The following is a 143,053-nucleotide window of genomic DNA, read 5'->3' on the forward strand; positions in this document are numbered from 1 at the left end:
TTGATTTCTAATCAGTTAAATGTTGATTCAATTCAGTTCAATGTTGGTTCAGTTTATTTTAATAACTGAATGTTGCAAGATTTGTCATTTATGAAATAAAATTGAAACAGCTCAAAGCGCGTGTGAGTGTTTGAAAGCAGCCGTCAGTCAGTAAGTGAGTTTCGTGTGTCTAATATTAACACTGAGATACTGGCGCATTATAAGAGTTGAGCAAAAGCCTGCGTTTCTCACAGAACACACAGACTTGTAATTCACTTCATCATTTCCTAACTTAATGGAAGTCTATATACTTGTCTGATGGTTTTGTGCGTGTGTGTGTGTGTGTGTGTGTGTGTGTGCTTTTGTTTATATTACATTGTGGGGACCAAATGTCCCCATGATGTAATATAAACCTGAGTTCACCTACATCGTGGGGACCAGCCAGCGGTCCCCACAATGTAAATGGGTTTATAAATCATATAGAATGAGTTTTTGTGAAAAAGTAAAAGTTTGCACAGTTTCCTGTGAGGGTTAGGTTTAGGGGTAGGGGCAGGGTAGGGGGATAGAATGTACAGTTTGTTCAGTGTAAAATGCATTGAAGTCTATGGAAAGTCCCCACAATTCACAAAAACAAACATGTGTGTGTGTGTGTGTGTGTGTGTGTGTGTGTGTTTGTGTGTGTGTGTGTGTGTGTTTGTGTGTGATTGGCAGCAGGCATCATACAGCCGTCTCTAGTGCACACAAGTGCTATCACACATACGCGGTAAAAACTAAATCCAAAGTTTTCAGAATAGATCCAGAATCGCCAGACAGAATCACAATCATTATTGGAGAATTAATTTTTTCCTAATTAAACAGTCAAATATTAAATGGTCACAATTAAATGGTCAAATTTTGTAACTCGTTCACCTTTCCAGCGTGGCGAACAGCCCGGCTTTGCCCCCGACCGCCAGCAGGACTTTGGGAGCGCAGCGCGGCCGTGTGGACAGCACCGTCTGGTAGGAGAGCCGGTGTTCAGGCATGAAGTGATACTTGAGGGCCTCGTTGAGCAGGTGTTTGCAGGCGTGGTCGTCTCGGATCAGGTGATTGGCTTCGTAGAGCCGCGTGAGGAACTTGACGCTCAGCAGCGGCAGCCGTACGCAGTGCAGGAGCTGCGCCAGATACTGCTGCCGCTCCGTCAGGTCGTATTTGATCCATGACTCCAGGGCGTAGAACACCGTCTCCTCCGTCACCACGTTCAGGCAGTCGTTGGAGACGATCTCGTCCAGCTCGGCCCGCGTCAGCTCGAAGAACTCCTCCGTCTGACACACCTCCTCGAAGTTTTGGCAGATGAACTTGGTGGCCGCTAGGCACAGATCGTGGCAGCCGTAGGTTTCGGCGAAGCGCGAGATCCCGATGCAGTTGCCGGCGTCCAGCTGGCTCTCCAGGAAGCTGCAGCACTCTTTCAGAACCAGCTTGACCTGCAGGAGGTTGGCGGCAGGAAGTAGAGACTCCACCGTTTCCTGTGAGATGAAGACTGTTCCTGTGTAAGCGTACTCCACTATGGCCTGATGGAGAGACGGAAACGTCACGGTTAACTAAAAAACACTCCATCAACAGTGTGACTGACTGATGGCTCTACAGGGTCACATGTCTCCTCAAAATCAAAATCAATGTCACATGATCCTTCAGAAATCATTCTGATATGCTGATTTATTATCAATGTTGGAAACAGTTGTGCTGCTTTTATTTTTTTGGAACCTGTGATATTTTTTTCATGATTCTTTGATGAATAAAAAGTAAAAAAACAAAAGCAAAACAGCATTTTGATAATAAATCACAGAAATAAATAAGTTATAAGTGTATTAAAACTGAACAAAATATTACACAATATTACTGTTTTTTTATTTTATTTTAATTTACTGTATTTTTTATCAAATAAATGCAGGCTTGATGAGCAGAAGAGACTTCTTTAAAAAATTCATTAAAAATTTCATTAAAAAATGAACTTTTGACTGGTATATTATATATTAGGCAAATGGTCATATATATATATATCAAATTAATTTAGCAAATACTACAATTGTGTACATATATTTCACAATTTATACTATACTATATAATTATACATATATAACTATATAATATATAATTACAATTACATACATTTACATATAGTATATGTAATTTTATATATATATATATATATAGCCCTTTGAATGAATCTAATAAATGAATGACTCAATTACTTTAGATATTTATCAACATCCATCAGTTTTAGATTCTTATTTAGGGGTATTAATATGAAATAATAATTTAATTTAAATGTCATATTTGTAATGTCTATTTGATGCTTCTGTCATTTAACACAATAATGACTTTAAATTATCTTTTGGGGGTAATTTCTCAGCCAAATTTAATGTGTGATTTACTTGCAATATATATATATATATATATATATATATATATATATATATATATATATTAGTACTGTTGATACTATTTTGTTTTAAATATGTTTTCATAATTTAAATGTATGTTTTATGCATTACATCAATCAGAATTGGGGAAAAAAAAAAAGTACTAAATTTTGGCTTTATTTTATTTAAGCATAACATTATTTGTGATTTTGCCGTAAAACACGATTTGAACATGATCTTGACAGGTGTTCAGAGATTCACCCAGAAGAACATCAAGTATTATTTCATCTTTTGTAATCACAGTAAACAGATATGAAACAGACGCTGCTCACCTTGAGCGCGGCTTCATCGACGCACTGGAACTCCACCTCTGACGTCTCTTTCTCAGACAGGTTGCCGGTGAACATGGCCTTGAAGTACGGGCTAATGCTGGCCAGCACCACCTTGTGCGCGTGAATCTTGGCGTCTCCCACCCGCAGCACGATGTCGCAGAGCTCATGGTCCTGTCGCAGGAGCTGCAGACCCTGCAGGAGCTGCTCGGAGTGAGGCCGCGTCAGACTCGCAAACATGTACGACTTCGCCGACTGGTCCATCTGACGAACACACAAAACCTGGCTAGATTAGCTCAGCGCTTAACTGCTTAATCAATTCTCATTTTGAGGAAGTGATATTGATGCACTAAACATTATTTGTAGCGCCTGTCATCCAATAAACACAATAAGCTTTGATACTTATTCTCAAATTCTGTCAATAAATGTGTTTTTGTGTCTCTATAATGTGTGAAGCGATCATCTCCTCTCTTTACTACTAGTTACGGCACCAAATAAACATGAATGAACATCAGAAGGAATGCTGAAAGATTCAGAACAACTTACTGAAATGAATCATGTCTCATGTAATCGATCAATCAGTGTTTCAACCGCAGAGACGTCAATAAACAGCTTGAGAACATAAGGTCACATTTCGTTTCACTCTTTATTTTATTTATAACAAGATCTTAAGAGTGTGTCAGTCACTGCGCAAGAGTGTGAAGAACAGAATCAGAGAGTTCAAAGGAGTCACGAGAGCTTTCTTCAGTTCTTCAGGGACATTTGACTCCCTAAAGAACAGCCGATGTGACAAACATCAGCAGTCGGGAGACTATACCGCATCTGAAGTCAGTGATCAAGAGAAAAACACTTCAACAATTCCTCAAACTGTGTAAAACATTTACCCAAAACTATCATTTTTCAGCTGCACATCCTTATGAACAACACTTCTAAAGCATTTATTAACCTTAAGTAATCTGTTAACATTAGTGAACTAACAACACTGTGAATATTTTTATTAACTAATATTATTAAAGGTTTATAAATGCAGTAAAAATACATTGCCCATAGATAGTTTATGTTAAAGTTGCAAAGGCATAGCTTGGTTTGAGCGCGGAATCTTGGGACATGTGGTCTTCATCGCAACGGACAGTGGAAAAGAATAGGGATTGGACTCTGGAAGAAATCATGTTCATGGATGTGATTATTAACGTTACTGTAGTGTGAAGCAGAGCAGGAGCGAGTGTTGTGGAGCTGAACGAGGAGCTGGAGCGATTGATCAACACACGCCTCACGAGCAGCGGGACTTTTATTATGACACAGTCGCCGCTTCCGCTTTTCCGGTCATGAGTATGAGGAAACGCAGCTCTGTTTATCATATTAGATACATTTGAGAGTGTTGAAAATGATGTTATAACGTTACTCTGTGCGTTCGCTCGGTGGCTGCGGTGAGACACTGTTACACACTGCAGTAACATAGATCCATTTTACAATATCATATTAAATGCTGGATGATTGTGTTGATAAATGGCATGCAATTAATTTTAAAACGTATTGTATGATGTAGAAAATGCTGTATTACTGTTACTAAAAATAAAGCTGCATCTGATTATGCTATGTTAGCTACTTCACACAATAGTGTTTTTCTCTGAGGCATGGTAAAGCATGAGACTCGCAAAAAAAATCAAGAAAATTAGATTTAAACAATAAGACTAAACGTGTTGAGCTATATAACAATAATTAGTTTTCTGTCTATAAATATATCAAACAGTTGTTCCCTTGTCTATTAAAACATGTAAATATTAAAGCGTCTTTGGTGTTTCCATGGTTTCTTCAAAATAACACCAGAAACCGAGGGTAACGCGGGTATGACGCCATTGACAGGCGACTCCTCACACGTCCCGTATTTTCTCACGATTTACAAATAGTTGCAAACATTTGGGATATTGTAAGTACTCAAGTGAACAAAATATATAACACTGGCTTTTTGGATATTTAACTGCAAAAATATTACATATTGCACCTTTAACTAATGCATTATCTAATGAGTGTGGAGTTACTGAAAATTCTTCTCGTCTTTACTTGTTTAGTGTATAAAGCTTTGGCAGTACTGAAAGTGAACACAGCAAAGTACGTGAATTGAAATGGGAAGCCGTGACATCATCAAACATCCGCTCAGATCAATGATATCAAAGTGTTCAAATCTCTCTCTGAATCGAGCCTCTGTCCATCAGAAGTGCGCCCTTGACGCCTACATAGACAGCACACCCTAACTGCTGAACATGATGCTGTCTAGACATGCAGCTCAACACACAAATGCCAAATCATGCTTTTGTAAATCATTTCATCAAGTCGTAATTATGACATTTTATCTCATAATGTCACATTTTTTTATCTGACAGTCATAATTTCGACTTTTTAATCATAATATTGGCTTTTTATGTCATAATTTTAACTTTTAATGCCATAATTTTGACTTTTTGTCATAATATTGTCATAATATTTACTTTTTACGTCATAGTTATGACTCTGTATCTCATATGACTCATATCATTTTATTGACTTTGTCATAATTTCAACTCTTTATGTCATAATATTGTTTTTTTTGTCATAACAGAGACATTTTATGTGATAAATACGATTTGCTAAAGCATGATTTATTTCGAATGCTCCCTGTGAAGACAAACATGCGCCCTGGGTAGGCAGCAGCAGCAGCAGCTCACTAGATTTGACACACATCCATTCAGATCTCCGAGCAGCAGAAATCACATCAGGTGTATTAAGTGAAAACATCACAGATCACAGTCATATTCGGACATGAAAATCATCTTCGTCTGACATGAATCAGCTGATATGAATAAATAAAGCTGTTCTTTCTATGCTAACATTAGCATCCGCATCTCGAGCTGAGCACAGCGGCGTTTAGCGCTCATTTACACCGTCTTCGCGTTTATTTCATGCTGTAAAGTGCAGTAATAAAGTGTTTAGTCAATGTTTACCTGAATGTCTGGCTGATTTCTGGCAGTTTGAAGCGCAACACGGCCGCGACTGTCAGGAAAACAAACACAAATCAGCGCATGCGTCACTTCCGGGAAATCAACGAGCAGAGCAAAATAAAACCTCCAAATACCGTCTGCTCTTTTAAATAAGATCTTGTTTTTAAATTAACCTCTCTTGAAATGACACCTCTGTGAATATCAGGTGGAGAAAATTGTCTTTGTCTTTGTGTGTGTGTGTGTGTGTGTGTGTGTGTGTGTGTGTGTGTGTGTGTGTGTGTGTGTGTGTGTGTGTGTGTTGCCCTGGAGCTGCTCTCTGATGCGACACTGATGGAGCTTAAAATAGACATGAATGAGAGAGCGAGGGATTCATTAACACACCCAGTCACCCTACTGCACTCACAAACACTCATATACTGCTCTCACTGTACACTCAAATACTGCACTCACTGTACACTCATATACTGCTCTCACTGTACACTCAAATACTGCACTCACTGTACACTCATATACTGCTCTCACTGTACACTCAAATACTGCACTCACAAACACTCATATACTGCTCTCACTGTACACTCAAATACTGCACTCACTGTACACTCATATACTGCTCTCACTGTACACTCAAATACTGCACTCACAAACACTCATATACTGCACTCACTGTACACTCATATACTGCACTCACAAACACTCATATACTGCTCTCACTGTACACTCATATACTGCACTCACTGTACGCTCATATACTGCTCTCACTGTACACTCAAATACTGCTCTCACTGTACGCTCAAATACTGCTCTCACTGTACGCTCATATACTGCTCTCACTGTACGCTCATATACTGCTCTCACTGTACGCTCATATACTGCTCTCACTGTACGCTCATATACTGCTCTCACTGTACGCTCATATACTGCTCTCACTGTACGCTCATATACTGCTCTCACTGTACGCTCATATACTGCTCTCACTGTACGCTCATATACTGCTCTCACTGTACGCTCATATACTGCTCTCACTGTACGCTCATATACTGCTCTCACTGTACGCTCATATACTGCTCTCACTGTACGCTCATATACTGCTCTCACTGTACGCTCATATACTGCTCTCACTGTACGCTCATATACTGCTCTCACTGTACGCTCATATACTGCTCTCACTGTACGCTCATATACTGCTCTCACTGTACGCTCATATACTGCTCTCACTGTACACTCATATACTGCTCTCACTGTACGCTCATATACTGCTCTCACTGTACGCTCATATACTGCTCTCACTGTACACTCATATACTGCACTCACTGTACACTCATATACTGCACTCACTGTACACTCAAATACTGCTCTCACTGTACACTAATATACTGCACTCACAAACACTAATATACTGCACTCACTGTACACTCATATACTGCTCTCACTGCTCTCACTGTACACTCATATACTGCTCTCACTGTACGCTCAAATACTGCTCTCACTGTACGCTCATATACTGCTCTCACTGTACGCTCATATACTGCTCTCACTGTACGCTCATATACTGCTCTCACTGTACGCTCATATACTGCTCTCACTGTACGCTCATATACTGCTCTCACTGTACGCTCATATACTGCTCTCACTGTACGCTCATATACTGCTCTCACTGTACGCTCATATACTGCACTCACTGTACGCTCATATACTGCTCTCACTGTACACTCAAATACTGCTCTCACTGTACACTAATATACTGCACTCACAAACACTAATATACTGCTCTCACTGTACACTCATATACTGCACTCACAAACACTCATATACTGCTCTCACTGTACACTCATATACTGCACTCACTGTACACTCATATACTGCACTCACTGTACACTAATATACTGCACTCACAAACACTAATATACTGCTCTCACTGTACACTAATATACTGCACTCACAAACACTAATATACTGCTCTCACTGTACACTCATATACTGCACTCACTGTACACTCAAATACTGCTCTCACTGTACACTAATATACTGCACTCACAAACACTAATATACTGCTCTCACTGTACACTCATATACTGCACTCACTGTACACTCAAATACTGCTCTCACTGTACACTAATATACTGCACTCACAAACACTAATATACTGCTCTCACTGTACACTCATATACTGCACTCACAAACACTCATATACTGCTCTCACTGTACGCTCATATACTGCTCTCACTGTACACTCAAATACTGCTCTCACTGTACGCTCAAATACTGCTCTCACTGTACGCTCATATACTGCTCTCACTGTACGCTCATATACTGCTCTCACTGTACACTAATATACTGCACTCACAAACACTAATATACTGCTCTCACTGTACACTCATATACTGCTCTCACTGTACACTCATATACTGCACTCACAAACACTCATATACTGCTCTCACTGTACGCTCATATACTGCTCTCACTGTACACTCAAATACTGCTCTCACTGTACGCTCATATACTGCTCTCACTGTACGCTCATATACTGCTCTCACTGTACGCTCATATACTGCTCTCACTGTACGCTCATATACTGCTCTCACTGTACGCTCATATACTGCTCTCACTGTACGCTCATATACTGCTCTCACTGTACACTCATATACTGCTCTCACTGTACGCTCATATACTGCTCTCACTGTACGCTCATATACTGCTCTCACTGTACGCTCATATACTGCTCTCACTGTACGCTCATATACTGCTCTCACTGTACACTCAAATACTGCTCTCACTGTACACTCATATACTGCTCTCACTGTACACTCATATACTGCTCTCACTGTACGCTCATATACTGCTCTCACTGTACGCTCATATACTGCTCTCACTGTACGCTCATATACTGCTCTCACTGTACACTCATATACTGCTCTCACTGTACACTCATATACTGCACTCACAAACACTCATATACTGCTCTCACTGTACGCTCATATACTGCTCTCACTGTACACTCAAATACTGCTCTCACTGTACACTCATATACTGCTCTCACTGTACACTCAAATACTGCTCTCACTGTACACTCATATACTGCTCTCACTGTACACTCAAATACTGCTCTCACTGTACACTCATATACTGCTCTCACTGTACACTCAAATACTGCTCTCACTGTACACTCATATACTGCTCTCACTGTACGCTCATATACTGCTCTCACTGTACACTCATATACTGCTCTCACTGTACACTCATATACTGCTCTCACTGTACACTCATATACTGCTCTCACTGTACACTCATATACTGCTCTCACTGTACACTCATATACTGCTCTCACTGTACACTCATATACTGCTCTCACTGTACACTCATATACTGCTCTCACTGTACACTCATATACTGCTCTCACTGTACACTCATATACTGCTCTCACTGTACACTCATATACTGCTCTCACTGTACACTCATATACTGCTCTCACTGTACACTCATATACTGCTCTCACTGTACGCTCATATACTGCTCTCACTGTACACTCATATACTGCTCTCACTGTACGCTCATATACTGCTCTCACTGTACGCTCATATACTGCTCTCACTGTACGCTCATATACTGCTCTCACTGTACGCTCATATACTGCTCTCACTGTACGCTCATATACTGCTCTCACTGTACGCTCATATACTGCTCTCACTGTACGCTCATATACTGCTCTCACTGTACGCTCATATACTGCTCTCACTGTACGCTCATATACTGCTCTCACTGTACGCTCATATACTGCTCTCACTGTACGCTCATATACTGCTCTCACTGTACGCTCATATACTGCTCTCACTGTACGCTCATATACTGCTCTCACTGTACGCTCATATACTGCTCTCACTGTACGCTCATATACTGCTCTCACTGTACGCTCATATACTGCTCTCACTGTACGCTCATATACTGCTCTCACTGTACGCTCATATACTGCTCTCACTGTACGCTCATATACTGCTCTCACTGTACGCTCATATACTGCTCTCACTGTACGCTCATATACTGCTCTCACTGTACGCTCATATACTGCTCTCACTGTACGCTCAAATACTGCTCTCACTGTACACTCAAATACTGCTCTCACTGTACACTCAAATACTGCTCTCACTGTACGCTCATATACTGCTCTCACTGTACGCTCATATACTGCTCTCACTGTACTGCTCTCACTGTAAACTCATATACTGCTCTCACTGTACGCTCATATACTGCACTCACAAACACTCATATACTGCTCTCACTGTACACTCATATACTGCTCTCACTGTACGCTCATATACTGCTCTCACTGTACGCTCATATACTGCACTCACTGTACGCTCATATACTGCTCTCACTGTACGCTCATATACTGCTCTCACTGTACGCTCATATACTGCTCTCACTGTACGCTCATATACTGCTCTCACTGTACGCTCAAATACTGCTCTCACTGTACGCTCAAATACTGCTCTCACTGTACGCTCATATACTGCTCTCACTGTACGCTCATATACTGCTCTCACTGTACGCTCAAATACTGCTCTCACTGTACACTCAAATACTGCTCTCACTGTACACTCAAATACTGCTCTCACTGTACGCTCATATACTGCTCTCACTGTACGCTCATATACTGCTCTCACTGTACGCTCAAATACTGCTCTCACTGTACGCTCAAATACTGCTCTCACTGTACTGCTTTCACTGTACACTCATATACTGCTCTCACTGTACACTCATATACTGCTCTCACTGTACGCTCATATACTGCTCTCACTGTACGCTCACATACTGCTCTCACTGTACACTCACATACTGCTCTTACTGTACACTCACATACTGCTCTTAGTGTACACTCACATACTGCTCTTAGTGTACACTCATATACTGCTCTTACTGTACACTCACATACTGCTCTTACTATACACTCACATACTGCTCTTACTATAAACTCATATACTGCTCTTACTATACACTCATATACTGCTCTCACTGTACACTCATATACTGCTCTCACTGTACACTCAAATACTGCTCTCACTGTACGCTCATATACTGCTCTCACTGTACGCTCATATACTGCTCTCACTGTACACTCATATACTGCTCTCACTGTACACTCATATACTGCTCTCACTGTACGCTCATATACTGCTCTTACTATACACTCAAATACTGCTCTTAGTGTACACTCACATACTGCTCTTACTGTACACTCACATACTGCTCTTAGTGTACACTCACATACTGCTCTTAGTGTACACTCACATACTGCTCTTACTGTACACTCACATACTGCTCTCACTGTACACTCACATACTGCTCTTACTATAAACTCATATACTGCTCTTACTATACACTCATATACTGCTCTTACTGTACACTCACATACTGCTCTTACTGTACACTCATATACTGCTCTTACTATAAACTCATATACTGCTCTTACTATACACTCATATACTGCTCTTACTGTACACTCAAATACTGCTCTTAATGTACACTCACATACTGCTCTTACTGTACGGTCACATACTGCTCTTACTATACACTCAAATACTGCTCTTAGTGTACACTCATATACTGCTCTCACTGTACACTCATATACTGCTCTCACTGTACACTCATATACTGCTCTCACTGTACACTCATATACTGCTCTCACTGTACGCTCATATACTGCACTCACTGTACGCTCATATACTGCTCTCACTGTACGCTCATATACTGCTCTCACTGTACGCTCATATACTGCTCTCACTGTACGCTCATATACTGCTCTCACTGTACACTCATATACTGCTCTCAATGTACGCTCATATACTGCTCTCACTGTACGCTCAAATACTGCTCTCACTGTACGCTCAAATACTGCTCTCACTGTACACTCATATACTGCTCTCACTGTACACTCAAATACTGCTCTCACTGTACGCTCATATACTGCTCTCACTGTACTGCTCTCACTGTACACTCATATACTGCTCTCACTGTACGCTCATATACTGCTCTCACTGTACGCTCATATACTGCTCTCACTGCTCTCACTGTACGCTCATATACTGCTCTCACTGTACGCTCATATACTGCTCTCACTGTACGCTCATATACTGCTCTCACTGTACGCTCATATACTGCTCTCACTGTACGCTCATATACTGCTCTCACTGTACGCTCATATACTGCTCTAACTGTACGCTCATATACTGAGCGAATGACCTACCACACTCTATCCGAGCAGCTGAGTCTCTAGCCATTTTCAAAAAAATGCTAAAGACGTATCTTTTTCGTCAGCACTTGACCCAGTAGTAGTAGCACTTACCTTGACTAATATTCTTCTCCTATCTGTGTATTTATTTAAAAAAATAAAAAAATAAATAAATAAAAAAAAATTCGCTATGAGCACTTTACTGACATAACTGTGACTTCACTCAGCACTTACATACTGTTGTTTTCATGTTGATTTAATTGATTCTACTACTCTCATTTGTAAGTCGCTTTGGATAAAAGCGTCTGCTAAATGTCTAAATGTCTAAATATACTGCTCTCACTGTACGCTCATATACTGCTCTCACTGTACGCTCATATACTGCTCTCACTGTACACTCATATACTGCTCTCACTGTACGCTCATATACTGCTCTCACTGTACACTCATATACTGCTCTCACTGTACGCTCATATACTGCTCTCACTGTACACTCATATACTGCTCTCACTGTACACTCATATACTGCTCTCACTGTACGCTCATATACTGCTCTCACTGTACGCTCATATACTGCTCTCACTGTACGCTCATATACTGCTCTCACTGTACGCTCATATACTGCTCTCACTGTACGCTCATATACTGCTCTCACTGTACGCTCATATACTGCTCTCACTGTACGCTCATATACTGCTCTCACTGTACACTCACATACTGCTCTTAGTGTACACTAACATACTGCTCTTAGTGTACACTCATATACTGCTCTTACTGTACACTCACATACTGCTCTTACTATACACTCACATACTGCTCTTACTATACACTCATATACTGCTCTTACTGTACACTCACATACTGCTCTTACTATAAACTCATATACTGCTCTTACTATACACTCATATACTGCTCTTACTGTACACTCATATACTGCTCTCACTGTACACTCATATACTGCTCTCACTGTACGCTCATATACTGCTCTCACTGTACACTCAAATACTGCTCTCACTGTACGCTCATATACTGCTCTCACTGTACGCTCATATACTGCTCTCACTGTACGCTCATATACTGCTCTCACTGTACACTCAAATACTGCTCTCACTGTACGCTCATATACTGCTCTCACTGTACGCTCATATACTGCTCTCACTGTACACTCATATACTGCTCTTAGTGTACACTCACATACTGCTCTTACTATAAACTCATATACTGCTCTTACTATACACTCATATACTGCTCTTACTGTACACTCACATACTGCTCTTACTGTACACTCATATACTGCTCTTACTATAAACTCATATACTGCTCTTATTATACACTCAAATACTGCTCTTAATGTACACTCACATACTGCTCTTACTGTACGGTCACATACTGCTCTTACTATACACTCATATACTGCTCTTACTGTACACTCATATACTGCTCTTACTGTACACTCATATACCGCTCTTACTGTACACTCATATACTGCTCTTACTGTACACTCATATACTGCTCTCACTGTACACTCATATACTGCTCTCACTGTACGCTCATATACTGCTCTCACTGTACGCTCATATACTGCTCTCACTGTACGCTCATATACTGCTCTCACTGTACGCTCATATACTGCTCTCACTGTACGCTCATATACTGCTCTCACTGTACGCTCATATACTGCTCTCACTGTACACTCATATACTGCTCTCACTGTACGCTCATATACTGCTCTCACTGTACACTCAAATACTGCTCTCACTGTACGCTCAAATACTGCTCTCACTGTACACTCAAATACTGCTCTCACTGTACACTCATATACTGCTCTCACTGTACGCTCATATACTGCTCTCACTGTACGCTCAAATACTGCTCTCACTGTACACTCAAATACTGCTCTCACTGTACACTCATATACTGCTCTCACTGTACGCTCATATACTGCTCTCACTGTACGCTCAAATACTGCTCTCACTGTACGCTCATATACTGCTCTCACTGTACACTCAAATACTGCTCTCACTGTACTGCTCTCACTGTACACTCATATACTGCTCTCACTGTACGCTCATATACTGCTCTCACTGTACGCTTATATACTGCTCTCACTGCTCTCACTGTACGCTCATATACTGCTCTCACTGTACGCTCATATACTGCTCTCACTGTACGCTCATATACTGCTCTCACTGTACGCTCATATACTGCTCTCACTGTACGCTCATATACTGCTCTCACTGTACGCTCATATACTGCTCTCACTGTACGCTCATATAATGCTCTTACTATACACTCAAATACTGCTCTTACTATACACTCACATACTGCTCTTACTGTACACTCACATACTGCTCTTACTGTACACTCACATACTGCTCTTACTATACACTCATATACTGCTCTTAGTGTACACTCACATACTGCTCTTACTGTACACTCACATACTGCTCTTACTATACACTCATATACTGCTCTTAGTGTACACTCACATACTGCTCTTACTATACACTCAAATACTGCTCTTACTATACACTCACATACTGCTCTTACTATACACTCAAATACTGCTCTTAGTGTACACTCACATACTGCTCTTACTGTACACTCATATACTGCTCTTACTATACACTAATATACTGCTCTTAGTGTACACTCACATACTGCTCTTACTATACACTCAAATACTGCTCTTACTGTACACTCACATACTGCTCTTACTGTACACTCACATACTGCTCTTACTATACACTCATATACTGCTCTTAGTGTACACTCATATACTGCTCTTAGTGTACACTCATATACTGCTCTTACTATACACTCAAATACTGCTCTTACTGTACACTCACATACTGCTCTTACTGTACACTCACATACTGCTCTTACTGTACACTCACATACTGCTCTTACTATACACTCATATACTGCTCTTAGTGTACACTCACATACTGCTCTTACTGTACACTCACATACTGCTCTTACTATACACTCATATACTGCTCTTAGTGTACACTCATATACTGCTCTTACTATACACTCAAATACTGCTCTTACTGTACACTCACATACTGCTCTTACTGTACACTCACATACTGCTCTTACTATACACTCATATACTGCTCTTAGTGTACACTCACATACTGCTCTTACTGTACACTCACATACTGCTCTTACTGTACACTCACATACTGCTCTTACTATACACTCATATACTGCTCTTAGTGTACACTCACATACTGCTCTTACTGTACACTCACATACTGCTCTTACTGTACACTCACATACTGCTCTTACTATACACTCATATACTGCTCTTAGTGTACACTCATATAATGCTCTTACTATACACTCAAATACTGCTCTTACTGTACACTCACATACTGCTCTTACTGTACACTCACATACTGCTCTTACTGTACACTCACATACTGCTCTTACTATACACTCATATACTGCTCTTAGTGTACACTCACATACTGCTCTTACTGTACACTCACATACTGCTCTTACTATACACTCACATACTGCTCTTACTGTACACTCACATACTGCTCTTACTATACACTCAAATACTGCTCTTACTGTACACTCACATACTGCTCTTACTGTACACTCACATACTGCTCTTACTATACACTCACATACTGCTCTTACTATACACTCACATACTGCTCTTAGTGTACACCCATATACTGCTCTTACTATACACTCAAATACTGCTCTTACTGTACACTCACATACTGCTCTTACTGTACACTCACATACTGCTCTTACTGTACACTCACATACTGCTCTTACTGTACACTCACATACTGCTCTTACTATACACTCATATACTGCTCTTAGTGTACACTCACATACTGCTCTTACTGTACACTCACATACTGCTCTTACTATACACTCATATACTGCTCTTAGTGTACACTCACATACTGCTCTTACTATACACTCACATACTGCTCTTACTATACACTCACATACTGCTCTTACTATACACTCAAATACTGCTCTTACTATACACTCACATACTGCTCTTACTATACACTCAAATACTGCTCTTAGTGTACACTCACATACTGCTCTTACTATACACTCAAATACTGCTCTTACTATACACTCACATACTGCTCTTACTGTACACTCACATACTGCTCTTACTGTACACTCAAATACTGCTCTTACTGTACACTCACATACTGCTCTTACTATACGCTCATATACTGCTCTCACTGTACGCTCATATACTGCTCTCACTGTACGCTCATATACTGCTCTTACTATACACTCAAATACTGCTCTTACTATACACTCACATACTGCTCTTACTGTACACTCACATACTGCTCTTACTATACACTCACATACTGCTCTTACTATACACTCATATACTGCTCTTAGTGTACACTCACATACTGCTCTTACTGTACACTCACATACTGCTCTTACTATACACTCATATACTGCTCTTAGTGTACACTCATATACTGCTCTTACTATACACTCAAATACTGCTCTTACTGTACACTCACATACTGCTCTTACTGTACACTCACATACTGCTCTTACTATACACTCATATACTGCTCTTAGTGTACACTCATATACTGCTCTTACTATACACTCAAATACTGCTCTTACTATACACTCACATACTGCTCTTACTGTACACTCATATACTGCTCTTACTGTACACTCACATACTGCTCTTACTATACACTCACATACTGCTCTTACTGTACACTCACATACTGCTCTTACTGTACACTCACATACTGCTCTTACTATACACTCATATACTGCTCTTAGTGTACACTCACATACTGCTCTTACTATACACTCAAATACTGCTCTTACTGTACACTCACATACTGCTCTTACTGTACACTCACATACTGCTCTTACTATACACTCAAATACTGCTCTTACTGTACACTCACATACTGCTCTTACTATACACTCAAATACTGCTCTTACTGTACACTCACATACTGCTCTTACTGTACACTCACATACTGCTCTTACTGTACACTCATATACTGCTCTTACTGTACACTCACATACTGCTCTTACTGTACACTCACATACTGCTCTTACTGTACACTCACATACTGCTCTTACTATACACTCATATACTGCTCTTAGTGTACACTCACATACTGCTCTTACTGTACACTCACATACTGCTCTTACTATACACTCATATACTGCTCTTACTGTACACTCACATACTGCTCTTACTATACACTCACATACTGCTCTTACTATACACTCACATACTGCTCTTACTATACACTCAAATACTGCTCTTACTGTACACTCACATACTGCTCTTACTGTACACTCACATACTGCTCTTACTGTACACTCACATACTGCTCTTACTATACACTCACATACTGCTCTTACTGTACACTCACATACTGCTCTTACTGTACACTCACATACTGCTCTTACTATACACTCACATACTGCTCTTACTATACACTCAAATACTGCTCTTACTGTACACTCACATACTGCTCTTACTGTACACTCACATACTGCTCTTACTATACACTCATATACTGCTCTTAGTGTACACTCATATACTGCTCTTACTATACACTCACATACTGCTCTTAGTGTACACTCACATACTGCTCTTACTGTACACTCACATACTGCTCTTACTATACACTCATATACTGCTCTTAGTGTACACTTACATACTGCTCTTACTATACACTCAAATACTGCTCTTACTATACACTCACATACTGCTCTTACTATACACTCAAATACTGCTCTTACTGTACACTCACATACTGCTCTTACTGTACACTCACATACTGCTCTTACTATACACTCATATACTGCTCTTAGTGTACACTCATATACTGCTCTTAGTGTACACTCATATACTGCTCTTACTATACACTCAAATACTGCTCTTACTGTACACTCACATACTGCTCTTACTGTACACTCACATACTGCTCTTACTGTACACTCACATACTGCTCTTACTATACACTCATATACTGCTCTTAGTGTACACTCACATACTGCTCTTACTGTACACTCACATACTGCTCTTACTATACACTCATATACTGCTCTTAGTGTACACTCATATACTGCTCTTACTATACACTCAAATACTGCTCTTACTGTACACTCACATACTGCTCTTACTGTACACTCACATACTGCTCTTACTATACACTCACATACTGCTCTTACTATACACTCACATACTGCTCTTAGTGTACACCCATATACTGCTCTTACTATACACTCAAATACTGCTCTTACTATACACTCACATACTGCTCTTACTATACACTCATATACTGCTCTTAGTGTACACTCACATACTACTCTTACTGTACACTCAAATACTGCTCTTACTATACACTCATATACTGCTCTTAGTGTACACTCACATACTGCTCTTACTGTACACTCAAATACTGCTCTTACTGTACACTCACATACTGCTCTTACTATACACTCACATACTGCTCTTAGTGTACACCCATATACTGCTCTTACTATACACTCAAATACTGCTCTTACTATACACTCACATACTGCTCTTACTATACACTCATATACTGCTCTTAGTGTACACTCACATACTACTCTTACTGTACACTCAAATACTGCTCTTACTATACACTCATATACTGCTCTTAGTGTACACTCACATACTGCTCTTACTGTACACTCAAATACTGCTCTTACTATACACTCATATACTGCTCTTAGTGTACACTCACATACTGCTCTTACTGTACACTCACATACTGCTCTTACTATACACTCATATACTGCTCTTAGTGTACACTCACATACTGCTCTTACTGTACACTCAAATACTGCTCTTACTATACACTCACATACTGCTCTTACTATACACTCATATACTGCTCTTAGTGTACACTCATATACTGCTCTTAGTGTACACTCATATACTGCTCTCACTGTACGCTCACATACTGCTCTTACTATACACTCACATACTGCTCTTACTGTACACTCAAATACTGCTCTTACTATACACTCATATACTGCTCTTAGTGTACACTCACATACTGCTCTTACTGTACACTCACATACTGCTCTTACTATACACTCATATACTGCTCTTAGTGTACACTCATATACTGCTCTTACTATACACTCAAATACTGCTCTTACTGTACGCTCATATACTGCACTTACCGTACGCTCATATACTGTACTTTCTGATATCATATAATTTATATCAGGCTCCGGTTTTAATAATAGAAGCCAGGCAAAACCAATTTCTGGCAAACAAAAAAGACAAGATGTTTTTCTAGTCCAATTTTTGATTATTTTCTTTCGCAGTTGCACAAATGCTAATGGTTTTGTGTGCAAAAAGAACCATGTACATGTGACTCTCAAGAACTACACCTCCCACAGTGCACCGCGCCAGCCATCCATTGTGGGGTCAGAGGCCGCGTCACCATGGCAGCGGCTGGTTGTGACATCAGCGCCATTTTGGTTGTGTGTTGTGATGGAAGCAGCGAGAAAATCAGAATCCGACAGAAAAACTGAGAAAATCAGACCCAAATCAGACAAATTCAGAGCAGAGAAAGCAGATTCAGCGAATCAGGCTGAATCACATCGAGAATCAAACCGAATCTGGAAGGGAGTCGTTCGGAGTCATTTAGATCTGCAATAACAGGTTTGATTTTCACTAAAACACTTCAGCCATTTCAATCATTTTAATGTTGTTCAGTGTTGTAAATTGTGTTATATAGTATATTATCAATGGATTCTGTCATGTGTGTCGACTTGATAAAAAATAACATCAAACGAATCTACCAAACAAATCCGATATGATGAATGAGAATAATTAATATTGCAGAATCGCCTCAGAAACTCGTTATTACGGTGAATATCGAGTCAGAGGATGAAAACTGACTGAATGAATGAACGAGTGAACACCGTAGAAGAGCAACAAGTGGTTCTCCTTCTGAACGATCATCAGGAATTCCCGAATATTCATGTGAAGATCCGTCATTACTGTTAAATTGAGCTGAAAGTGTGATGTTTCCCAGCAGCTGCTGTCTATTTTAACATCACTTCAGCTCAACATGACCTTCTACAGCCACACTGTTGTCTTTCAGAGCTGAGTGTGAATTTGTTTGTTATGTTTTAAAATATGAAGCAATGGACTGACACTTTCTCACCTCGAGGACAATAAAAAGTTCTTAAGTTATTTATTTCAATCAAAGGTTGAAATGACGACCCATGTGAAAAAATACTATAGTAATTTATAGTAAATACTATAGTGTTTTTGAACCATACTATAGTAAAGTACTTGAATTAATTTATTGTGGTAATTCTATAGTTGCTGTGATAATATAACAACTATAGTAATATAAACAAATTACTTTACCCAAAGTTTTCTACAACTTTAGGGTATATTATACTACACTTTACTGTAGTAAAAACTAAAGTATACTATAACAGTTTATCAGTTCACTATAGTTAATACTACAGTATGTTGTAGCATTCATTAACAAATTGTTGTAAATATTACAGTATACTACAATTTACTATAGTATGGTTCAAAAACATGAGTATTTTTTCACCTGGGGAACAAACATTCATAGAATGATAATTCAGAGTTATCTGATGTTTAATAATGTTGTTAGCACTTATTCATCAGTCATGTGACATATTTCTGAAACATTTTAGTTAGACATTAGTCTAATGATTTTTAAACGTTACTACATAACATTACTAATTTTTCAGATAACATTCAAAAGTAACGTTTCCATAATACTCGCAAAATGATCAAATAGAGGAAACATTACTTTAATGTTTTATCTAGTGCTCGCATAACCAAGAAAAAAACGTTTTTAAAACATTTAATGATATTTTGAACGTTCAGAGAACATTTAGAAAACATTTGGGTTCTGGAAGTTAAAATATTAACGTTTTATGTTAACTTATAAACCTTTTAAAGGTTGTTAATCAATGTTTTTTTGCTTCTGTTAAATCCGTCATCCTGCATTATTTCAACTTAGTTTTAAAATAATCATGTTTAAAAACAGAATTTGTGGTGAAAAACTACATTTCCCATGATGCTGCAAGTAAACCCCACCAATCAGAGAGTCGCTACAACCAAAGCACGCCAAAATAGCTCATTAGCTCCGCCCACTCCCACTGTGATTGACATAATCGAGTATGTATATGCATATTTTGCAATAAACTTCTCCACAGGGAAATTGATTTTTTTATGATAACTTATAAACCTTTAAAAGTTGTTAATTGATGTTTTTTGCTTCTGTTAAATCCGTCAGTCCGCATTATTTCAACTTATTTTTAAAATAATCATGTTTAACAGCAGAATTTGTGGTGAAAAACTACATTTCCCATGATGCTGCAAGTAAATCCCACCAATCAGTCTCGCTACAATCTAAAGCATGCAAAATAAGCTCTTTAGCTCCGCCCACTCCCACTGTGATTGACGTAATTGAGTATATTTGCAATACACTTAAAAATATATTGTTTTTATATATAATCAACATTTTTAAATGAGCAGTTTTATATTTTTCCATTATTTTTAATTTGATTATGCTGTTTGCAATGCATCATGGGATTGTAGTTCTTTCCCTCAGTAAAGCCGTTAAACGTTTTTTTTGCTTCAAATCAAAGTCGTAATGTAATGATTCACCTCAAGCTTTCCTGGCGTCTGTGACTCTTCCCATCTTCAGGTCTGTCGCTGCGATGGCTTCGCGTCCCTCATCATCATGACAGATTCCCCCGCGTCGGCTCCGTCTGGACTCTGACCCATGATGATTTATGGATTGATTCCTCAGGAGTTACACGAGCAGCTCCTGGACCAGCAGAACTACCAGAACCGGACCCGCGGGGTGGAGGAGCTGAAGAGCATCCTCACGGATCTGGACCTCCAGCAGGTGTCCTCCGGCAGCATAGTGGAGTTCATCCAGTTTCTGCGCAAGCTTCTGGACGACAGCAACTTCAAGGTGTTGTACGGCACCTTACAGCTCATCAACCTGCTGATCGAGAAGCTGGACGGCGATGTGGAGCGCTACTACAAGGAGATCGTGGCGGTGACCGTCAGAGCGCTGGGAGACTCCCGTAACGTCACCCGACGCGAGTACATGAGCGTCTTCAGGCAGCTGATGAGGACGGTGGCGCCGCAGCGCGTGCTGGAGCTCGTGGTCGCTCAGCTCCGGCACCGCAACTCCAGGGTTCGAGAGGACGCCGTCAACATCATCACGGCCGCCATGCTCACGCACCCGCGCAAGGACTTCGACATCGCCGGCCTGTGTTCGGAGGTGGCCCCGTCCCTCGCCGACAGCAAGAGGAAGGTGCGCCACGCGGCTCTGGAGCTGTTCGCCGTCTTCGACTACTGTCTGGACACCGGGAAGAAGCAGCCGCTCGTGAAGGCCGTGGACCGTGTGGAGCTGACGGGAGACGTGCAGGGCCTCATGGCCGCCGTTCAGGCGCGGCGAGCGCGGCACATCCTCCCTCGGCTGGCGGCCGACGGCACGGTGGAGTATGCGCTCATCCTGCCCAAACCGGGACAGAGACGTCTGCCTCAGCTGGGCTCCGGCGCCGATCTGGACTGGGTCATGAACGGAGGACGGGTTTCCAGCTCGCGTAGCGCCGCAGACGCCGATCCCGTAGATGACGCTCCGCAGCACAGGAGGATTGTGAGCGCCGGAAAAGGGAAGAACAAACTGCCCTGGGAGCGATCGGTCCTCACGGCTAACGGAAAGTCACCTGATCAGGTGAGTGATGAGATCAGCATCATGATTTAAAGGGGTGGTTGATTATGATTTGACTTTTGTGTAATGTTGCTGTTTGATCATAAACAACATCTGCAAAGTTACGACACTCAAAGTTCAATGCAAAGAGAGATATTTTCTTTTACACAAATCGCAACTGCTGGTAGGGACTACAACGAGCTTCTTCCTGGGTTAGTGACATCACAGACCCTAAATTTACATAAACCCCGCCCCTGAGAACACACAACAAAGGGGGCGGGGCCATGTTGGGCTGCTTTAGAGAAGAGGAAGAGTTGTTGTAGTCGAGTGTTGCTCATTTTACGCCACAAACAAGGGTCAATTCAACACAAAAGATGAACATGACGGCACATGCTAGTGGATGAGTTGAATCAACTCCACAGCAACTACATCAATTTATCCACTAACCATTCAGAAACGTCTAAAAGTTGTAACTTCTTCCTGAGTCTCTCCATCAGTGTCGACTCCGGTTTGAACAATGTAAGGCTGAACACTTTCATCATTTTGGCTGCGTGAGATTCTCCAGCTTTGTTGTTGTTGAGCTGTTAAAGCTCCGCCCTCTTCTGGAGCAGCAGCTCATTTGCATTTAAAGGGACACACACAAAAACGGCGTGTTTTTGCTCAAATTTGACAAGCTATAATAAATGATCTGTGGGGGATTTTGAGCTGAAACTTCACACACATTCTGGAGACACCAGAGACTGATATTACATCTTGTGAAAGAGGAATTATAGGTCTGCTTTAATTCAGTCATGTGGTCATTCAATCTCCTCCAGTGCTTCTGTTGTCTGAATGATAGTTTAGACTCTTTTATCATGTAAAAGTCTGTTTCATTTTAAAAAAATAAACATTGTCAGGGTTAAATTGATGTTAAATGATATTTCCTGCATATGAAGCTGAAATGAGACGTGTATGAAACGACATCATTAGGTGAAGGACTAACACATGTAACCGCGACTCACTGGAGGTGGTTTGTGTTCTCGTGACGTGATCCAGTGTGTGTGTCAGTGATCCGGCAGTGTTTCCCAGCAACACTCACACACTGGAAGACTAACAAACACCAGCAGCACATGGAGGATTTCTGAAGTTTTCCAGCACAAATATCCAAACATTCTTAAATCAAGATACATTTACTGGAGAAGAGAAATGACTGAAGATAAGAAGAGAAGAGTGAGTTTGTCATTAAAACAAGAGCAAATATCTGTCAATGGAGTCAGAAAAATAAATTAAAATTGGCAGATATTTGTTCTTGTTTTAATCACAAACTCACTCTTCTCTTCTTATCTTCAGTAATTTCTCTTCTCCAGTAAATGTATCTTGATTTAAGAATGTTTGGATATTTGTGCTGGAAAACGAGACAGAAACACTGAGGAAGAACATCATGTTTTGCAGTGGAGTCGTCTATAGATGATAATGGATTAAAACTGTGATAATGTTCTTCTGTTGATCTCATGGAGTGTGTCAGATGAGATCTCAGAGCGATCGATTGTAAACTTATTCATCTACTTATTTATTTTTTATGGCTTATTTATTTATGTATTATTTATGCTATTTATGTTCTTTTGTATTTCTCAATTCTTTTTAAAGCTCCTGCATACCAAAGCACATTCCTCGCACATACTTGGATTGTGATTCTGAAACACAGGGATAATGTGTGTTTATTCCTGCAGGTTTGCAGTGAAGATCCATCCACAACCATGAGACTCCGTCAGGACACCGGTGCCAAATACAGTACGAACTCCCATGATTCACTATGTTTTCATAGCATATAGTTTCATAATCAGCATATAATCCACTGAAGATCTCACATCACTCATAATGTACTGAACCCGGCTTCATTTCCCAGAGATCCTCTTGTTGAACTGATTATATGAAGCGAGCGGCGTGATTATCTACTATCACACTGATCCAGTGTCTTCTGTTCTGGTCCAGGTCCATCAGAACCGCTTCAGTCTCCGGGCCGGACGCACAGGTCTCTGGGTCGACTGCGGCGCAGCGGAAGCTTGGATTCGGATCCAGACATTTTCAAAACAGCCAGTGAGCCTGAGAAAGGTGACGGCACTGTCAGAAGAACACGCTCGTTTCATACACTAATCTTTATAGTTGTTATTATCTCTATAAACGTATGAAATGAGCCTGAAAACATCAGAGCTCTCACTGCATCACCACTGGATCGACCAATCAGCATCCAGGCCTTTATACATATGATCAGACGGCAGTTTAATGGGATTTTATTAAAGGTTTCTGTGCAGTAGATTGGGACCAGTGTTAATCATGTAATATCAGTTTTTATTAACATTTTGAAATAGCTGTAATTTAATTTCTTTATTTAATTTATTAATTTTATTTTTTTTAATTAATATTTAAGTTTAATTTATTTTTATTTCAGTTTTACTTTTTATGTATGTCCAGTTAGTAATTCAGTTTTCTTCAAAACTTATTTCAGTGAGTTGCCAGGGCATCATTTCTGATTTTTGTTTAGTTCAAGGTTTTCATCTAATATTAATATTTTATTATATTTGAGCTTTATTTCAATTAACAGAAATGTTTTGAATAGATTTAGATGATAAAAGCGTCATTTATCACTGAAAAATATGGAATAAAAAATTTAATTGTGACTTTTTAATGACTTTATAACTGGCAATTGGATGTTTATATCTCAAAGTTCTGAGAAAAAAGTAATTTTGAGATCTACAGGAACCAAGGAAATTTGACATCTTCACCCTATTATTAAAATATTATTCAAATAAATTATGAACAACAAGAACTAATGAAATATTAACGACCGATTATGTTTGCTTTTTCTTGTCAGCATTTTGTTTTTCTGTGGATTGTTTTTCTAGAGTAAAATAAAACCTGAAGTTGTAGTTTGCCTTTTTTACCTAATAATTTAATCAGAAAAATACCTTAACCAACTTTAGTGTTTTGTTCTTCCCTCATATTTAAAATATTAGGCAAATATCCAAATTTTCCTCATATTTTGATGGTGTGATCAAACTTGTCGGGTCATTATGTTTTCACTGTTATACATTAGGGGGCGCTATTACACATCTTCTGAAAGTCCAGATCCAAACACAGGCAAAGAAGCAGCAGAAACAAGCGATAAAAGCATTGCTGACGCACAAAGTTTTGTGAAAATGATCAAAAATGCTGGAGGTGACTGGTAACTTTTTACGAAAACGCTGGCGGGGAAAGAGTTAAAAACAAACATCCCCTCTGGACATCCCTTTTGGCCACTACTGTAACCTCGCAATTACATTTTGTATGTTTTTATTCCGTGGCAGAAACGAGCTTGTGAACAGCACAGTGTTTCCTGTTCCTCCCGCAGGTTTGAAGACCGGCCGTTTCCTGTCGGGCAGCGTGGAGCGCACCTTCTCCCTCCCCTCCAACTCAACACCTCCGGGCTCGTTCCTGCTGCCCTCGTACCCGCTGACCGCTCTAGCAGGAAGTCTGCTGACCCCGGCCGTCCCCCACCGAAACCACGCCGAGCCCTCCCTGTCCATGTCCAGCACGTGGCCCAACAGACGTGACGTCAGCCCTCACCGCAGGAGCGACATCGCCGGTTAGTGCTCTTCATCTCACAGGAAATGAACGAACCCACATGAGCTGAACTAACGAGCGCCTCTGATGATGTCACAGGTGAGGTGAGCTCCAGCAAGCGCTCTCCGCTGCCTCCTCGTGTTGTCCGCCAGAGCCGGACCGGCGGCAGACCCTCGTCAGAGCAGGACAGGAACCTGCGGCTGGATCTGTCCGTCAGCAGCGCAGGAGGGCCGGAGGACGAGCCGCTGGACCGCGAGGAGGTGAGCGTGACGCTCTGCCGCGTGTCCGCACTGATTCCAGCCGCCCGTGACCTTGATCTGTCCTCGTCTTCTTTCAGATGCTGAACTCCTTGCGGTCGCTGAGGAACAGCGCGGCCAAGAAGAGGGCCAAAGTCAGCGCGAGCGGCTCCGAACCGGATCCAGACAGTCCGGACTCGGCGGTGAAGCTGGAGCTGGTTCCTGATTCTCCGGAGCAGACGTCCCCGTCCGTCACCAGCCCTCTGAGCGAGAGCGGCCTGAGCAGCCTGTACTCGCCCCCGTCACCCAGCGGCACCAAGAGCAGGTCAGACCGGACGCTAACACCCGCCATAAACATGTTCAGTTCAGCTTCACATGAGCTAATTCTCATTCCTGACCGCAGCCCCGTGAACTCCGCTGAGAAACCACGAGCGGCCTCAGGAAGACGTGACCTCGGAGCTCAAGGTGCGTATGTGAAGCACACATCTGCATACGTGCCGTCACATGTGTGTCACGTGACCTCTGTGTGTGTTTGCCTCAGGCGTGACACAGCAGGATAAGAGCCTGTCTGACGGGAGTGTCGGTGTGGTCGGTCAGAGACTCGTTTACTCAAACAGATCGTTAGATCCGGACGAGGAGAAGCCTGGCGATATGACATCATCACCACAGATCAGAGCCGCCGGCCGCGAGCCGCTCCGCGCTCTCAGAGCCGCTAAAGGTGAGCGGTGTCTTCTGCATTTATTTGATCGAAAATACTGTAAAAATTGTGAAATATTATTAAAATTAAAAATCTATTTTCTATGTGAATATATGGTTAAGTGTAATTTATTCCTGTGATCAAAGCTGAATTTTCAGCATCATTACTCCAGTCTTAATTAATACTTTTATTCATAAAGATGCATTAAATTGATCAAAAGTGACAGTCAAGACATTCAAAAGATTCTATTTCAAATAAATGCTGTTCTTTTGAACTTTCTATTCATCAAATCATCAATCCTGAAAAATAAAATGCATCACTTTCCAAAAAAATATTAAACAGTTTATAATTGACAATAATCAGAAATTATGAAAAATAATAATAATTAAATTGTAATAATTCTCAATTTTACTGTAGTTATTTGAAATTGTATTATTTCACAATTTTTACTGTAGTTGTTTGAAATTGTAATATTTCACCATTTTTACTGTAGTTGTTTGAAATTGTAATATTTCACTATTTTTACTGTAGTTATTTGAAATTGTAATATTTCACAATTCTTACTGTAGTTATTTGAAATTGTAATATTTCACCATTTTTACTGTAGTTATTTGAAATTGTAATATTTCACCATTTTTACTGTAGTTATTTGAAATTGTAATATTTCACCATTTTTACTGTAGTTATTTGAAATTGTAATATTTCACCATTTTTACTGTAGTTATTTGAAATTGTAATATTTCACCATTTTTACTGTAGTTATTTGAAATTGTAATATTTCACCATTTTTACTGTAGTTATTTGAAATTGTAATATTTCACAATTCTTACTGTAGTTATTTGAAATTGTAATATTTCACCATTTTTACTGTAGTTATTTGAAATTGTAATATTTCACAATTCTTACTGTAGTTATTTGAAATTGTAATATTTCACCATTTTTACTGTAGTTATTTGAAATTGTAATATTTCACAATTCTTACTGTAGTTATTTGAAATTGTAATTTCACAATTCTTACTGTAGTTATTTGAAATTGTAATATTTCACCATTTTTACTGTAGTTATTTGAAATTGTAATATTTCACAATTCTTACTGTAGTTATTTGAAATTGTAATATTTCACAATTCTTACTGTAGTTATTTGAAATTGTAATATTTCACCATTTTTACTGTAGTTATTTGAAATTGTAATATTTCACCATTTTTACTGTAGTTATTTGAAATTGTAATTTCACAATTCTTACTGTAGTTATTTGAAATTGTAATATTTCACCATTTTTACTGTAGTTGTTTGAAATTGTAATATTTCACTATTTTTACTGTAGTTATTTGAAATTGTAATATTTCACAATTCTTACTGTAGTTATTTGAAATTGTAATATTTCACCATTTTTACTGTAGTTATTTGAAATTGTAATATTTCACCATTTTTACTGTAGTTATTTGAAATTGTAATATTTCACCATTTTTACTGTAGTTATTTGAAATTGTAATATTTCACCATTTTTACTGTAGTTATTTGAAATTGTAATATTTCACCATTTTTACTGTAGTTATTTGAAATTGTAATATTTCACAATTCTTACTGTAGTTATTTGAAATTGTAATATTTCACCATTTTTACTGTAGTTATTTGAAATTGTAATATTTCACAATTCTTACTGTAGTTATTTGAAATTGTAATTTCACAATTCTTACTGTAGTTATTTGAAATTGTAATATTTCACCATTTTTACTGTAGTTATTTGAAATTGTAATATTTCACAATTCTTACTGTAGTTATTTGAAATTGTAATATTTCACAATTCTTACCGTAGTTATTTGAAATTGTAATATTTCACAATTTTTACTGTAGTTATTTGAAGTTGTAATATTTCAAAATTTTTACTGTATTTTTGATCAAATAAATGTAGCTTTGGTGAGCAGAAGAAACTTCTTTTTAAAACATTTAAAAATCTAATTCCACACTTTTGTCCAGTAATGTCTGTGAGTCGTGTTGAATAGTTTTTGATGTAATAAGTTCTCATGTTTGTTTCAGGATCTCAGCAGCACACGTCGAAGTCCTGCAGTGCGCGTGACATGTCGGAGGGAGTGATCGGACGAGGTCGGTTCACGGCTGTTTTACGGGCTGATGGTCTGAAACACTGACCTTCACTCATCTTCTTTCCTCATTTCTGCAGGAGTGTTTGGTTCTGTTGTTCTTCCCAGTCGTCCCAGTGTGGCGGCTTCACCAGATCAGGGCGACTCGTCCAGTAAAGCTGCCCGTGAGCCTCCATCAGGCGTGTACGGCCACGCTTTCACCGGCGGAAACATCGACTCTGACAACAGTCCTGAACCGGAGGAGCTGCTGGTGCGTCTCAAACAAGCTGTTTCCATCCAAAGCTGTGAATTTAACTAGTGCACAAAATTAGAATATGGCATAAAACATTTGCAAAAAAAGCAGCGTTTCCATCCCATGTGTTCAAAAGAACAAAATCATCACTTCCTGTGAAATTGGTGCAAAATATCAGTAATAAAACTCAAAATTTGCATAAAAATACATGGATGGAAACATAGCTAGTGAGTCACATGATGTGTGTTTTACAGGAGAGGGTAAAACTGTCTAAGTTTGCACGTGACAAGATGCGTCAGCGCCGTCTGGAGCAGCAGGACGAACCACCCGCTCCAGACCCGACGAGACGTGATGTGAAAGGTGAAAGGTCAACAGCAGTGACAGCCCTCACTCAGCCGTGTCTGTCTTCCTCACGGTTTCTGCTTCTGTTTTCCAGACATGACCCTGAACGGCTGCGGGTCGCTCTCGGATGAATCTCCCTCCAGTCCGACAGGACCACAGAACCCAGTGAAATGTCTGAGCCCCGCCCACCAGCCCGCCCCCCCGACCGGCCCGCCCAATAGAAACGCAGCGCCGCGACTCAGGCGAACGCCTAGTCTGAGCCGGACGCGGCCGCCTGTGGCACACAGCTCCGGTGTGAATCCTGAAAAATCAGTTTCCACAAAAATATGAACTGTTTTCCCTGTCAGTGTCTGAGGTTTGTCTGTGTGTAATCCCGTTTTTCCGTCAGATGAGTTGATTTCTGGAAGCCCTGGAAAAGAAGGGCAGGATCCGGCAGAGCTGCGGCCCTTCTCTAAACCGGAGCTGGCGCTCACTCAGAGCTTCAGGCTGCTCGCCTCGGACGACTGGTCAGTCTAAATCACATGATCACCGCCAGCACTGACACACAAATACGAGCCGTTCTGTCTCTAATGTGTTCCGTTCATGAAGGGAGAAGAAGATCGAGGGGCTGAACTTCCTGCGCAGTCTGGCTCAGTATCATCCCGACGTCCTGGTGAGCAGGATTCACGACGTGTGCCTCGCTCTCATTCAGGAGGTCAGTCGGGATCATTTCGTCACTTTGAGTCTGAAGTCAGCTTTATTTTTTTATCAGATCGTTTCAAAGCAGTGATAAACAGGAAACGGCATTAAAGTGTGTAATAAAGCTGCTTGTGAAGGTAGAGTTTCATGTCTCCCTGACCGACTGAAGGTTCGTAACCTGCGCTCCGGCGTGTCCCGCGTGGCCGTGGTGGCGCTGGGCGACATGTTTGTGGCGCTGCAGAAGGGAATGGATCAGGAGCTGGACGGGACGACCAGAGCGCTGCTGCACAAAGCCGGGGAATCCAACGCCTTCATCAGACAGGATGTGGAGCGGGCGCTGGACAGCATGGTGCAGCACTGCACACTGACCCGCAGCATGAGCGCGCTGCTCGCCGGAGGACTCGGGTCAGCACACGCCTCCTCGCCTTCACGTCAGCTTCTGTTGTGCTTCTGAAACGCTCAAACGTCTGTGTCTGTTTCCTCAGTCACCTGAACTCGGTGGTGCGGAAGTGTGCGGCTCAGCATCTGTGCGCTCTGGTGGAGAGGGCCGGCGCCGCCCGCCTGCTGTCTGGGACCAAAGATCTCACCGACCGCATTCTGCCCGCCGCCTCGAAGCTGGCGCAGGACTCGTCTCAGGAGGCCAGGTGAGCCACGGCAGGGGTCAGAGGTCACTCACGCTCTCACCTCAGCGCTTCACGGTGTCATCGCTGTGTCTCTTTCAGGTACTTTGGTCGACGGATGCTGCTGTTTTTGTCCTCTCATCGTGACTTTGATAAGATGATGGAGAAGTTTGTCCCGGCTAAAGACCTGCCGGCCATCAGGGACGCCGTCTTCACTCTCAAAACCAAGGTGTGTCTGTGTCATGAAACCATGTCAAGTCTGGTGATCTCCTCAGACGGGTCAGGGTTCAGTGTTGATCTCTGTGTTTCAGGGTTTGGGCGAGATGCCTCAGGACGCTCCGTCGGCGCGGGGCAGACGCTCTCTCATGGGCAGCGGACTCGTGCGCACCTCGTCCCTCACACGTGACCCTCTGACGGCCAGCAGGTAGGACACGCACACACCCGTCTGTCCGCTGTCTGACGCTCATGCTGTGACGCTCACGAGCACGTGTCTTCAGCAGAGACTCCGGACAGTCCGGGAACAGAGCGGCCGCACACAGCCTGGCGGACAGAAGCGAGTACGTCAAACAGATGAAGACGCTGCTGAGCTCCAAGGACTTCAGGGAGAGAATCAGGGCCATCGATCAGCTGGTGTCCGACTGCGAGGAGAACCCGTCTCTGGTCATCGGCGGCCTGTTCCCGGTAACTGATCCGTGTTCGAGAACTAAACCTGTCAATCATCAAAGCTTCAAAACAGGGTTATTATCCGTAACTTGAACTAAAAAAACAAACAAAAAAAACATTGACTTGAAATAAAATATAAAAAAAACGTGGCGCCGATGGCCTCATGGGCAGCGCGCCAACATGTAGCGCCAATGCGCTTTCCTTTCCCGGTCTCGGCCCCCTCTCTCTCTCCCACTTCACTTCCTGTTTAATAACTGTTCTATCATAATAAAGGCAAAAACACCAAAAATAAATCTTAAAAAAAAAAAAAAAACGTAAAACTTTATTTGATTTCAGCTTTCAACATTTTTGTTTTCATTTAATTTAACTTGAACTACTTCAATTAAATAAATTAAAATTAAATGAATAAAAACTATAAAGACATATTTTAAAAATGCAAAGACAACGAAAAAGTGCCAAAACTTTAACTAAGCGTAAATAAATATATAAAAATAAAAAACAAAAATTATAAATATATAATAGTATATCAGTGATACTAAACGTCAGTATTTAACACATCCGTATTTGTCAACTCCGTCAGTAAAAACCTGTTCCCTTACATGATTCATTAGCGGAGACTTTTGTCTACAAATAAATCCGTTAAAAATAATGTATTATTAAATAATAAAAACTAACTTCCAAAACATGATTTGTCCCTTATTTCAAGAATCAGTGAAATACTTTTTATTTACGTTTTGGTTAGTTAAAGGATTAGTTCACCCCAAAACTAAAATAATGTCATTAATTACTCACCCTCATGTCGTTCCACACCCGTAAGACCTTCATTCATCTTCAGAACACAAATTAAGATATTTTTGATGAAATCCGATGGCTCAGTGAGGCCTGAGCAATGACATTTCCTCTCTCAAGATCCATTAATGTACTAAAAACATATTTAAATCAGGTCATGTGAGTACAGTGGTTCAATATTAATATTATAAAGCCACAAGAATATTTTTGGAGCGCCAAAATAATGACTTTTCAACCACATCTAGCGATGGGCCGATTTCAAAACACTGCTTCATGAAGCTTCTGAGCGTTATGAATCTTTTGTTTCGAATTAGTGATTCGGATCTCCTATCAAACGGCTGAAATCTTTGGCGCTCTGAGTCACTGATTCGATTCGTAAAGCTCTGAAGCAGTGTTTTGAAATCGCCCATCACTATATTGTTTAAAAGTCTTCTTTTTTTTTTGGCGCACCAAAAATATTCTGGTGGCTTTATAATATTAATATTGAACCACTGTACTCAAATGACCTGATTTAAATATGTTTTTAGTACATTAATGGATCTTGAGAGAAGAAATGTCATTGCTCAGGCCTCACTGAGCCATCGGATTTCATCAAAAATATCTTAATTTGTGTTCTGAAGATGAATGAAGGTCTTACGGGTGTGGAACGACATGAGGGCGAGTAATTAATTACATTATTTTAGTTTTTGGGGGAACTAACCCTTTAATGACTTAAACTTTAAATGAACAAGAGAAATGTTTCCTTTGTAACTAGCTGAAAGAAAGTTATTTTTTTTATGATTTTAGTATAATAACCCTGTTCTGTCCAGATCATAACATCTCATCATGACAGTGACGGTGATGATGGTGATGATGATTGTAATAATGATGAAGATGTTTATGATGATGGTCTGCGCAGGTGTTTGACGCTCTGAAGGCGCGTCTGCAGGAGTCCAACAGTAAAGTGAACCTGCGCGCGCTGGAGGCGTTACAGACGATCATCGCTCTGCTCAACGACAGCCTGGCTCCAGTGCTCAACATCCTCATTCCCGCCGTCGTGGACAATCACCTCAACTCCAAAAACAACGCCATCTACACGGCGGCGCTGGGGGCCGTTCAAGCTCTGATCGACAACATCGGTGGGTTGGCGTTGTGTTTGCGACATAAAGCCGTTGACTTCACCTGCTCACTGTACCTGTGTGTTTTCAGACAACAGCCTTCTTCTTCAGCCCTTCTGCTCCAAGGCCCAGTATCTGAGCGGGAAAGCAAAACTGGATCTGATTGAGAAGGTCGCAGGTGAGTCGACGTGTTTCCAGCTCTACTAGAATGCTTACTTTCCTCATATTCTCCATTGTTGCAGCAACACTACACACTGAAGGCCGATGAATGTGTGCTCTTGTGTGTGTTTCAGAGCTGGTGACGGAGCTGTACCCGCGCAAACCGCAGCTGGTGGAGCAGAAGGTTCTTCCCTTCTTCTGGAAGCTGCTCAGCTCCTCCGGTAACAGCGGCAGCGTCAAGGCGGCCGCCGCTAAACTGGCGGAGGCGCTGCACGCGCACATGGGCCGGACGCTGGTGGAGTGCGCCGCCTCGCAGCCCGCGAACGTTCAGTGCGACCTGAACGAGCTCCTGAGGGCCCAACACACACACGCTACCTGAATACAGACGTTTCTGCATTTCCCACAGTGCCTGGACTCTTGTTTTATAAGAAAGAGAAGCGCTTGACTAATGCTATTAGCGGATTCACACTCAGATTAGATCTGACAGGATCAGGTTTGCCGCTTTGCACTTTCACGGTACCGCGATCATGATTCTTGTGGTCGTGTTGAAAGATTTTGAATGTAAAATGCACAATGTTGTTTTGTAACGTGTGCTATGGAGCATTTCTAAGAGATGTGTCGTTATTATTATCAGAGTCTTTTGTACTGTATAATAGCACAGTATTAGCTGTACTGTATGTCGGTGCAGTGTATTTTTGACAATGAAGCAATGATGGTTCTGTTCTAAGTGCGACCCGTCTTAGTTTTGTTGCATGACCAAATTTATTATTGATGGGGTTCAAAAAATACAATGAAAAGAGCAAAATATCAGTCAGAACGATGCCTCCATCAGCTCTGGATGTGAAACCGCTGTATTTTTGTGAATGTGAAGCTTTGAATAATAATAATAATAATAATAATACAGGTGAATTCATGTCCAGATGTAGTTCTCAGTTTAGTGCCAGTCATTCCAGAACAGCCTTGATGAGATTTCACATTAAATTATATATGAGAGAGATTTATCTATATAATAAAGTGTCTTATTTCTGTAAACACTCGTGCTGTGATTCTTTCTTCATCTGATTCTACACAAACTTGACATATTTTGCCAGTGTTTTTCTTTCTTTCATCAACATATGAGCTTAATAATTAAAAATCTACATTTTTTGAAAAAGCATTTATATATTTATTCTAGTAACAAACACACAAACCGAATTGACAATTAAAAAAACACTTGTTAGAGAAAATATACCGTTCGTTTATTTAGTATTTTTAATGTAAATATAATTGAATCTAACATGAAGTGGTTTAATCCAGGAGTTTTCGAAGTTTTCTGGCCCACAACTATATATTTTCAAGTATAAAAACATTTTTATACAGTGACAAACAAATAATATTATTTATGTGTAAATATTGTAAATGTGTAAAATGTTATCTGGAGAATCGCTACACAATTAATCGAAATAAAACAATTCTTTTTGTATTTAGAGTTATAATTTAATATTTAAAACAATATTAATAATCGTAATAATATTGTTTCTTTTTTTATCAAAAAAATCGAAAATGTGTAAAATATTACCTGGAGAATATTAATTTTATATTTAACTTGACACTTTTTTTTTAATAAATGGAGTTGAACAATTAATAAAAATAAAACTGAAATATTTTATAATTAGTTAAAATAATATTAAAAATAAATATAAATAATTTTATATTATTATTGTGTCATTCTCGTTAATATATATTTTTTATTATTATGAATGTCTCCTCAAATTACTGAAATATTAATTTAATATCTCAGTGTTTCTTCAAGTTGATATTTTATGTATATAAGGTGACAAGAGTTTGAGATCTGCTGCTGTAGTGAATAAAATATATCATCCTCAAACATATAATTGAATCTAACATGAAGTGGTTTAATCCAGGAGTTTTCTGGCCCACAACTATATATTTTCAAGTAACGTTATAAAGGCATTTTTATACAGTGACAAGCAAAAAAAAAATATTATTTATGTGTAAATATTGTAAACGTGTAAAATATTATCTGGAGAATCGCTACACAATTAATCGAAATAAAACAATTCTTTTTGTTTTTAGAGTTATAATTTAATATTTAAAACAATATTAATAATCGTAATTATTATTATTATTATTATTATTATTATTATTATATTACCCAACTGTCACTTTTTCCCAAATAAAACGTTATTTGTTTATTAATCTTTTTTGTTATATATATATATATATATATATATATATATATATATATATATATATATATATATATATATATATATATATATATATATATATATATATTTACAGTTATAATCTACAAACATCACAAAAAATGAATAATCCGTTAAAAAGTTTTACCTCAGGATGAAAAGGTGCGTCACGTGGCCTCGTAATTCCTGTAGTTACGAGATTCTAGCTTGTAAAAAGCGTTCACGTCCTTATAGAGCTCGTAATTACAGCTTGTAAGCTGGGAGTTTTCTGAAAGCTCCCAGATATACCACGTGGCCGCGCTGTACCACCTGACAGCTGTAGATTCATTTAGGCGTTGGCAGTGCTGCCATGGAAACGCATAATTCCCAGTTCAAGGACCAAAAGGACGTGAACAGCTCCGAATATAACGTCACGTGTTGTCATTTCAAGATTCCGGTAAATACGAGGTGACGTGAACGCAGCTAAATATTCCATCAAATTCGGCGCGCTTTACATACACGTCACATGAACACACCGCCCGCGCATGCGCACTTCCACTCTCGGTGACGTAACCCGGACGCGCGCCACATTCGATCAGCCGTTTCATTTGCGCTCTTGTGTTTATGTTTATTTAGAAGATGAAAACGCGAATATGTTTCAGTTATGAGCGTTTAATGTGTTTGATTTGAGCGCCGAGGAGCGGAAGGAGAAGCGGTATGTTTGATTCGACCGCGTTTGTTTATAAATATTCACTGAAGATGATGATTATGGTTATTATTGTGATTATGGTTCTACAATGAGCTCCAATCAGAGGACGTTATTCCAGTCATGGGGCTGCAGCGTGCCTCACAGAGACCAGAGCAAAACCACCTCAGACCGGAGGAAAACCACCTCGAATCGAACCAAAACTACCTCGGATCAGAGGAAAACCACCTCAGACCAGCACAAAACCACCGTAAGCGCCTCAGAGGGGGCAGACCGCAGGAGTTTGTGGGGTGAGACCGCAGCCGCACCTCAGCATGATGAAGCTGCTGATGAAGATGATGATGACGTCATGCTGGTGGCCGTGTTCGAGGCCGAGCGCTCGCTGCAGGCCGGTCCCGAGCCGGGATTCGACCCCTCTGCGGGCCGGGTCTGGATCTACCCCACCAACTACCCCGTCCGGCAGTACCAGCTGCAGATCTGCGAGGCGGCGCTGCTGAGGAACACGCTGGTCTGTCTGCCCACCGGCCTGGGCAAGACCTTCATCGCTGCCGTGCTCATGTACAACTACTACCGCTGGTTCCCCGCGGGCAAGATCGTCTTCATGGCTCCCACCAAACCGCTGGTGGCGCAGCAGATCCAGGCCTGTTACGGGGTCATGGGGATCCCGCAGCAGCACATGGCCGAGCTCACAGGTCAGGGTCAGGTCACGACCTCCAGGGGTCGAGGGATGGCAAACCAACCATTTTATTAGGATTAATTAATTTATTGTTCAGATTTATAATTATAGTATTATTGTGACTTTCTAAGTAATAATTCGTTTTTAATTATTTAGTTATTTACTTCAAATCTCAGGTATTTAATGGAAACCACTAAGGTCACGACCTCGGGAGGTCATGGGATTCAGTCCCTGAAAAAAACAATTAAATCGATTAATTAAATTACCTTTTATTATTAGTTATATTAATAGTAATAATAAAAAAAAAAAATTAAAAATTAATAAAAACATTACAATAATTATTAAAAACTTTACCTGTTATAATTAGAGTTAGAATAGTAATATTAAAAATAAATTATAATATTTTTGTATCATTCTCAATAATTTTTAATTAATATTAATGTTTTGCTAAATGATTTTTATTATTATCTTTAAATTAGTGTCTTATGAAACAGTTGGAGATCGTGACAATAATTACAAAAAATTTGTACCATTTATAATTATAATAATACTTTTAATTATTATTAATGTGTTAAATAATATTAAAAATCATCTTTAAATCTCAGTGCTTAAAAATCATCCTTATATCTCAACTTTCATAATTATAATAATAATTTTAATTATTATTGTGTTAAATAATATTAAAAATCATCTTTGAATTTGGTCTTATGGAAACAGTCGGAGGTCGTGACCTCGAAAGGTCATGAGAATGAAAAATAATAATAAATAATTAAATCGAATGCACGTTACAGTAATTATTAAAAACATTACATTTTATAAGTAGAGGTATAATAATATACATATTATTATTGTGTCATTCTTATTAATAATGTTAATTATTAATGTTTTGTTCATTTTTTTAAATATTAACTAAATCTCAGGGTCCGTCATGACAATGAATCCCTGAAAAAAAACTAATTATTAAATGAAATGTAACATTAAAAACAAATAAATGGAGCTGTGCAATTAATAAAAATAAAACTGAAATCTTTTTTATAGTTAGTTAAAATAATATTAAAAATACATTTTTATTTTAATATATATTAATGGGAATGACACAATATTTTTATTATTATGAATGTGTCCTCAAATTACTGAAATATTAATTTAATATCTCAGTGTTTCTTCAAGTTGATATTTTATGTATATAAGGTGACGTTTGAGATCTGCTGCTGTAGTGAATAAAATATATCAGAATTACATTAATATACACTTCACTCTCATAAATCTGTGTGTGTGTGTGTGTGTGTGTGTGTGTGTGTGTGTGTGTGTGTGTGTGTGTTCAGGCTCGACGGCGGCGCAGCAGCGGCGGGAGCTCTGGCGGTCCAGGCGCGTCTTCTTCTTGACTCCTCAGGTGATGGTGAACGATCTGTCGCGTAACACCTGCCCGGCCGCTCAGGTCAAGTGTGTGGTCATCGACGAGGCCCACAAGGCCACCGGGAATCACGCCTACTGTCAGGTAGCGCTTCCTTCCCTCGGTTTCACTGAAGCATGATGGGCTCTCTCTCTCGTTCTGATCATGTGTGCTTGTTCGTCAGGTGGTTCGGGAGCTGCGCAACCAAACGCAGCAGTTTCGTGTTCTGGCTCTCAGCGCCACACCTGGAGGAGACGTCAAGGTGAGACGGTGATTTGATCAGATTCGTGACCTGAATTGAGCAGATATTTCACACAGTGTGTGTGTTTTCTGCGCAGGCGGTGCAGCAGGTGATCTCCAACCTGCTGATCTCTCACATCGAGCTGCGCTCAGAGGACAGTCCCGACGTCCAGACGCACGTCCATCAGCGCAGCCTGGAGAAGATCGTCGTCCCGCTGGGAGAGTCGCTCACTCGCTATCAGACGCAGTACCTGCAGGTGAGACACGTCATGCGCGGATATGATGTCAGGAGCAGCTGAGGTTTGCAGGTACAGTCAGGATAGACGTATAATGAAGATGAGGCTCTAAATCTTAATTTAAAAAAAGACAAAATAAGATTTAAAGGGTTAGTTCACCCAGTAATGAAAATAATGTCATTAATTACTCTCCCTCATGTCGTTCCACACCCGTAAGACCTTCGTTCATCTTCAGAACACAAATTAAGATATTTTTTGATGAAATCCGATGGCTCAGTGAGGCCTGAGCAATGACATTTCCTCTCTCAAGATCCATTAATGTACTAAAAACATATTTAAATCAGTTCATGTGAGTACAGTGGTTCAATATTAATATTATAAAGCCATGAGAATATTAAATCAAAAAAACAAAATAACGACTTATTTAGTGATGGCCGATTTCAAAACACTGCTTCAGGAAGCTTCGGAGCGTTATGAATCTTTTGTGTCGAATCAGCGGCTCGGAGTGCCAAAGTCATGTGATTTCAGCAGTTTGACACACGATCCGAATCATGATTCGACACACTGATTCATAACGCTCCGAAGCTTCCTGAAGCAGTGTTTTGAAATCGTCCATCACTATATAAGTCGTTATTTTGTTTTTTTGGCGCACCAAAAATATTCTGGTGGCTTTATAATATTAATATTGAACCACTGTACTCACATGACCTGATTTAAATATGTTTTTAGTACATTAATGGATCTTGAGAGAGGAAATGTCATTGCTCAGGCCTCACTGAGCCATCGGATTTCATCAAAAATATCTTAATTTGTGTTCTGAAGATGAACGAAGGTCTTACGGGTGTGGAACGACATGAGGGCGAGTAATTAATTTCTGGGTGAACTAACCCTTTAAGTTCAGCTCAAAATCAAGTTGACATATTTCTTATCTGTATTTGAACATTTTTAGTGAAGAACATGTTTGGTCAGCTGAACACACTTCTGTCCCTCGTTCTCATTTCTGTCACGATTAAAGGTGACATGACCCTGATGAAGGTCTGATGATGTGTCAGTGGCTTGTGCTCCCTCTGCTGGTGTCACATGACTAGTTTTCTTCTTTCTGCTTCGTTCAGTGTGTGATTTATTCAGTGAATATGTGCTCAGTTTATTCACTTCTCAATGGAGCGCTGGAATGTTTCAGCCTGATCTCTCTCGTTCAGCCCTGCTTCTTCTTCTTCTTCATAGGCCGAACCCCTTTGAGCATCACTTTATAGTGCTGCAACTACAGATTATTCTGATTAAAGTCATCATGAAAGGGAAATTGTGCTCTTTTCTTCCCTGTTTGGCCATATATCAGAGTGAAACTGCTTCTCAAACAAGAACAAATGTAGGGCGGGGCTTGATTTTGTCTGTGGGGAATTGATTGGATGGTTGTGGTTTGCTATTGGTGGATCTCATGTGAGTGACAGGTTGCCCCGCCCTCATCATCAGAGAATAGGGTTGCTTGTGTTCAGTGAAGTGATGACGCTCGAGTCGTTCTGTGATTCAGTAATAGTTTATTCAGATCAGAAATATCAACAGAAGCATTCAGAAATCACAGTGGTGTAGTGTTTATACTGACGAGAGTTTACATTCGCATGAGCCGTGAACACAAAGACTGACAGAGAGAACCCGTCTCACGTCTGACATTAACTTCATTCACACTTCATTCTGAAAACTCTTCATTTCCTTGTTTGTTTGACATCTGCACATAATAGAGGAGTAACAGAGAGTGAAACATTTACAAAAATACTTAAAAATAGCACTATGACAATATATAATATATATATATATGGTGTGTGTGTGTCTCAATTATATTGATTTGACTACATGAGCATTAATTTAAAGAGCGAATCAGAGCGAGCGACAGACAGACATGTGCGTGTGATTGTCTTACAGCAACAGCGTTCACAGATTGATCTCCAGTTGAGTTTCAGCTTATCAGTGTTACACAAATTAATGAGCTTCTTCTCGTGTTCAGCTCACGAACATCACAGGAGCAGTGCTCATGGGTAATCAGGAACTAGGATGTTTGAACAGATGTCGAACCTGTCATATGGTCTCTGAGAGGAGCAGAGGATTCTGGGTAAAGTTAAGTCATGGGTGAGCAGCTCAAGGCCTCTCCAGGAACCAGATCTCGTTCTGTCGATTGACCGCCGCCGGGTTGGTGTATCCGGCCACGATGAAGGAGTCGTTGACGCAGACGGCCAGAGAGTCCAGAGCCTCGGCCAGACTGCTGATCTCGTGAATGATTGACAGCTCGTTAGTGGCGCCCGTGAAGGCCCTGAAATCACACGCGTGTGCGTTGAGTCACATGAATCACGTTAAAGGTGAAATCATGTTAGTTATCGTTTCCCACCTGGTGTAGACTATAGTGGCGGGCCACTGCTCGATGACGATCTCGGGGTCATGCGGCCGCGGCGGGTCGTTCTGGTGCACCGTGGGAAGGTAATACGCCACAGTGACGGCCCGCGACAGAGTGGTGTGCTGCTCGTCTGTGCGGACCACCGTCACGATGGGTATCGTCATGCCCAGATACGTTCCTGTGGAGAGAGAGGGAGGGCGTTAGGCTGTGGCGAGAGCGTTCGTTTGAACGTGTGCTCGCGCCTCACGGACCTGCTGTGTTCTGCTGACAGATGAACCGCATGATCTTCATGAAGCCGTAGCAGATGCTCTGTTCATACGTGTCCTCGTGAACAGTGATGCAGGCCCAGTGCGCTTTCTCATAGTGACGCTTCTCGTACACCACCTCACCGCACTAAACACAACGACACATGAACGTCAGAGTCACGTGATGATGCTACTGATTTGTCACTCATGACAGAATGAGATATAAATAGTCTATTTGTAGATGCATTTCTGTTAAATAATAGTTTGGCAAACTTATTTGTCAATTGAATCAGTTTGAATCGTGCTGATATCTTTATGTACAGACGCTTGTGTTCAATGTTGATTTACACTTTTATTATCCAAACCGATTTAAAGCAGTATATATTTTTTTAATTCATGCATTCCCTGCTGTACATTTGAGTTACAGGAATGTATTTGATGGTAAAGAGTAAATGCACTGCTCAAACACATTTTAAAGCATTAGTTCACTTCAGAATTAAAGTTTCCTGATAATTTACTCAGATGTTCATGTCTTTCTTTCTTCAGTCGTAAAGAAATGAAGGTTTTTGAGGAAAACATTCCAGGATTTTTCTCCATATAGTGGACTTCACTGCGGTTCAACGGGTTCATATACGTGACCTTTCCAACATGATTACGTCATGCGTGGAGCATCACAGAAAACGCTGCACTTATTCAAACAGCAGATCTTTATTTACAATTGCATTGCAAACAAGCAGAAACGTTACAGAGCAGAGCAAGACGAGCATTTGTGGTTAAAAAGTGTATAATGTTTATTTTTTTTTTAGTAAATGTCTGATGGTTTCTCTAGATGAGACTCTTATTCCTCGTCTGGGATCATGTAGAGCTCTTTGAAGCTGCACTGAAACTGACATTTGGACCTTCAACCCGTTGAACCCCAGTGAAGTCCACTATATGGAGAAAAATCCTGGAATGTTTTCCTTAAAAAGCTTCATTTCTTTTCCACTGAAGAAAGAAAGACATTGAATGACATGAAGGAGACTAAATTATCAGGAAATTTGAATTCTGAAGTGAACTCATGCTTTAATAACTGTTAAATGATCCAGATGTGATTCATGTTTCACCTTTTGGAGTATTTTCTTACTGAACTCATCAATACAGAATCTGCAGAGGCAATAAACACGTGAAATAAGAACAGACTTCTTATGACATTTCATGATAATCACTTTTTACAGCCACTTTTGTCATATCATGGGCATGTTTTTCATATCAATTGCATTTTTGCCTCCAGCTTTGGTTAGTTTTTGACCTGGATGGAAAGTGTCAATCAATGAAAGTGGGTGGAGTTTAATGGTTTCAGTGCCCAGTCAATCTTCATCATCCTCGTGTCACATTTAATGCCACATTCATGCATGTGTGTTTGATCATGTGTATTATTCATACTGGTTGTGTTTGGTCAGTAGTTTCCATCCACCTATTTTTATGTGCATTTTGGAATATCACATCCCATAATTTCTAAAAATATATGTAAAAAAACATATGCACTCATTTGAGGTGGATATTTTTTTTTTATCTGATAAGATGCGCAATAAACTACAATACGAATAAAAACAAAAACAGTCATGTGACCTTGGCTCAGCAGAGGCTGTGATTGGATAACTGGACTAACCAGTGGACCAATCACATCGCAGCATCTCAAATGTTGGTTTGGTGGTTCTGAAACGTCAAAGTCTGTCATCAGAATGATCTGGTTTCATTCCTCCAGAAGCGTCTCACACGATTGTGTTCCCAAACACCAGCATCCGAACGCAAGATCACATGACAGCGTTTGTGTTTCGTCTGACGCTCTGAGACTCATTTATGATGGAGGAGAAAAGAGCCTGATTGAAGAAACTTACAGCTTATTACTGATATTTTGCTCCAGGAAGTGATGATTTTGTTCTCTTGAACACATGGGATGGAAGCGCTGCTTTATTCTCAGATGTTTTATGCAATTTTCCAATTTTGCGCACAAGTTAAATTCTGAATGGAGACAGCTATTGATTCTGTGATCTCATATGTTTACAGTTGTTTGTAGAGGTTAGAGGACAGTGCTTTATTATCAGCTGTACGTACCTTCTCCTTGCGTGTGAGGAGTGTGTAAGGGACCTGCTCCCGTGTGTGTGTGCCGTCATTATTGGAGGTGATCTGCTGGATGGGTTCGGCCATGTCTGTCAATTGAGGAGCAGACGGACATCAACAGATGTTATACTCAAGCTACAGATTGTTTCTTTGATAAGCAAGTTAATCTAGTTTTCAAATCAAGTTTCTACCAATTAAGAGCTTTAGCTAAAATGAAAGTACTTTCTCTCTTTTAAAGAACTTTGAAACTGTGATTCATGCTTTAATTTCGTCTAGACTGGACTACGGCACTTCCTCGTACGTCTGGGAATCAGCCATTCCTCTCTATCTCGCATACAAATGTTTCTTGAGCAGCAAATAATCATATTATAATGATTTCTGAAGGATCATGTGACACTGAAGACTGGAGTAATGATGCTGAAAATCACAGGAATAAATTACACTTTACTATATATTCACATAGAAAACAGCGGATTTACACTGGAATATTTCACTGTTTTTACTGTATTTTTGATCAGATAAACACAGCTTTAATGAGCAGAAGAAACATAATTATTCCAGCTAAATGACTGCAGTGCAGATAGAGCAGTCACTAGTTCTGGGTACTGACACAATTTTCACAATTTGATTCGATTACTATTCACGTGCTTTCGATTCAATTATTTTGGATGTAGTATTTCAGTTTCAGCACATGGAAAATTTTCTAGAGGAAAAAATCAACTAATGCTGTAATCTACACATGAGAGTCAGCTGGTGCTACTGTAATAATACTGAAGATTAAATTAACTTATTTATATACAAACACTTAAATTACACTCAATGTTTTTATTATAAATAAAGTTTAGAATTGCATTATCATATTTCTACTCCAATTAGTTTTTTTGAAATATAAACATTTAAATTGCAGCTGTCATAACTGATTTATTCAAACATGCATTAAATATTGAAGAACATGATAATGAATATGTAACGGTGCACAGCTATATTTATCTTTCTAGAGTTCACTTTTCTATCTGACTAATGAGTTTATGGTCACTGAATATGTTTTTCTGAGGTAAATGTGACGTCACGTGACACTGAAGCTGTTTTATTGAGGTTGAAGCACTGATTGAGCGATTACACGAGACATGATACGGATTTCAGTAAGTTGTACTGTATATTTTAACATACCTTCAGATGTTCATGTTTATTTCGCTGTAACTGGTATTAAAGCGGAGGAGAGGATGATCACATGCTTCTCTTTAACTGAGGTGCTAAAGCGATCCGTCACGCCACATTAAACAGCGCCAAAACGGTGTTTATTTTTTGAATCTCATAATAAGATGGACGTCGTTTGAAATCTGAGACTTTGCTTCATATCAAAAGTAACAAAGATTATTGTGATTTATTGGATGGGAGGAGCTACATATTCTGCTCATTCATCAACTGAAAACAGACTAGACTAATCGATTCTTGGGAATTAAGAATCGATATTGGTTCGTAAAAATGAGAATCGATTAAAATCAACAAATCAATATTTTTTTACCCAGCCCACCTATTTGCCACCTGATGTCACCTGTTGGAGTTTGGGTTCCTTGCCGCTGTCGCCTTTGGCTTGCTTAGTTGGGGACACTTGACATTTATTCAACAGTGCTTTGATCTGCTGCATTGACACTATTATTTAAGAGCTAAAAATTATACACCCGTTATCAATGTAAAGCTGCTTTGACACAATCTGCATTGTAAAAAGCGCCAAATAAATAAAGGTGACTTGACTTGACCCAGCCCTAGTAGTTACAGTAAACGCAGCCGCTCTGCTCTGGTCAGTGTGTGTGTGTGTGTGTGTGTGACGTCTGTACAGCGGGACGCTAATGAGCAGCGATAGCAAACACTTCAGTGCACTTCATCAAACGAGTCAGTTACAGCACAGTGCTCTCGCTAGATCTGAATCAGTGAGTCCCTTACAGTAATATCAGCGTCGCTCTGATGTTCGCTCTTCACGTGTACGGCCGTGTAAAGCGCTTTACTGCACTGGATTTAGAAAGGCATTGGTCTGGATAATCTCTGAGATCTCGGCACACAAACACACGTCACCTGATTCCAGTCCAAACACTAGCCTTCAGAGAGCGCTGAACGTTCAGCAGGACGCCGACGGTGAGATGAATATGAGCGCTGATTGATTGTGCATTATAAAGTCTCTGCGTCTGTTATTGTAAACAGAGCTGAAGCAGTCAGCGTCATGTGATAATCTGCTGAACTGGGTCAGGACCGACCGCACAAGTGAATCATGGGAAAATCCTCCCTGCCTGAGCGATAGTCACGCACATGTGGGAGAGCTCGGATCATGTCAGACAAGACGGGCAGATCCAGTGTTTTTAATGCACTGGTCAGTTTGAGAGAGATTTGGCTTTTCATAGCCAGAGGAAAGAAAACTGTTTATTTTATTTGAGTCTGTAGATTTCAATCTCTTTAAAGGCGTCAGAAATCTCCAGCAGCTTCACACAAACCAAACTTTACACTTTTATTCATATCTATATTCTGAAGGTTTGTTTATATATACAATATTTTACTCCTAAAACATGGTGAAAATGTATTTTATGTCTGTTGACAGCGTTTTCTGATTTATGGAGTGATGAAAAGAGAACATGTCAACAAAATCAAACAATTACGAATTTATCCAATGTTTACATTTCTGTACATGCAAATTAGTATTTAATTAGGCAATTTGCATATTTCATTACATTTTCAGTGTATACATAAAATACAAAACAATTGTTTTAAAGGATTAGTTCACCCAAAAATGTAATTTCTGTCATTAATTACTCTCCCTCTTGTCGTTCCACACCCGTAAGACCTTCATTCATCTTCAGAACACAAATTAAGATATTTTTGATGAAATCTGAGAGACTCGTCCATAGACAGCAATATAATCAACACTTTCAAGGTCCAGAAAGGTACTAAAGACATCGTTAAAACAGTCATGTGACTGCAGTGGTTCAACCTTAATGTTATGAAGAGACTGGAATACTTTTTGTGAGCAAAAATAACAACAAATTCGTCTCTCCCGTCTTTCTGCTACGCTGTTTAAGTCCAGTGCTTCCAGGATCTACGTCCGAACGCCGGCTCATTATTGGCCGGCTCCCACACATGCGTCGTTCTGCTCACATGACCAGAGCCAGCCAATACTGAGCCGGCATTCGGGAGTAAACACAAAAGCTCTGCAACGTAAATAGTGTAGCAGAATGACAGGGGAGAGATGAAGTTGTTAATTGTTTTGTGCGTAAAAACAAAAATTTCTCACAGCTTTATAGCATGAAGGTTGATCCACTGCAGTCACGTGACTGTTTTAACAATGTCTTTCTGGACCTTAAATTTGTGGTAATTTCATTGCTTTCAATGGAGGATAAAAACAACTCTCAGATTTCAACTAAAATATCTTAAATTATGTTCCAAAGATAAAGGAAAGTCTCGTGTGTGTGTGTAATTAATGACAGAAATTAAATTTTTGGGCGAACCTGAGGATTCTGATTGGCTGTCAGTGTTTTGATCGTTCATCAACTGAAAGTGATTCCAGCTTTATCGTTAGAGTTGTGGTCAGAACTCATAGAATTCTCATAGAATTATTAAATTTTTATAGTTACCGTTCTTGGTGTGAACTTTTACCTCAGAGTTATGATATAAATTGTCTTTATTATTATTTTTTCCGTGGCGGAAACAAGCTTCCAGCTGATGATCGCAGTTCTGCTCGCTAAATGAAGCATGTTGGTCTGTTTATCTACACTTTACAGCCTGTGTGTGTCTCTGAGCCGCCTAGTGCGCTGCCTACCTAGTGCGCTTCTGAGGGGATGACCGTTAAACTGGCGCGAAACGCTCGTGTGTGAGTCCGTGATCTCGGTGTGTTTGTTTACCTGTCGGCACCTCCACCTGGTGTCCTCGCGCCACATCTCTCCAGTAGCACAGGAGTCTGTCCTGCTGCTCCTCCTCCTCCTGCTCCTCCTCAGGACTGTCCGACAGCTGCTCCTCCGACATGGACTCCAGATCCTCCAGCGAGATCATATCACCGCCGCCGCCGCCGTTCATCCGACACCCGCCCGGATCCATCGCCGATTCAGTCGATCGTGTTCACTTCACCTGCGCTCACACGGATCTCACCGTCATGTCCGTGTACCGGAGCACCGGAGGATATTTAATCGCTAATCTCGCGTTATTAACGGGCTCCAGTTCCTACGTGTTGTTTTGCAGGGGCGAGAGTCATGACGTTTTTATGGGCAGAGTCGCGGTCACGTGACCGCACAAGCGCCGCCCCCTCATAAAAATTCATTACTGTAGTACAGTATTAAATGTATCTAACAATCATAACGACGTTTTTAGATTAAATGTATTCAAAATAACAATCTATAAAATGTATTTAATAAGTGTATTTATAGTTTGACAGAGAAACAGCCTTTAATGGTCCTATTAATGTGGAAGATCATTTTCACCACCAAACAAGTGCTCTGGTTGATCTTATTTGTGATATAAAAAGTCATAATTATAACAAAAAATAGTCAAAATTGAAGTCAGAAACAAAAGTATGTCATAATTATGATTTACAAAATGGGCTTCTGTTGGATTAATGTCTTGATTTTGATATATTTATTTAGCATCTGTGTGAGATTTAGATGGGAATTATCAGACACTGAGACGGCTGGTTTGATTTTACACCTTTAAAACCATGTTTTTCCTGTTAATCTGCTTCAGTATGTAGAATCAGGTGTGTGTGTGTGTGTGTGTGTGTGTGTTTGATATAGGCTTCATTCACTATTTCATATAATTTATTAGGCCTTGAAGTGCTGCTTGAGTTTGTCTGATTTCAGCTGCTGTAAATAGAAACTTTCAGGATTATTCCCAAATCTGGATCACAACATTAGCCTGGAATAAACCTTGAGAACACTTTATACTGACCAGAGTAACAGAGATGATCCTCCTGTGTCTCGAGTCAGCATCAGTGTGAGCGTCGAGGACTCAATCAGTTTAACAGCGTTTCTCTCTCATCTCCGTCTTTATCTGATCGTGTTCATGTAACTTATTACGAGCTCAGTTTGGCTCTCAGATGTCCTGTATGTTACAGAGCGCCGTCTTTATCTCCTCACAGTGTTCCTGTATGTTTATGTACACACACACACACACACACACACACACCGATCACCGATATACACCGATCAGGCATAACATTATGAGCACTTATCCACCCACTAACAGGTGCCGTGAAGAAGAGATGATCAGTGTTATTCACTTACGGTGCTCATTATGTTATGCCTTATTGGTGTATATATATATATATATATATATATATATATATTAAAAAATAGATATATATTAAAAAAAAAAAAAATATATATATATATATATATATATATATATATATATATATATATATATATATATATATATATATATATATACAGCATTGGAAAAAATTAATTTAATTAATTAATTTTTTCCATAGCTGTATATGTATTAAAAATATAATATATATATATATATCTATATATATATATCTATATATATATATATAAATATATATGTGTGTGTGTGTATATATATATATATATATATATATATATACATATATATATTAAAAAATATATATATATATATAAAAAAATATGTATATGTTTAAAAAAAAAATATATATATATATATATATATATATATATATATATATATATATATATATATATATATATATATATAAAAAATGTATATATTTAAAAAAATAAATATATATATATATATAATATATATATATATGTAATATACACACACAGAAAAGATTTTGTTTTTGAAAGAATATTCTAAATATTCATATTTCTACAACATGTAATCAATAAGAGCATCTTGAACTCTTGATTTGTTTGTCTTGTGTTGGCGGTCGGCAGGTTTGGGTTTGTGTAGAAGAGGTGATCAGAAAAATATCCTAAAAGATTGAATGTAGATTGTCACAGCAGGGCAGCAAACACTCGTCCAGTGAGGATGAAAGATGAAGGTGTAAGTGGAATATGTTGTGTGATTGTGGGATCGATTAGAGTCTGTGGGCTCCATTGTGCTGCTGAAATGATGTTCACACGGCTTGCTCTCTCTGGCCTGTTTTCCTCACAGGTTTTAGAGAAGTTTACGTCCCGTCTGACCCAGATGAGGCTGTTGAATCACCGCGACCTCCACTCCCTCACAAAGTACCAGATCATTCTGGCCCGAGAACAGTTCAGACGCAACCCACCGCCACACGTCCAGGTACAGTAGACACCACTGCACTGAACCTACTCACTGCACTGAAACGATTCACTGAACCGACTCACTGCACTAAACCAACTCACTGCATTGACCCGACCTATTGCACTAGGGTTGGGTGATGTCTAACAAATTGGCACCGGACGATGTTTACGGTAAAACATCGTGATAACATCGGGGTGGGGGGGATTTAATTAATCGGAATGAATTAAAAACGCTCGCTCTGCTCTGCGTGGAATCACGATGCCAGCTCAACATCGTGATGTCAGTCAGTATTGGTGATGGATGATGGCATCGTCTATCGGCCCAACCCTACACTGCATTGAACCGACTCACTGCACTGAACCGACTCACTGCACTGAACCGATTCACCGCACTGAACAGATTCACTGCACTGAACAGATTCACCGCACTGAACAGATTCACTGAACTCACTCATTGCACTAAAACCAACTCATTGCAATGAACCGACTCACTGCACTGAACAGACTCACTGAATTGAATCACTGCACTGAATTGACTCACTGCACTGAACCGATTCACTGAACTGACTCACTGAATTGACTCACTGAGCTGAACCGATTCATTGAACTCACTCACTGCATTAAAACCAACTCATTGCAATTAACACACTCACTGCACTGAACCGACTCACTGAATTGAGTCACTGCACTGAACCGAATCACTGAACTCACTCACTGCTCTGAAACCAACTCGTTGCAATGAACCAACTCACTGCACTAAATCTACTCACTGCACTGATCCGACTCACCGAACTAAATCAACTCACTGCACTGAACCGACTCACTGCACTGATCCGACTCACTGAATTGAATCACTGTACTGAACCGACTCACTGCACTGATCCGACTCACTGAATTGAATCACTGCACTGAACCGACTCACTGCACTGATCCGACTCACTGAATTGAATCACTGTACTGAACCGACTCACTGCACTGATCCGACTCACTGAATTGAATCACTGCACTGAACCGACTCACTGCACTGATCCGACTCACTGAATTGAATCACTGTACTGAACCGACTCACTGCACTGATCCGACTCACTGCACTGATCCGACTCACTGAATTGAATCACTGCACTGAACCGACTCACTGCACTAAACTGACCCACACATTGCAGTGATCTGTAGATGAGTGTGTATTCTGTCATCAGGGGCCGCAGCAGGGGCCGATCGAGGGGGATTTCGCTCTCTGCATCAGTCTGTATCACGGCTATGAGTTACTGCAGCAGATGGGCGTCAGATCGCTCTTCCTCTTCATTCAGAACATCTTCTCTGGACCCAAAGGTGCTCAGATCCTCCTCACACTCGTGCTGGTTTGCTGCTGATGCTCTTCTGCTCCTAACCTCATGAGGGTTTGTTGTTTTCTCAGAGTCGTCTCGAATGAAGAACGAGCTTCAGAGGAGTCCAGTCTTCATGGATCTCTACAGGGAAATGGAGACCATGTTTGCCACATCCAGCCGAGGTGATTAATACTCCGTGTATTTGAAGGAATAGTTGTGCATTCTGTCCTCATTTACTCCGTTGTGCTGTTAATATTGTTGTCGTTTCTGGAGCTTGAACTTCTTGCGTTGGGTCTAATGAGAGTGATGATGAGCGAGTGTGTTTCACTGGCAGGGCCTCAAGAGCCGTACGTCTACAGTCACCCCAAACTACAGAAACTGGACGAGGTGGTGCTGCGGCACTTTCAGACGTGGGCCGAGAGCTCAGGTAAACTTATACGAGAACTGAGGGATTTCTGTAGAGTTGTGTGTTTCGTCAGTGCTGTTGAACTCTGAACTCTGCTGTGATTGGTACAGAGTCGAAGGCGTCGGCTGAGGTCAGCACACGCGTCATGATCTTCTCGTCCTTCCGCGAGAGCGTGCAGGAGATCGCAGAGATGCTGAACCGCCACCAGCCGCTGGTCAGGGTCATGACCTTCATGGGTCAGGCGTCCGCCGGGAAAGGGGTTCGAGGGTTCACGCAGAAGGAACAGCTGGAGGTGCGTGAACATGTGTTCCTCATATATGTCACAGGAAGGATTTAGATGCTCACATAAATCGCATGTGTTCAGGTTGTGCGCCGGTTCCGTGAGGGCGGCTTCAACACGCTGGTGTCCACGTGTGTGGGCGAGGAGGGCCTGGACATCGGTGAGGTGGATCTCATCGTGTGTTTTGATGCTCAGAAGAGTCCCATCCGTCTGGTCCAGCGCATGGGCCGCACGGGACGCCGGCGACAGGGACGAATCGTGGTCATACTGGCCGAGGGCCGAGAGGAACGAGTGAGTGTGACCGCATGGGTTCATCTGTCTTTAGTGTGTGATGTTAAGAGTATTATTATTCTCTATATCAGTGTTTCTGACTCCATCTTGAGCTTCTTCACAATATTCCTCATTTAAAGGGGCGGGTTAGTTAGTTAGTAGTGTGTTGAAACTGGTGGTTATGGTAAGGTTTTCCCAAACACCAATCACAACACACTGCTCCAGCCGACCAATCAGAGCACATTGTGCTTTTCAGAAGGAGGGGCTTCATAGAGACAGGAAGTAAACAGAGCGTTACTGACAGACTGGGAAGAGAGGAGCTGAACAATGAGAATATGAGAATATTTCATAGCATTCAAAAACCTCTCACTCTCGCAGACGTATAACCAGAGCCAGAGCAACCGGCGCAGCATAAACAAGAGCATCATGGGAAACAAGCACAGTTTCCAGATGTTTCCTCACAGTCCCCGTATGCTGCCGGCGGGCGTCACTCCGACGATACACAAGATGCACATCAGCTGCGGTCAGTTTGAACACAGAGACGCCGGCCGCCGCTCCAGGAAGGGTCGCCGCTCATCGCTGAACCTCCAGATGGGTACGACAGCGTCACAGCTTCTGAGTATGAACCTGACAGGTTTATGCTTGAAACAAGAAAACATTAGTTAGCATTAGTTGATGCACTAACATGAACAGCTGAATAACATCAGCAGTCTTGTGTTGTGCAGGAGGAGAGCAGACGTGTGTGAAGGACGACGGGTTTCTGAGCGCGGCTGAAGAGGCCGTGTGGACGTCCACCATGAGACTGTCAGAGGATGAAGCTCAGCCTGTGTTCAGACCGTCGTCTCTGCTGACCTTCAGTGACCAGACGTCACCGCAGGTGAATACAGATGACATCATCAGCCCTGTCTCGGAGTCCAAACATCAGTATTAATTTATGTATTTTAATGACAGTTTTAACATAAACTAATAACAAGTTCAAGTTCGGTTTATTTCTAGAGCTAATTTAAAAACGACCACAGGCCAACCAAAGTGCTGTACAACAAAAAGAAAAGAATATACATAAATTATGCAAGAAACGGTTAAAAACAACAAAAAGCTGAGAAATATACACACTATATATATCAGTCAGACATAAATAAAACAGGTAATATTTCTGCACTCAAATTCCTGACGTAGTTTATTATGGAAGCTTGTTTCTGTCATTGAATAAAAAATACAAAAGGTAATTGCATGTTTCTATTTCACATTTTGGACTTTTGGTGGAATTATATCTGAGGGAAAAATTACATCTTGCAATTTTGACAGAATAAAAACTACAAAAGGTAATTGCTGCTTTTTATCACAATTCCGTCTTATTTTGTCACAATTATGAGGTGGGCAAAGTCAGAATTATTACATAAAATGTCACAATTACATTTTGATTTTTTTTATTCTATGGCAGAAATAAGCTTCCATAGTTTATTATTAACTATTTGCATCTATTTGATTTTATTTAAAAAAAAATCATATTTCAAATGCATTTATTCACATCATGCATTAAAGGGTTAGTTCACCCAGAAATGTAAATAATGTCATTAATTACTCACCCTCATGTCGTTTCACACCCGCAAGACCTTCGTTCATCTTCAGAACACAAATTAAGATATTTTTGATGAAATCCGATAGCTCAGTGAGACCTGCATAGCCAGCAATGACATTTCTTCTCTCCAGATCCATTAATGTACTAAAAACATATTTAAATCAGGTCATGTGAGTACAGTGGTTCAATATTAATATTATAAAGCCACGAGAATATTTTTGAAGCGCCAAAAAATAACAAAATAACGACTTATTTAGTGATGGCCGATTTCAAAACACTGCTTCGGAGCTTTACAAATCAAATCAGTGATTCAGATCTCCTATGAAATGGCTGAACTGCTGAAATCACGTGACTTTGGCACTCCGAATCATGATTCGACACAAAAGATTCATAACGCTCCGAAGCTTCCTGAAGCAGTGTTTTGAAATCGGCCATCACTAAATAAGTCGTTATTTTGTATTTTTGGCGCACCAAAAATATTCTCGTCTCTTTATAATATTAATATTGAACCACTGTACTCACATGAACTGATTTAAATATGGTTTTAGTACATTAATGGATCTTGAGAGAGGAAATGTCATTGCTCAGGCCTCACTGAGCCATCAGATTTCATCAAAAATATCTTGATTTGTGTTCTGAAAATGAACAAAGGTCTTACGGGTGTGGAACGACATGAGGGAGAGTAATTAATGATATTATTTTAATTTTTGGGTGAACTAACTATTTAAATCAGCATAAATCTGTCCATTCTGTTATTTATTTATTTATTTATTTATTTATTTAAAAACTATCAACAATCAGTTATTTAATAAAATGCATGAGATTAAAACAAATTTGATTTACGTATAATAAATATTAACCTGACTATTGTGTATCTGAAACGCATTCAGTTTCATTTGTGTTTGACTGATAAATGTGCGTTACATTCGGTTTATTAGTTAACATTAACGCTGTCCAAATGGATGGGAATTTCAAATGCACTTCAAATACATGAATCTTGTGTGTGTGTGTGTGTGTGTTTATCCTGAATGTGTTGAGTGTTCTAAATGGAAGAACCTGTACAAGTATGTGAGCCTTGAACTGTAGATCTGTCACCTTGCCAAAGATCCTTCCCAGAGTATTTGGGTCCTGTTTTCATTGTAATGTTTTTCAGATCCAAATAAAAGTAATCGTGTGTGTGTGTGTGTGTGCGCAGGAGCCGTGTGTGTCGGGCCCCGTCAGAGAGCTGTCCTTATGGGAGTGGAGGCACTGGCAGAACAGGCCGCTCCACACACACAGCGTGGGACATTCGGAGCGCTGCCTCCATTTCACCTCCATCATGGAGCTGATTGACAGACTGAGGCAGGAGGAGCAGGTGAGCTGTCACACACACACACACACACACACACACACACACACTTGTGTGTCTCATGTCCTGATACGGATCTCAGAGTCTCAGTTGTCATGGTGAAGAGTGTTTAAGTCCGTGTGTCCAGATCAAAACAGGTTTGTGTCTTTGTCTCTCGATGCGTCACATGAGTCCATTAGCTGAATCGATTTTCAGAAATGTTTATATTTCATATAAGCTCAGAGAAAGATCACATGAGTGTCTGAATGACAAGTTCCATAAGGTCTATCTGTTGCAGTCCAACTGTCACTCAATATTCTGCAATATGATTGGCTGTTGAACGAGAGCTGGACGATGACATCACAGCTATATAATATTTTCCTGTTTATTACTTTGAATCTGCTTTGAAACCATCTGTATTGTATAAAGCGCTGTAGAAATAATGTAGAAATGTAAATTTTGGACCGCCCACTAGGGGGAGGAGCCAGTTAAAACCTTTCCCATTTCACACAATGAACAATTTCTAAATGTTTTTCACACAATGATGCCTTATTAATGATGATTACTGAAAGATGTTATGAGAAGGTGATGTACGGGATTCATCTCTGAGAGCGGTTCGTGTATGTATGTCATGTGACGTCAGTGATTCTCTGTGATAATGGAGACTCATTTCATCCGCCGCCTCGTTCTATACATGCGCTCTTATGTAACTCTTCTCAGAACGGTTACATAAGCGCTGGAAGTGGGTCATCCCGAGTGACCTACATCTGACTCCCTGACTCTCTGCTGTAGTTGTTCTTCTTGTCAAAACATCGTCTGAAGCTCGTCGAGCAACATGATGAGGGTCAGAAGATGATCTCTTGTGCTGCTGCTGCAGTAACGAGATTGAGCTGAACTGGATTAGTCTCTAACAGGCTCGTTTTTCTGATAAATAATGTGTTGTGTGGCATTTTAATGGTGATTCATGGCTTGATAAGTTGACTGTGCTGTGTAGTTTGAGTCAGAATCACATAAAGCATCTTTTGTCTTCAGGCCGGTTCACATGACGCGTCACATGATGACCTCATGACGTCGAGCACTAGGTTTCATGGACGAGGCGTTTCATGTTTTTTGCAGTTGTTATAGTTCTATATCATGCTGCTCACTTCAGAGGTTTGAGTGGTAACTAACTAGTCACTGACAGACGGTTAAATCAGTCACATGACCGCTGATGTTTGGGCCTTTTAGACTCTCAGCATCAGCCAATAACACACATATGTCAGATCTAAAATCTACTACATTCTTTTCAATGGATAAAATAGAACATTTGATGAAATATTGTGAAAATGTTCATTTAAGATGTTTAATTAACGTCTCAGTGGTCATTAAAATGAATTTACATGATCTTATATATATATATATATATATATATATATATAATTTTTTTTAATTGTTTATTTATATATTTAAATGTATACATTATATTTGTATATAGATAGAATGAAAGATTGATAGATATTTTATATTATTTATTTTATATGAATAAATATTAATAATTAAATGTATTTGTATATTGATAGATATACATTTATTTATATTTATATAGGATTACAAGTCTTTGTGTTGATACAAGTCTGAATATATATATATATTGTATTATTTTATATATGTATTTATATTTTTAATCTTATATATTTTAAAGTGTGTGTGTGTGTGTGTGTGTGTATATATATATATATATATATATATATATATATATATATATATATATATAAACAATTTCTAAATGTATTATTTGTATATATAGATATTTTACATAGTATATCTAATTTTTATATTATGTATATATATTTAAAATAATTAAAAAAATTATATATATATTTATATTTTTAAAAAAAAATATTTATTTATTTATATATATATAATGTTTTTTATTATTTTATTTATATATATTTTATATAATTATATATATTTTAACATTAACTACATATTTTACTAAACTAAATGTTTTAGATGTTTTATATTTTATAATATATATATATATATATATATATATATAATACAATTTTTTTTTGTATATTTATATATATTTACATATGAATAAATGTGTGTTTATATATATATATATATATATAATTTCCAAATCTATTGTTTGTATATTGATAAAGTAAAAAATAATACAAAATTTACTAAATACATGTAATAATCTATGTTTTTTATTTAAATTTTGTTTTATATATGTATTTATTTTTATTAGCATTATAAAGATTTTAGATTTATATTATATATTTCAATTTATAAATGTATTATTTGTATATAGATAAGTTTTATATCATATACCTAGTTATTATTTTTTATATATTTTAATTGTTTATTTATAGTTTCATTTGTTTATAGATAGATAGATGTTATATATATATATATATATATATATATATATATATATATATATATATATATATATATATATATATATATATATATATATATATATATAATATATGATTATTATTTTATATATGTATATTATTCATATTTATATTTATAATAGCATTATAATGCTGATGGATCGATGGATAGCGCTGCGTGTCATTGATGAAGCTCTTCTCCTCACAGGGCGACTGCAGTGTTGAGTCTGAGCTCATGCTGCATCTGCAGAAAGAGGATGTTGATGACGGCAGAACAACAAAACCAAACGCTAACAAAATCCCTCGAAAGAAGAGACCAAAGTCCAGCGCGGCTCCTCGCTCCGATCACTGCTGGGATGAAAATCAGCGACGAGAGAACGACACGACGTCTGTGACGCTGATCCAGAGCACAGAGAACCGAACGCACGAGGGGTTTGTTCCGGACGAGGACGAGCGAGTCGACAGTGTCCCGTTCACCGATGACGCCGTCCATCCAGAGTCTGATCTCCCATCGCAACACGAGTGTCTGGAGTGTTTGCTAGAAGATCCCTGCGTCCAGCAGGACGAGAGCTCGGATCTACAGCGCATGTTCTATCAGTCCGAGCAGAACGTCAGTCCTAAACGCTGCCGACACAATCTGACAACCAAAGCTTTTCAGATAATCCTCGACAATGTCAAAGAGCTCCTGTCCAGATCTCCACCGCAGGGCTTTGATTTCAGTCTGCCTGACCTCAGTGTTCCCCCGGAAGAGCCGTTATCTGAGGCGTTTCAGGTGACCTTCAGCCTGGCGCCAGTTAACGGAGACCGCGAGGAGCGTGACGCTCTTTCACCAGGCTGGGACGAGCTGTTCGACGACGACGAAGACTTCACGAAAGCCGAGGAGCGACAAGAAGAACAGGTGAGCCTGGACGAGAGCGTCGACCTGTTCGGAGACGACGAGGCTTTCCTTCAGCTGAGCGTTCCTGATGTTCGGACGCCAGACGAGAGCACCGGACCTGATGGAAAGCAGCAGACTCCTGTCGACGTGTCAGGAAACAGATCGAAGGGCGCAGGATCTGATCAGGCGTTCAACTGCTCGCAGGACTTCTTCTCTGTGAACTTTGACCTCGGGTTTGAGTCTGAGGAGGAGGAATGTGTCATCACAGCATCTGCTCTGAAAGCGTCTCCTGCAGTCTCATCCACACGGCCTCGTCCAGTCGAAGGAAACGGGAGATCTGATCAATCGCTGGACCAATGGAGTCCGGCGACGAGACCCAGCGCTTCCACGCCCAACCATGTGTTCCTGCCTCCAGCCGGACGACGGGCGGAAGACCAGACGTGCAGATCCTTCCAGAAGACTCTGTCTCAGAGATCACGGATGTTTCAGCAGCGTCTCTCGTGTGCAGGTGATTGCGTTCTCTAGTCAGCTCAGTAGGGTGTAGCGGCGCACGGATCCGTACGGGTCCTTCGGTGTTTCCTTTAGCACTGGTTTTGTATTTCTTTTTGGATCTGATTGATCGTCGGCCTCTTTGATTGGTTTATGCACCTCAGGAGCATGAGCTCAGATCAATCAGATCCAAACAGAAACTCAAAACCTGTGCTAATGGAAAGAAAAGATTGAATCCAGTATTTGGTGATCATATAGCATAAACCGAGATTTATGAGCCATTTTTGTAGCCCTGAAGCACCACAAGAAACAAAAGCACAGAAATGACCAAACATGCATGTCACACATGACCATAATAAAGAGGTGCATTAGACCTGTTTTGTGTTTTCAGACAGCGACTGTAGCCGCTCATGAGATCCAGGGGGTGGAGATGGGCAGGTTTATGGATTTGTAAAGTGGGAGGAGTTGGATCAAGATCCCCGCCCCCTGGATCTCATGTTCTGCAGTGAGGACCATCCCAAGCTATGGAATAAAAGAATTTAAAAAAATGAGTTTATATCTCACAATTCTTAGAAGGAAAAACAGAATTGTGAGTTATAAAGTCCAAACTGGGAGATATAAGCTTGCAAATGTTTACAAACCACCATTTGCATGTACCGTTACGCCCCTACAGATCAGCACTTTCCTCCTTTATAATGTCGTTTCCTCTGATGTTTTTTATGATGAACCGTGAGCTGCAGTATGTATGATGGTTGTGTGTTTCAGGCGTGTTGAGCAGCGACAGCGAGGGCGAGACTCCTCTCAGGACTCCAGCTCATAAAGTCAATCCTGTGTTTTCTCCAGAGGTCAGATTTGTCATGTGACACTAGCTCTGTTTCCATTCACATATTTGGATGCAAATGTTGGGATAAACACTGAGATGCACTTAAAATGCTCAAAAAACATATGTGCTCAATTGAGGCGGATTATTTTTATCTGTTAAGAAGAAGTGCACATAAACTATGACGGAAACACATTTACTGAATAAATCCCTTGATGTGCAACAAAACACTCAGCAGAGGCTGTGATTGGATAACTGCACTAACCAGTGGACCAATCGCATCGCAGCATCTCAAATGTTGGTTTGGTGGTTCTGAAACGTCAAAGTCTGTCATCAGAATGATCTGGTTTAATTCCTCCAGAAGCGTCTCACACGATTGTGTTCCCAAACACCAGCATCCGAACACAAGATCACATGACAGCGTTTATTGTGTTTCGTCTGACGCTCTGAGATGAACTCATTTTTGATGGAGGGAAAAAAGTAGATTCCATTTTTATTACTGATATTTTGCACCAATTTCGCAGGAAGTGATGATTTTGTTCTCTTGAACACATGTGCTTGATGTGTAAATGTTTTTATGCCATATTCTGACTTTTCGCACAAGTTTATTGTGCATCTTTGAGTAAAAACAGCAAGTTTCTCATGCCGAGATAAAGAGAAATCTAGAAGTGATGCCAAGTGTGTGTGTGTGTGTGTGTGTGTGTGTGTTTCCGCAGCAGTCAAAGATCTGCAGTGACGTGGAGTCTCCCGTTCAAGCATGCAGGAAACGCATCGCTGCATTAAACACGGTAGGACTGCGGCTCACGCTGCGTGTGTACACTGTGTTTTCACCATCGCTTCATTTAGTCTTTGACTCTGTTTTTCAGTCGGAGGAGAGTGATGCTGATTTTCAGGACGTCAGCCTTCATCAGCCCAGAGATGTGAAGCCCCGTCACGTCAGGAAGCCTCAAGTACTTCACCCCGCTGGAACACGACCACCAGAACATACAGAAGAAGCGCCATGTCTTTGATTCTCATGCATCATTTCCTGTTTCTTCCAGAGGATCGTCCGTCGCGAAGGGCGTCAGTTCCTGGATGAGGAGGCCGAGCTCTCTGAAGATGAAGATGTTTCATCAGATGAAGAAGATGGAGATGAACAGAACCATTCACTGCAGGGGTTTGTGGTGAACGCGACTCAGTGTTCTCAGGGTCTGAACGGTGAGATTCGCTGCTTCTCAACGCTCACTGACACACACATGACCGCTCAGAAGTTTGGGACTTTTTACTACTTTTATTCATCAAGGGCGCATTAAATTGGTCAAAAGATTCTATTTCAAATAAATGCTGTTCTTTTGACCGTTCTATTTATCAAAGAATCCTGAAAAATAAAATGCATCACAGTTTCCACAAAAACATTGATAATATGAGAAATATAATATTGAAGAAATGTTTTCTTGAGCAAATTAGAATGATTTCTGAAGTGAGCGCTGAGCAGGGTTTGTGTCGTCTTCCCATCATCAGAATCTGAGATGCAGGCGGTCTATCTGAAGTCGGTCAGGAGTCCAGCGGTGCAGAACCGGGTCCGAATGACGTATAAACCAAAACAGAACATGGATATCTTCTCACAGGTGAGCGCCAGATGCTTCGTTAAAGACCTTCATGACATGTTTCGTCATTCCGTCGAACTCTGCGTTTGTTTGTGCTGCAGGTGCCAGAACAGGACGAGACGTACGCGGAGGACAGCTTTGTGGTTGATGGCAGTGAAGATGAGGAGGAGAGTGACGCTGATGAAGAGCCCGTGGAGCTGATCGCTGAAGACTCGTACGTCGACGGCCGGAAACAGTACGCCACGCGCCGCAGGGTTCGGATCCGAGCGGCGAACCCCACGGGAAGAGTTCAGCCAGAGAGAAACAAACGCTCCCGGATCATCCGTGTGCAGGACTCCAGTGAGGAAGAGGAGGAGTGCGACGGACGAGACTCTGTGTTTAAAGTCCCGCAGTGTCTGCAGAGCGTCTCCCGACGGCCGGAGCGAGACGACATGAAGCGGCAGAGACTCAGTGATGAGGCTGCGCTGTCAGAAGAGCTCGACTTCCATCATGAGAAACCGGTGAGACTCAAATGAGACGCACAGCAGCTCAACATGCATGAGTTAGGGCTGTCGGTTTAACACGTTAACGTAATTAGTTAGTTATGGGAAAAAATAACATTTAACACACCCGCCCCTGACCAACATAGCAGGGCAACAACTCACTGCGTGATGAAGCCTATAGAATGCAGTTACGCCCGCAATAATGAGTAATGTCCGCAAAGTCGCACAAGTAACAGCCACAAAATAACAAATGTAATATCGCACGAGTAACGTCTTCAATATCGCATGAGTAACAAGCACAATATCGCACACGAAACTGCCACAATATTGCATGAGTAACGGCTGCAAAATCTCACCAGTAACGGCCACAATATTGCATGATTACCAAACGCAATATTGCACCTGTATACGAGTAACGAGCGCAATTATTAACGCAATCTCACAGGAGTAATGGCTGTAATATCGCACAAGAAACGGACACAATAATGCATGAGTTACGCCGCAATATTGTACAAGTAGCGAGCGCAATATCGCACACACAAGAATGCAATATCGCATGAGTATCGAGTAACACATTTTTTTTATAAAGCTACTTCTTGTAAAGTCTATTTAATGCTTGTCTTTTTTAACACAATAAGGACATTAAATGATCTTCTGGGTAATTTCTCAGCCAGATGTGATGTGTGATTAATTCGTGTGTATCATAATTGTATTGTAATCGTGTAATTAATTCAATTCAAAATGTAATCGCTTGACAGCCCTGATGTAAAATGTGGTCCCGTCTGCAGGTGGCCGTGTCGACCCGGAGTCCGTCGGCCGCAGACGGTCCTCTGAGAGTGTTAGTGGACAGCCGCTGCATCAGCGGAGGGTCAGAGGTCGTGTCGTGTCTGCGGCTGCGACACGGCCTCCAGGTTCACGTGTGTTCGCTGGTCAGCGCAGACTTCATCGTGAGCAACCGCATGGCCGTGGAGTGGCAGAGCGAGTCGGAGGTCGCCAGCGTCCAGAACCGCAAACGGCTGCAGGAGCGAATCCAGCGGCTGCAAGCGTCATATGAGCGCGTGTGTCTGATCATCCAGAGCGACCGCACCAAACCTGGTGAGAACCACCAACGTGAGAATATCCTGTATCTGTTCCTGCATCTTTCATGATCACATGACACAGTTTCTCTCTGATGATGATGATGTCAGGTGAGGCGGTGCGAGCGTTTCAGCGCAGCCGCTATTATGACGGGACGCTGGCGGCGCTGGTGAAGGCGGGCGTTCGGCTCCTGGTCAGCAAAGGTCCGGATGAGACCGCCGCGCTACTGAGCGAACTGACGCAGGTGGAGAGAAGGAAAGGTCAGGCCATCGACGTACCCCTGGAGGTCAAAGGTCACCGGCAGCAGGCTCTTCAGTTCTGCTTGACACTGCCGCACGTGAGCTACATCAGCGCGCTGAACATGTGCCATCACTACAGCTCCGTCGGTCACATGATCAGCAGGTACGTCAACTCCATACCTGCTTCTGAGCTGAAGTTATTCCCGACTGACTCTGGTTTCTGCTGTTTCAGCTCAGCGGAGGAGCTGCAGGCGTCTGCGCGTGTGAGCCGCTCCAGAGCCGAGGACATTTACCGCTGTCTGCGCTACAGCTGCTGCTAACTAACTTATTCTCAGCACTTTAATGCATTATGAAATGTGGATTCATGATGTCACACAGACGGTGGAATAATCAGGATTATGTCGTCTGTTTATGTGATGTCAGTATGTGTTTTCTGTTAAGGAAAGTTCTGTACAGATCAGATTATGAATGTTGCCATTATGGTAATGAAGTATTTATGTTTACAGGTGAAGTGAGCAGGTGCCATTTTGAGAAATAAAAGAGCTCCATCTTTTTAATAACCACTCAACTCTTTTCTCCTTCAGCGTTATCGTGTGTGTGTGTGTGTGTGTGTGTGTGTGTGTGTGTGTGTGTGTGTGTGTGTGTGTGTGTGTGTGAAGTTCAGGTTCAGGTCTGATTTTGAGCCACTAGAGGGCGCTGGACTCCACTGGACCTTCATCCCGGCTCTGTTTCTCTCTTCCTCTTCATTATACAAGCATCAATAATCAGCTGGTAATGTGTGTGTGTGTGTGTGTGTGTGTGTGTGTGTGTGTGTGTGTGTGTGTGTGTGTGTGTGTGTGTGTGTGTGTGTGTGAATATAGATATTTTAATATAAATATATTTTTTATTTTAAAAATATTGATAAATAAAAACAAGATTAAAATACGTAAATAAATGAGCTAATAATGATGCATCTACACCACAAAAAATTATGAGAAATTGAGTATTTCTGTCTTATTTTCCAGCACAAATATCTAAACATTCTTAAATCAAGATATATTTACTGGAGAAGCAAAATTACTTTAGAAATGTGTCAAATTTAAGTGAAAATTAAAATATTTAAGTGAAAAACAAAATTAATTTTGTTTTTGTGCTTAAAACAAAAACATACTGTATATCTGCCAGTGGAGTCCAAAAAAATAACCTTGTTTTCTCTTTGAATTAAGTTTATTTTTTGACTCCATTGGCAGACTGGCTGTAACTTTTCTCATCCTGACTGTAAATCTGGGGGAAAATCAGAAGTCGTGTAGTTTATTCCAGCCTTCAGTCGATTAACGAATGATGGACAGTTTTTCCTCTGTAATCATTTACAAAGTCAACAAGCATCTGACGCTTAGTCTCACATGCCAAGATTAGACTCAGAAGTAACCATTGTCTTTACATTCAGAGAGATTGTATGTAAATCTAGTTAACCCTGAACAATGACCCACAGACAAATATTCCCAAATGCGTTTCCATATTCATTTATTTAATGTTGAAGCGTGACCGCTGATCCGTGTGTAACACGTGTTCCCTTGACATTCATGAAGTAAAAACACTGACAATCAGTCAGTCAGCTAAACCCCTCATACTATTTACATTCATAATAATACTGGAGAACAAAAACAAATTATGCAAATATACATCAGGAATATGTTAATTACAGTCATGTCAGGAACGAGTCACGTTTAAGGTGCATGTAAAGATTAAATAACCATTAGAAAATATGTATGTAAACATGTTTAGGACCATTTCTTGGACAATCTTCAGGTCTGAGAGTCTCAGCAGCGACACTTTTTACAGATCTTGGCATTTAAAGATTCACTTTTATGTTGAAACGGAAAGTTTCAAATTTTGTACCTGTGAAGAAACACTTGAGTAATAGGCAATTTCAGGGGGAAAAAAAAGGTGCAAAACTTGTACCTCGAGGGATGCAACAGCTTGTCGTACCTTATTTACCTCTAAAAAGTATATAGTAGTACCCGAGTACCCTTCAGGTACTATGAACCTTTTTAGAGGTGAATAAGGTAAATATTACTACTCTAGAAGGTACTGATGTGAACCTGGAAATGTGTGGAAGTGAAATGTTTTTCAGCTATACAATGATTTAATGATCTGCAGTTCAGGAACCTTCAATGCTTGTTTAAGACATCATAAAGTCCCTCTAGTCAGGCTAATACTAAATCCTACTCACCGATTATTGGCGAACGATTGCCTAGAAGAGCCATTTATGGTTCCCCAAAGAACCTTTACGAAAAAAAGCATTTTTTTTTAAGTGCGAAGAACATTTTATTAATCTAATGAACCTTTTTCCTATATTAGGAACCTCATCAAGACTCTCTGCAACTTTCACTTTTCAAGAATTCAGGGGGGAAAAAAACGTTTTTGTCTTGTCGAACATCTTGGAAATGCGTGACATTGTGGAAGTTTTCACTGTTTCAGTGTAAAACCAACGTGTCTGTAATGCAATTCAAGAACTTTCAATGCTGGCCCCTTAACGTACGTTTTTGAGGGCTGAATAAGGTACAAAGGCACCGCTTTAACAGTAATGCTCCAGATGACAAGCTGTTGCATCACTATAGGAGCATATTTTGCACTTTTTTCCTGACGGCGTGAGAAGTCACAGTTCAGCCTCTCACATGTGGTTCTGTCCAAAAGATCTCTACATGAGTAGATCCTTCATCAGCGTCAGATGTTTCTATGGATGGTGATCTTTAGCTCAAACTGTAGATCACAGCGCTCACAACGTGAGGTTCGATTCCCAGGGAAAGCAAGAACTGATCAGATGTAACTGTGCAAAGCACTGCCAAATGTGGGAATCCTTGAACCCAATGGAGACTTTCTCTCATCCCAATATTTCAGTGGTCCATCATTTTCTCTCTTCATAAGTTCATGTCCGAAGGATCCATGGCTGAAGTCTTTCAGTCACAGGCTGCTGTGCTGCAAGGTGGGCATGGACTCGCAGTCCTTCACGCATTCGTCCTCGCGCATGTACATGAGGAAGAGCGTGACGGTGGCGAAGGTGGTGGCGTTGACGGGGAACGCTCTCAGGAGAGTCGAGGTCAGGCCGCGAGTGAACATCCTCCATCCCTCCCGCCGCCAGCTCTGACGGACGCAGTCCACGATGCCGTCGTACCTGTTGGCTCCGCCCACGCCATCCGCCTGGAGGCGGGACTTGATGACGTCCACGGGGTAGGTGGAGATCCAGGACGCGATTCCCGACATGCCGCCTGCCAGGAGCAGCTTAGGAATGATGTAGCCGTCGTCGGGTTCGCAGCGCAGCGATCGCGTCAGCGTGTCGTAGGTGAGGAAGTAGACGCCGAAGCCGGGCGTCTCGCGGATGACGGTGGTCACCATTCCTCGGTTGATTCCTCGGATTCCCTCCTTCCGGTAGATGCGGACCAGACAGTCCAGAGAGTTCTTGTAGAGCTTCCTGGACGGGCTCTTCTGGCCCGTTCCCTGCATCTGCATGCGGGTCTTGGCCAGCTCCATCGGGCAGCAGATGACGCACTGGATGAGTCCGGCCGCCGCGCCCGCCAGGAACTGATGCAGCGGCGTGTCTGCGGCCAACATGCGCATGGCGTTGCCCTGGACGCCGAACACGATGGCGTTGATGAAGGTCAGGCCCATCATCGGGGAGCCGATGCCCTTATAGAGGCCCAACATCTGGAGAAACAGAAACGGAGCGAAGGGTTAATGTCTTCAGAACCCGAAACCCTCCGTCTCTCAGACAGATATAGATGTTCCCTGTGCTTAATTTAGCTCCGCGTGCTCATTCCTGACAGGGCTCGAGTAACTCCTGGAGCTCAGCAGGGTTATTATAGTTAACTAGAACTAAAACCAGCATGTTAAACTTTCACGCCAGAGATTTTTAATGATTTAAAGATCTGCAGTTCAGGAACTTTCAATGCTTGTTGTTTGTAAAGACATCATCAGGCTAATAATAAATCCTACTCACCGATTCCTGGCGAACGATTGACTGGAAGCAGTGATACGTCCCGCGGTACAAGGGCTTGTCCACGCTTTGAACCTGCAGTCGCACCTAAAACATAGAGTTTTTCCCGTCACAGGGGAATTAATGCTGTAATCGGGCCACTAGTAAACAGCAGAAATCACAAAGAAGTGAATGAAACTAGATTTAGGTGATGTTTGCCCTTTGCTGTGTGTGGAATTATATTCAATAACATTCCAGTCCAATGGAAACAGAGGAATTGACCGGGTCTTTACTTACTAGGTTAAACCTCCGTGCGGCCGGTGTAACAGCCTCACTCTCATCTACAACAAAGCAATACTTTTGCTGTGAAAGACCCTTCGGCTGTGAGGTTATGATCAGGTTAAAGGCACCAAGGCAAGACGAGAGATATTGCGGCTCAAACGGCTGGTGCTAAAGACGCTTCAGGTCCAAACATGTGCTGAATGCACGAGCTCAAGATCACAAGCAGGCGTTTATGTATCTTGCCCTTTGCCTTTAAGTACAACAACTCTCTCTGAGTGTTAGTTTTGATTCACAGACACACGCATGCAACACTAATGACAATCTCTAATACTCAACGCAATACACATCTCTGAGCATTTGTGCGTCTCGGCTGTTGGTGAGAGTTTGTAGTTGAGCACAGTAAAGACATGCTTCTTGATCAGTGTTGATGCACTAAATCAGCTGCACATTTGCCAGATGCTTTTATGTCAGCAAAATGTTTTTAGAATATATTTTTGTTGGTCTATAAATTTCGATTAATTCTTGCATTGCCTGTTAGTGCGCTGCTCTACTCCCAAATGTCAAGCTAAAACACTGACATATTAATATCATTTGTAGTTGTAAATACATTTAAATTGATTATAAACTCTTAAAAATAAAGTGGTTCTGTGGCTGTTTAAGGTTCTTCATGGAACCATCAGTGCCACTAAAGAACATTTAGTTTTAAGAGTGTACAGTCATGATGATTTATCAAACCGCGAATGCAAAAACACAAGCAGTCAGTTTGTTGGTCCATCCCCACATGCGTTCAGTGTTCAAGCCAAACGTACCTTAACCGTGTCGAATGGATGTCCGACCAGCACACCTGCGGCACCTGCAACATGAGAACATTCATGTATTTGGCAGATGTTTGTATCCAAAAGTGAATTGAATTGCATTCACTGTATTCTTTATGCAATCTGTTCATGCTTTCTCTAGGAATCGAACCCATGGTGACCTTTGGTGTTTCAAACCTGTTTTACTATTTAAACATTTACATTCATGCATTTGGCAGATGTTTGTATCCAAAATGACTTGCATTTCATTTATCTGCATGTGATTAGTTCATGCTTTCCCTGGGAATCGAACCCATGATCTTGGTGTTGCGAGCACCTGCTCTACTGTTTAAGCTACAAAAAGGCAATCTCAAGATTTCAGACCCTGTTTTAACTCTGTCATGATGATTAGGAGCATGTTATATTTGACTGAAACGTGTGATGCAATCGTTTGACGAGTGTTTGAGCTTGAGTCCTTGACCCGTCGAATGAAAGCGCAGTGCTGCAACACCTGCGTCATACGGGCATGTGGCAAGACCTGCTTGACCTGACGATGTGGCGATCACAGAATCATGATCTACTGATGTCTGTGCCGTCAAACTAGAGCTGAGCCGCTCCTGAAGCGTCTGGAAAACGTATACATGCTTCACAGGATCATTCCTGTTTAATGAGCTTTAGTTCAGAATGATCTGAGCATGTGACGGTATGACGAGCGCTTCAGACTGAAGAACTGTTGCACTGACATCAGAAGAGTAGGAATGTCAGGGGTCAAGGAGTTCACGGGTACAACGGCTCGTTCTCAATCAGTCTCAACTCCAGTATGAGCTCAGTACACTAGATTACTGTAGGGTTCATGCTGACGCGTGACGTGTGTCTTACCTCCAATACATCCTGCAACAAAGTCCAGAGCCATTCCTGAAGTGATGATGAAGATGAAGAGCCGGTGGTCTGTCCCGCTGATCTTCTGCTCGGTGTGTTGGTCTGCGCTCACCAGCAGCTGCTGCCAACGGAGCCGCTATTTTTACTGAATGAAGTTGATATGAAGGGGAAAGTCCATCTGTGACCAATAGAAGCTCAAGGATGAAGAAACACCCCCATCATCATCATCATCATCATACACGTCTGTGCTTACAGACACGATTTACTGCCAGAGAGAGTAAATCAACTCATAATGCTGCAGGATCTGATTACAGTGCAGTAACTTATTGACTAAAACCATTAAAAATAAAATAAACTTTAACTTTTTTTTATACTTTATTTTGTTTTTCCATTCAAACTCATTAAACACATAAACATTTCCTTTAAAGAAATTTTTCCCAATAATTGCTCCCTTCTTTCTTTTCCTTTCCTTTTTTAATAATAATGCATAAAAACACATAATTAAAGCAATAATTAAATACTTTAACATATCAAAAAGCTAACATTCACATGTATATCAAGCTCTTTTAATACATAATTCCTAATGAAAATTAAAATAATATTATTTAAACGTCAAATAATAATAAGTAAATAAAATAATAAATTAAAAAAGGGAGGATTATATGAATATGATTATAAAAATTAAATTTATATTATATTCTTTGATTTTAGAGGTGTCCAGAAGTGTACTTTTGCTCTTAATTTCATCTCATTGAATGTAATTTAGATCAACCAATCATTCAAAACGGGGGATTCTTGACTTCTCCAAACTTCTTTTATACTTTAAAAGCCGTAATTCTCAGTATTCTAAATAAATATAACTCGTCTTTAGTAAGTAGCATAGATTCTATACCCAAAACTATATTTTATATCTATATTATGTTTGGTTTCTTAAAAAATAAGAATTACTTGTCCAATTAAAAGTATAAAATATATATGAGTATAATGAGCTTTAAATTCACCACAACTTCTCCAAACTCCTAAAGATGGATATTTCTGCCGTTATGAAATATCTCATAAACCCATATCTTTAATTTCTTTAAATATATTATTTATTCTTCCTATAAAATTATCTAATCTGAAATAAAATCAAATTTATTTTATTTCAGCTAATTTCCAAGGCAACATTTCTAATTTTAATTTAGTTTAACTTGAACTAAAATAACTCAAAATGAAATAAAAATGAATAAAGAGAAATGCTAAAACGTTTTTTTGTTTCTCGCCATGAAAACAGTGATGTGTCCTTAAAATATAAACAGTTTGTGTTGTATAAATAAAACTGAGTAGCTATATATTAATAAAACGAACACTAGTTCTCGGATCTGAAGCTGTTCACTATGAATAATCGGTACAGTAATTATTTGTAGAACACGTGACTGCAACTTTAATTCTTCATCATCATCATCATCGTCAGTGCAGTGACAGAATGAAGAGCAGCGCCACCCGGCGGCCGCTGCAGGAACACAAACACTGCTCTGATCTGACACTTGCTGTCTTTATCTTTGATTCAGCTGATCTTCCTGCGCGTCAGAGCGACTGAATCACAGAGAGACTCGCTGAACATCGACACTCTCGCTGATGAATGTGATCGAGGACTGAATGAGCTCTGCAGAAATGTGAAACCGAAGGTCACAGTCTCCTTCAATGACAAAAGCGACACACACACACACACACACACACACACCCGTCTCTACGACACACTGCACGCGCTTATCTTCTGCATCGTTTTTCTTCATCATCATCAGATCGACAACCGGCGTTTCTCCGCTGATGATGTCACGCGTTCAGCGGATCGAACCGAGTGAATCCGATGCTTCTGCTTGATCGGATCTGATTCTCTTTGATCGGTTCTGCTGGTTCTGATCGTGATGCATCTCGCAGATTTCATCGCCGGTTCTGTCGGAGGTACGTGATCATGTGAATCTTCCGGGTTTCAGGGTCAGTTTTTCAGAACCTGATGAAGGTCAGTGTGTGAATGTGAGATCTGCACATATTTGGGCCGTGAGAAGTCCATTATAAATGCTCACAAAAATAGGCAAATCTCATATAGATAATTTGCATATTCATACAACATAACTGTAGATTCTGTTATTCTGCATTTTATTAGAGCTGAAGAATCATATTCATAATTGATGTCCATAATGAATGTAGTTTATGACGTGTGTGTTCAGGAGCGTTCGGAGTGGCGGTGGGGTATCCGCTGGACACCGTGAAGGTAAAACCATCTTCATCTTCATCACATGCTGTATCCAGGTGTGTAACGGCTGCTGATGTTGCAGGTGAGACTCCAGACGCAGACTCGTGATTCTGGCGTTTGGGAATGTGTGAGAAGAACCTGCAGAACCGAAGGAGTGAGTATCACACACACAAACACCAGCATGAAACAGAAGTCGAGTGTAACAAAGTTCGTAGATAAGGAAGGAGGAGGCGGGAACCGGCGAATGTTAAATATAACTTTAATTCGAAATAAACAAATACAAAATGAAAGTAATGCCGTCAGACCCTCGCGGACGTCTGCCGGCCACACAAACATAATAAAACATAAAATAATATCCAGGCCTGGTCCTCTCTCGTCAATCACTGTCGTCGCTCCTTTTATGCTCCCGGAGCTCCTCCGTGAGAGACTTGAGGCCGGTGTGCCTCGCAGGTGGAGCTCATTATCTCTCACGTCACCGGCTCTCGCCCGCCCTGCTCGCCACATCGAGCTATTGTGACGTATATCAGAGTGAAACGCTTCACAAACAAGAACAAATGTAGGGCGGGGCTTGATTTTGTTTGTGGGGAATTGATTGGATGGTTGTGGTTTGCTATTGGTGGATCTCATGTGAGTGACAGTTTGCCCCGCCCTCATCATCAGAGAACAGATATCGCTGTTATTCTGAATGAACATGAATATAAAGTGGACCTATAACGCCTCTTTTCACAAGATGTAATATCAGTCTCTGGTGTCTCCAGAATGTGTGTGAAGTTTCAGCTCAAAATCCCCCACAGATCATTTATTATAGCTTGTCAAATTTGAGCAAAAACACGCCGTTTTTGTGTGTGTCCCTTTAAATGCAAATGAGCTGCTGCTCCAGAAGAGGGCGGAGCTTCAACAGCTCAACAACAACAAAGCTGGAGAATCTCACGCAGCCAAAATGAGGAAAGTGTTCAGCCTTACATTGTTCAAACCGGAGTCGACACTGATGGAGAGACTCAGGAAGAAGTTACAACTTTTAGACGTTTCTGAATGGTTAGTGGATAAATTGATGTAGTTGCTGTGGAGTTGATTCAACTCATCCACTAGCATGTGCCGTCATGTTCATCTTTTGTGTTGAATTGACCCTCGTTTGTGGTGTAAAATGAGCAACACTCGACTACAACAACTCTTCCTCTTCTCTAAAGCAGCCCAACATGGCCCCGCCCCCTTTGTTGTGTGTTCTCAGGGGCGGGTTTATGTAAATTTTAGGGTTAGTGATGTCACTAACCCAGGAAGAAGATCGTTGTAGTCCTTACCAGCCGTTTAAAATCAATTTCTGTAAAAGAAAATATCTCTCTTTGCACTGAACTTTGAGTGTCGTAACTTTGCAGATGTTGTTTATGATCAAACAGCAACATTACACATTAACTAAAGTTACAAAAGTCAAATCATAATCAAGGACCCCTTTAACACAATAATGGCGTGTTTCAGGTCAGAGGTTTCTATCGAGGGATGTCGATGCCGGTAACCACCGTCTCCATCAGCTCCTCTCTGGTTTTCGGCACTTACAGGAACATTCTTCATTACCTGCATCAGATGCGGCACAGAAGCGCAGCGGATCCTCACCATAAAGCTCATATTTTTCTGTCTGGGTTCGCCGGAGGCGTCGCTCAGGTGCGCTTCATCCCACGCGTGTTGTGTGTCACTGCATGTACTGTTTAACTAGCTGCGTTTGTTCTGGTTCCAGGTTTTGGTGATGTCGCCCGCAGACATCGTGAAGGTCCGTCTTCAGTGTCAGATGGAAGGGCGGAGATACAGTGGTCCGCTGCACTGTCTGCTCAGCATCGCCCGCGGCGAGGGTCTGCTGGGCCTCTATAAGGGTTCTGCTGCGTTAGCCCTGCGCGACGGACCCTCCTTCGCCACCTATTTCCTCACTTACAACACCATCTGTGATTCACTGTCTGCAGAGAACCATCAGCCAGGTAAAAGCATTCGAACCTGAACTTATAAACACATCAGAAATTCTTATTCAATACATTTAAAGGGGCTGTATGTGAGAATTTTTTTGCATTAATCGCTTTTATTGTCATTATCTTTTTTTCTCTTTTTACAAGATGTAATATCAGTCTCTGGTGTCTCCAGAATGTGTGTGTGAAGTTTCAGCTCAAAATCCCCCACAGATCATTTATGATAGCTTGCTGGAAGGAAAAACATGATGTTTTTATGCATGTATCTTTAAATGTAAATGAGCTGCTGCTCCCCGCCCCCTTTCCAGAAGAGGGCGGAGCCTGTACAGCTCGTGCCACAGATACTCTGCAAAAAACTAAAACACCTGTTTGATCTAAACTTCTGATGTATGGTTTTCTGAGCGCACAGAAAGCTGACTGTCAGACGGCGCGTCATGTGAGTTTCAGACTAAGTTCTCTTTCACGTTATTGCGCTTAAACTGTCAAATACACACAAGGTTCACAAACACAGTCAGTTATGTCTGTGAACATAAACAGCATTGAAAAGAAACCACAAGTGTATATTAGATCTGTGTATTAAAGCGACAGCAGCATAATATAGTCATTTTACGCCGGACTGCTTCACAAACGAGGGTCAATTCAACACAAAAGATGAACATGACGACACATGCTAGTGGATGAGTTGAATCAACTCCACAGCAACTACATCAATTTATCCACTAACCATTCAGAAACGTCTAAAAGTTGTAACTTCTTCCTGAGTCTCTCCATCAGTGTCGACTCCGGTTTGAACAATGTAAGGCTGAACACTTTCCTCATTTTGGCTGCGTGAGATTCTCCAGCTTTGTTGTTGTTGAGCTGTTAAAGCTCCGCCCTCTTCTGGAGCAGCAGCTCATTTGCATTTAAAGGGACACACACAAAAACGGCGTGTTTTTGTTCAAATTTGACAAGCTATAATAAATGATCTGTGGGGGATTTTGAGCTGAATTTTATGAATTAAGCAGCTTGTGGACTTTATCACTAGAAAGAATTGAAATGACCCATTAAACATGAAAGTATTATGCAATCATTGAAGAAGTGGATATTTTACGCCTTTTGGCACAAAGTCGAGTTAAGAACCATAGAGTTCACTAAAATTGTTGTTGACCGTCTGGTGTTTTCAGGCTGGCCGGTGGTTCTTCTGGCCGGTGGCGTGTCCGGTATGTGTGGCTGGGCCGTCGGGACGCCCATGGACGTGATCAAGGCCCGTCTGCAGGTGGACTATGTGAGCGGCCGGCGCTACAGGGGATTCTTTCACTGCATCGCACACAGCGTGAGGGCCGAAGGCGTATCCGTCCTGTTCAGAGGCCTGACTGTAAACTGCATCCGCGCTTTTCCCGTCAACATGTCCGTCTTTGCCACGTACGAACTGGTCGTTCGCTTCCTGCGTTCAGCGTCATGAAGGTCATGGTCAGATCTTCTCTTTGCACAATAAGGTTTGTGTTCCACTGTGAGCTGCAGAAGCTCATGAACCAGAGTGAATATGGATCATCTGTATTAATATATATTTGAGTGTTTTGCAGTGTCTACCTCCAGATGCGTCTGCTGAAGCGCATCATGAATGTTTAAGGGTTTGAATTCAAACTCGTGTGCTTTTCTTAACTATTCCTGTCATTTCCATCCAGCGTTTTTTATGCAATATCCCAAAATGCGCATAGAAATGGGTGGATGGAAACATATCATGTGTTAATCAGGTTTAACCCTTTACTAACTGTCGCACAAACTGTGTTTAATCTCAGCTGTATCTGAATGTGTTGAGCTCATATTAGGGATTTACACATTAACGCACACACTCTGTCAGATATGCATATGTTTACACAGCCGAATGTTCACAGAATCAGTAGTACAATAAACATGTCATTTACAACATCTGTGTCTGTTTATTCATCACACAGTTGGCGTCAGGTTTATTAGACAGTGAGTTCATTTCTCTGTGGTCGATCGGTGTGCACTGAAGGATCCGTCGTCTCCTCTAGCAGTTGAAGCGTAGTTTCCGCGGGGTCATGAACTGTCGGACGGTCTCGTCTGACACCAGTTTGCGTCTCTCCTGATGCGCGGCGATCATGGGCTGAAGCGTCTCGATCAAACACTTCTTCAGTTCGCCGGTGAGCAGAGCGCCGCTCCTGTAGTCCTGAAACACAACCGGGCGAATTTAGAGATTTAATTCGTATTTTGTTGTTTGTGGTTTTAGCGAACTATAAAGAGCGAGTCTGACGGCATCAGTGTCTGATCTCACCTGTCTGATCTTCTCCAGCTGTTCATCGTCTTCCAGAAAGAACGTCAGATACATGAAGGAAACGTCCACGTCTGGATTCCCACCCAACTTCCTGTGCTCCTCTACGGTGTCCTTCCCGCCGGAGAACGCGTGTTTGTTGACCTGCAGCAGCAAGAGCTCGTGTGATTCCCTGTCACGTCTTAAACGCTAGTTCATTCATAATAAGAGTGAAGAAGCACCTTGTTCTTGATCTGCTTGGGCGTGTCTGTCAGGAAGATGGAGGAGTTGGCGTCGCTGGCGCTCATCTTGGTCTGAGCGCCCTGAAGCGCCGGGAAGAACGTGGAGTGAAGCAGAGCGGGTTTAAGATAGCCGATCCGAGGAGCCACATCCCGCGTCATCCGGAAATATGGATCCTGAGGGACAGAGGATCATGTGACGTTCAGTAGCATCACTTCACACTAGTAGAGTTTTTGCTGCATTTACACAGTTTTGACCACCAGGTGGCGCCAGCCTGAAGCGTGTCCAATGCTAGTGAATAATTTTATAAGCTTGGGAAAGCGTATGTGAGGATGGATCTGAGCGTCTCACCTGATCGATGGCACACGGAATGAGACACTGGACGTCGTTCCTGTCGCCGAAGATCTGCGGGAAAGAGTTACTGAAGGACGGAGCAGCTTGAATGGCTGGGAAACTGATTTTACCTGCGGACACACACGATTAAACTCCGACTGACGAACACTCGTTCGAACACTTCTGACAGAAGAAGAGCGCTGCTCACCGATACAATCACTGTCTGTGAATCCAAAGATGCCTTTGACCTGGTTAAACGTCACATGCTTCTGAACCTTCACGACGTTTCTGTAGAACGAAGGACTCGCTCTGTCGGAAGAAACACATTTACAGTAAATTCAAGTCAAATTTATTTATACAGTACAGTTTCAAAGCAGCTTTACAGAAAATCCTGATGTTAATGTTTACAATATCTTAGATAGTTACATTTTGAGAACATAAACAATCAATATAATAATAGCACTAATTTCCATATGAAGATGAGATGCAGTTATAATAACAGCGCTTATATCCATATGCAGATGAGATGCAGTTATATAATATTAATATAGTAGCAGATGAGATGTAATAGCGCCACCTGCTGTCACAACATGAAGCAGTTTTACCCCATATACTCCAGATCAGAGAAGATGAAGGTCTTGTCCAGGTCGAATCCGCAGGCGATGATGTCTCTGGCGTTCTCCACCGCGTACCGATGGCAGTCCTCCAGCGACAGGTCCTTCCACAGGTACTTCTCGTCATCCGTCATCTGAATGACCAGAGGGACGTCGAACACGTCCTGAAGCCACCTGAGACACAATGGACACCGTCAGCGGCGGAACTGACCGCAGACTCACGCTGGACACGGATGACACTCACTTAGTGAAGATGAAGGGGATCAGGTGACCCACGTGCATGGCCTCTGAGGACGGCCCGCGGCCCGTGTACAGATAGAAGGACTTCTGCTTCTCGTACGCGTCCAGGATCTGATGCATGTCCCTGCCCATCAAAACATGTCACATGATCATCACCCAGCCCAAGAGTTTAGAAAGACCCCATTTATACTGTGAAAAATTATTATAAATACGCATAAAATATTCTTGGAAAATGTTTCTATTAAGTTACTTTATTATTACTTATACTCACTATAGAACTGTACTATTATGTGTAGTTATATTTACTGTCTAATATTTATCTATTTTAATCTATACTTATCTATTTACTTTAATCTATTTATTTATTTAAATATATTTATTTACTTTAATCTATTTAAATCTAATTTAAAACTAATTTAATCTTTAAAATATGTAATTTATTTATTAGTTTTAATCTGTCTTTTTCAATCTGTCTTATTTGAAACTATTTAATTTAATCTATTTTTTTATTTAATCTAATAAGTAACGTATTTTAATCTTTCTTTTATTAATTTGAAACTATTTAATTTTTTAAAAATGTATGTTTTATATTTTATTTATTAGTTTTAATCTATATCTTTTATTTTAAACTATTCGTTTGAATCTATTATTTTAATATATTGATTTTATTTTTTTATATAATTAGTAATTTATTTTTTTTTTTTAATCTATTTATGTATTTTAATCCATCTTTTATTTATGTTTTAATCTAATTATCTATGTACTTATTTGAATTTATGTATTTGAGTTTATTTGTTATGATGCACGTCCACTTCCTCTCCAGTGTTGGACTGCTGTCCAGTGTGTGTGTGTGTGTGTGTGTGTGTGTGTGTGTGTGTGTGACGCACCTGTGTGAGAAGAAGATTCCTCTGCGCAGGAAGCGATGTGGCGTTTTCCCCGTGACTCGAGCGATTCTGTCCACCAGCTCCTGATCGATCTTATTGCTGCCGAAGCGCACTGACAGCAGCAGATCCTCGTCAATGCATTATTCACACATGAAAACATGCTCAGAAATCACACACACACACACACACACACACACACACACACAGAGGATGAGGATCAGAACACAAACCAACCGATGAGTTTATCGTAGTCGACTCCTTTGGCGCTGCTGGTGGAGACGTTCCACGGATCCACCTGATCATCTCCATCATCATGATCTTCATCGTTCATCACAGCGTCCGTCGGTGGGCGTCCGGCCTGATAGTCCTGACCGGTCAGCTGTTTATAGTCCGCCTTCATCTTCAGCAGTAACTGGACAGCAGCGTCAACATCAGCCTGCAGGAGCGCACAGTCACATGACCAGAAGTGAGAACTGATTCAGCTTCAACGTCATGAAAATATATTTGATTACAATAAAACATTTAAAAAATAGATACATAAAAATTATGTGAAATGTGTTTGTTCAGAGGAAAAACAGGGTAAAAATGTGAAAATAATAAAAAAATATATATTTTTAAATAATTAAAAAATAGATTACAATAAATAAACATTTGATTCCAACAAGTACATAAGCAAATAATGCATCAATACAGTGCAAATTTAGATTACAATAAATAATACATAAAAATTTGATTAAATGAGCTAACAAATAATTAATGCATCTAACAGCACAATTAATAAAAATCTATTTACAACAGATTACAAATAGATACATATTTTATTTATTAAAATAAGTAAATAAGCAAATAAATAATCCATCAGTACAGTGTTATAATGAGTAGAGGGGAAATGTAATAACATAACATTATATTTTCCGAATAATATATATGAATAATAATAATGTACATATTTATATTATTTTTGACCATATAAATGGGCCTTTCAGACTCACTTTATTGCCCTTCTGAGCTTTAATTTCTCTCACTGCGTCTCCCTGAGCTCTGAGCTGCTCATACAGAGCCATCGGGTTCGAGTCTGCCGACATCTTCACATGTAACACCTGTAACATATGTAACACACACTGAACATGATGACTGTTACATTGTGACATGAATCTCCACACTGACACATGCTCTGCCGCATGTCAGCCTCTGAACACCGATCTGAGATCAGAGTCATGAGCAGCGCGCGCACGAGTAATGATGACATGTTAAATTCAGTGTTAAATAGTAATGAAGAATAAACAAACGTACCGGTTTGTGTTGATGATTTAATTCATTCAGCTTGCATCAGACTGACTGTGCCAGTGTCACACCGATCACTGCCCTACCGGAAACATTTGCTCCACGTAGTTCCGGTCGCATCTCTCACACGTCATTGTCAGGGAAAATGATTGTTATTAAGAGATATTAATTATTCCGTAGATAACGGAAATACATACAAGCTGTTTAATATGAGATGTGTATTTTATAAACACGAATTATTATCTAAAATGAGACTTTTATTTTGTCGCAAAAACAAGCCGCTTCCTCTGCAGGTGCTTTTCTCTCAGAGAAATAAGTGACGCTGATTATTACCACACAAAACTAATGTAACAGTCATTTAAATGAGACAGCTGACACTTTTAGTCGTAACTCTGTTTTACTCTGATAACGGTAATGGATAAAAGGTTTTTATTGAAAACGAGACTCTTATCTTGTCTGTAAGTTCCTCACTCGCTCTTCCGGAGTTTCGCTGTCTGATATTTCAAATTAAACACCGCGCGACACACACGAATATTCATCATGTAAACAAGATTATACTATAGTTATACAAACGATTTTAAACGGATACACAAATGCTTTATTATGGTTTGGCGGACAGATGATGTTGATCTCAGTTACTCGTCGTTTAATGTGAGTTTTTGGACATCTAACGTTAGTGTCTTCTGCTGCTTTTAATTATTATAATAAATTCAAGATATCATTTGGCGTTTTATTTTCAGTAATTTATATTAAATAAACATGTAATATTCTCTCTGTTTACAATAGTTGAACTCTTGTTTGACCGTTTTATAAATAAGAATATTATTCTTTCTTAGTCTAATTGTTTTAATTTATTTATTTTAAAGGGTTAGTTCACCCAAAAATGAAAATAATGTAATTAATTATTCACCCTCATGTCGTTCCACACCCGTAAGACCTTCGTTCATCTTCAGAACACAAATCAAGATATTTTTGATGAAATCCGATGGCTCAGTGAGGCCTGAGCAATGACATTTCCTCTCTCAAGATCCATTAATGTACTAAAAACATATTTAAATCAGGTCATGTGAGTACAGTGGTTCAATATTAATATTATAAAGCCACGAGAATATTTTTGGTGCGCCAAAAAATAACAAAATAACGACTTATAGAGTGATGGCTGATTTCAAAACACTGCTTCAGGAAGCTTCGGAGCGTTATGAATCAGTGGTTCGGAGCCCCAAAGTCACGTGATTTCAAAAGCAGTTTGGCGGTTTGACACACGATCCGAATCATGATTCGACACACTGATTCATAACGCTCCGAAGCTTCCTGAAGCAGTGTTTTGAAATCAGCCATCACTCTATAAGTCGTTATTTTGTTTTTTTGGTGCACCAAAAATATTCTCGTCTCTTTATAATATTAATATTGAACCACTGTACTCACATGACCTGATTTAAATATGTTTTTAGTACATTAATGGATCTTGAGAGAGGAAAGAGGGTAATTAATGACAGAATTTTAATTTTTGGGTGAACTAACCCTTTAATTAATTAACACCCATATACATGTATAATAAATAAATAAATTATATATATATATTTAAAAAAACAAAAAACAATTCTTATTCATGCAGACGTGTGGTGGTTTGTGAGTGATCATCATGGCTTCACTGGTGGATTATGAGGATTCTGACAGTGATCCGGATCAAGAGCGTCTGTCTGCTGCTCCTCAGCCTCATCTGGAGCTTTATAATGCTGGAGCCCTCATCATGAGCTCCTCATCATCATCATCTTCATCATCAGCACAGAGCACATCCGGCTGCATGAAGAGAGCGCAGCTGCAGCCGGCCGCAGTCAGGCCGTATATTCCTAAAAGACAGCGCGTGTCCACTGCAGCGGTCCAGACACCAGAGACACAGGACACACGTCCATCTGCTGGAGCTCATCTGCTGTCCGAGGTGTCGGAGAGAGTGCGGCCGTTCCTGGGACGAAAGCACGGACGGGCCGAGCTGCCCAGACGACTGCAGTGTTGTGTTCAGGCCCATCAGGGTCCAGTGAACACCCTGCAGTGGAGTCCAGTGGATCATCTCAGTCATCTGCTGCTCTCTGCGTCCATGGACAAGACCTGCAAGGTATGACTAATCTAACTTAACCTAACCCAACCTAAACTGAAGTAACACAAACTAACCTAACCCAGTCCAACCTAACCCAGTCCAACCTAACCCAGCTCAATTTAACCCTAATCTAACCTAAACCAATCCCTAACCCAATCCAACCTAACCCAACCTACACTAAACTAGCCTAACCCAACCTAATTTAAACCTAAACTAAACTAACCTAACCCAATCCCTAACCCAACCTACACTAAACTAACCTAACCCAAACATAATTTAACACTAAACTAACCTAACCCAATCCAACCTAACCGAACCTACACTAAACTAACCCTAACCCAACCTAATTTAAACCTAAACTAACCTAACCCAATCCAACCTAACCTAACCTACACTAAACTAGCTTAACCCAACCTAATTTAACACTAAACTAACCTAACCCAACCTAATTTAAACCTAAACTAAACTAACCTAACCCAATCCAACCTAACCCAACCTACACTAAACTAGCCTAACCCAACCTAACCCAACCTAATTTAAACCTAAACTAAACTAACCTAACCCAATCCAACCTAACCCAACCTACACTAAACTAACCCTAACCCAACCTAATTTAAACCTAAACTAAACTAACCTAACCCAATCCAACCTAACCCAACCTACACTAAACTAGCTTAACCCAACCTAATTTAACACTAAACTAACCCTAACCCAACCTAATTTAAACCTAAACTAAACTAACCTAACCCAATCCAACCTAACCCAACCTACACTAAACTAACCCTAACCCAACCTAATTTAAACCTAAACTAAACTAACCTAACCCAATCCAACCTGACCCAACCTACACTAAACTAGCTTAACCCAACCTAATTTAACACTAAACTAACCCTAACCCAACCTAATTTAAACCTAAACTAAACTAACCTAACCCAATCCAACCTGACCCAACCTACACTAAACTAGCTTAACCCAACCTAATTTAACACTAAACTAACCCTAACCCAACCTAATTTAAACCTAAACTAAACTAACCTAACCCAACCTACACTAAACTAACCCTAACCCAACCTAATTTAACACTAAACTAACCTAACCCAGTCCCTAACCCAAACCAACCGAACCCAACCTAATGCAACCTACACTAAACTAACCCTAACCCAACCTAATTTAAACCTAAACTAAACTAACCTAACCCAATCCAACCTAACCCAACCTACACTAAACTAGCCTAACCCAACCTAATTTAACACTAAACTAACCCTAACCCAACCTAATTTAAACCTAAACTAAACTAACCTAGCCCAATCCAACCTAACCCAACCTACACTAAACTAACCCTAACCCAACCTAATTTAACACTAAACTAACCTAACCCAATCCCTAACCCAAACCAACCGAACCCAACCTAATGCAACCTACACTAAACTAACCCTAACCCAACCTAATTTAACACTAAACTAACCCTAACCCAACCTAATTTAAACCTAAACTAAACTAACCTAGCCCAATCCAACCTAACCCAACCTACACTAAACTAACCCTAACCCAACCTAATTTAACACTAAACTAACCTAACCCAATCCCTAACCCAAACCAACCGAACCCAACCTAATGCAACCTACACTAAACTAACCCTAACCCAATCCCCAATCCAACCTAACCCAACCAAAACTAACCCAACCTAGTCTAACACAATTCAACTTAACCTAACCCAAGCTAAACTAAACTAACCTAATTTTATCTCACCTCACAATTCTATTTTATCTCTCACAATTGTGAGTTTATCTTACAGTTCTGAAAAAAGAATTGTGAGATAAAAAGTCGCAATAACCTTTTTTTTATTTTTTATCCTGTGGCTGAAACAAGCTTCCATTTGTGTCTGTCTGTGCAAAACCCAAAGCCATGATGATTGGTTGTTGTGGGTGGTTGCCAGGGTGTTGCTATGCGGTGGCCAGGGTGTTTTCTTCCCGAGTCCTGCAGCCTTGCGTATCTGTAGGCCCGTACACACCGGGACGAATATCGCACGCGTTTATCGCCAGCGTTTTTCGAGACGTTTTTCGTGTTCACACCCAAGCGATTTTCACTGGCGATGCGCCGAGTGAATGTGCAAATTCCCTCCCTGACAGTATGTGGCGCTTGTAGTGCACATGATATTAAAGTTAAAGAAGATAAAACAATGCATATATAAAATGGCACATATATATTAGTCAGAAACGGTAGTGCAAATAAACATATTTATGAAACAGACATTTCCAACTATATTTCTTGAATGTAAAATAAAAAAAAATAAAAATACAGAAATAATACACTTCTATTGGTGTGGCCAAGAACTGGCAGAGCACCCACAGCGTGCGTCTCAATCAGCTCCCTAGTTCACTAGTCAGGGCACTGATCAGGGAGTCGGCCACATTCATTTAAATGGTATACTGATACACGGCCTAGGAAGCTAGGGAGAAAATCATGCGCGATATTCGTCCCGGTGTGAACAGGCCTTGTGATTGTCCGCATTTACTGGCAACAAACCTTTTAACTTACAGGTGCAACTTTTTAACTTCTTTGTTGTTCAAAATCAACAGTCAATACACCATCAATCCTTCTTCCAGAACGTGTTTTTGTCTTATGTAACCGGTTCTACCGACCCGCTCCGAGCGGGATTCGAACCGTGGTCTCCGGCGTGAGATCAGGTGCTCTACCAAAAAGGGTAAAGACCACAGCTTCTAGCATCAGTCGCTAGTGCGTCTCCTGAGATCAGAGGAGTGAGGTTTACACGCACAGCTCTTACTGGCCTACACTTACCCCCTAAACCTCACTCCTAGCTACATAGTGAACCCTTAAGCATGATTTTTAGGATTTATGTGGATCTTGGTGTTTCCATCCAGCGTTTTCTTATGCAACATCCCACAATTCACATAAAACATGTTGAAGTAAACACAGTCACAGTGTTCAGGCAGAATTTGCTGATTATGGAAGAGCAGCTTGATGTAAATGTCTCTGATGCGGAGCAGCTCCATCACGCTCAGGTTATTATGTGTGTCGAGGCCCAGGAGAGACGCGCGCTCACATTCATGTCCTGAGGAGAGGTGAAATGACGCACATTCAGACACCGCTGAACTAGTTTCATGCACCTGTGCAGCCCTCATAATGAACCGTTCAAATATTCACGAGAAAGTGCCTGTTCGCTGAGGACAGATGCTGTGGTTTAACGATCGATAACCCAGAGACTAGTTGTTCATCTGTAGTGTGTGTTTGAGCTGACTTCAGTCTGTTTCTGTTGGATTTGATTGTGTTGGTGAGGTGATGGTGGATCACGCTAATCTTGTTCTGCCCGCGGCGTCTCAGTCGGATATGAGAGCCGCCGCTATCAGATGCTGTTTGATGTGTGTGAGTGTAATAATGAGAGGAGGAAGCGTCTGGAGGGTCGAGGAGCCGCTCTGATCCTGAACACAAGAGACGCTCCAGCTCCTTACAGGACATTCATTCATTCACCTCTTCCTCTGAACACTGGCTTTATCTGCGGTGATTCGGGATCATTCCCGTCCACGCGATTCACCCAAAAATCAACACTACAAAAAACACGAAACAATCATGTTTTTATATGAAACCTCTATTGTAGCTTGTCAGTAAGGAAGCCCAATTTCACCACATAAAAAAAAAATCATCAGGCAAAAAGTCATAATTTTGACTTCGACTCATACTTGACTTTATTTATGAGAAAAATTCTAAATTATGATGTAGCATATCATAATTTTCGCCTTTGTCAGTTTTGACTTTTTTTTCATAATTATGACTTTTAGTCAGATGTAACTGTAATTATGATTTTATGTCATAATTATGGCTTAGTATGTCATAATTAAGTTAATATGTCAATTTCAACTTTGTGTCTCAATTGACTTTTACTTTTTATGTCAATTTTGACAATTTTTTAAATTATGACTTAATTACAGGATATAATGTTATAAAGTCAGATTTTACTGTTATTATGACGTAATAGTATAACAGTATGTCATGAATATGAATTAGTATGTCATAATTTTGACTGTCAGATGTAACTGTAATTATGGCTTTTTATGTCATAATTATGGGTTAGGGTTAGGGTTAGGGTTAAAAATTAAGTCAAAATTATGACTTAGTGTGTCATCATTGAGTTAATATGTCATAATTTCGACTTTCTGTCTCATAATTGGCTTTTACTATTTATGTCAATTTTGACCAAAAAAAATTAATTATGACTTAATTACAGGTTTTAATGTTATAAAGTCAGATTTTACTGTTATTATGAAGTCATAGTTAGTATAACTTAGTATGTCATCATGAATATGAATTAGTATGTCATAATTAAGACTTTCCAGAGCATGATTTTTTATTATGTGGCAGAAATGGGCTTCCAAATGTCTGAGACTAAACAACAAACAAGTGTGAAATTCTGACATTCTGGCAATAAAACATCAGTTTAATCCTTCTATTGTGAAATAGTTCGTCCCTTTCTGTTTCAGGTCAATTTGATCAACTTTTTTATGTTCAAAAACAGCCCCACAGACAATTTCATGTAAACGTAAGTCTTAAATTTCATAAGTTCTCATGTATTTCATATTTTAGTAGTTGACAAGCTATGAAAAAGGTTTACCTGACTGTGTACTGTCTTTCCAGTAGTTGAATTTTGGTGAATTTCATGGGATCCAGTGAGGCTCGGTTTGACCTCAAACACCATCATAGTCTCCTAAACCTGTACAACCTTTCCAAACCTCAGACTTATCGAAACTTTGTTTGCACATTCATGACCCTGAATGAGAAAAGTTTATCAGCATTTCAAGCAGTTTAAAAATCAAATATACATTTTAATGTGAGATCCGTCACGTTCATGACAGAATGAGTGACTGTCGGGTTTGTTGAATTAATTTTTTTCCAAGCAGCTTTAATAGAGTAACATTGAGCCGAATCTCTGTGTTTGTAGGTGTGGGACGGCGTTGGCGGTGGACGGTGCTTACAGACTTACTCCGCCCACCTCGGGGCGGTGCGTGATGCGTGTTGGCTGCCGTGCGGGCGACGCCTCCTCTCAGGCTCGTTTGACGGGACGGCGGCGCTCACTGACGTGGAGACGGGTGAGTTTCCCTCCACAGCACGACTCTCACTTCATAACTCTCGTATTATCCTGATAAATGTCCCGAGAGTCCGTCTGTCGCGGATCATATCAGGACAGTCGCCGTATTCCAGCTGGAACATGGAGGATGTTTTTATTCTCCACACAGATAAAAGTCATTGAGTGCAGAAAGATGAAGTTCCAGATCAACTTCTGTGCAATAAATGCAATAATCTGATGTTCTTCTCAGTGTTTCTGTCTTGTTTTCCAGCACAAACATTTGTACTTTTAATTCTGGAGAAGTCGGTGTGTTTTACTCCACATTCAGCTGCTCTTCATGACAGACACGTTTCTTATCGGCCACCAGCGCTGTGCTAATTACATTACTTAATTAAAAACACTGAGGAAGCGTGTTAATTATGCAGGAGGAGGATTCTTATCGGCTCACCAAACATCCGCCACATTCTCTCCATTCACAGAAAAACACTTTACAATAAGATGTCATTAGTGAACAATACTTCACAGCATTTATTAATCTTAATGTTCATTTCAACATTTAATACATTTTTAAAACTAAAGTTGTTTCTGTTAACATTAATGCATTGTGAATATGACCAATGAAGAATTAGATTTTTATGAACTGATGGTAACAAATGAGATCATATCGTAAAGTCGCAGCAGAGACTGAGATCAAATCCAACTTGATCATATGCAAATCTTCTCATTAATATGCATGCATAAGTTGATCATCATATGATTCATGTCACTGTTTAATTAATCAGCAACTAATAAAGAAATTCACCCACTGAGCTGCTTTACCAACAGTCACAGTTTGTCCTCAAACACGTCGATGTTGCAAAACTCGTCAATTATGAAACTAATTCACATCAGCTCTATAGAAGACAATAGAGTCGTTACTCAGATCACGTTCAGTTCTCGTCTGATGGTGTCAGTGTCAGTCTTACTGAATATTAAGTGTCTTTTAAAGTGAAGTAACGATTGATTGGCCGATGGCTCCTCAGGTCAGACCGTCTCTCGGATGGAGAACGGCTTTAAGGTGACCTGCGTCGCCCCGCGACCTTCCGACCCCGACGTGTTCCTGAGTGGTGGCTTCAGTTCAGAGGTCAAAGCCTGGGACGCCCGCTGCTGTAAGGTCAGTCTGATTCCAGACCCTTCCCATGAGCCTTTGGACAGGACTGACAGACGCTCTGTGTGCCGCAGGTGCTGCGCGTGTATAAAGCGGCGGTTCAGCAGACGCTGGACGTCTTGTTTCTGAGCGGCGGCCGAGAGTTCGTGAGCAGCACCGACGCCGTCAGTCGAGACTCGGCCGAGCGAACGCTCATCGCCTGGGACTTTGAGACGACCGCCAAACTCTCCAACCAGATATTCCACGTAAGAACCTTCCCTCTCCACATTCATCGCATCATAAACAACGGTCCTCACTGCAACCCGTCAAAATAAAAGTTCGGTTTAACTTGAAGAAATTGTGACAGAAATGTATTACTGTTGTACAGTACAATCTAGCTATGTCTCAATGTAATAAAATACTAACACTAATAATATAATAATAAAAAACTTTTAATTTTAAAATTAACTATTTTTTAAGGAATAATCACAATTTTTCTTTCATGCTTTAATTTTAACAGTAAAGCTCTGTTGTGCAGCTCTTTGAGTGACAAAAGAGTTAGTTCATCTGATTAAAAGATCAATTAAATTAATGTTTTATTCCTTCATCTGATTGCCAGAAAAATGTAAATACTCAACATTTCTGAAAAAAAAACATTTCATAGAAATGGGGAAAAAATTTAAAAAATGTTTACACAAAAATAATAAATTTTGATGTTTTTATGAATTCAATTAATTAGACGTGCATTTTGATTATTCAAATTTAATTAAACCATAAAAATGAAATACAGAAAATTTGACACACAGAATTTGGTAAAAATAAAATGGAATTTATGGAAAACATAATACATATTTCAAGGGCCCTAAATGTAATTTTTGTTAAACTTTTTATTAAAAATTGTTGTTAAATTGTATAGGTTTCTTATTTTTAATTAATTAGACATTCTTTTTGATTACTTAAATTCCCAAAAAACGTAAACCAGAAAAATTACACCCAGAAAAAAAACTGAATTTGGGAAAAAACGAGACGGATTTCATGGGTCCCTAAAACGCTCTCCATCCACACGTCCGGCATTTTTCATAAAATTTTTGAAACGTCTAAAAAGCTCAAATAATCTCACTGCGCATGTGTGAAACAAAATAAAAGCTCTCTGAGGTGAAGCCGAGAGGACACAGTTCTCACAATATTCTTCTTTTTATTAGCGTAGTTCTGGAATACCGACATCAAGAACACACTGTCAGATTGATCCAGTTAGTAAGTGTGTCTCAGTGTGAACGTGTTTGAGATGAATTTGACTCATGTTGTTGATGTTGTCAGGAGCGCTACACCTGTCCGAGTCTGAGCGCTCACCCGCTGGACGACAGCTTCATCGCTCAGAGCAACGGTGGCTACATCGCCCTGTTCTCCTCCCAGCGGCCGTACCGCATGAACAAGAGACGCAGATACGAGGGACACAAGGTCAGCGCTGCTGACACATCCGGAACAGGTCGTGTGACTGATCATGTGACTGAAATCTCTCGTCTCATTGGTTGCAGGTGGAGGGATTCGCGGTGCATTGTGGGTTCTCCGCAGACGGAAGCGTACTGGTCTCTGGTAGTTCAACGGGTTCTGTGCACTTCTACGACTATCAGAGCTCACAGAGCCTGAAGACGCTGGACGCTCATGAACACGCGTGTGTGTGCGCCGCGCTCCATCCCGTGATCCCCGCCGTCACGGCCACCTGTGATTGGACGGGAGAGATCAAGATATGGACCTGATCCTTCATCTGCCAAAGAGCTTTTTATAATTATCATTTCCTTTTAATGCTTTTAGTGTTTCAATATGAAGCTTTTCCTCATGAAGACATGATGTTCAACAGCAGAATCCACTGAATGAAATACTTTTGTTCATCTCTAATTTACTCATCAATTCACACTAAGAAACAACATTAAAACAAGTCCATCATTAAAGTTTATTTAGTAAAGAAAAATACAGCAAATATATATGGAAACAGAAACAGTTTTCTATGAAAATGAATTTCCTGGTTTATCTTGTAGATAAAACAGTGTTTTATTGAAGAGCTTCAGTGTCGCACCTGAATAATGTCGTATGATCCTGAAGATGAAATATGAACACAATTAAACCATTTTCAAACACAAGAGCTGCTTTAGTAAACAAAACATGGTAAAGATATATATATATTTATTGTATAAGAATAAGAACAATTTGGTGATTAATTTAATTGTGTATGGAAAGTACCATATACACAAACAAAAATGGGCAAATAATAAACCTAATATCATACTATTTAAAACTGAACTGATACAATATATTGAGACTCGTAACAGATGCAAAAAATAAAAAAAGCAAATGAAAGTATAAAATTCTGAAAAAAAATGTGTCGGACTGGATGAGTCGCTCAAAACAAACGGGGGAATTTCATCGATTCGCAGAGACACAGTGTTTATATTTTTCAATAAACTGAACCTAAAAATGGGTTATTAGTAGTTGTCTCTGAAAATTAAAAGATGAGATTGAGACTGCTGGAGCAGCTGAGATGTTCTTCTAGTTTGTGGCGTGTCAGTGTTCAGAGTCTGACAGTGACGCTTTCACAACATTGAGTGGCCTGACATGTCGACTTCTGACTCGACCAATCATGTGAGTTTGGGGCGGGGATATCTGTCTGACTGACCAATAGCAGATGAGGGTCCAAAGGGAGAGTATGAGTGTTTGGAAACACAGAAAACATCAAGCCCCTTATACAAACATTGGTCATTTTTCTTCATCCAATAAAACTCACCATGATAAAATCCCACAATACAAATATGCAACAGGAAAATGGTTTGCAAACATGTTAAGCTTTAACACCGCAAAAAACAATGTTCTTCCTCAGCAATAGTTCTGACTGAAGATATTAAGTCTTGTTTTCTGAAAAAGGCATCATAATAAAGTGAGTTTGTGCTGAAAACAAGAACAAATATGTCAAAGGGGGAGGAAAATCATCTTGTTTCCCCTTTGAATTTTATATGATTTGAAGATTATATGACTTCATTGGCAGACATCTGTTCTTGTTTTAAGCACAAACCCATTTAATTTTCATAAATTTTTCATTTTGTCATTTTGCTTCTCCAGTAAATGTATCTTGATTTAAGAATGTTTAGATATTTGTGCTGGAAAACAAGACAGAAACTCAGTTCAGTTCTCAGGAAGAACATCGTTTTTTGCAGTGAACCGCAGTACGTTGAACACTGATGGTTAGTTAAGCAGCGTTCCATAAAGCTGTGCTTTGGTAAGACTGTCTTTGCGACTGAGGCCCGCGTTTCCAGACTTTTGATACTGTGGCGTCTTTTTCTGAAGATCCTTCTTGTAGTGCTGGATGTCCAGACTCTTTAGTGATTCGACAGAACTACTGGGACTTTCATGTGCGTAATCTCTCCGTAAAGTGTCTTCATCCGTGTTCTGCTTGTCTTTGAAGAAGCTGCTCGTTGAGTCCTGACCAGCATCTTTTGAGCGGAACATCAAGCCCTTCTTCAATGCATTCAGGCTAATCTTTGGGTTCATCGCAGGACTTGATCCCGCTGACGCAGGGAACCGCAAATCCGGTGCTCGCGTGCGGAAGACGTGGTCTCCCTCCTGGAAGCTGCTATAAAGGGGACCCAGTTTGATTTTGGCAGGACCGACCGCAAAGTGCCGCTCTGAGAAACGGAAGGGCGAAGCTCGTCTAGGGCTGCAGAAGAAGGTGTTCATGTCCTCCATGCTCATCTGCCGCCAGCCGTCCCTCGGATCCTCAGGGACGTGGACCTGTCTGTCCCCGTGAGCTTCAGACGCGCTGTAGTCGTGTGCCAGAGAACCGCCGTTCTGGAAGCTGCTCGACTTGGAAAATCCGGGATGTTCCTTTCCATACGAGGATGGGTTCTTGTGCTCGTAGTCTCCATCACGCCAGTCGGTGAACAGAGCCTGCTGGGACGACGACACTTGAGTCTTCTCATCCAACGCCATACTGAAGCTGGAATAACAGGCCGGAAGAGATCCGAAAGGGTCTTCATGCAGAGAGAAACTCTGAGGCAAACTCTCATCTTCTGGGTTGCTGTCAGTGTGTCCTCGGATCTGTCCGCTCTGGTCTGCGCTCTGCCGTCGCTCCAGCCAGTGGTCGTACCGCCGCTCATCGGTGGGACAGTATAGCGCCGTGTCGCTGCAGTACAGATCTGACAACTTATACGCCGCGCGCCTCTGAACTTTGTCAGTGCCGGACGGGAATTCTTGAGCTTGAGGACTCGGCGAGCGTGTGACTGGACAGCTTCTCCCAGGCTCCGGTTTCTCCAGGACCCTGCCGATGACAGCGGTGGGAATGGCGTCTGAGCAGGAGTGATGCAGTGCTACGCTCTGGCCATGACCCTGCTTCTCCATGTGGGAACTCACTCGCTCCTGAAGGTCAGCGGGAAGCTGCAAACAATAACATACAGAGACACCAATAAGAGAAACTCAATAGAGATGTGAAACCATTCATAGAGAAGAAACTCATTATCTGTTTTCTACAGAGCTCCTAAAGTGACATGGTGATCAAAAATAGTAAATCATTTGCTTTCTCTCAAGAAACTTTGCGTTCTCTCGTAAAACTGTTGCGTTCCCCCAAGAAACTTTGCGTTCTCTCGTAAAACTGTTGCGTTCCCCCAAGAAACTTTGCGTTCTCTCGCAAAACGATTGCGTTCTCTCGTAAAACTGTTGCGTTCCCCCAAGAAACTTTGCGTTCTCTCGTAAATCGATTGCATTCCCCCCAGAAACTTTGCGTTCTCTCGTAAATCGATTGCGTTCCCCAAGAAACTTTGCGTTCTCTCGTAAATCGATTGCGTTCCCCAAGAAACTTTGCGTTCCCCCAAGAAACTTTGCGTTCTCTCGTAAAACGATTGCGTTCCCCCAAGAAACTTTGCGTTCTTTCGCAAAAGTGTTGCGTTCCCCCAAGAAACTTTGCGTTCTCTCGTAAATCGATTGCGTTCCCCCCAGAAACTTTGCGTTCTCTCGCAAAACGATTGCGTTCTCTCGTAAAACTGTTGCGTTCCCCCAAGAAACTTTGCGTTCCCCCAAGAAACTTTGCGTTCTCTCGTAAATCGATTGCGTTCCCCCCAGAAACTTTGCGTTCTCTCGCAAAACGATTGCGTTCCGCCAAGAAACTTTGCGTTCTCTCGCAAAACGATTGCGTTCCCCCAAGAAACTTTGCGTTCTCTCGTAAATCGATTGCGTTCCCCCCAGAAACTTTGCGTTCTCTCACAAAACGATTGCGTTCTCTCGTAAAACTGTTGCGTTCCCCCAAGAAACTTTGCGTTCCCCCAAGAAACTTTGCGTTCTCTCGTAAATCGATTGCGTTCCCCCCAGAAACTTTGCGTTCTCTCGCAAAACGATTGCGTTCCGCCAAGAAACTTTGCGTTCTCTCGCAAAACTGTTGCGTTCCCCCAAGAAACTTTGCGTTCTCTCGTAAAACGATTGCGTTCCCCCAAGAAACTTTGCGTTCTCTCGCAAAACGATTGCGTTCCCCAAGAAACTTTGCGTTCTCTCGTAAATCGATTGCGTTCCCCAAGAAACTTTGCGTTCCCCCAAGAAACTTTGCGTTCTCTCGTAAAACGATTGCGTTCCCCCAAGAAACTTTGCGTTCTTTCGCAAAAGTGTTGCGTTCCCCCAAGAAACTTTGCGTTCTCTCGTAAATCGATTGCGTTCCCCCCAGAAACTTTGCGTTCTCTCGCAAAACGATTGCGTTCTCTCGTAAAACTGTTGCGTTCCCCCAAGAAACTTTGCGTTCCCCCAAGAAACTTTGCGTTCTCTCGTAAATCGATTGCGTTCCCCCCAGAAACTTTGCGTTCTCTCGCAAAACGATTGCGTTCCCCCAAGAAACTTTGCGTTTTCTCGTAAAACTGTTGCGTTCCCCCAAGAAACTTTGCGTTCTCTCGTAAAACGATTGCGTTCCCCCAAGAAACTTTGCGTTCTCTCGCAAAACGATTGCGTTCCCCCAAGAAACTTTGCGTTTTCTCGTAAAACTGTTGCGTTCCCCCAAGAAACTTTGCGTTCTCTCGTAAAACGATTGCGTTCCCCCAAGAAACTTTGCGTTCTCTCGTAAATCGATTGCGTTCCCCCAAGAAACTTTGCGTTCTCTCGTAAAACTGTTGCGTTCCCCCAAGAAACTTTGCGTTCTCTCGCTAAACGATTGCGTTCCCCCAAGAAACTTTGCGTTCTCTCGTAAATCGATTGCGTTCCCCCAAAAAACTTCGCGTTCCGCCAAGAAACTTTGCGTTCTCTCGCAAAACGATTGCGTTCCCCCAAGAAACTTTGCGTTCTCTCGCAAAACTGTTGCGTTCCCCCAAGAAACTTTGCGTTTTCTCGTAAAACTGTTGCGTTCCCCCAAGAAACTTTGCGTTCTCTCGTAAAACGATTGCGTTCCCCCAAGAAACTTTGCGTTTTCTCGCAAAACTGTTGCGTTCCCCCAAGAAACTTTGCGTTCTCTCGTAAATCGATTGCGTTCCCCCAAGAAACTTTGCGTTCCGCCAAGAAACTTTGCGTTCTCTCGCAAAACGATTGCGTTCCCCCAAGAAACTTTGCGTTCTCTCGCAAAACGATTGCGTTCCCCCAAGAAACTTTGCGTTCTCTCGTAAATCGATTGCGTTCCCCAAGAAACTTTGTGTTCTCTCGCAAAACGATTGCGTTCCCCCAAGAAACTTTGCGTTCTCTCGTAAATCGATTGCGTTCCCCAAGAAACTTTGCGTTCTCTCGTAAATCGATTGCGTTCCCCAAGAAACTTTGTGTTCTCTCGCAAAACGATTGCGTTCCCCCAAGAAACTTTGCGTTCTCTCGTAAATCGATTGCGTTCCCCAAGAAACTTTGCGTTCTCTCGTAAATCGATTGCGTTCCCCCCAGAAACTTTGCGTTCTCTCGCAAAACGATTGCGTTCCGCCAAGAAACTTTGCGTTCTCTCGCAAAACGATTGCGTTCCCCCAAGAAACTTTGCTTTTTCTCGTAAAACTGTTGCATTCCCCCAAGAAACTTTGCGTTCTCTCGTAAAACGATTGCGTTCCCCCAAGAAACTTTGCGTTCTCTCGTAAATCGATTGCATTCCCCCCAGAAACTTTGCGTTCCCTTGCAAAACGATTGCGTTCCCCCCAGAAACTTTGCGTTCTCTCGTAAATCGATTGCGTTCCCCAAGAAACTTTGTGTTCTCTCGCAAAACGATTGCGTTCCCCCAAGAAACTTTGCGTTCTCTCGTAAATCGATTGCGTTCCCCAAGAAACTTTGCGTTCTCTCGTAAATCGATTGCGTTCCCCAAGAAACTTTGCGTTCCCCCAAGAAACTTTGCGTTCTCTCGTAAAACGATTGCGTTCCCCCAAGAAACTTTGCGTTCTTTCGCAAAACTGTTGCGTTCCCCCAAGAAACTTTGCGTTCTCTCGTAAATCGATTGCGTTCCCCCCAGAAACTTTGCGTTCTCTCGCAAAACGATTGCGTTCCGCCAAGAAACTTTGCGTTCTCTCGCAAAACGATTGCGTTCCCCCAAGAAACTTTGCATTTTCTCGTAAAACTGTTGCGTTCCCCCAAGAAACTTTGCGTTCTCTCGTAAAACGATTGCGTTCCCCCAAGAAACTTTGCGTTCTCTCGTAAATCGATTGCGTTCCCCCAAGAAACTTTGCGTTCTTTCGCAAAACTGTTGCGTTCCCCCCAGAAACTTTGCGTTCTCTCGTAAATCGATTGCGTTCCCCAAGAAACTTTGCGTTCTCTCGCAAAACGATTGCGTTCTCTCGTAAAACTGTTGCGTTCTCTCGTAAAACTGTTGCGTTCCCCCAAGAAACTTTGTGTTCTCTCGTAAATCGATTGCGTTCCCCCAAGAAACTTCGCGTTCCGCCAAGAAACTTTGCGTTCTCTCGCAAAACGATTGCGTTCCCCCAAGAAACTTTGCGTTCTCTCGCAAAACGATTGCGTTCCCCCAAGAAACTTTGCGTTTTCTCGTAAAACTGTTGCGTTCCCCCAAGAAACTTTGCGTTCTCTCGTAAAACGATTGCGTTCCCCCAAGAAACTTTGCGTTCTTTCGCAAAACTGTTGCGTTCCCCCAAGAAACTTTGCGTTCTCTCGTAAATCGATTGCGTTCCCCCAAGAAACTTTGCGTTCCGCCATGAAACTTTGCGTTCTCTCGCAAAACGATTGCGTTCCCCCAAGAAACTTTGCGTTCTCTCGTAAAACTGTTGCGTTCCCCCAAGAAACTTTGCGTTCTCTCGCAAAACGATTGCGTTCCCCCAAGAAACTTTGCGTTTTCTCGTAAAACTGTTGCGTTCCCCCAAGAAACTTTGCGTTCTCTCGTAAAACGATTGCGTTCCCCCAAGAAACTTTGCGTTCTCTCGTAAAACGATTGCGTTCCCCCAAGAAACTTTGCGTTCTCTCGTAAATCGATTGCGTTCCCCCATGAAACTTTGCGTTCTTTCGCAAAACTGTTGCGTTCCCCCAAGAAACTTTGCGTTCTCTCGTAAAGCTGTTGCGTTCCCCCAAGAAACTTTGCGTTCTTTCGCAAAACTGTTGCGTTCCCCCAAGAAACTTTGCGTTCCCCCAAGAAACTTCGCGTTCCCCCAAGAAACTTTGCGTTCTCTTGCAAAACGATTGCGTTCCCCCAAGAAACTTTGTGTTCTCTTGCAAAACGATTGCGTTCCCCCAAGAAACTTTGCATTCTCTCGCAAAACGATTGCGTTCCCCCAAGAAACTTTGCATTCTCTCGCAAAACTGTTGCGTTCCCCCAAGAAACATTGCGTTCTTTCGCAAAACTGTTGCGTTCCCCCAAGAAACTTTGCGTTCTTTCGCAAAACGATTGCGTTCCCCCAAGAAACTTTGCGTTCTCTCGTAAAACTGTTGCGTTCCCCCAAGAAACTTTGCGTTCTCTCGCAAAACGATTGCGTTCCCCCAAGAAACTTTGCGTTTTCTCGTAAAACTGTTGCGTTCCCCCAAGAAACTTTGCGTTCTCTTGTAAAACGATTGCGTTCCCCCAAGAAACTTTGCGTTCTCTCGTAAATCGATTGCGTTCCCCCATGAAACTTTGCGTTCTCTCGTAAAACTGTTGCGTTCCCCCAAGAAACTTTGCGTTCTCTCGCAAAACTGTTGCGTTCCCCCAAGAAACTTTGCGTTCTCACATAAAACTATTGCGTTCCCCCAAGAAACTTTGCGTTTTCTCGTAAAACTGTTGCGTTCCCCCAAGAAACTTTGCGTTCTCTCGTAAAACGATTGCGTTCCCCCAAGAAACTTTGCGTTCTCTCGTAAATCGATTGCGTTCCCCCATGAAACTTTGCGTTCTTTCGCAAAACTGTTGCGTTCCCCCAAGAAACTTTGCGTTCTCTCGTAAAGCTGTTGCGTTCCCCCAAGAAACTTTGCGTTCTTTCGCAAAACTGTTGCGTTCCCCCAAGAAACTTTGCGTTCCCCCAAGAAACTTCGCGTTCCCCCAAGAAACTTTGCGTTCTTTTGCAAAACGATTGCGTTCCCCCAAGAAACTTTGTGTTCTCTTGCAAAACGATTGCGTTCCCCCAAGAAACTTTGCATTCTCTCGCAAAACGATTGCGTTCCCCCAAGAAACTTTGCATTCTCTCGCAAAACTGTTGCGTTCCCCCAAGAAACATTGCGTTCTTTCGCAAAACTGTTGCGTTCCCCCAAGAAACTTTGCGTTCTCACATAAAACTATTGCGTTCCCCCAAGAAACTGTGCGTTCTCTCGTAAATCTGTTGCGTTCCCCAAGAAACTTTGCGTTCTCACGTAAAACTATTGCGTTTCTCCAAGAAACTTTGCATTCTCTCGTAAAACGATTGCGTTCACCCAAGAAACTTTGCGTTCTCTCGTAAATCTGTTGCGTTCCCCCAAGAAACTTTGCGTTCTTTCGCAAAACTGTTGCGTTTCCCCAAGAAACTTTGTGATCTCTCACAGAACTCTTGCATTCTCTCAAAAAATGTTTGTATTTATTTTAGTTTATTTTTAGTAATTTTATGTACTTTTATCATATTTATTAGTTCAACATAAACTTGAAGTATTAATCAGTTCTAAGTTTTTTATTTCATTTAAGTTTCTCATCTAATATTTATATTTAACTATTTAATTTTCTGCGTCTGTTAACAATAACACTGATCATGATGCTAGAAAACAGCTCTGCTTACACTACCTGAATCAGCTCTGGAGGACTGTACGATCACATCTAAGCTGTTCTCTGAACATACATGAGTGAGTTCCTTCTTTCTGATAGATTGAAACGGCACATTTGATGAATCATGAAGGAAACCTTCATCCTCTACAGTCCATCTGAAGGACAAGCGCCCTGTTCTCTCTCTAACTTTACTCTGTCAGCAATAAAACCAGCACATTTCTCTTTCTGCCAACATCAAATGCAGACTTAATATTCAAATGAAACACGTCGGGCCTCCGGCAGAAAGAGAAAGAAAGAAACTGATGTATTGGAAACCTGCGACCAGAGAATTAAAGTGAAAAGGATTCGCTGTGCCTCTGACTTTCTTTAAGGTTGCGCTATTTTTAGGATCCCTCTGAGAAAGAAAAGTGTGTGTGGTTCAGGTAAACCCTATGTTTATGGGCAGTTGTAGCATAATGGTTAGAGAGTTAGACTTGTAACCTGAAGGTCGTGGCTACGAGTTTCAGTACCGGCAGGAAATGTAGGTGGAGCGAGTGAATGAACATCGCTCTCTTCCACTCTCATTACCCACAACTGAGGTAATGCCCTTGAGCAAGACACGAACCCCCAATCACTCCCTGAGCGCCGCAGCAAAAACAGCTGCCCACTGCTCCGGGTGTGAGTGTGTGTGTGTGTGTGTGTGTGTGTGTGTGTGTGTGTGTGTGTGTGTGTGTGTGTGTGTGTGTACCTCAGACAGTCTGTGCGATCTGTAAGGAGATTTTCCACACTGGAGCAGTTGAGCTGCCAGATTGCAGTCTTTCCTGTACAGATCCTGCAGAGAAACACAAACCGTTACTGCCGTTATAAACTGTTACTTACATGACTTAATTTGGCAAATGATTATTCAATATACAACGTAAACATTTACTGACAAACACAGCAGCCGAACGTCTTTACTCATTTCACTTGATCTGAATTTGGCTGTTTCGTCATGCATCTCTGAACCACAAGTGTTTGCGAGGGAACACTGGCTCACTGGACCCTATCTAGTGAACCTAGAGAGAAACCATGTGGATGCTGAAGCAGCAGAGATCTGAGCGCCAGGAACCTTCAAAGAAGACCTCCTGCTGGCCGGGGATGACTTCCTGTGAGCCTGTGTGATGATGAAACATTCAGCATCGTGTGTTTCTGAGTCGTACGTACGTTATCCGCTCGCAGCTTCTGGATGGTGATCTTGGCGTCCATCAGGTGTTTATTGAGCGAGACGATCTCTCGACTCAGAGATCTCTTCTCCTCTTCGTAACGCTGAGTCTGAAACACAAAGAGCACACATGCTTTAATCTGATGAATGTGACTGTAAGGCATGATTTTCTGTAAAGCTGCTTTGAAACACTGTGAATTGTGAAAAATGGTGTTCAAATACATTTGACTTGACTTTGACATGCACATCTTCATTCACAAGCGCCTGTTTGTGTTTGAGTTTTGTTGAAACTTCACATTTGCTGAAGAAAGCCTGTGGAGCATCAGCAGTATTTGCATATGATTAATGGGTTTATTTCTGCACAGAGCTCGTTCTCTTTGAGACTGTGGATCTAATTAACAGATGCTGAACTCACACATGACAGACTGACGACAGCGTTTAGACTGAAGGAATATTAATACAGACCAGAATTTGATTCATCCAGTATTTCATGATGGTTATATTTCAACCTTTTCAAATAAGATGATTAGAAGATGTTAATTTCCCACTTACACTCGTGTCTTTTCTAGAAAGATCATCAGAGATCAGTGCTGGATTGAAGCGTTTCTTTGACAGACTGTGATTGTTGTGTGTGTGTGTGTGTGTGTGTTTTTCTGATTGGGTCTCAAATCCCCCGTGAGCCAACTATTGTCAGATGTCAGATGTTTCTCGAGGCTGAATGTGTTTTTGTTGCTCAGACTGTAGCTGAACAGAGAGATTCTCAGTGCGAGACGCCGTCGCTGCAGTTCTGCTGCGGATGAAACAGTGATGCGTGACGTTGCCGGTCATTTGTGATTCACTGAGAAACTCTGACTAACGAGGACACAGAAAACGACACATTCAGGAAAAACACTGAACAATATCATTAGATTCAGTCCAAAATAAACTCAAATGGGGTCAGAAAAACTTTGTTTTACGCAAATGATTTCTGATGTTTGTTCTCTTTGATACACTTCTCTTCTTATCTTCTGTCATTTTGCATCTCCAGTAAAAGCATCTTGATTTAAGAATGTTTATATATTTGTGCTGGAAGTCAGAAACACTGAGGAAGAGCATCATGTTTTGCTGGTCGCATCTCCTCGTCACATTCGTCTTCATCTGTTTATGAACGCTGTAACTTTTTTGTCATTAGTTTATTTTCCCTTAATACCTTCTAAATGTACATTATGTTTCTTTACATTTATGCATTTAGCAGATGCTTTTATTCAAAGTGAACAAAAACAATTCACCAACAATATTCATGATATACTTCATTTTTGTCATTCCTAATATTCGTAATGCAGATGAAGCACAGGACTTTAAGAGCACTTGATCTGAAAGTGTCCGTCTGTTCATTCTGTAGGAACTCTGGGATTTCAAAAGCCCTTCTGACCTTCATTTCCATTATTTGACCAACTTAAAATTACATATCAAAAAGGTTATTCACATTCTATTCCGAGCTCGTCTCCTGCATCACTTCTGAAATCACATCCGTCACATTCTGTGCCGTGAACAGACATCAGAAGCTTTGGTCTGCTTCAGAAGATGGACAGGATGTGCATGTGAGGCCAAATGATGAGAATTGTGGGTAACAGTTTACAGTAAGGTCTCATTTGTTCACATTAGTTAGCTACATTTAGTTAACATGAACTATACTTCTGCAGCATTTATTAATGTTAGTTCATATTAATATCAGCATTTACTAATATGGCTGGGCTTGCTTGTTTGTTTTTTTTAACAACGAAAAACCCCAAAAAACATTTTTGGCAAATGTTAAGGCCCTTAAACACCAGAAGAGAAATGAATAAGCCTGAGGCTGAAGGAAATGCAAATCCACACCTGTACAGTAGAGGGCGCTGCTCAAACAATCCTTTCAGCTGATAAACTCGATGAAAAGCAAATAAGCATCTCTGCACTTTTTTGCAGGAGAGCTGTCAGTCAGTAAATGGAAAAACAAAGTAATTTAAAGGGCCCTATTTTAACGATCTAAGCTCATGATCTAAAGCCCACGGCGCAGGTGCACTTAGTGCATGTCCGAATCCACCTTTGCTAGTTTAATGACGGAAAAAATGGTCGGTGCATGGTCTAAAAGGGTTGTCCCTATTCTCTTAAAGGTGCCCAAGATTGCTTTTTCACAAGATGTAATATAAGTCTAAGGTGTCTCCTGAATGTGTCTGTGAAGTTTCAGCTCAAAATACCCCATAGATTTTTTTTAATTAATTTTTTTAACTGCCTATTATGGGGCATCATTAACTATACACTGATTTTGGCAGCGCGCCGCCCCTTTAATTCACCTGCTCCCTGCCACACGAGCTCTCGACTATATATTACAGTGCATTTACAAAGTTCACACAGCTAATAGAACCCTCAAATGGATCTTTACAAGATGTTCGTCATGCATACTGTATGCATGTTTTGAATTATGTGAGTATAGTGTTTATTTTGATGTTTACATTTGATTCTGAATGAGTTTGAGGCTGTGCTCTGTGGCTAATGGCTAATGCTACACTGTTGGAGAGATTTATAAAGAATGAAGTTGTGTTTATGAATTATACAGACGGCAAGTGTTTAATAATGAAAATAGCGACGGCTCTTGTCTGCGTGAATACAGTAAGAAACGATGGTAACTTTAACCACATTTAACAGTACATTAGCAACATGCTAACAAAACATTTAGAAAGACAATTTACAAATATCACTAAAAATATCATGATATCATGGATCATGTCAGTTATTATTGCTCCATCTGACATTTTTCGCTGTTGTTCTTGCTTGCTTACCTTATCTGTGCACAGATCCAGACGTTAATACTGGCTGCCCTTGTGTAATGCCTTGAACATGGGCTGGCATATGCAAATATTGGGGTCATACATATTAATGATCCCGATTGTTACGTAACAGTTGATGTTATGTTGAGATTCACCTGTTCTTCTGAGGTCTTTTAAACAAATGAGATTTATATAAGAAGGAGGAAACAATGGGGTTTAAGACTCACTGTATGTCATTTCCATGAACTGAACTCTTGTTATTCAACTATGCCGAGAAAAATTCAAATTTTGATTCTAGGGCACCTTTAATGTGTCATGGGTGTGTATTGGACGTAACGTGCAAAAAATCTCATCTCCCATTCCCTTTAAAAGCCAGCTGTGCCTGCGCCATGGTGGATTCGCTTATTTACATGGTGGAATTTGCAAGCAGAAAGACTAAATGCTTCTCCAGAGAGGAATCCTTTTATTTTTAATATTTGGCATGTTTGCGTGCTGCTGTGCATCTGTGTGTGTAATTAGCAGAGTGTTTGCGTGTTGTGCACCCGCCTATAGGTGCATATTACTAACGCCGTCTTTAAATAATAAAATCAAATACTACACAGTCGTTTTCAGTTCCTCAGAATAGCAACACGCCAACAATGCACCTGAACACACCTCGTTTTCAGACCAGCATGCCCATGGGTGAACAGATGGTCGCGAGTGCATTTGCTATTTAAACAACGTGGCGCTGGGTGTGGAAATGATAACTGCGTCAGGCTGAAACTAGCACTTGTAATGCATTACCCCTAACACTGGTCAGCATGGATTGAATGGATCTCTCGTCCCTGGAGTGAACCAGATGAACAATCATGGCCTGAAGCGATCAGTTCCTCTGACACAAATTCACTCGTTGTGCATCAAGTTGATGTTTAGATTCTGTAAATGGCTTCAAACTTTCATCTGATTGAAGATGAAACGCTTTCATTACAGGACCATCGCTGTGATCCGTCTCTGATTGTGTAATCGCTCTGAGAGTGAGAATCTTGTGAGGTTATTGATCTCCTCCAACTCCCTCTTTATCTCCTTCATTTCTCTGGTTAAATTGAGCTCAAACACATCGAGCACATGTTGCTCACTGAGTGACGCTTGTTAACGTTTGTTCATAACTTTGAGAGAACCTTGCCAGAACGTTCCCTGTTATCTGGATCAGCATTTGTCTATGAAGAGTTACTGTGTTTATGGGCTTTTTTAAAGTGGACCTATAATGCACGAGATGTAATATCAGTCTCTGGTGTCTCCAGAATGTGTGTGTGAAGTTTCAGCTCAAAATCCCCCACAGATCATTTATTATAGCTTGTCAAATTTGCCCCTATTTGGGTGTGAGCAAAAACACGCCGTTTTTGTGTGTGTCCCTTTAAATGCAAATGAGCTGCTGCTCCAGAAGAGGGCGGAGCTTTAACAGCTCAACAACAACAAAGCTGGAGAATCTCACGCAGGGGACTCGATTATAGCACTTAAACACGGAAAAAGTCAGATTTTCATGACATGACCCCTTTAAAGTCATCTGGTTTATCAGATCAGGATCTCTTACCGTTCTGTGGATTTTCTCCTCCATGTCCTGGTTTATTCTCTGTAGTGCCGCGTAGCTGCTCTGAATCCTGCAGGAGAGATGATGAAGATGATGATGAAGATCAGACACTCTCATCAGTCATGAGTTTACAGGGGGAGTTATTACAGTTGCTCCAGGCCTTGAGCTTTAATAATCTTACTTGGTTAAATTAAGACTCGTGCTGTTGTGTTTCTGGATCACTTTAAGCACTTCAATATTTACTTCTGGAGAGGTTTCAGATCAGCTCGTTCATTCAGTGACCGTCTTCATATCGTGTTTTCTGACCTGCGCAGTTTCTCAGTGAATTTGTCCATTTCCTCTTGCGCTCGTCGAAGCTCCGTCTCCAGATACTGACGAGTCGACTGAAACTCGCTCTCCAGCAGCTGCAGCTTGTGTGTGGTGCAGCCGAGACGCCTGCGCAGATCCTCCTTCTGCTCCTGCACTGAACTGCACACACACACACACAGATCTCTTAATTTTCTTACTCCAAACTGTTGAATGTACGACAGTTTCCACAAAAATCTGAAGCAGCACAACTGTTTTCAACACTGAAAATAATCAAATCATCATATCAGAATGATTTCTGAAGGATCATGTGACACGGAAGACTGGAGTAATTCATCTTTGATCACAGGAATAAATCACATAAATGACCTCAAACACACTCTTGGATTAAAGCAGTAAACATGATTTATTCATGTTCATAAGCCTGAGATATTAAAGTTTTACTTTATTGACTTTCAAAATCATAAAATGAAAGAGAAATAATTATGATTGAGGCGTGTCACATGACTGCTAATCCGATTTCACACCAGTTATATCACTAGTATAATGCCAAAGATAAAAACTAAAATAAATAAGCATCTGGTATTACTTTGGTATTACTAGAAATATTATTGTTCGGTTTTACCAAAGTATTTAACTTTAACCCAGCTGACAGGGAACGTTCTGGCAAGGTTTTCTCAAAATGATCTTCTTCCAGTAACGTTAACAGAACGTTTATTCAGAGTTATCTGGTCTTTAATAATGTTCTCAAAACATTAGCACAAAAACATTATTCATACGTCATTCATGGAGCGTTTTTTCTGAAACTTTTTAGTTGGACGTTCATATAATGTTTTTTAACCTTTGTGTATTGTTCAAATTCACTATCCTTTCATTATGTTCATGGATGAAAACATCCACTAAATTAACTGCTGTAAAAATGTATCAGATAAAAAATTTTTTTTAGCATAAATCTACTAATCAACCTCAGTCCTAATAAAAACTACTAAATGTTTAAAAAAAAATTCCGGGATTTTTACTCTTTTATTGCGAAGTTTATAAGTTATGTCACTGATTTTGGGGGGAAAAAAACACTCAAAATGACTTATTTTCAGTATAAAAAGTGATTGTGGACTGGATTTTTTTACCTTTTATCACAGTCTTGGACATGTGAAAGATTAGTAACAACATTGGTTTTGATGCATTGTTAGTTTTTGTGCAGCATCAGATTTAAATTTTTTTTGCCCCTTTGACTTCCATTATAACTGTAATGGTTGTAGTTGATGGTGAGAAGTACGGATGGCCTGTGTGTGAAATGCTTGTCTTTTCTTGATGGTAAAGCCGGTGTAAAACTTTAAAATCCTTCAGTGATACACTTATCCATTTTTTCTGTAAAAAATCTACACTCCATCAGATTTATGAATATAGTTTCTAACTTAATGGCAATGTTAGCAAAACGTTCTTAGAACATATTTTTGTTCTAATTAAGAGCCTTTTACTGCAAATATACCACAGTAAAATGAGAGACAGACAGGAACAGTGATGATGAGGGTGAGACTGTGTGTGTGTGTGTGTGTGTGTGTGTGTGTGTGTGTGTGTGTGTGTGTGTGTGTGTGTGTGTGTGTGTGTGTGTGTGTGTGTGTGTGTGTGTGACATATCAGGACACAAATGTGTATAATGACATGGGTATGACAGAGTTATTACAAGAAGAGGTGACTTATGAGGACATTACCCATTTCTCCACTTTTCAAAAGGCTTATATAAATCACACAGAATGAGTTTTTGTGAGAAAGTAAAAGTGTGCACAGTTTCCTGTGATGTTTAGGGTTAGGGGGGAGAGAAAATACAGTTTGTACAGTATAAAAACCATTACGCCTATGAAATGACCCCACAATTCACAAAAACAAACTTTCACTATGTTCACTATGGCGATGCGGATCAGGAAATGATGTCACTGATGTCTAGCTGGCCGTAACTGGATCTGAGTGACGGATCGATCATAACAGGGTCAGATGATCATGAGTGCAGATGACATTTAGATGAATGGATTGATGGATTGAATCTCTCTCTCTCTTCACTCTTACCTTCTCTTCTGATGTTTACCACCATTTCCTGGTGCTTTTACTGCAGTTTTCCCAATATAAACCTTGTTCATGTTTTTTCTTAGTGTGTTTGTGAGTGTTTCCTGCAGAATCACAGACACACAGACGGATGGACGAACGGGTCAAGAATATTCAGCGCATCATTGTACAACATCACAACAACATACAGACACACATGAGAGACACACGTGCTGTTCCGTTAAAACTGCAGGTTTGCATTACAGAATTATTCTGAATGTTGTTATTTGTCTTCAAAACCATTGGCTTCACAACAGCTTTATTCCTGTCGGACGGACGCTCAGGCCTGCGGTTGTTTTTCACACTGGAGCTCTTTTCTTTTCTTCTCATTCTCCACACGTCAGTTTCTGGAGCTTGATCCTGACAGGTTTCTGTGCAGCTGGAATATCAAATAAACATGTTGCTAGTGTAGAAAAACACCAGATACATGACATTATGACCGCCTGATTCACTTTACAAACATCAGTGACGTGTGTCTCCTACTGGCAGAAATCACCTCCGCTCTCAACATGAAGCTTTTGTCCAGTTTCATACATTCTTAAATCAAGATACAATTACTGGAGAAGCAAAATGATGCAGATATCGAGTCTTGGTTCTATGCATCACTTGATGATTGGATGTTGAGATGTGGGCGTGGCACTCAAAAAATGGAGGCGGGTTCAAAATAATAGTTCATAATAAATAGTAATAATATTTAATAATAAATACTTCAACGTAAGATTTACAACATGCATAAGAAAATCTGCAGCTTTGATTTACAGACTGTGGTCAAATATTCGCTGAGCTGCATGAACCATCAAGTGTTTCTGAAGAAAAACATCAAAAAGCAACCTGAAAACCTCCAATCCTCCACATCTAATGAAGCCCCAGGCATTTCTGCCGCACCTGTCAGATGCTGTTCGCTGTAGACAAGCTAAAGTCACCATAAAAATCAAAACTGACTTGATTTTTTTTATGGAATATTGCAGTGTTTATTCTAAATCACTTATCAGTGCACATATTCCTGAGAATCAGAATATCTTCCTCTTGCAGCATCTCTTCTCTTCTCTGATGATGAGGGCGGGGCAACCTGTCACTCACATGAGATCCACCAATAGCAAACCACAACCATCCAATCAATTCCCCACAGACAGAATCAAGCCCCGCCCTACATTTGTTCTTGTTTGAGAAGCGTTTCACTCGGATATACGACACAATAGAGAAGAAAAGACCTGCGCAACTTCCCTTTCATGATGACTTTAAAAGAGTCTCGATCAGAGCGGAAGTTGATCGAAAACGTGCTTGGATTTGAGGGAAAAACATCTGAAAAAACAGTAAACAGAAGTCTGCTTTTTGATCTCTGGAATTGTCAGTCTGCCGTCAACAAAGCAGACTTCATTCCTACCTTTGCAGCTCAATCCATTCTCAATATCTTGGGCTTGAATGAGACCTGGATTCATCTCCGCACTGGCACTTTCCCTCTCACATTCAAGCAGGCTCGGGTAACCCCACTGCTTAAAAACCCCACATTAAACACTTAAGGCACGTGTAGATAATTACAGACCTGTCTCTCTCCTACCATTCATAGCGAAAACACTTGGACAGGTTGTTTTCAACCAGGGATCGTCTTTCCTCTCACAGAATAACCAGCTGGACGTTAACCAAGCTGGTTTCAAGAGCTGCCACTCGACTGAGACTGCACTGCTGTCGGTCACTGAATCCCTGCGGATTGCAAAAGCTGATTCCAAATCATCAGTTCTCATTCTGCTCGATCTTTCAGCGGCCTTTGACACGGTGAATCATCAGATCCTCCTGTCCACCCTCTCATCACTGGGCATCACTTCTCTGGTTTGAATCCTATCTCACAGGAAGGTCTTTCAGAGGTGCCTGGAGAGAGGAGGTGATCACGGGGGTTCCTCAGGGTTCAGTGCTTGGACCGCTCCTCTTCTCCATTTACAGTACATCACTGGGTCCCATCATACAGGCACATGGTTTCTCCTACCATTGCAATGCTGATGACAGCTTTCATTTCATCCAGATGATCCCACAGTAGCTGCACGAATCTCAAGATGTCTTGCAGACATCTCAGCATGGATGAAAGAACATCACCTGCACGTAAGCTTCTCGTCTTCCCTGCCAGTCCGACTCTACAGCATGATTTCACCATCCAGCCAGGCACATCCTCAATTACCCCATCAAGGTCAGCCAGAAATCTTGGAGTAATCTTTGATGACCAGCTGACCTACCCAAGTTCAAGGCTTTGATGCTTGCTTACAGATCTTCCACAGGCTCAGCACTTGTGGTACATCACAGAGAGGCACAAAATCGCTCTCCAGAACATTTTTGTTAGCAGTTCATTGCTGGTGGAACGATCTCCCCGCCTTCATCCGGAATGCAGAATCCCTGACAATATTCACAAGACTCATCTCTTCCGTGAGCACTTAACCTCATCATGCTTTCACTTTCCCTTAATCCCTCTCTTTTCCAGCTTATGCTACTCTAAGCAATATCTGAAACTTCTTGTATTCATTTGCCTTTTTACGATAAATCTCTTGCTGTATTTCTCATTTGTTAGCCACTTTAGATAAAAGCGTCTGCAAAATGAAAAATGTGAATGTAAAAAAGGATGAATCTCATGAATCTGCATCAAATGACCAGCGTTTACTCGTCGTATTGAAGCACAGAAATACTGCTATCAGTAACCCATCATCATCTATCATCTATCCAATAGTTTACAAGATACAGTATTAGACTCAACCACACAATGAAGTGCAGTCAACTCACACACATTAAAACATGCAGTTCTTCACGTGTGTGCGCTCACCGTCTGTAAAGCTTGCGTGTCATGATCAGGTGAGCGTGTTCTACCTCTAAACACACGCCAACATTCACACAGCGCGAGACGAGCCTGAGCTCAGACTGAGACGCTACAGAGACAGAAGGAGGGAGGGACACATTCAACAGAAGAGAAGAGCGTCTTTACCTGCTGCCACAAGCGTTCCCATCAGAGACCTGAAGAAACAGATGGAAAACACTGACAGTTATTCATTTGACTGACAGCTGTCATCAACACATCACACAAACCTTCTGTTCAGGAAGCATTAATCACTGCTCAGTCATTAAACATGAATCGCTGCTCGTTTGTTTGGGGAGATACTGAGTGACGAATGTGCAGACAGACCAGTGACAGGCTTGAGATGACATGCTCTTGATAATTATGAGGGGGAATTTAAATATTTGCATATATTGTGAAAGAGAGAATAATTGCATTTCTGCAGAGAGAAGATATTAGATGTTACTGTACAGCAGCGTTCGTCACTCGTCCCAATCACACACACACACACACACACACACACACACACACACAAAACCTCAAATAGATCAATTCAGGGAATCCAAATCTTTTTTTCAGCTGAAAATACAGTATTAAGTAAAGTAAACTGAGATCTTTAATTCATAATTAAACAACTGGCTTAAAAGTTTTGTTCTCTGAAATTTTTGAACTTCGTTGTTTTATTGTTTTATAATATTTCCTGGCGTGCACTTATAATGTCACTATGCTTTTTGCTTCAAAAATTGTAATAATTTAGAGATAAAAGGCATTTTTCCTATCCTGATTTTAGCTCTCTGTTTTAAGGGGCGTGTCTTCAGTGTAAATGCCCTCTGCTATGATTGGCTGACATCTTTGCATATGAAATAGCTAACTATTACTCTCTTGAAAACTTTTAGCACGTTTTTACTATTACATCTCTCAAGGTTAACCAATTGTGAAAATTATATTTATAGATTATATTTAGATGGTGGCATGAAAGGTTGCAGTGATGAACACTGTAGTCGATCACAAACATGTTGTTGAGCTCATGAAAGCAGTGATCTCGTCATTGCAACTCAATTTCTGCACACAAACGAATGCTTTCATCTTCACTTACAGTGCAAACACGATGAAACTAAGAGATTTGTTGAACATAACAGGGGTTTTGGCACAAGTCCACTGCTAAACTTGTGCTTTTTGATTGACAGCTCCAGCGATTGTAAAGGGAGCGTTCTTTGATCGCTTTCTATAATTAATTCTATAATTTAATATAATTTATATAAATTGAATATAAGAAAGCTATTAGAAACTAATTTAACACTGAATCTGAGGAAAGTAAGCAATAATTTGTAAATAAATAAATGACAAGTGTCAATAAACATTTCAGAAATGCACCCACACACATGCACACACTCTCAGTCTCTCTCTCTCTCTCTCACACACACACACACACACACACAGTTTCAGTGTGTTCACACCTCGTGCAGCGTCACTCTGGGACGAGCATTTCCTGCAGAACATCTTCATAATGCAGAAACCAAAGCTGTCATATGGCAACGATCCACTGTTCGCAAACACTGAATAACTCCCTTCACAGCTGAACGCTCATCATTCCCTGTCACACTCTGTTTTCTCAATGCATTTATTTCTGAGTGACAAATTTGCGTGTTATCCAGATGGTCTCAATCCATCCTCTGTCTGCTAAACCAGCCCAGTCTCACTGCTTCAGTCGCACTGCTCGTAAGGCAACAGGGAGATTACGATGATTTCTTCTGTTCAGACGTTGTTGTGGCAGTGACTCGATCCGCAGTTTGTGTCGTTTCTGTTGTTCCAGCTCTGCACAGCCTTTAAGATTGACATTTGCACTTCCATACAAAAAAAGAACCAAATGAATTATTAATAGGGCTGCTGTTCCCCGGCAAATGAGAGAAGTGTGTCCAGATAGTGGCGGCTTCAGTGTGAATAATAAGAAATGCTGATGTATTTTTAATAAGTGCTGTCACAGAGCAGCGATGGGCTCGATTACTCCTGTGACCTCAAAATAATGTTTGAGAAGAGCCTTCCACATTGTATTAAAGGACGAAATATTTTATAAAGCAAAAGTAACTTGCATTTGGTCGCTTCCCAGCTAACAGGGAACATTCTGGCAAGGTTCTCTCAAAGTTTTGAACAAATGTTCTTCCAGTAATGTTAATAGAAGGTTCGTTCAAAGTTATCTGGTCTTTAATAATGTTTTCAAAACATTAGCACAAAAACATTATACATCGTTCTTGGTGAATTTTTATTTGTTTAGTTGGACGTTTGTCTGTTCGTCAAACGTTTTTTAAATGTTGCTAGTTTCAGAATGTTCAGAGAATGTTCAAAAATAACGTTCCCATGATGTTTGAAGAATGATAAAACATTTTGAACATTCAGAGAACATTCAGAAATAACGTTTTCATATCTTAGTGGGAACGTTAACAAAACACTCTTCAATCATATTTTGGTCACCTGACATACCAATACAGCAGAAAAATCCAAACCAGTTCCTTCAGAAAGGAAACAAAGAGCAACAGGAATAAATGAGCAATCAACTAATTCATTAGCGATTTAAAAAATGAGCAAGAACACAAAACATCTGACTTTTATAGCTGCAATTCAAGTGTTTCAAGCCCTTGATTCAACAGTGTTTATGGGTCAAGACTCACCGTGATGCTGCTCACAGCGGGTCTCGGTAGTGAGGTGGAGCGGTAAGGCGGTTGCGGCGCCCCGTCTGAGCGCTTTAAAACCAGATTCGGGCATCTGTGAGAAGATTCGCCTCTCAGCTGTAAAGGTTTATTCTCCACGTCTCTTGGATGTGAGCTCACTTCATCTTCTCTCCTCACTTGGTCAATGTCAGTCTCTAGGTAGGTCCTTCCTAATGTTTCTGATTCCTCTTGAGTCCTTCTCAGGGTCTCGCTGGCGTCCAGAATCTTGCAGCTCGGCATGCACTTGGCCCACTTGTACATGGAAACATCGGCAGAATCCCTACAGGAAGCAAACCAAGGCCTGCATGAGAGGGGACTGGAAACTGGAGTTAGATTTAGGCATTGGAGAGACGAAGTTACAAGCGCCTCCTTCTGACGGACGGGCGCGCCGAAGGCTTGCAGACACTCCGGGTTCAGCACCCTGCACGTCACCTCGTCCAGAAACTGAGAGAACTTGAGCTTCTCTTCGATCTTCTGCTCTAAGTCAGTAGACACCGTAGAAGCAGCGGAGGATGTTGAATCCCTGCGGTCTTCCACCGCCTGGTACTCTCCCTCCTGGCTTTCCGATCCCGGGCAGCTGTCGGAGTTCTGGTAGCCGGTCTCTGAATCGCTCGTACCCCCTGGTTGGCTCGCCGATCCGGCACGCACCCGGAAAACCTCCTCGCTGTGCTGCTTAATGGAGCTGCGCAGCAGACAGGTGGCACCGGAGCTCCAGCTGTTGGTGTCCCAGCTGTCGTCCTCACTGGAGCTGACGCTGCGCAGGCTAGGGCTGGAGCTGCGCAGGCTGGAGCTGGAGCTGCGCAGACTCAGGCTGGAACCCTGCAGTGCCGAGGATGTAGGAAAGCTTTTGAGGCTGGTCACTGAACCCTTTAGGCTTGACAGTGATCCTTGCAGGCTGGAGACCGAGCCCTTCATTGAGGTGGAACCATGTAGGGTGGGTGAGGAAAGGCTGGACGGACAACGTGGCGGCGGCTCTTCGTCTAGGTCGCATCCCGAGAACACAGGACAAGAGGCCGATGATGAACAGGAGCCACGTTCCTGCCGGGCGGATGCCGTCTTGGGCCTCGGCTGCCTCTTTAGGGTGGATGCCGTCCCATTGACCATAACCCCTCTTCCTGTTTTCGACGAGCCGTTCTGCATCTTTTGTGTGCATGGAAAACTGGACCATGATGATCTGGGCTGGCCAGATTTTGACGGTCCTCCCTCACACCGGTCGCCCTACATGCGATTACCTCCCATGACGAGTGGCAAAACTGACACACTTTCTCAAACGCTCTCCCGGCTCTGCAAGGACAAACATGTACATACGTTAAAACATACTGAATGTTGGGTGAATAAACACAGTCTTTGCTGGTTGGACACAGAGAGAACAAACCCTGTGTTCTGATAAACTCTAACAGGAGTTCTGGTTAACTTTCCAGGTCAGTTGCTCTTTAGAGCAGGACATTGATCATGATGCCACATGATGGACGGGATGTGGGGCAGAACTTGTGTTCCATAAATCGATTCTTCATTGGAGTTTGTTGTGTGGTCAGTATGGCTGGGTGATGAAGTCTCTCTTTATGCCTGTAGATTAAACTATAAGCTGAAGGCTACAAGCAAGCCGTTTCAAGGCTTCATTTCATGTAGTTTAATGGAGCATCAAAGCCGAGTGCAGCTGAAGAGATGAAAACGATTCAAGGTGAAGATGTAAACCTCAGGATATATTCAGTGTAATCTAGAGACTAGACAATGAGATTATGTGAGGTAAACAGACAGAAAACTGTAAGCACATTTCATTATCAAAATGGCAACAAACACACATGAAGGAAAACTGAATTGTGATAAAAGCATAGTTTATTGAAAAAATATGATTCTGTCATCATTTACTCTCCAAACTTGTTTGGGACACAAAAGAAGATATTTTGAGAAATGTTGGGAGCCCTTTGACTTTCATTGTAAGGACAAAAACAAAACGAAACACTGAGACATTTTGTGTTGCACAGAAGACAAAGTCATACATGTTTGGTTTGACATGTGGGTGAGTAAATGGGTGAACGATCCGTTTAAGGTGGTCGGTTCAATCTCTTATTTACAGAAAGTTTAGTGCCGTATCGAGTAGTGAGAGCAAGCTATTTAATCAGTGAAGAAGGCTGAAACTAAGAATCATCTGGGGCACATAAAACATCTGTAGTCTCTTGGGTCATTGTATGACTATGGAATCACATAAATTTAACAGACAACTGAATGGAACATTGTTTAGAATGAGCGATGACTGAACCGTTGACTGGCAGATTCATCAATACACACATCAATAGACCCTTAAGCAACATGCTGAGCAGCACATAGAGCTTCAGCACAGAAGAATCTCTCACACACACACAATCGTGCTGAGGATTATCTGGTGGGTCGTTTGTATATAGAGCATTAGTATGCAGCACTGATCAGTCCAAACAAACCTCTGAACATTCATGTTATGCTGTTTTTACATGTTTGAATAGTTAGGGTTATCTGAGCAGATACTCTGCATTAAAAACTTTCCCAATCAGAGCTTCCTTCTGGATTCTTTTAGCTTCCTGTGTGTGAATATCATCCGAAAAGTTAAAGGATCTTGAAAGAATCTCAGCTGCAGTGAGAAGCTTTCATTAAAGTCAATGGAGCGAAACCCTCCTGTAGTGTGAGAGACGTACGCGGATGATCGCTGTTTGTTTTATGCTTTATGATCAATAACTGTCTTAAAGAAGCCAATGAAGAGATTCAGAAGCAGAAATCAGATACTCAGAAACATCTGTACGTGTCACTTTACTGTTCCATCTCGTGTGTTCAAGAGAACAAAATCATCACTTTCTGGGAAATTGGTGCAAAATATCAGTAATAACCTGTAAGTTTCTTCAGTCGGGCTCTTTTCTCCTCCATCAAAAATGAGTCTCAGAGCGTCAGACGAAACACAATAAACGCTGTCATGTGATCTTGCGTTCGGATGCTGGTGTTTGGGAACACAATCATGTGAGACGCTTCTGGAGGAATTAAACCAGATCATTCTGATGACAGACTTTGATGTTTCAGAACCACCAAACCAACATTTGAGATGCTGCGATGTGATTGGTCCGCTGGTTAGTGCAGTTATCCAATCACAGCTCCTGCTGAGCCAAAGTCGCATGATGTTTTGAGGGAAACGTAAACGTGATATCACCGTAGTTTATGTGCATGTTTTATCGAATAAGAACTGTATTCACCTCAATTGCACACGTTTTTTAAAAAAAAAAAATGTTTATTTATGTGCATCTTGTTGTTTCCATACACCCTTTTTTAAAGTGAAATCCTGAAATGCACATTTTGTGGATGGAAACATAACTAGTGATTTATTCATATATAATTTCAACACAGATCCACCATTTAATCATACTGCAATGCCTCGTTAGTCACCATAATTAATGTGTTTCTACCTCATTTCTTCATCCAAAGCAACAACAACACAATCATACTAAGATAATAAAACATTAACTCGACTGAACACAACTAAGCAGCCTATGAAACAGTTAGCAGTAACTGATCGATCACATCACCTGAAACACTGATTAATATGTATCACACTTTCACAATATATTGTTTCAAAGCAGCTTTACAGAAAATAGTGGCTTGATGGGACTGTGGCAAACAGATATCTCAAGCTGCATGAAGTTATTACAGTAAAACACTGTGATGTGCTTCATGTGAAGAGAGTCATGAACACAAACGCGTCACAGAAGAGTCCAACGTTCAGATTTAGATATTGTAAAATTATGTTCCTTGTGAGATAGTGGGATCTAATTCTCTGTCATATATCGGTGTGTGTGTTAAGCTGAAAATAGACCAGGAGAATGTGGTCGCTCCCCCTGTTGCCATGACAACCGCTCCCTGCATATGTATAAAAACTGGCTCGCATCCACCAGGACCCAATTATTTTTCAGAGGTACGAAACACAAAAGAGATGCACTGATTCACAAAATACAGCAAGTCACTGTGAAAATCATATATACATCTGAGAATGAAAATGAGATGAGCTGATATGAGTTCTGAAATGAAAAACATTTCTGCAGCCACAGGTACTTGATCTGTTTCTGATATGTTTGAGATGTGATCGTCTTTATTGTAACTGATCTGAGGTCAGTTTGGGGGCAGTTGTGGCCTAATGGTTAGAGAGTTGGACTTGTAACCCAAAGGTTGTGAGTTTGAGTCTCAGTACCGGCAGGAGGTTGTATTTATATTTGTATATACAGTTAGAGTTACTTATGGGAAAACTCCTCTGTGTGTGATTATAAGCTAATCCTGCTCTAATCAGTCATCAAACTCCAGGTCTTTCTAATGATGTATTGATAGAGCTGCCCTTGATGTTCTGGAGCCCGCTGACTTTCATTGTATGGACATTTACATTTACATTTATGCATTTGGCAGACGCTTTTATCCAAAGCGACTTACATTGCATTATACTATACATTTGTATCTGAGTATGTGCAATCCCTGGGATCGAACCCATGACCTTGGCATTGTTAGTGCCATGCTCTAACCACTGAGCTACAGGAAAGCTTTGGACAAAAATCTTTGAAACATTCTTCAAAATAACTTGTTTTATATTGAACACAGGAAAGAAAGTCTTATAGCAAATGATGACAGATGTTGATTTTTGGGTGAACTATGCCTTTAATATCAATGTATGATCTTATAAAAACTCAGTTTCATTGTGGATATGATGTGGAATTAAATTTCAGAAGCTTTTCAGTAGTCTTATTAAAAGTCATCCATCACACTTCAGTCATTACAGTAGTTTTACGTCATTAACTTCAAAAACATAAAACAAACATTTCAATATTTCAAAACAGATAATCCACACACAGCGTCATTATCAGACAGCAGGATTCATCAGTCGTCAGTAAAGTTCAGTATAAATGTTGTGTGAAAATCTTCAAGTGTTTAGAAATATGCTTTTCTAATTAATAATGTCAAAGATGAAGATCTTAATAATATGCAAAAGTACTTTTTTTCCCAATTATGACTCAAATATGACTTGTAATAATCACGGTGGTCTGATCAGATCTTGCGTCTGACAATAATTATCTCACCTTCGTTCAGCACTTTCATTAACCCTAATGATGCATGTGTTAATGAAGTGAAACACGCAGAACGGACCGCTGCTCAAAAACAAGGAAACGAGAGAATCTCATCTCTCATTATAAACACTTGCCAGTAGTTTATAATGTGTTTAGTGCCTTACAGACAGACGGATGGGAATGAGGTGCAGTGATTGTTGTGTCTGGAGCTCCTGTACCTGTTGAATACTGATGATTCCAGCTTCTCTTTCTCTGAGGATCGTCCTCATCTCTCATCTAACCCTCTGTGTTGCTCACATTGATGTTTTCCTCCTCCTTCTGTTTGGCTCACAGTCTGGATGTCCATTTTATATGCCAGTGATACTAATAATATCTATGCATATGAAACACAGTGCACATTTTAATGCAAACATAAAGAAGATTAAATCTGACAGTGATTGTGATTATGTTGAGGATCCTGTGTTTTCACACCGAAACTCTGAGATTCACAGAGACAGATTCAGTGAAATCCTCATGAGAAACCTGCAGATGGATCGTGTGCGTCGACAGAAAAGTTTATTTTCCCTTTTTTCTTGAAATGAATTCATCTTTTGAACTGTGATTCGGATGAATCTGCAGGTCGAGCTCATCTTCACCCGTCAGATATTTGAGCGATTGGGTTTATATCATCATTTTCTGCTTGTGGTAAAAATGAACTGTAACTGCAAGAGACTTGTGCATCAAAACACAAGAGGAGATGTTGAGCAAATCGCAGTTGTGTGATTGTTTATGGGTCACAAATAAGGTTTAAAAAACATAATGGAGATATAATTAATTTTGACGTTTTATTAAGTGTTATCAATGAGATTATGTGGTTTTTATAATCAATTAACACTGCTTTTGTCATTTTTCACAAGACGGACAAAATTTGTCACCAAAAAAGTCTTAGAGAATAACGACATTTTCAATCAATGCTAACAGGCTGATATCTAAAAGGACAATCAAACATTTTATATTTAGTACAAGTTCTTAAAATATTACAACATTTTCCATGTTTTATAGCGGTTGCACCGAATGACCTGATGTTTCGGGACATGCGTGTGATCAAGTGAAAACATGAATTTATCAAATAGTTAAAAGAGAGTTATTTACTTTGCTTCACAACCATGTGGTCCTGTGCAGGTGTCTGAATGATGTCACATCCTGTCACATGAGCGCATGACTAGATCCAAAACGGTCCCTTTATATCGGTTACTCCGAATGATGTAGATGAAATTCATTTTTCCGGACATTCTTTCTCATAACAAAGCAGCGACTTCTACACATAATTTAATATCATTTTGGACTATGTTGATATACGATGTTATAAAATCATGATAGAATAAAAAAATATTACATTTTAAGATATTTTAATCACAAATGAAATGGCTGTATTGGTCTTTTGATGGTTAAACTGAATGACCTTTTGACACTTCAAAATCTTTAAAATATCTTTATATGTAGAAAAATATAATTAAAACCTTTTGGATTCAATAAAAGAGATCTGGTTGTACTTTGGATGTCATATCTTTGCTTTTTATTACTATTAAGGCCTTTGGACATAAAAATGACCCGTCACGTCATTGACCTTTATATAGTCATAAGAATGTAACTATATTATCACAAAGCTGTAATCTTCTAAATGCAACATTAAAGTGCTCCTATTATGGTTCTCCAGATATTAGCATTCAGACAGTGAAAGTAAAAGATCTGCAAGTGATTCTGAACTGAAACGAGTCGTCAGTAATTCAGTCTCTCTTCCTGCTGAACCTGTGTAGGTTTGTAACTGATTTGCATAATTTCAGCCCATTGGCTGCCGGTGAACAGCGTCTCTTTGCCCCGCCCTCAATCACTGTAGTTGTATCTGAGACTGGAAGAGTTTGGTTCATGTTGTTCATGTCGAGAAGACCAAAGCAAATCCACTTTGATGAGATTGATGCGGTAAAACCGTTACTGTTCGTATCACTGTGAACCAAGAGCTGAGATTCAGATATGATAATGAGCGTTTGGTTTCTGACCAATCAGAGCAGAGCAGCTCTCAGAAAGGCGTGGTTTAGAGAGACCGAATCTTTGAACAAACAGTTTCAGACACTGAGAGAAAAGAGCTGATGCTGCAGTGGATATTATGAGAACATTAAAGTGTTTTTTGATCTTAGATGAATGTAAACCTGTTGTAGGAGACCTGCAGAACAAAATCAGGGACCTTCAAAACAGCATTTTAAGATATTATTATTAAGCTGCAATGAGTCAATGTGTATTGTAAAAAACAATTTATAAATATATTTGACTTGACTTGATATTCAATGAATTGTTGAGTGGCATGCTTTGATTATGGCAGATGACACACCGTCTGTCCTCACATCTCGGGCCATCATATCAGACACATCGAGGGACACAGATATCATCATCAGCATCCTCCTCCTCCTTTGTGCATCGTTCCTATGGCAACGTGACACGGATGGAGAGCAGCGAATGGAGCCGCAGCAGCGTTCTGCCCTCGTTCTGTCGCTGTTCCTGCCGAATCCTGATGGTTCATTACAATCCTTCTGGAAACACACACGCTCACGTCTCGCATGATGAATGAGAGCAGGCTTATGAAATTAAGTATGTCGTCACGGCAGCTGCACACACACACACACACACACACTGAAGTTCCTCCACAGGAAGCTCCTCTAGGGAATGAAATCAATACCTTTATAGTCCAGCGATCAATGAATCGGCCTGCGGGTCTGAGTAACAGACGCAAACAAACGCTCAACAGGAATTAGTTAAAGGGCAGCACTGTTCAGACACGCTTCATAGAAATATGAGACTGACACATGTCAGAGGTGAAGACACACACACACACACACACAGCAGTGTGTGTCGGAGAACAGTGTGAACAGGCTTCACTACACGGCGCTCCTGTAAAGGTCACACAGATCCTGAGAAGAGGAACACGGTTACACCTCCGTTCATTAAACATGGATGTTTTACCCTCGTCTTTCATCTTTCTGCATTTGTCCACAGATTTACCTGAAACAGCTTCTGTTCTTCCCTGAAAGGTGTAAGAATACTGTAACTTCATCATACTTAACGGCCAGAGTGAACGAGATCCTCCTGAAGACCGACCGGAGAGAAAAGGACATGAGATTTTCATTCAGAGAGTTTTTGTTGATACTGTAGTTTCATAGGTTAGTCACCATGAAATCAAAACATTTTTTTTTATGGATTATTACAGTGTTTATTCTAAATGATACATTTGCCCTACATTTGTTCTTGTTTGCAAAGCAGTTTCACTTGGATATACGGCACAATAGAGAGCACAACTTCCTTTTCATACCGACTTTAAGAAATATTCTGCATAATTTACATTTATCAGATGCTTTGCAGTGAATTCTCAAACCCATGTCCATAACTCTGCTGTTTGAGCTACAGGAACACATTCATCTGATATGATATATATATTTACTCATCTCCCAGTCGAGCTTTCTAATAAACCTGGCATTGCACACTAAAATTGTTGGCTCTGTGTCGAACCGCTGATGTTCCTCTTTTGGATAGAAGCGTCTCTTAAATGCATCAATGCAAATGTTATTGAAAATGCAAAACCATGGTTGCAGTGATGCACTTTCAATAGTAGTACACACTATTCAAGACCATAACAGTATTCAGTGCATGCTAAAATGAGTAACTGTCTCATGTGCAGTGTTGTGCGATTCATCATTTTGTATGTGTGAAGTCACCGGCCGTCCTGAAGGAGCATCGTATCTTTCTACATCCACAGATAACTGCGCCCAGATCCATGGCACAGAAAATTGCACTTTGATTTAGCACTCGCATGAAAATTGGATCTAATGTGTGTCTAATGTATGATTTTTCTCATGAACAAAGATACACAGGAATTATTCTGCTCACATTTCTGCTTTTAAAGCCTCTGCCTTTTTATTTTTGTCTGTTAAGATACTCCTGAGGTATGGTTTGGCTTCTCATGTCATCATAATTGTAGAATTATTACCAGTATTTTCTGATGTGTCAGAAATCATGATCACTGAAAGATTTTCCCTCAAACTCAGCATCTACAACAGTGAGTTGACTGAAATAGACGCTTGTTTTATCAAGCTGAAACCATTCAGAAGTGTTTGATATTGAGTTGCACATTTAGTTCTGCCAGAGGAGGATAAAACTCAAGAATAATGAACATCCTTTAAGTTGCCTGGGGAACACATTGATCTGACTTGGACTAATTGAGCTGATTCAGTGTGTTTTTCTTACTTAAATGAGGTTTCAATGTTCTTCTCATCTTTGAGTCGAACATCAGTTCATTCAAATGATCATGATTAATATCACACCATCAATTAATAATCATCTGACTGGTGTTATTCTTCAGAAGACGGCCATCGATACTCAAGAGATCGTTGTTGTTTTTCCCTTTAAGTGTTTCTGGAAGAGTTAGAGAATTACGAGAGAGTCTTTTGGCTGGAAATCAGGACATTTATTGGCTCGTTTGTGTGATGTTTGGCATGACGGCTGTGGAATCCACATGGAATCCGCCGGGATTGATTTTTCTCTTCATCACTCAATGGTGATGGCTATTTTCTCCTTTTTCAGCACACCTGTTGAAGATAAACATAGATCTTTCCATTGTATAAATATGAATTATAGTGTGTGTTTTAATTAAAGTAAACCAATGAGGCTCATCCAGCTAAGATTAAGTAGCATTAGGGGACAAACCTTATTATATTGTGTCTTGCATTTGATCTTTTAACACAAGCCCTACAGGGACGATATCACAGCCTTTCTAATAAAGGTATGTGGAATAACTAATGACCCGTCCCACAGCAGCTGGTTATTACGCCCACGGCTGTAAATCCACAGCATGTATCAGACGTTTACAGCAGAGTCCATCAAAGTGTCAAGAATGAATCGACCTCTTTTTATTTTATGTCACAGTTGTGTGCATGTCATCTTTCTCTCTCTCTCATCCGCTCATCTCAGTGCTAATTGTGTTTGGTTTATAAATATAATGCATTAAACATCATTAAGGCTGCCTGTCCTGCTGAGTTATAATTACTTCAAATGAAGGCAGGAGAGAGCTGAGTGTTCACCTTCAGCGGTCAAAGCTCTCGACACGGGTGTTCATTTTTGCAAATTTACCTGTTCCCGCTGTAATCAATCATCACTGAGTGACGGCCGCTTGTTCACGGCATCCCGTTGAGCCGGAGAGACCCTTGGGATGGATGCAAAAACGGATCTCAAATGAGATCAAAGTAGCACAGATCAATATCTGATCCCTGTAAATGTTAAATGAAAAGCTGATATTTCATGGCAGCTGCTGAGCTGGTTATAAAACACACATAAATGAAGTTGGGAATATCGCCTCTCTGACAAGATTGAATTGTTTTGTTTTTTACAATCCCCCTGTGGTTTCACCCTCATGTATCTATGCCAGAGCTGGAGGTTTTTCGCAGACGGCCCTGTTTTTCCTGTGAGGTTATCAGCGTTTACATCCAGACGTCTGCAGGAGCTGTGCTGGCGATAAGAGATGCAGCACATGTAGGTCATTGCTGAGAAAAGAGATGAAGTCATGAGCCAAGAAATCATTTCCCCTGGTAGGACAGCAATTCCTTCAGTGAAAATCAACTATTTAGAGGCTGAAATCTACATTTAATTGGGCCTTTGGGTATAAAGTTACACCTGAAATACCCTCGTGTCGAGTTAGGGATCAAATCATTCATCATGAGGAATCCTTCTGAACTAAAAATTCTCTACACTATCCAAAAAGAGCATCTATGAATAGTAAGTGTAGTTCTTGAAGGTGAAGGTGTTTGATGGGTGGAGTTTAGTTCTCTGATGTTTATGTGTGTAGTTGAAGGTGTTTGATGGGTGGAGTTTAGTTCTGCAATGTTTATGTGTGTAGTTGAAGGTGTTTGGTTGGTGGAGTTTAGTTCTGCGATGTTTATGCGTGTAGTTGAAGGTGTTTGATGGGTGGAGTTTAGTTCTGTGATGTTTATGCGTGTAGCTGAAGGTGTTTGATGGGTGGAGTTTAGTTATCTGATGTTTATGTGTGTAGTTGAAGGTGTTTGATGGGTGGAGTTTAGTTCTGCAATGTTTATGTGTGTAGTTGAAGGTGTTTGATGGGTGGAGTTTAGTTCTCTGATGTTTATGTGTGTAGTTGAAGGTGTTTGATGGGTGGAGTTTAGTTCTGCAATGTTTATGTGTGTAGTTGAAGGTGTTTGGTGGGTGGAGTTTAGTTCTGCGATGTTTATGCGTGTAGTTGAAGGTGTTTGATGGGTGGAGTTTAGTTCTGTGATGTTTATGCGTGTAGCTGAAGGTGTTTGATGGGTGGAGTTTAGTTCTGTGATGTTTATGCGTGTAGCTGAAGGTGTTTGATGGGTGGAGTTTAGTTCTGCGATGTTTATGCGTGTAGTTGAAGGTGTTTGATGGGTGGAGTTTAGTTCTTTGATGTTTATGCGTGTAGTTGAAGGTGTTTGATGGGTGGAGTTTAGTTCTTTGATGTTTATGCATGTAGGTGAAGGTGTTTGATGGGTGGAGTTTAGTTCTGTGATGTTTATGCGTGTAGTTGAAGGTGTTTGATGGGTGGAGTTTAGTTCTCTGATGTTTATGCATGTAGGTGAAGGTGTTTGATGGGTGGAGTTTAGTTCTGTGATGTTTATGTGTGTAGTTGAAGGTGTTTGATGGGTGGAGTTTAGTTCTGTGATGTTTATGTGTGTAGGTGAAGGTGTTTGATGGGTGGAGTTTAGTTCTGCGATGTTTATGTGTGTAGTTGAAGGTGTTTGATGGGTGGAGTTTAGTTCTGTGATGTTTATGTGTGTAGTTGAAGGTGTTGATGGGTGGAGTTTAGTTCTGTGATGTTTATGTGTGTAGCTGAAGGTGTTTGATGGGTGGAGTTTAGTTCTGCAATGTTTATGCGTGTAGCTGAAGGTGTTTGATGGGTGGAGTTTAGTTCTCTGATGTTTATGTGTGTAGTTGAAGGTGTTTGATGGGTGGAGTTTAGTTCTGTGATGTTTATGCGTGTAGTTGAAGGTGTTTGATGGGTGGAGTTTAGTTCTGTGATGTTTATGTGTGTAGGTGAAGGTGTTTGATGGGTGGAGTTTAGTTCTGCAATGTTTATGCGTGTAGTTGAAGGTGTTTGATGGGTGGAGTTTAGTTCTGTGATGTTTATGTGTGTAGGTGAAGGTGTTTGGTGGGTGGAGTTTAGTTCTCTGATGTTTATGTGTGTAGTTGAAGGTGTTTGATGGGTGGAGTTTAGTTCTGCAATGTTTATGCGTGTAGCTGAAGGCGTTTGATGGGTGGAGTTTAGTTCTCTGATGTTTATGTATGTAGGTGAAGGTGTTTGATGGATGGAGTTTAGTTCTGCAATGTTTATGCGTGTAGTTGAAGGTGTTTGATGGGTGGAGTTTAGTTCTCTGATGTTTATGTGTGTAGGTGAAGGTGTTTGGTGGGTGGAGTTTAGTTCTGCAATGTTTATGCGTGTAGCTGAAGGCGTTTGATGGGTGGAGTTTAGTTCTCTGATGTTTATGCATGTAGGTGAAGGTGTTTGATGGGTGGAGTTTAGTTCTCTGATGTTTATGTGTGTAGTTGAAGGTGTTTAATGGGTGGAGTTTAGTTCTGCGATGTTTATGCGTGTAGCTGAAGGTGTTTGATGGGTGGAGTTTAGTTCTCTGATGTTTATGCATGTAGGTGAAGGTGTTTGATGGGTGGAGTTTAGTTATCTGATGTTTATGCGTGTAGTTGAAGGTGTTTGATGGGTGGAGTTTAGTTCTCTGATGTTTATGTGTGTAGTTGAAGGTGTTTAATGGGTGGAGTTTAGTTCTGCGATGTTTGTGTGTGTAGCTGAAGGTGTTTAATGGGTGGAGTTTAGTTCTCTGATGTTTATGCATGTAGGTGAAGGTGTTTGATGGGTGGAGTTTAGTTCTCTGATGTTTATGTGTGTAGTTGAAGGTGTTTGATGGGTGGAGTTTAGTTCTGCAATGTTTATGCGTGTAGCTGAAGGCGTTTGATGGGTGGAGTTTAGTTCTCTGATGTTTATGCATGTAGGTGAAGGTGTTTGATGGGTGGAGTTTAGTTCTCTGATGTTTATGTGTGTAGTTGAAGGTGTTTGATGGGTGGAGTTTAGTTCTGCGATGTTTATGTGTGTAGCTGAAGGTGTTTAATGGGTGGAGTTTAGTTCTGCAATGTTTATGTGTGTAGCTGAAGGTGTTTGATGGGTGGAGTTTAGTTCTGCAATGTTTATGTGTGTAGCTGAAGGCGTTTGATGGGTGGAGTGATGTTTATGTGTGTAGTTGAAGGTGTTTGATGGGTGGAGTTTAGTTCTGTGATGTTTATGCCTGTAGCTGAAGGCGTTTGATGGGTGGAGTTTAGTTCTGCAATGTTTATGTGTGTAGTTGAAGGTGTTTGATGGGTGGAGTTTAGTTCTGCAATGTTTATGCGTGTAGTTGAAGGTGTTTGGTGGGTGGAGTTTAGTTCTCTGATGTTTATGTGTGTAGTTGAAGGTGTTTGGTGGGTGGAGTTTAGTTCTCTGATGTTTATGTGTGTAGTTGAAGGTGTTTGATGGGTGGAGTTTAGTTCTGTGATGTTTATGCATGTAGTTGAAGGTGTTTGATGGGTGGAGTTTAGTTCTGTGATGTTTATGTGTGTAGGTGAAGGTGTTTGATGGGTGGAGTTTAGTTCTCTGATGTTTATGTGTGTAGTTGAAGGTGTTTGATGGGTGGAGTTTAGTTCTGTGATGTTTATGCGTGTAGTTGAAGGTGTTTGATGGGTGAAGTTTAGTTCTGTGATGTTTATGTGTGTAGGTGAAGGTGTTTGATGGGTGGAGTTTAGTTCTCTGATGTTTATGTGTGTAGGTGAAGGTGTTTGGTGGGTGGAGTTTAGTTCTGCAATGTTTATGCGTGTAGCTGAAGGCGTTTGATGGGTGGAGTTTAGTTCTCTGATGTTTATGCATGTAGGTGAAGGTGTTTGATGGGTGGAGTTTAGTTCTGCAATGTTTATGTGTGTAGTTGAAGGTGTTTGATGGGTGGAGTTTAGTTCTGCAATGTTTATGCGTGTAGCTGAAGGTGTTTGATGGGTGGAGTTTAGTTCTCTGATGTTTATGCATGTAGGTGAAGGTGTTTGATGGGTGGAGTTTAGTTCTGCAATGTTTATGTGTGTAGTTGAAGGTGTTTGATGGGTGGAGTTTAGTTCTGTGATGTTTATGTGTGTAGCTGAAGGTGTTTGATGGGTGGAGTTTAGTTCTGCAATGTTTATGCGTGTAGTTGAAGGTGTTTGATGGGTGGAGTTTAGTTCTCTGATGTTTATGTGTGTAGGTGAAGGTGTTTGATGGGTGGAGTTTAGTTCTCTGATGTTTATGTGTGTAGTTGAAGGTGTTTGATGGGTGGAGTTTAGTTCTGCAATGTTTATGCGTGTAGCTGAAGGTGTTTGATGGGTGGAGTTTAGTTCTCTGATGTTTATGTGTGTAGGTGAAGGTGTTTGATGGGTGGAGTTTAGTTCTGCAATGTTTATGTGTGTAGTTGAAGGTGTTTGGTGGGTGGAGTTTAGTTCTCTGATGTTTATGTGTGTAGTTGAAGGTGTTTGATGGGTGGAGTTTAGTTCTGCAATGTTTATGCGTGTAGTTGAAGGTGTTTGATGGGTGGAGTTTAGTTCTGTGATGTTTATGCCTGTAGCTGAAGGCGTTTGATGGGTGGAGTTTAGTTCTGCAATGTTTATGTGTGTAGTTGAAGGTGTTTGATGGGTGGAGTTTAGTTCTGCAATGTTTATGCGTGTAGCTGAAGGTGTTTGATGGGTGGAGTTTAGTTCTCTGATGTTTATGTGTGTAGTTGAAGGCGTTTGATGGGTGGAGTTTAGTTCTGCGATGTTTATGTGTGTAGTTGAAGGCGTTTGATGGGTGGAGTTTAGTTCTGTGATGTTTATGTGTGTAGTTGAAGGCGTTTGATGGGTGGAGTTTAGTTCTGCGATGTTTATTCGTGTAGCTGAAGGTGTTTGATGGGTGGAGTTTAGTTCTCTGATGTTTATGTATGTAGGTGAAGGTGTTTGATGGATGGAGTTTAGTTCTGCAATGTTTATGCGTGTAGTTGAAGGTGTTTGGTGGGTGGAGTTTAGTTCTGCAATGTTTATGCGTGTAGCTGAAGGCGTTTGATGGGTGGAGTTTAGTTCTCTGATGTTTATGTATGTAGGTGAAGGTGTTTGATGGATGGAGTTTAGTTCTGCAATGTTTATGCGTGTAGTTGAAGGTGTTTGATGGGTGGAGTTTAGTTCTGTGATGTTTATGCGTGTAGTTGAAGGTGTTTGGTGGGTGGAGTTTAGTTCTGCAATGTTTATGCGTGTAGCTGAAGGTGTTTGGTGGGTGGAGTTTAGTTCTGCAATGTTTATGCGTGTAGCTGAAGGTGTTTGATGGGTGGAGTTTAGTTCTGCAATGTTTATGCGTGTAGTTGAAGGTGTTTGGTGGGTGGAGTTTAGTTCTGCAATGTTTATGCGTGTAGTTGAAGGTGTTTGATGGGTGGAGTTTAGTTCTGCGATGTTTATGCGTGTAGTTGAAGGTGTTTGATGGGTGGAGTTTAGTTCTGCGATGTTTATGCGTGTAGTTGAAGGTGTTTGATGGGTGGAGTTTAGTTCTGCGATGTTTATGCGTGTAGTTGAAGGTGTTTGATGGGTGGAGTTTAGTTCTGCAATGTTTATGCGTGTAGTTGAAGGTGTTTGGTGGGTGGAGTTTAGTTCTGCGATGTTTATGCGTGTAGTTGAAGGTGTTTGATGGGTGGAGTTTAGTTCTGTGATGTTTATGCGTGTAGCTGAAGGTGTTTGATGGGTGGAGTTTAGTTCTGTGATGTTTATGTGTGTAGCTGAAGGTGTTTGATGGGTGGAGTTTAGTTCTGTGATGTTTATGCGTGTAGTTGAAGGTGTTTGATGGGTGGAGTTTAGTTCTGTGATGTTTATGCGTGTAGCTGAAGGTGTTTGATGGGTGGAGTTTAGTTCTCTGATGTTTATGTGTGTAGTTGAAGGTGTTTGATGGGTGGAGTTTAGTTCTGCAATGTTTATGCGTGTAGCTGAAGGCGTTTGATGGGTGGAGTTTAGTTATCTGATGTTTATGCATGTAGGTGAATGTGTTTGATGGGTGGAGTTTAGTTCTGCAATGTTTATGTGTGTAGTTGAAGGTGTTTGATGGGTGGAGTTTAGTTCTGCAATGTTTATGCGTGTAGCTGAAGGCGTTTGATGGGTGGAGTTTAGTTCTCTGATGTTTATGCGTGTAGGTGAAGGTGTTTGATGGGTGGAGTTTAGTTCTGCAATGTTTATGTGTGTAGTTGAAGGTGTTTGATGGGTGGAGTTTAGTTCTGTGATGTTTATGCGTGTAGTTGAAGGTGTTTGATGGGTGGAGTTTAGTTCTGCAATGTTTATGTGTGTAGTTGAAGGTGTTTGATGGGTGGAGTTTAGTTCTGTGATGTTTATGTGTGTAGTTGAAGGCGTTTGATGGGTGGAGTTTAGTTCTGCGATGTTTATGCGTGTAGCTGAAGGTGTTTGATGGGTGGAGTTTAGTTCTGCAATGTTTATGCGTGTAGTTGAAGGTGTTTGATGGGTGGAGTTTAGTTCTGCAATGTTTATGCGTGTAGCTGAAGGTGTCTGATGGGTGGAGTTTAATTCTGCAATGTTTATGCGTGTAGCTGAAGGTGTTTGATGGGTGGAGTTTAGTTCTGCAATGTTTATGCGTGTAGCTGAAGGTGTTTGGTGGGTGGAGTTTAGTTCTGCAATGTTTATGCGTGTAGTTGAAGGTGTTTGATGGGTGGAGTTTAGTTCTGCAATGTTTATGTGTGTAGTTGAAGGTGTTTGATGGGTGGAGTTTAGTTCTGCAATGTTTATGCGTGTAGTTGAAGGTGTTTGATGGGTGGAGTTTAGTTCTGCGATGTTTATGCGTGTAGTTGAAGGTGTTTGATGGGTGGAGTTTAGTTCTGCGATGTTTATGCGTGTAGTTGAAGGTGTTTGATGGGTGGAGTTTAGTTCTGCGATGTTTATGCGCGTAGCTGAAGGTGTTTGATAGGTGGAGTTTAGTTCTCTGATGTTTATGTGTGTAGGTGAAGGTGTTTGATGGGTGGAGTTTAGTTCTGTGATGTTTATGTGTGTAGGTGAAGGTGTTTGATGGGTGGAGTTTAGTTCTCTGATGTTTATGTGTGTAGTTGAAGGTGTTTGATGGGTGGAGTTTAGTTCTGTGATGTTTATGCGTGTAGTTGAAGGTGTTTGATGGGTGAAGTTTAGTTCTGTGATGTTTATGTGTGTAGGTGAAGGTGTTTGATGGGTGGAGTTTAGTTCTCTGATGTTTATGTGTGTAGGTGAAGGTGTTTGGTGGGTGGAGTTTAGTTCTGCAATGTTTATGCGTGTAGCTGAAGGCGTTTGATGGGTGGAGTTTAGTTCTCTGATGTTTATGCATGTAGGTGAAGGTGTTTGATGGGTGGAGTTTAGTTCTCTGATGTTTATGTGTGTAGTTGAAGGTGTTTGATGGGTGGAGTTTAGTTCTGCAATGTTTATGCGTGTAGCTGAAGGCGTTTGATGGGTGGAGTTTAGTTATCTGATGTTTATGCATGTAGGTGAAGGTGTTTGATGGGTGGAGTTTAGTTCTGCAATGTTTATGTGTGTAGTTGAAGGTGTTTGATGGGTGGAGTTTAGTTCTGCAATGTTTATGCGTGTAGCTGAAGGCGTTTGATGGGTGGAGTTTAGTTCTCTGATGTTTATGCGTGTAGGTGAAGGTGTTTGATGGGTGGAGTTTAGTTCTGCAATGTTTATGTGTGTAGTTGAAGGTGTTTGATGGGTGGAGTTTAGTTCTCTGATGTTTATGCGTGTAGGTGAAGGTGTTTGATGGGTGGAGTTTAGTTCTGCAATGTTTATGTGTGTAGTTGAAGGTGTTTGATGGGTGGAGTTTAGTTCTGTGATGTTTATGTGTGTAGTTGAAGGCGTTTGATGGGTGGAGTTTAGTTCTGTGATGTTTATGTGTGTAGTTGAAGGCGTTTGATGGGTGGAGTTTAGTTCTGCGATGTTTATGCGTGTAGCTGAAGGTGTTTGATGGGTGGAGTTTAGTTCTGCAATGTTTATGCGTGTAGCTGAAGGTGTTTGATGGGTGGAGTTTAGTTCTGCAATGTTTATGCGTGTAGTTGAAGGTGTTTGATGGGTGGAGTTTAGTTCTGCAATGTTTATGTGTGTAGTTGAAGGTGTTTGATGGGTGGAGTTTAGTTCTGCAATGTTTATGCGTGTAGTTGAAGGTGTTTGGTTGGTGGAGTTTAGTTCTGCGATGTTATGCGTGTAGTTGAAGGTGTTTGATGGGTGGAGTTTAGTTCTGCGATGTTTATGCGTGTAGTTGAAGGTGTTTGATGGGTGGAGTTTAGTTCTGCGATGTTTATGCGTGTAGTTGAAGGTGTTTGGTGGGTGGAGTTTAGTTCTGCGATGTTTATGCGTGTAGTTGAAGGTGTTGATGGGTGGAGTTTAGTTCTGTGATGTTTATGTGTGTAGCTGAAGGTGTTTGATGGGTGGAGTTTAGTTCTGTGATGTTTATGCGTGTAGTTGAAGGTGTTTGATGGGTGGAGTTTAGTTCTGTGATGTTTATGTGTGTAGCTGAAGGTGTTTGATGGGTGGAGTTTAGTTCTGCGATGTTTATGCGTGTAGTTGAAGGTGTTTGATGGGTGGAGTTTAGTTCTGTGATGTTTATGTGTGTAGTTGAAGGTGTTTGATGGGTGGAGTTTAGTTCTGCAATGTTTATGCGTGTAGCTGAAGGTGTTTGATGGGTGGAGTTTAGTTCTGCAATGTTTATGCGTGTAGTTGAAGGTGTTTGATGGGTGGAGTTTAGTTCTGCAATGTTTATGCGTGTAGTTGAAGGTGTTTGATGGGTGGAGTTTAGTTCTGCGATGTTTATGCGTGTAGTTGAAGGTGTTTGATGGGTGGAGTTTAGTTCTGCGATGTTTATGTGTGTAGTTGAAGGTGTTTGATGGGTGGAGTTTAGTTCTGTGATGTTTATGTGTGTAGTTGAAGGTGTTTGATGGGTGGAGTTTAGTTCTGCGATGTTTATGCGTGTAGTTGAAGGTGTTTGATGGGTGGAGTTTAGTTCTGCAATGTTTATGCGTGTAGTTGAAGGTGTTTGATGGGTGGAGTTTAGTTCTGCGATGTTTATGCCTGTAGCTGAAGGTGTTTGGTGGGTGGAGTTTAGTTCTGCAATGTTTATGCGTGTAGTTGAAGGTGTTTGATGGGTGGAGTTTAGTTCTGCAATGTTTATGTGTGTAGTTGAAGGTGTTTGATGGGTGGAGTTTAGTTCTGCAATGTTTATGTGTGTAGTTGAAGGTGTTTGATGGGTGGAGTTTAGTTCTGCGATGTTTATGCGTGTAGTTGAAGGTGTTTGATGGGTGGAGTTTAGTTCTGCGATGTTTATGCGTGTAGTTGAAGGTGTTTGATGGGTGGAGTTTAGTTCTGCGATGTTTATGCGTGTAGTTGAAGGTGTTTGATGGGTGGAGTTTAGTTCTGCAATGTTTATGCGTGTAGCTGAAGGTGTTTGATGGGTGGAGTTTAGTTCTGCAATGTTTATGCGTGTAGTTGAAGGTGTTTGGTGGGTGGAGTTTAGTTCTGCAATGTTTATGCGTGTAGTTGAAGGTGTTTGATGGGTGGAGTTTAGTTCTGCGATGTTTATGCGTGTAGTTGAAGGTGTTTGATGGGTGGAGTTTAGTTCTGCGATGTTTATGCGTGTAGCTGAAGGTGTCTGATGGGTGGAGTTTAATTCTGCAATGTTTATGCGTGTAGCTGAAGGTGTTTGATGGGTGGAGTTTAGTTCTGCAATGTTTATGCGTGTAGCTGAAGGTGTTTGATGGGTGGAGTTTAGTTCTGCAATGTTTATGCGTGTAGTTGAAGGTGTTTGATGGGTGGAGTTTAGTTCTGCAATGTTTATGCGTGTAGTTGAAGGTGTTTGGTTGGTGGAGTTTAGTTCTGCGATGTTATGCGTGTAGTTGAAGGTGTTTGATGGGTGGAGTTTAGTTCTGCAATGTTTATGCGTGTAGTTGAAGGTGTTTGATGGGTGGAGTTTAGTTCTGCGATGTTATGCGTGTAGTTGAAGGTGTTTGATGGGTGGAGTTTAGTTCTGCAATGTTTATGCGTGTAGTTGAAGGTGTTTGGTTGGTGGAGTTTAGTTCTGCGATGTTATGCGTGTAGTTGAAGGTGTTTGATGGGTGGAGTTTAGTTCTGCGATGTTTATGCGTGTAGTTGAAGGTGTTTGATGGGTGGAGTTTAGTTCTGCGATGTTTATGCGTGTAGTTGAAGGTGTTTGATGGGTGGAGTTTAGTTCTGCGATGTTTATGCGTGTAGTTGAAGGTGTTTGATGGGTGGAGTTTAGTTCTGCGATGTTTATGCGTGTAGTTGAAGGTGTTTGGTGGGTGGAGTTTAGTTCTGCGATGTTTATGCGTGTAGTTGAAGGTGTTTGATGGGTGGAGTTTAGTTCTGTGATGTTTATGCGTGTAGCTGAAGGTGTTTGATGGGTGGAGTTTAGTTCTGTGATGTTTATGCGTGTAGCTGAAGGTGTTTGATGGGTGGAGTTTAGTTCTGTGATGTTTATGCGTGTAGCTGAAGGTGTTTGATGGGTGGAGTTTAGTTCTGTGATGTTTATGTGTGTAGCTGAAGGTGTTTGATGGGTGGAGTTTAGTTCTGTGATGTTTATGTGTGTAGCTGAAGGTGTTTGATGGGTGGAGTTTAGTTCTGTGATGTTTATGCGTGTAGTTGAAGGTGTTTGATGGGTGGAGTTTAGTTCTGTGATGTTTATGCGTGTAGCTGAAGGTGTTTGATGGGTGGAGTTTAGTTCTCTGATGTTTATGCGTGTAGCTGAAGGTGTTTGATGGGTGGAGTTTAGTTCTGTGATGTTTATGTGTGTAGGTGAAGGTGTTTGATGGGTGGAGTTTAGTTCTGTGATGTTTATGTGTGTAGCTGAAGGTGTTTGATGGGTGGAGTTTAGTGTGTCTGAAGCAGCAGCACCTCGCGGAGCTTCAGTCGGATTCACTGGTGAAACTCGCTTTGACCGTCTTGGACTTTCTCGGACGAGTTTGTTCATTTCCAGAGTGTCTGTTTTCATTCGGAGTTCAAAGCACTAGTTTAAACACGTTCTGCTCGCGCTCTGCAGTAAGTTTGTATGATGATGTGAATGCGATTATCAGCGGAGGATCGCGGCTCGAGCTCCGGGAGGATGAATGTGTTTCTCCGGCTCGGATTCTCATTTCTGCTGCTCTTCTGCGCGCTCGTTTCTACTCAAGGTGAAATATCGATCTTAATATCGACGCTCCGTCGCTCTTCTTTCACTGACTGACTGACGCACACCATCAGTATCTGTTGCATTTCTACTGATCTGTCAGTCAACTTCATGTGCTGGAGTGCGCGTGAGACACGATGCATGACAGACTCCGGACAGACGACAGTTTATTCATCAGTAACGTGTGTGTGTGTGTGTGTGTGTGTGTGTGTGTGTGTTCAGGTCCAGAATGTGGTGCTGGATGTCATCGACACCACGGGTTCTGTGAGCAGTCTGGAGAATGCAGGTGTGTGTTGAAGACGTCATTCACCTTTTTAGAATCATATTAAACTCATATCAGAGATGCTGTCAGTGTGACAGATGTTGATCTTTCACAAGAATGCTCTGAACAGCAGTTAAATGTCATTGACACATGAGGATAGACACGCATTTGTAAAGCAGGTGTTGTGGTGTGGACTGCAGGTGCAGAGCCGGTTGGCGAGGCGCGGCGTGCGATCAGTGCGTTCCTGCACCCGGCTGCGCGCACGGAGCGTGCGAAGAACCCGGACAATGCATCTGTGACCGCGGCTGGACGGGAGCGCGCTGTGATCGAGGTCCAGCGTCCAACACTGAGAAAAATCATGTTCTTTCTCAGTATTTTTTCTTGTTTTCCAGCACAAATATCTAAACATTCTTAAATCAAGATACATTTACTGGAGAAGAGAAAAGATTAAAAATATCTTAATTAAAAATAAGACATTAAAAAGTTTTTGTGCTAATGTTTTGAGGACATTATTACAGACCAGATAACGTTGAATTATCATTTTCTCGTAACTTTGAGAGAAGGTTGTCAGAATGTTAGCTAAAGGTTCTGAGAACGTTCCCTGTTATCGACAGAGCTGAACTTGCAGGAGTGGATTTATTTTAAATAGACTGATAATGGCACAGTATTCTCCAGAACATGCTTTAGGACACAGTCACAGCAGCAGTGTATGAATGTGTGTGTTGGTAACAGTGTGAATGTGTGTTTTTCCTCTCAGATGTTCGTCTGTGTTCATCAAAGCCCTGCTCGGGAAACTCCACCTGTGTGGAGATGGAGGGAGGAGGAGGTGGACACGTCTGCCTTTGTTCTGCTGGAGACACGGGGGAGAACTGCCAGCTGAAGAAACCCTGTTCAGCCGACGGGTAACACTGATGACAGACTGTTTCTTCTGTTAAACGAGTGTAGAGCGAAACACATGTTTACTAGTCGACAGAAATATTGCTCACATAAAGCTGTATTGATATGAATTGATATTATGCATCTAATGCGAAGAAGTGTTGTTTAAGACTTTTGTGGCGAGACTCTATTTGTTTTGTTGCAGACCTGAGATCATCCAGCGCTGCATTAATTATTGACCATTGATCAGTTTTATTTGACCTTTGAAAAGAAATCAAGTGCAATCCATCAAGCGTGCAGCAACAAAACAAATAGAGTCTCGCCACAAAAAGACTTAAACAACATTAGATGCATAATATCAGCTCAGCTTTATTTCTACAGCGCTTTATACAATACACTTTGTTTCACAGCAGCTTCACAGTAATAAAGAGGAAAATAACAGAATCAATGATGCAAACTTCAAATATTAGATTAATTCAATTTCAGCAGTAAAGCAGCTTTATAGAAGACAACAGAGTCATTATTCTGATCAATCAGATATTACTGAATATTAAGTGCAGGTGCGGCTGGTGCAAAAAATATTTGGGGGGGGGGGGGGCGCAAAAAAACAAAAAACAAAACTATTTAGAAATGCAGGAATGAATAGGCTAATTGTTAAATATCCATTTAACAAGTGATATAATAATGTATCTATCTAAAACATGGAAAATTCTGTATTTAAAGCATGTCATAGGGCTGAGATCTAAAAAAAAAATCTGTATTTAATTAAAAAGAAAAATATTTAAGATCCTGCCCAATATTGTCCTAGAAACAATGTTCATATTGAAGGCTATAAAAACCAAACATGAATATAACTGTGTAGTATATGCTATAAATAATGTGCAAAAAAGGGGTCAAATCACATTAGTCCTAGACTACATTCTAAAATTGTACCTTTACAATAAAAAAAAAAATATTTTTTTGAAGCAGAAATTAAATACTAAACTAAAAATGAAAATAAATAAAAATAAAAGAACAGACTAATAATTAGCCTATTATTATTTTGATTACCCTAGAATAGTCACTTTACACCGTTTCTGCTATCGTACAAATACACTTAGTTGTAGGTTCGATACATATGACATAATTATGTTCGCCAACAAAAACAAATTTTCAACAAATATTTTGAGCAAAGTGTATTTTTACTCAGATTGAGCTCCGTCGTTCACGGAAGTTTGTGCTTGCTGAAGCTCGTCCACGCCTGACTGCAAAATGGAAATATTTTCTCGACTTTCTAACTTTTACTGATGGAGAATTTGTCTGTGAAATGTAAATTATGCACTGAGGAAATTATTAAATTTCACTTCAGCTTAAAAAAAATTAATAATAGAGGTATGTTTGTTTCCACCAATCGCTGCACAAGTTAAGGTTACGTATGATGACGAAAGCACGTTAGTGCGAGCCCTCCCGGAACCCATAGAGATTGCATTGCAGTGCCTGCAGTTCGAAGAAAAAGTTCTTTGAATGGAAGTCTATGGGAGCAGTCGGAGCAAATCTCCGCCAGACTGAAATGCCCAAAAAGAGGCGGTACTCCACAGAGCGTGACTCGACGCTGATTGGACTATATCCAGAGGCAGAACAAACAGCCTAGCAGTGACAGCTAGCGTAACTCTGTGTGAAAATGCGTCCTTTTCTCACTTTGGTGGTGCGTCGCCCTATTGCCCTCATGAAGAAACCGCCCCTGATTAAGTGTCTTTTAAATCCCAAATAAGCAAGTCAAACTCTGTCAGGTGACAGAAACAGAGAAAAAGAAATGACACTATAAAAATTCTGGGTTAAAAACAACCCAAGCTGGGTAGAAAATGGACAAACCCAGTGGTTGGGTTAAATGTTTGCACAACCTGCTGGGTAGTTGTTGTTGTTTTTTTAACTCAATTATTGTTACTGTATTTTTTTTGCTTAAAATGAACCCAAAATATGATGGAAATTAACATTTATAAGATTAATAAATAAACATTTAAACATTTATTAAATTGCTCATTAATAAATGTTCACCTTTTGGTTATTATTGTTTCCTCTAGTAATTATGTGTGTGATTTTTAATTTCCAACATATTTTGGGTTCATTTTAAGTCAGCAATATAATAATTTTAAACAATAGTTGAGTTGAATAAAACCACCCAACACATTGGGCAAACATTTAACCCAATCGCTGGATTGAAACAACCCAATCGCTGGGTTAAAGCAACCCAATCGCTGGGTTAAAACAACCCAATCGCTGGGTTAAAACAACCCAATCGCTGAGTTAAAACAACCCAATCGCTGAGTTAAAACAACCCAATCGCTGAGTTAAAACAACCCAATCGCTGAGTTAAAACAACCCAATCGCTGAGTTAAAACAACCCAATCGCTGAGTTAAAACAACCCAATCTCTGGGTTAAAACAACCCAATCTCTGGGTTAAAACAACCCAATCTCTGGGTTAAAACAACCCAATCGCTGGGTTAAAACAACCCAATCGCTGAGTTAAAACAACCCAATCACTGAGTTAAAACAACCCAATCGCTGGGTTAAAACAAAGCAATCGCTGGGTTAAAACAACCCAATCACTGAGTTAAAACAACCCAATCGCTGGGTTAAAACAAAGCAATCGCTGGGTTAAAACAACCCAATCGCTGAGTTAAAACAACCCAATCACTGAGTTAAAACAACCCAATCACTGAGTTAAAACAACCCAATCGCTGGGTTAAAACAAAGCAATCGCTGGGTTAAAACAACCCAATCACTGAGTTAAAACAACCCAATCGCTGAGTTGAAACAACCCAATCGCTGGGTTAAAACAAAGCAATCGCTGGGTTAAAACAACCCAATCGCTGGGTTAAAACAAAGCAATCGCTGGGTTAAAACAACCCAATCGCTGGGTTAAAACAAAGCAATCGCTGAGTTAAAACAACCCAATCGCTGGGTTAAAACAAAGCAATCGCTGGGTTAAAACAACCCAATCGCTGGGTGAAAACAAAGCAATCGCTGAGTTAAAACAACCCAATCTCTGGGTTAAAACAAAGCAATCGCTGGGTTAAAACAACCCAATCGCTGGGTTAAAACAAAGCAATCGCTGAGTTAAAACAACCCAATCGCTGGGTTAAAACAAAGCAATCGCTGGGTTAAAACAACCCAATCGCTGGGTTAAAACAACCCAATCGCTGAGTTAAAACAACCCAATCGCTGGGTTAAAACAAAGCAATCGCTGGGTTAAAACAACCCAATCGCTGGGTGAAAACAAAACAATCGCTGAGTTAAAACAACCCAATCTCTGGGTTAAAACAAAGCAATCGCTGGGTTAAAACAACCCAATCGCTGAGTTAAAACAACCCAATCGCTGAGTTAAAACAACCCAATCGCTGGGTTAAAACAAAGCAATCGCTGGGTTAAAACAACCCAATCGCTGGGTTAAAACAAAGCAATCGCTGGGTTAAAACAACCCAATCGCTGGGTGAAAACAAAGCAATCGCTGAGTTAAAACAACCCAATCTCTGGGTGAAAACAAAGCAATCGCTGAGTTAAAACAACCCAATCTCTGGGTTAAAACAAAGCAATCGCTGGGTTAAAACAACCCAATCGCTGAGTTAAAACAACCCAATCGCTGAGTTGAAACAACCCAATCGCTGGGTTAAAACAAAGCAATCGCTGGGTTAAAACAACCCAATCGCTGGGTTAAAACAAAGCAATCGCTGGGTTAAAACAACCCAATCGCTGGGTTAAAACAAAGCAATCGCTGGGTTAAAACAACCCAATCGCTGGGTTAAAACAAAGCAATCGCTGGGTTAAAACAACCCAATCGCTGGGTTAAAACAAAGCAATCGCTGGGTTAAAACAACCCAATCGCTGGGTTAAAACAAAGCAATCGCTGGGTTAAAACAACCCAATCGCTGGGTTAAAACAAAGCAATCGCTGGGTTAAAACAACCCAATCGCTGGGTGAAAACAAAGCAATCGCTGAGTTAAAACAACCCAATAGCTGGGTTAAAACAACCCAATCGCTGGATTTGTCCATTTTCAACCCAACTTGGGTTGTTTTTTTCCAGCCTTTTTTAGTGTTGTTTGGATATTTTGAAATGAAATGCGAAGGCTTGTGTATGAATTGTGGAGCTGCTCGATAACACAAATGAAGCTGAAATAAGCCGCATGGATTCAGACTGCAGCTGCTCCGTCCGTCTGAAGTGTCAGGAAGCGTGTGTGTTGATGCGTGTCCTCTCTCTCATCCGCAGCTCTCGCTGTCAGAACGGAGGATCCTGCGTGGACACGATCGGCTCTGACAGCCGTCCCTCCTGCCTCTGTCCTCCTGGATTCACCGGCACCTTCTGTGAGATCCAGCCTGACGTCTGCGAGCCCAATCCGTGCGTGAACGGCGGCACGTGTGTCCGTCAGGATCCGGAATACACCTGCGTCTGTCCGCCGCCCTTCTCCGGCCCGGTCTGCAGCGTCAGTCTCTCGACGTGTTCCAGCGGCCGCTGCGTGAACGGAGGCTCCTGCGTGAACGGCACAGACGGCGGGATCCGCTGCGCCTGCCTTCCCCGATTCACCGGGCCGTCTTGTGAACTTCACGTCAGCAAGCTCAAGCGCAGAGTTAAAGCGCAGCACTACGCCGCGCCGGCTCTCCACAAGCTTCTCCGGCCGGGTCAGGCGTCTGCATCGCTGGTCACCCGCAGCCAGGTCATCTGTTTCGTGGTTCTGGGTCTCCTCACCTGTCTGGTGGTGCTGGTCACGACAGGCATCATCTTCTTCCACCGCTGCGAGGCGTGGATGGCCAACAGCAGGTACCGGCAGCTGGTGCGGCAGCAGAGGGATCTCCTCCTGCGATCCGACGCCGAGCAGCCCGTCAACGTCATCCTGCCCGAGAAGATCCGGCTCAGTAACTATGGGAGGCATTACACCTCCATCTGACAGAGGATCGTGTCAGTGTGTCTGTGATTCACACCGCTGCAGGATTTCAAGGTTTCCATGAACTTGTGTACTTACTGTTGGAACACAAACATGACCGTCCTCATGCGAGAGACCCCGTCCTGACATTTAAAAGGCATCTATCTGTCTTTTGAACACTCAAAATAATTTCTATTAAGTTTCATTATTATACTTTTTTTCTACCCACTTAAGTGATAAAGGGTGAATTCAGGTTGATTGGGACACTTTTTGCCATTGAGTTGACTGGGAAAAAGTGTCTTTATCAACTGGAATTCACCCTGCTGCTAAATGTATCATTCGTTTTATGTTTATTTAATTATTTTTGTATCTATTTTTTTATCTATTTATTTTTAATTTATTTATCACTAATATATTTTATTTTTTACACACTCATTTTATTCATGTATGTATTTTAATGTAATTTATTTACTTATTTTAATCATACTTTTTATTTATTTAATTTTTAATATATTTTTTATTTGTATCCTTGTTGTTTATTTATTAATAATATATTTTATTTTTTAAACACCCATTTTATTCATTTATGTATTTTAATCTAATTTACTTACTTTAGTCTTATTATTTATGATTTATTCATTTAATTTTTTTAATCTATTTTTTTCCCCATTTTTATCTATTTTTTTTTATTTATCACTAATATATATACATTTTTAAACACTCATTTTATTCATGTATGTATTTTAATGTAATTTATTTACTTATTTTAATCATATTATTTATGATTTATTTATTTTATTTTCCCCAGATTGAATGTGACTCTCATTCTGAAGTCTTCAGTTTTCTGTAGTCATCACTGATTCTGTTAGTCCTCTGCTGAAGGAAAGCCGAGCAGATGAACTGTTTACCTGAGCAGGTGATTTACATGTGATCAGATGATTAATGTAGCACTTAATAAACCAGTTTATCGATGTAGAGTAATAATCATTCTCCAGTGATGACTGTTCATGCTGTCTTTCCTGCCAATATGGTTTTGCATTTTAGTTAGTTTTATAAATTGAAGAAAAGAATGACCTTCACAATAGCTAATAATCTCGCTGATTGACCATATATTGTGTTGTCAGAAATGATCATTTGTTTTACTCCTGAAATATAGATGGTCACATGACGCCCTCTACCGGTGACACTCGTTAATGACGGCTGCATGAATTTCACATTCACTTCCCATGGGCTCCTCTCGTGCACACCTCTGAACGCCAAATACTTCAAAAATCAAAAATGCATGGCTACATATACTGTAACGACGTCTTTCAACACGTTTTTTTCTCCGTTATGCATCACGTGACGCGTCGGTGGCAGTGGCGGTGATTCTCCGTGTGTCCAGCAGGCGGCAGCGCGAGCGTCATGCGGCACTGAGCAGCGTTAACGCGGGAGCAGGTGAGACAAACACTGTAATGAGATCATGTGACGATAGTGATCTCAGAGATGATTTGATGGACGGTTGATTTTGATTGATATTAAGGATTGCTGATGTTGCAGAAGAATATTAATTCATATCATTCAGTGTTATTGCTTTCATGCGTGTATTGTTTTACTTCAGATTTACAGCAGCATTTAACATTGTTGGCCAGAGATGCATCGCATCTTGAGTTTTTACTTATTTTATATGGCTTGGTCTGGTAGATATGGAAGCACGTTTAAGCCAAAAAAACTTTGGTTTGAGAGAACAAGATAAAAATTTCTTTCATAATCTTTGGCTTTTTCTGTTGCATGATTTACAAAAGCATGATTCTTCCTCAGTATTTCTGTTTTGCAGCACAAATATCTAAACGTTCTTGTATAGATATTTGTTAATATTTTTCCTGTAGAAAGACAATCATAAATAGTGATGAAAGCCCAAATATTAAACATCACAGATGAATATTTTCTGAGTAATCACTGTTTTGTAGATGAGGATCAAAATGACCATTTTCACCAAATTAGAGGAGTGTAAAATGACTTTATAAAGATGGCAGCATCATTATTTTATTTTCACACAGAGATTGGAAGATCTATTAGTGAAATCTGTTGACTTTATCAATCTGTGTTTCATTATATGCCAACAGTGACCGTTCAAACATGGTGAAAAGCACTTCTTGTGTTCTTTGCCTCAAGTTTGCATGTCTGTAACTCAAGAAGTGTTAAAGATATCTTAATATCCGTTTAGATTCTGGTTCTGAACAAACTTTTCTTCTGGTATCTTCATTTTAAAGGCCCTCGATGGTTCAATCCCAGAGATATGGAGATCTTAATGTGGCTCTGTGTTCAATTTGTTGAATTTGATCCATTTTCAGTGATCGAAAACCAAACGTTATTCACTTTACACACAGCTGATACTTTTTGCATTTAAAGAGGAATAACTGAAGAACAAATAATGTTGTTTTTCTATCATCTCAAATCTATAAAACATTCCTGTCTGAGTGCCATAAATACTAATTTTCCAAAGTTGTCATGCCTGAAACTCAAAGTATTAAAGATATCTTAATATCCTTCTAGATTCTCGTTCTTAATAAACTTTTCTTTTGCAAACTTTTTTAAGGCCTATAGAGTTCAATCTCAGATATAGGGAAGTCAATGCAGTAATGTGTATTTGAACTCTTGGTAGCTTCAGAAGCTGTTAAAATGAACAAAATCCCATCCTCCAAATATCCCTAAAACAGTTTCAAATATAGATTCTTATACAGACACTTCTGAGAGCAAGTTAATGTGCCTCAACTAAACCAATTTCATTTGATTTTTGGTACTTTAGAGAGGATTATTCTTTGTGATTCTTCTGATAGAGAGAAGCAAGATACATTTCTATTTTAAACATTATTTGTTCTTCAGATATTCCTCTTTAAAAGCAGAAAGTATCAGCTGTGTGTAAAGTGAATAACGTTTGGTTTTCCGTCACTGAAAATGGGTAAATTTCAACAAATTGAACACAGAGCGACATTGGGTTCCCCAGAACTTCTTGTTCAGAACCAGAATCTAAACGGATATTAAGATATCTTTAACACTTCTTGAGTTACAGACATGCAAACTTGAGGAAAAGAACACAAGAAGTGCTTTTCACCATGTTTGAACGGTCACTGTTGGCATATAATGAAACACAGATTGATAAAGTCAACAGATTTCACTAATAGATCTTCCAATCTCTGTGTGAAAATAAAATAATGATGCTGCCATCTTTATAAAGTCATTTTACACTCCTCTAATTTGGTGAAAATGGTCATTTTGATCCTCATCTACAAAACAGTGATTACTCAGAAAATATTAATCTGTGACATTTTTATATGTTGGCTTTCTTCTTCATTTATGCATTTCTTTCAGAAGAAAAAATGAAGAATGAAGAATCAATTTTTGGAGTGAGTTTATGCATAAATGATAGTGAAATAAACTTAATTCAAAGGGAAAACAAGATTATTTTTCTGACTCCATTGGCAGATATTTGTTCTTGTTTTAAACACAAACTCACTTTATTTTGCTTCTCCAGTAAATGTATCTTGATTTAAGAATGTTTAGATATTTTGACAGAAACACTGAGGAAGAACATTTTTTTGAAGTGCATGATCTTCCAGCAGAACATTTTATCAAATAAACCCCGACCTCATGATGTTTTACACTGTTCATTGACCATTTACTGTGTTGTTTTGAGCAATATGAAATACACGTCCTCACGGCCGTAAACAGAGTTTGACAGACGAGTTCCAGATGCGTGTTGAAAATAACAGAAGGAGAGGAGTGTAAGCAGCAGCTCCTTCTCAATCCTTCATTGTGGACAGACATTAAATCTCTTCAGAGAGCCTCACATCTCAATATAGCAGGATGGAAGATGTTAAAAACAAAAGCTCTCTAATAGAGAATTTAGTCACAGTTTCAGTGTGGTTTTGAAGCGGAGGCCTGAAGGTCCAGCGCGCCTCCATTTGCAGTGTGTTCTCATGAACCATTCTCACAATAACACCTCTTTCTTGCACTGTTCATGAGTTTTGTGACGCTTTAGGGAGACATTCTTATGAAACGCTGAGATCAGAGGACCGGCTGAAATGGCTGTAAACTCATTTACCCCTTTGTAGAAAAAAACCCCCATTCTTTTATCTCAAACCTCAATGAGTTTCCTGGAATCACAGTTGATTCTGAATGTGTCTTTTATTTCTCGGGAAATCCCTTACGTTCTGCTTACATAAAAACACACTGTCTTTAGTGGCATCATCTGAAATATGAGGGAAGGATCAATAAAAGTTTAGCTACATATTTTAAAATGCATTGTTGCAGTTCTGGATGCTGATTGGCCAATACAGTACGTTACATTTCACAATAACAGTTACATTACATTCGACCCCCGTAACCAACATTTAACCAGCATTACTTCATGTAGACACTCTAGTGGAAGAATTTAATGAACATTTCTGTTAAGAGGACCTATAATAATCGTTTCACAAGATGTAATATCAGTCTCTG

At 40.7% G+C, this 143,053-nt stretch overlaps 10 protein-coding genes across 23 annotated transcripts in view; 5 read left to right on the forward strand and 5 right to left on the reverse strand.

Moving 5' to 3' along the window:
* LOC137006093 (kelch-like protein 28) overlaps positions 1 to 6,194 on the reverse strand; it is a 13,908-nt gene extending 7,714 nt beyond the window's left edge. For 2 of the 4 annotated variants that reach the window (XM_067366512.1, XM_067366515.1), the window contains exons 1-3: positions 5,686 to 5,812; positions 2,711 to 2,971; positions 889 to 1,526 (exon numbers count right to left, since the gene is read on the reverse strand). In XM_067366512.1, the coding sequence (XP_067222613.1) occupies positions 889 to 1,526; positions 2,711 to 2,971 (899 nt within the window). In that variant the 5' untranslated portion in view covers positions 5,686 to 5,812. The other 2 variants (XM_067366514.1, XM_067366513.1) reach the window with 2 other exon arrangements.
* Positions 6,195 to 19,372: 13,178 nt separating this feature from the next.
* Positions 19,373 to 34,872, forward strand: LOC137006717 (TOG array regulator of axonemal microtubules protein 1). 2 transcript variants are annotated; one of them, XM_067367720.1, is made up of 23 exons: positions 19,373 to 19,598; positions 21,640 to 22,683; positions 24,369 to 24,429; positions 24,631 to 24,750; positions 26,027 to 26,260; positions 26,338 to 26,498; positions 26,576 to 26,799; positions 26,878 to 26,939; positions 27,016 to 27,192; positions 29,210 to 29,275; positions 29,352 to 29,521; positions 29,758 to 29,863; positions 29,940 to 30,137; positions 30,234 to 30,351; positions 30,434 to 30,539; positions 30,693 to 30,928; positions 31,009 to 31,167; positions 31,246 to 31,372; positions 31,455 to 31,567; positions 31,641 to 31,824; positions 33,494 to 33,713; positions 33,784 to 33,870; positions 33,986 to 34,872. In XM_067367720.1, the coding sequence occupies exons 2-23, from the start codon at positions 21,718 to 21,720 to the stop codon at positions 34,228 to 34,230; spliced, it is 4,140 nt and encodes a 1,379-aa protein (XP_067223821.1). In that variant the 5' UTR covers positions 19,373 to 19,598; positions 21,640 to 21,717; the 3' UTR covers positions 34,231 to 34,872. The 2 variants fall into 2 exon arrangements, with proteins under 2 accessions (XP_067223821.1, XP_067223822.1); XM_067367721.1 differs by having other exon boundaries at positions 31,644 to 31,824; positions 33,986 to 34,871.
* A 1,744-nt stretch (positions 34,873 to 36,616) lies between these two features.
* On the forward strand, positions 36,617 to 64,389 carry fancm (FA complementation group M). 3 transcript variants are annotated; one of them, XM_067368052.1, is made up of 23 exons: positions 36,617 to 37,435; positions 38,745 to 38,917; positions 38,997 to 39,074; positions 39,151 to 39,309; positions 50,137 to 50,268; positions 51,446 to 51,578; positions 51,664 to 51,756; positions 51,909 to 52,001; positions 52,091 to 52,272; positions 52,345 to 52,551; positions 52,909 to 53,125; positions 53,256 to 53,407; positions 55,305 to 55,463; positions 58,032 to 59,208; positions 59,955 to 60,034; positions 60,726 to 60,797; positions 60,876 to 60,959; positions 61,050 to 61,206; positions 61,510 to 61,616; positions 61,697 to 62,095; positions 62,866 to 63,172; positions 63,265 to 63,556; positions 63,626 to 64,389. In XM_067368052.1, exons 1-23 carry the CDS (start codon positions 36,835 to 36,837, stop codon positions 63,711 to 63,713), a joined length of 5,142 nt encoding a protein of 1,713 aa, XP_067224153.1. In that variant the 5' UTR covers positions 36,617 to 36,834; the 3' UTR covers positions 63,714 to 64,389. The 3 variants fall into 3 exon arrangements, with proteins under 3 accessions (XP_067224153.1, XP_067224154.1, XP_067224155.1); XM_067368053.1 differs by having other exon boundaries at positions 60,729 to 60,797; XM_067368054.1 differs by lacking the exons at positions 36,617 to 37,435; positions 38,745 to 38,917; positions 38,997 to 39,074; positions 39,151 to 39,309 and adding an exon at positions 49,837 to 50,025.
* soul3 (heme-binding protein soul3) lies at positions 40,814 to 49,228 on the reverse strand. Of its 3 annotated transcripts, none has more exons than XR_010892509.1 (6): positions 47,904 to 49,228; positions 44,011 to 44,105; positions 41,923 to 42,064; positions 41,666 to 41,849; positions 41,356 to 41,590; positions 40,814 to 41,011 (listed from the first exon to the last, which is right to left on the reverse strand). XR_010892509.1 is itself a non-coding variant. In XM_067367161.1 (6 exons), exons 1-6 carry the CDS (start codon positions 47,937 to 47,939, stop codon positions 41,419 to 41,421), a joined length of 669 nt encoding a protein of 222 aa, XP_067223262.1. In that variant the 5' UTR covers positions 47,940 to 48,082; the 3' UTR covers positions 40,814 to 41,418. The 3 variants fall into 3 exon arrangements, 2 of the variants coding, with proteins under 2 accessions (XP_067223262.1, XP_067223261.1); XM_067367161.1 differs by adding an exon at positions 43,020 to 43,059 and having other exon boundaries at positions 40,814 to 41,590; positions 47,904 to 48,082; XM_067367160.1 differs by having other exon boundaries at positions 40,814 to 41,590.
* Positions 64,390 to 64,649: 260 nt separating the features above from the next.
* Positions 64,650 to 69,460, reverse strand: LOC137006575 (mitochondrial basic amino acids transporter). 2 transcript variants are annotated; one of them, XM_067367443.1, is made up of 4 exons: positions 69,301 to 69,460; positions 68,437 to 68,480; positions 67,370 to 67,453; positions 64,650 to 67,077 (listed from the first exon to the last, which is right to left on the reverse strand). In XM_067367443.1, the coding sequence occupies exons 1-4, from the start codon at positions 69,332 to 69,334 to the stop codon at positions 66,337 to 66,339; spliced, it is 903 nt and encodes a 300-aa protein (XP_067223544.1). In that variant the 5' UTR covers positions 69,335 to 69,460; the 3' UTR covers positions 64,650 to 66,336. The 2 variants fall into 2 exon arrangements, with proteins under 2 accessions (XP_067223544.1, XP_067223545.1); XM_067367444.1 differs by lacking the exon at positions 69,301 to 69,460 and adding an exon at positions 68,685 to 69,202.
* Positions 69,461 to 70,798: 1,338 nt separating this feature from the next.
* On the forward strand, positions 70,799 to 74,926 carry slc25a47b (solute carrier family 25 member 47b). 4 transcript variants are annotated; one of them, XM_067368116.1, is made up of 7 exons: positions 70,799 to 70,967; positions 71,085 to 71,244; positions 71,511 to 71,554; positions 71,619 to 71,690; positions 73,010 to 73,192; positions 73,266 to 73,500; positions 74,649 to 74,926. In XM_067368116.1, the coding sequence occupies exons 2-7, from the start codon at positions 71,208 to 71,210 to the stop codon at positions 74,924 to 74,926; spliced, it is 849 nt and encodes a 282-aa protein (XP_067224217.1). In that variant the 5' UTR covers positions 70,799 to 70,967; positions 71,085 to 71,207. The 4 variants fall into 4 exon arrangements, with proteins under 4 accessions (XP_067224217.1, XP_067224216.1, XP_067224218.1 ...); XM_067368115.1 differs by having other exon boundaries at positions 70,799 to 71,244; XM_067368117.1 differs by lacking the exon at positions 70,799 to 70,967 and having other exon boundaries at positions 71,212 to 71,244; positions 71,619 to 72,571.
* Positions 74,927 to 75,368: 442 nt separating this feature from the next.
* Positions 75,369 to 79,413, reverse strand: LOC137006948 (tryptophan--tRNA ligase, cytoplasmic). Its single transcript, XM_067368114.1, has 11 exons — positions 79,341 to 79,413; positions 79,040 to 79,147; positions 78,282 to 78,483; positions 78,051 to 78,159; positions 77,168 to 77,287; positions 76,915 to 77,097; positions 76,518 to 76,618; positions 76,328 to 76,440; positions 75,979 to 76,152; positions 75,761 to 75,901; positions 75,369 to 75,655 (listed from the first exon to the last, which is right to left on the reverse strand). Exons 2-11 carry the CDS (start codon positions 79,130 to 79,132, stop codon positions 75,497 to 75,499), a joined length of 1,395 nt encoding a protein of 464 aa, XP_067224215.1. The 5' UTR covers positions 79,133 to 79,147; positions 79,341 to 79,413; the 3' UTR covers positions 75,369 to 75,496.
* Positions 79,414 to 79,706: 293 nt separating this feature from the next.
* Positions 79,707 to 90,280, forward strand: wdr25 (WD repeat domain 25). 2 transcript variants are annotated; one of them, XM_067367101.1, is made up of 7 exons: positions 79,707 to 79,982; positions 80,947 to 81,444; positions 86,381 to 86,528; positions 87,529 to 87,659; positions 87,728 to 87,898; positions 88,950 to 89,090; positions 89,168 to 90,280. In XM_067367101.1, the coding sequence occupies exons 2-7, from the start codon at positions 80,974 to 80,976 to the stop codon at positions 89,387 to 89,389; spliced, it is 1,284 nt and encodes a 427-aa protein (XP_067223202.1). In that variant the 5' UTR covers positions 79,707 to 79,982; positions 80,947 to 80,973; the 3' UTR covers positions 89,390 to 90,280. The 2 variants fall into 2 exon arrangements, with proteins under 2 accessions (XP_067223202.1, XP_067223203.1); XM_067367102.1 differs by lacking the exon at positions 88,950 to 89,090.
* Positions 90,281 to 90,866: 586 nt separating this feature from the next.
* On the reverse strand, positions 90,867 to 106,921 carry LOC137006313 (brain-enriched guanylate kinase-associated protein). The gene is made up of 7 exons (XM_067366946.1): positions 106,902 to 106,921; positions 105,655 to 105,732; positions 103,592 to 103,753; positions 103,289 to 103,355; positions 98,935 to 99,042; positions 98,480 to 98,563; positions 90,867 to 92,054 (listed from the first exon to the last, which is right to left on the reverse strand). The coding sequence occupies exons 1-7, from the start codon at positions 106,919 to 106,921 to the stop codon at positions 90,867 to 90,869; spliced, it is 1,707 nt and encodes a 568-aa protein (XP_067223047.1).
* A 25,556-nt stretch (positions 106,922 to 132,477) lies between these two features.
* Positions 132,478 to 139,242, forward strand: LOC137006392 (protein delta homolog 1). Its single transcript, XM_067367104.1, has 5 exons — positions 132,478 to 132,544; positions 132,763 to 132,826; positions 133,003 to 133,133; positions 133,560 to 133,704; positions 137,923 to 139,242. The coding sequence occupies exons 1-5, from the start codon at positions 132,478 to 132,480 to the stop codon at positions 138,596 to 138,598; spliced, it is 1,083 nt and encodes a 360-aa protein (XP_067223205.1). The 3' UTR covers positions 138,599 to 139,242.
* The last annotated feature ends 3,811 nt before the right edge of the window (positions 139,243 to 143,053 follow it).

The sequence above is a fragment of the Chanodichthys erythropterus genome, chromosome 18 (assembly GCF_024489055.1).
Source record: "Chanodichthys erythropterus isolate Z2021 chromosome 18, ASM2448905v1, whole genome shotgun sequence".
In the NCBI taxonomy this organism is placed as follows: domain Eukaryota; kingdom Metazoa; phylum Chordata; class Actinopteri; order Cypriniformes; family Xenocyprididae; genus Chanodichthys; species Chanodichthys erythropterus.

Coding starts and splice junctions, on each gene's coding strand:
- LOC137006717 (XM_067367720.1), top strand. CDS start 21,718: ATGATGATTTATGGATTGATTCCTCAGGAGTTACACGAGCAGCTCCTG. Junction 22,684..24,368: donor ACGGAAAGTCACCTGATCAG/GTGAGTGATGAG, acceptor TTATTCCTGCAG/GTTTGCAGTGAAGATCCATC. Junction 24,751..26,026: donor AGCCAGTGAGCCTGAGAAAG/GTGACGGCACTG, acceptor TTCCTCCCGCAG/GTTTGAAGACCGGCCGTTTC.
- fancm (XM_067368052.1), top strand. CDS start 36,835: ATGAGCTCCAATCAGAGGACGTTATTCCAGTCATGGGGCTGCAGCGTG. Junction 52,002..52,090: donor GACGTGGGCCGAGAGCTCAG/GTAAACTTATAC, acceptor TGATTGGTACAG/AGTCGAAGGCGTCGGCTGAG. Junction 53,126..53,255: donor ATCGCTGAACCTCCAGATGG/GTACGACAGCGT, acceptor TGTGTTGTGCAG/GAGGAGAGCAGACGTGTGTG.
- soul3 (XM_067367160.1), bottom strand. CDS start 48,096: ATGGATCCGGGCGGGTGTCGGATGAACGGCGGCGGCGGCGGTGATATG. Junction 44,106..47,903: donor CCAGGTGGAGGTGCCGACAG/GTAAACAAACAC, acceptor CTCAATTGACAG/ACATGGCCGAACCCATCCAG. Junction 42,065..44,010: donor TCCTCACACGCAAGGAGAAG/GTACGTACAGCT, acceptor CGTTGTGTTTAG/TGCGGTGAGGTGGTGTACGA.
- LOC137006575 (XM_067367443.1), bottom strand. CDS start 69,334: ATGGCTCTGGACTTTGTTGCAGGATGTATTGGAG. Junction 67,454..68,436: donor ATCCATTCGACACGGTTAAG/GTACGTTTGGCT, acceptor TCTATGTTTTAG/GTGCGACTGCAGGTTCAAAG. Junction 67,078..67,369: donor CAATCGTTCGCCAGGAATCG/GTGAGTAGGATT, acceptor CTGTTTCTCCAG/ATGTTGGGCCTCTATAAGGG.
- slc25a47b (XM_067368115.1), top strand. CDS start 71,208: ATGCATCTCGCAGATTTCATCGCCGGTTCTGTCGGAG. Junction 71,245..71,510: donor CATCGCCGGTTCTGTCGGAG/GTACGTGATCAT, acceptor GTGTGTGTTCAG/GAGCGTTCGGAGTGGCGGTG. Junction 71,555..71,618: donor ATCCGCTGGACACCGTGAAG/GTAAAACCATCT, acceptor CTGATGTTGCAG/GTGAGACTCCAGACGCAGAC.
- LOC137006948 (XM_067368114.1), bottom strand. CDS start 79,132: ATGTCGGCAGACTCGAACCCGATGGCTCTGTATGAGCAGCTCAGAGCT. Junction 76,441..76,517: donor CACAGACAGTGATTGTATCG/GTGAGCAGCGCT, acceptor GTGTGTCCGCAG/GTAAAATCAGTTTCCCAGCC. Junction 75,902..75,978: donor CCAAGCAGATCAAGAACAAG/GTGCTTCTTCAC, acceptor TTGCTGCTGCAG/GTCAACAAACACGCGTTCTC.
- wdr25 (XM_067367101.1), top strand. CDS start 80,974: ATGGCTTCACTGGTGGATTATGAGGATTCTGACAGTGATCCGGATCAA. Junction 81,445..86,380: donor CCATGGACAAGACCTGCAAG/GTATGACTAATC, acceptor CTGTGTTTGTAG/GTGTGGGACGGCGTTGGCGG. Junction 86,529..87,528: donor GCTCACTGACGTGGAGACGG/GTGAGTTTCCCT, acceptor ATGGCTCCTCAG/GTCAGACCGTCTCTCGGATG.
- LOC137006313 (XM_067366946.1), bottom strand. CDS start 106,921: ATGAAAGGGAAGTTGCGCAG. Junction 103,356..103,591: donor TTCACTGAGAAACTGCGCAG/GTCAGAAAACAC, acceptor TCTCTCCTGCAG/GATTCAGAGCAGCTACGCGG. Junction 92,055..98,479: donor GATCGCACAGACTGTCTGAG/GTACACACACAC, acceptor TATTGTTTGCAG/CTTCCCGCTGACCTTCAGGA.
- LOC137006392 (XM_067367104.1), top strand. CDS start 132,478: ATGAATGTGTTTCTCCGGCTCGGATTCTCATTTCTGCTGCTCTTCTGC. Junction 132,545..132,762: donor CGCGCTCGTTTCTACTCAAG/GTGAAATATCGA, acceptor GTGTGTGTTCAG/GTCCAGAATGTGGTGCTGGA. Junction 132,827..133,002: donor GAGCAGTCTGGAGAATGCAG/GTGTGTGTTGAA, acceptor TGTGGACTGCAG/GTGCAGAGCCGGTTGGCGAG.